The sequence below is a fragment of the Megalops cyprinoides genome, chromosome 9, assembly GCF_013368585.1.
Source record: "Megalops cyprinoides isolate fMegCyp1 chromosome 9, fMegCyp1.pri, whole genome shotgun sequence".
Lineage (NCBI taxonomy): Eukaryota > Metazoa > Chordata > Actinopteri > Elopiformes > Megalopidae > Megalops > Megalops cyprinoides.
This window is the reverse complement of record NC_050591.1, coordinates 24,558,542-24,702,720: the sequence shown is the minus strand read 5'-3', so window position 1 is coordinate 24,702,720 and position 144,179 is coordinate 24,558,542. Positions and strand designations below refer to the sequence as shown.

Genomic DNA, 144,179 nt, shown 5'->3' with positions numbered 1-144,179 from the left:
CTTAAACTCCAGTTCATTTGTTTCAACAATGCACAGTCGGAAAATGAGCGTAGGTTTCCTTTTCTCTCAGACCTCGAGTGTATGACCTCATCAGCGCTCAGACTGTCTGCCACGAAGGCTAAGGTGATGGTACAGTACTGTTTGGTCACTGTTAAATTTCATCAAACAGTGGACCCATGCATCAGGTTTCCTCTCCCGGAGAGTTTATTCATCTGGTTAAGTTGAATAGTTTGATGAAGTGACTCTTCTCTTGATTAGAATTTGGTGGTTAAATGTACACTCAAGGCAATTTTTCTCCTTCCTCTTCCCGGTTATTGCTTTCTGGCCATCGTTCTGGCGCCGTTCACACGGTCATCACTCTCGTCCCCTCTCTGTCACCTTGGCATTGTGTTCTATGCTGGAACAATGTGGTTTTAATATCCCACAATCATGGAGCATAAATACTGTCTGCGGTTTATTTCTTCGGGCGAGCGAGTGCGGTGTAGCCTTGGAAATTAGCACACTTTAACCTGACGTGGCAGATAAAATACCTCTCTCCTGTTTGATTTAAATATTCCCCCAGCTAGCTCAGTGAGAATACAAAGCTGTTGGGCTGGATCCAGGGTCATCCCTTTTGGTTCCAATAAAACTTGTCAGCAAATCTGCTGCTGAATGATTCCCCCCTCCCTTCCAACCCAAATCTACCCTGGGTTTACTTTCTTCTCTGAAAAGGTTATTTCTAAACGATAATTGTCTTACCTCTATGTTTTAACCACACACACACACACAAATATATACATGCATATATACAAGATACACACATAGAAAGTGAGACTAATGGAATTCAGGTTATTCATCAGACTTGTGAGGGTTGATTGATGGTTTGATTGTCTAATGATTCCATAGTAAACGGCTCGCTTGTAAGCCTCTCTCCTCTCTTCCCCGTCCTGCTCCTGTGTTGTGTCTCTGGGCGGCCGTTTTGGGCCTGTGTCTCATGGGACCATTCTGTCTCGCTGACTCACATATCTGTCTCTGAGGGCCTAGTTTAACTTGCACACACCATAGGATCACCGCCAAACATTTAGCATTCTCTGCCTCAAGAATGACATATATTTATCAGGTAATTAACAATGAAAGAAGAGTGAATAAAAAATTAAAAATGGCCTACCACAAAGACTGGCAGTCCTTGCCCTGTCTTTTAATCTGATGTCATTAACGTATAAATATTGAACAGTTTCTTTTAAATGAAATGGACATCACAGACAGAGTTTCATTTAGCTTTTCTTGTGCTGGCGTGTCTTTTATTTGAGCTCTCTCTCACTCACTCACTCTCTCTCTCTCACTCTCTCTCTCGCTCTCTCTCTCTCTCTCTCTCTCTCTGCCGTTGGTGCAGGGAGAGCGTTGAGTAATCCTCTGCAGTTGGCAGCTCGGTTTCATTGTCTCTGGGCCCATTGTGTTTGTAGCTTTGTATGTAGGAGCGGCCTGGGCGGGTCGTGGCGAGTTTATTTATGGGACTGGGATAAAGAGAGGAGAGAGTCGGGGAGTCGCTCTAGGGACACCCAGCTAATTGCTGTTGTGGAAAAGACATTTCATTACTCCTGGCTTTCGCCTTCCCTGCTCTCCTCACAGGACAAACCAAAACCTGCTACAAGCTACGAGACATCCCCCAAATATTCCACGCTCAGTTACTCCCTGATATCCCTGACAAGTGTGTAAAAAGGCGTGGGCTTTCTGAGTGTGTCCAAACTGAGCCAGACACACAAGCACACACCTACACACTTATGCATGGATGCACATACATACGTACACACACCACCACCATTCTCTTACACACACTCACATACAGCACTGCGAAAGGAGTCAAATGGCCCAATGTGTTAAAAGCATTAGGTAAGCACAAATCCAAAAGTGCTTCTCAGCCCAATATCATGTGTCCTGCTTCATTACAATCTGGTGTATACATTCAGCTGCCGGCAGATCCAGCGTCTCTGACTCACTCCCTTCTCCAGAGAGCTTTAAAACAGACTGGGGTTAAATGTTTTCAGAAGAATAGATGGAGTATTATTATTTTAAATGCGTACCTTTTTAAACTGGTGGAGCCTGTCCAAGTACAGCTATGTAATGTTTTGAAAAAGGTATATAAAAGTATACTTCAAAGGCCTGGATAGGGCTTTATGCAGGCCCCGCTGTTTATCTTTGCAGTGAGTGAAAAAAAGAAATCATTTCTATCACAGGATTTATTTGGAAGTTGGGAAAGACCACGGAGGGGGAAAAAAATCACATTTGATAGGAGTTTAACAAGAAGTGCGTTGTCCTGTGATTGGTTAAAAGGACTTTTGCTATTTTAGTTTTTGATACATTATTACGAAGAGGAAGCTGACCGTAGAAGGGTTCTATTTTTGATCTTTTGACCGCTGCACAAAAAATAAAGAGACGTTTCATTTTCAAAACATGAAATCATCAAAGACTTCGGCTTAACCTGTCAGCCATTACCTTCCACCTCAATTTTTCTAAAGTGGAAATAAAATCTCATCTAAGAATAAAAAAAGTTTTTTTTTTTTTTTTTTTTTTTTTTCCCCTGCCCCAAAGTGTTTGAGTCTTATAGCTAGCAGCTCTACAGTAAAATTGGCAGCTTTTTTCTCCCCATCTTTTTTTCTTCCTCTACTAAGCAGCTCCACTGCTGCCAGCCACCTGCGCATATAAAAGAGCTGATTCTGCGAGGTCAGGGGTCGCCCAATGGATGTCAGCAGTGTTTGTGGCCAGGCTGCACGTGGTGGAATGCCGTAATGCAGGCTACAGAAAGAGATTGTTCCACCGAGAGCGCAGGGAACAGGCAGGGGTAGAAAGAAAGCGTGGAGGAGAGATGGAGCAAAATGGGTGACAAGTGTGTGTGGGGGGGGGGGGTAGCAGAGGAGGGAGAAAGTGAATCTGAAGAGAGTCCATTTGTTCACCCCCCTTTCCCAAGAAGCCTTTTACTCGACTCCCCCCCTCCCCTTTGGAAACATTGCCTTGGACCATTACAGGGGTCAAAGATGACTATTGATTGCCCAGCCATGCTGTAAAACAGAGAGAAACCCCACAATGCCCCCTTGTCTGAAAGCGCAGGGGATCTGGCCCTGACATTGAAGAGTAGCTCATTTCTCTGCTATAATTACACACGGAGTGCCTGATCCCACTTTAGACTTCCTCTCTGTGGTCCTTTGTCACTGGATCCTGTCACGTTCCAGAGTGACTTCACGTATGTAGGTACGAATGCGGAAAACGCATAAAGTCATCAGTGTGCGCGATTTAGGATCTTTCAGAGTATCCTGGTGGCACGAATTTGTAATTAAAGGTGAGCGACTAATAGGTTAAGAACTCTGCTGTAAGTGGAAAGGGTTAATCTCCGTCACCACTCTCTGGGATTAAAACACTTTTTGTTTTTCTTTTTCCAAATCGTGTTTGTGTGTCAAGTCGCTAATCTCTTGCCCCCTGTTTCAAATGTGCCGTTTGTCAAGTTCTAAATATAATATATAAACGGCGTAATTACATGCATGTCTGGTAAATGGCTTTTTAACTTTGTTTAAAAAACAAACCAACAAGAAAAAGACTGGGAGTCTAAACTATTTCGACTCAATCATAAGCTCTCTGACAGGTTAAATTTTAAACCAGAAGCCGCCACTACAAAATAGGCTTTGTGTTGTGATATTCTGCAGAGGGTAGGGAGAGAGGGAAAAAAAGAAAAGCTGGAGTGTTTTTATAGTGGCCTCGCTGAGAAATGTCCTCGCTCTGCGTGGTGGTGCATTATAAACGGCTGTTTGGGGATTTGGGAATTACAGGCTTCTCTCAGCTGTTTGAGCAGATATCACCCGGACATGTGGCCATTACTCCCGCTCAAAGGAGACTGCAAATCTGAAAACGCAGAAGAAGAAAAAAAAAAAGGACCAGTCAGACCGCTTGAGTAACTGACATTTTGGCCCGGACTTTTGTGATTTGGAATCGGCCCCCTCGTGATTCTATCAAATCGTAATAAAACAGGGAAAACTGGGCAAAAATTTAAGACCCTGAAGTCAGGACTTGGCAGCGAATTTGTGGGGGGTTGTGACGGCTCGCAGTTCGTCGCTGCCTGGGGACCAGTGCCCTGTCTCTCCGCCACTGCTCTGACTCACGCTGTTAGTGTCGGGAGAAAGGACTTCTGCTCTGCTTCTTCCACTACCACATTCACAGTCTGCTTTCCTGACAGGCATGTTATACCGGCACGAGTTGTAAACCCACAAAACTGCAGAAATGCGCACAGAGTAATGTTACAAGCGGTGCTGCCAAATGCCATGCCTCCAGCTGTGTTCCTGCCCAGCGCCGAAGGGGTCCCTCACGCTCTCGCTCCCCCCCCCTCCCCCCTCCCCCCCACAGTGGTCCTACGCCCTTGAGAAGCCCAACACGGGCAGCGTCTTCAGCCTGGCGTGGTCGGCGGACGGGACGCAGCTGGCCGGCGCCTGCGGGAACGGACACGTCATCTTTGCGCACGTGGTGGAGCAGCGCTGGGAGTGGAAGAGCTTTGAGATCACGCTGACCAAGAGGAGGACCATGCAGGTAGGTGTCTCTCTCACACACACACACGCACACACACATGCACACACAGGAACATCATATTACGCTGACAAAGAGGACAACGGTGTAAGCACGCATCGCATCATATAGTCACATACACAGAAACATGATATTACGCTGACCTAAAGCAGTGCCGTGAGGGTATGAACCATACAATTTACATATTCCTGCACGCAAGCACACACATACACACTTTCACACGCACCCACGCATGCACACACATTACATCATGCTGACCATGAAGAAAATCCCCTTGGAGGGTCACTCAAAAACCATTAGTTCCACAGTACCGGAGTGGCCTGTTGCCCAAAAGCCCTTAAATATTAAAACATCTCAAGTGACTGATATAATAGCTTTGACCCCAATATATAACAATGCTTTATGTACTAAGCCTCGGTCTGAACTCTGATTAATGTGTTGACTTCAGCTTTTTGCAACAACCCTAAGTCGAACTGCGGACGAATCCAGTGGGAAGGTGACCTCAGAAGAAGTGCTTTAAAGCAGCTGTCCAGAGTGCCAACTGTCCAGACCATTCTAGCCCTGAGCTACACACTGCATACTTCTGTTTGGGCTGCGTGTCACATGACCAAAGTTTCCAGATGAAGCTTTATGCTTGAAGTGGATCCTTGATGTACATGTGGCATGTAGATTTGTTACATGCATTTTTCACAAAGGCCTCTATCTTACTGAAACTTTAATGACCGATTTGAATGTGAAATTGGCTGTGCACACCTCTTGAGTAGAAAGAAATGTATATAATCGTGGTCAAGGAGGAGGCACAGTATGAATGGCATGAGGCTTTATACAAAATTATATTAAAACAGCTTCATAATCTCTGTCTTAGACCTTGCTGTCCAAAGGCCATTAATTGTAGGTGTTGTATTTTTCACAATGCTATGATGACCTTGTCATTATAATCAGGGGGCTCCCATGCTGGTTTAATGTGCTGGACTCAGGCCTGTGGGTTCCAGTATCACCTGGGACATCGTCATTCTACTCATGTGCAATGCAGTTTGCCTCACTTGCTTCGGCTGTTGACTTGTAATTTAAATGTTTAAATGTAAAATTGAGCACACTGCAAGTGGCACGGCATGAGGGTGTCTGTTAGGGAAAGAAATAACGTAATGTAGTGCAGCAATTAGGCGTACATAGAGAAGGCCTCTGTGAATGGCGTCACCACAGACCATCACAAAAACACGAGAACAAAGTAGCTTTATTTACCCAGCCCCTGCGCGTCTTCCCTCCCAAACAAGCCCAAGCCATATAGTGATTTAGGATCTCAGGCCCCAGTGTTGTCATGATAGCTCCTTAAATGAGCGTGATCCACGATTTGCTTCTTGTTTACACTTAAGGATTGTAGTCCTGGAGTGAAATGAGACATAGCTTTTTGTGCCTCACTGAATGGACGTAAGCATGCACTGAGAATGAGTAGCTCAGATTTTCGCATTGTATGAAAGTTCGTTTTAGAGAATGAGCTGGAGAACAGAAAATGTGCCGTTTTACATGAAGGCTTTGACCTGAATGTAATGTATTGATCTGTTTTACTTTATACCCTCAACCCCCTGTAAAAAAATTTGTGAGGACTGCCAAAAGTAAAACAAAGGAAGGCCATCCTTGGTTCTGTGTAGTGTCTCTTTTGTGCAGCTGAAAGAGGAATTGATCCATTTAAACTGCGTTGATTTGAATGGTGTTTATACAAAAACGTATAAATACATATGAATACGTACAAATAAGTACAGTGAGGAAGTTTCTGCTGGTGTTAAAATCAAGACTCCCTCCTACTGTAACACAACTTCCTCCTTCCCATCACCCCCCCCACACACACACACACACACACACACACACACACACACACACACACCCCAGAGGCAGCACCTCCCCCTGCCCCTCACCCCTCCTACCCTTTAATCTCCTTCCTTTGTGTGTGTGTGTGTGTGTGTGTGTGTGTGTGTATGATTGTGTGTGTGCACGTGTGCATGCATGTTTTTGCTCTGTGTGTGTTTGTGTTTGTGTGTCTGCCCCTCACTTATTTAGTGCTCTGTCTAGACTCCTCCACTGTCTTTATGAGCACAGCAGACAGCAGTCTCACATGAGACCTGCTTTTTAACAGAGATCGTTTCTTTCTCTTTCTCACTTTTTTCCTCTCATAAGAGGATCGGTATGAGACAAGGGCCTTGCATGAATAATTAACAAGGCTGTGTTCCTGTGTTCTTCATATCTGTGTGTTGCAGTGAGATGCAGTCCCCTGTGCTAGGGCTCCAGCGTGTACTGGCCGTTCAGGGGATTGGTGTGTTTTTTTTTTTTTCATTGATTTCCTGGTGGAGGAGATTTTCTGTTTTGTTTATTTGTCAATGAAAAAAAGAGCTTATAATTTAGCTGCACTTAAAACCCAAATACACCCCGAGCCTAAATAAATTAATTTGAATGCTGAATGGAAGTGAATTACCGTGTGTGAAATGTAGTAGTTTGTAAAGTAATGGTCTATTTAAAGGGGAGAAAATTCCCAAGACATCAGCACTTCTAGCTATACATTATGTTGTAAGACTCGTACTGTACCCAAGTGACAATGGCCTGCTTGTCTGTGGGCCCCAGCCACTGAGCGTGTTTAAATTGGAGAAACCACAAGGTAGAGTTTACATGCTGTGAGCCCGCGCATGGTCGGCATAGACATCTCACAGAATACTGTTTGCACAAACCAAACAAACCCATGTCTTCACTCATTTATTTTTAGCTGAGCTCGAGTTTTTTAGGGCACATCTGCCAATGGTTTGTGAATCGGACAGCTAAATTTACTGCTTTGTGGTCTCTGGGTTTTTATTCCTGGGTGTTTCACGTATAAATTTGGTTTTTAGGGGATAAAAACGGGGGATGTGCAAACTCCTAAAAGTACACCTTTTACCTGAGGGGGAAAAAAAGAAAGTTAAATATGTAAAAAATAAACTGAAAATATTTATGCAAACAATTGAAAATAACGACAGACAAGCACATTCAAAGACAAACACACAAGGCAGCCCTTATGCTTGTAGATGGAGTCTTTCTTGTTTCTGGTATGCGTTTACTCAGTGTGTACATGTGAGAGTGTATGCACGTGTGTGCTTTTAAATCGGGTTGTAAGTTCAAAAGAATGAGGAAAGGCACCTCTTTTGTGCCTAAATGTGTCCTGTTAACCTCTCCCGGAATGTCCAGGTGCGGAATGTCATGAACGATGCAGTGGACGCTCTGGAGTTCCGAGATCGTGTCATCAAGGCCTCGCTGTCACATGGTCATCTGGTAGTCACCACCTCCCTGCAGTGCTACGTCTACAGGTTTCATATCTACTGACATCCCTCTCTCTTTTATTCTCTCGCTTTCTACCTCCTCTCTGTCTCTCTGCCTCTCTGCTTTCTCACTTTTCTCTCTGATTCTCTGTGTAACTGCAGTTCATCTTCTCTCTCTCTCTCTCTCTCGCTCTCTCTCTTTCTTTTATTTCTCTGTCTCAAATTCTTTGTTTCACCATTTATACTGCACTTGGTTGGTGTCTGCCTGTGACTGTTCTCATGTACACTGAGGGCACTATCGGCAAAGTTCCTAGACCATGACTTATTGTAGTCTAGGGAGGAGTTAACCTCAGTTTTCATGGGACAGTTCAAGACGTATGCTAAATGGAGTCCATAAAACCCCAAAAATGTTTCAGCTGAGTGAACTAACATACTATTTAGATAAGTTAACATTTTGATTAGACCTTTTTAGTCTCACTTTGAAATGTATGGAACATGTGGTGGCATTAAGTTAAAAATCACCCAGCAGACAAAATAGGTAATCCAGAAGCGGGTTGGAAAATTTTGTAGATAAGAGGGCTAAATGGTCTGTGTTTTCTTGCAGCGCAAAGAATTGGAACACGCCACTGATTTTCGACCTTAAAGAAGGTTCGGTGAGCTTGATCCTGCAGGCAGAGAGGTGAGGAACCATCGCTATTGTTTGCACCATCACATTTCTGCTAAGTTACCCCTCTTTCTCCTCTCTCCTTCTCTTTCCTTCCCTCCTTCATTTCTCCCACTCTTGCCCACTCCCTCACACTTCTCTCTCCATTTCCCTCCTCCTCTCCTGTTCTCTCTCACCCCTTCTCCCCCTTTCTCTTGGAGTCTCCAGCTTCTTTCCTGCCAAACAGAGTTTTGTGATTGAGCCAATAGTAAAGCAGATATTTGTACTGAAGCCTGATTGCAATGTGGAAAAGTGATAGCAATTTGTCATTTACTTTAATGGTTAACTTTTTACAAGGTTATTGTTCATCAACCTAGAAAAATACAGGTTCTTGGCTTTCCGTCATTTTTTTCATCTCTTGTGAAATTTATTTGAGACTCAAATGGTTTTACAGTTGTATTGTTTTTTGGTGTGCTTGGGATGTTTTTAAAAAATCTCCATTTACATAAACATCATCAGACTTTGGCCGGGCTTCATATAGGTTTGAACTCAGTTTAACTTGTGATATTGGAAAAAAAAATGTAAACCAAGTAAAACCAAGACTAGTTTCAGGAGTATTATCCCAGTTAACAAACTGCTTTGCTCTTTTTATCCACAAGACACTTCCTGTTGGTGGACGGTGCAGGTATATATGTGTACTCCTATGAAGGACGGCTCGTGTCCACCCCCAAGTTTCCTGGGATGCGGACGGACATCTTGAACACACAGACTGTCTCTCTCAGCAATGACACTATAGCGATCCGGGATAAAACTGATGAGAAAGGTGAGCGAATCATCAGCACGGCAGACAAGGCGAAAGCAGCTCTGTGGAGTACTTCAGAGAGGAGTACCTGCGGCTCTTCCACTCCCTGCTTTGACCCTCTGCAACCACTGTCTCCTTAGGGAAAAAAATGAAAGGTAATTCTCCAAGAAAGGTACCCCTTGCTAATACCTACTTCCTTCTTTCCCTAGTCATTTTCCTGTTTGAAGCCCTCACTGGGAAAGCCCTTGGTGATGGCAAGCCCTTGACTCACAAGGTAAGGGTCAGCAGTCCATCAGGTGGGTAGTCACATTGGTTCATTTGCCTTGTGGTTACATTAAAGACATCACAGTGGTTGTGGATTCAGTCACCAGTGTCACACCAAACTGCTACCCGTTACCTCACTTGGCTCTCAGGATAACAAAGACGCATTAGGATGCACTTTGGTGGCCTGTCTTGTCCTTGGTGCTGCATATGTGAATTTGGCCTTCTGGGCTCACACGTGGATTCCATTATAACAGTGTCCCCAGGATTTATGAGTTACTGAAATAATCAGGTGCTGCCTCTAAAGACTTCTGTTTAAAGGAGACCTCCAGTTAATAATTAAAATGTGATATGTTTTATGACATGTATCAAGTATTTACATGCACAATTGAACATTTCCAGCAACCGCACCAGAAACTGATGTGCCCTTGTTGGTCCGGATGTGGGAGAAGCAGCCAATAAAAATGTTTATGTTGAACAGGACCAGTCAAGACAATTTGCGGTTGGTGGTTTTTGTTTTAGCCGTATAGCTTTTCACCCAGTTTCTAAACAGTGAGATCGTCACGCTGGACAAAGACACGCTGATATGCTCACATGAAATTTTTCCACATGAGTCTTGGCGTCGTCAATTAGTCGGGGACCTATCCATGAAAAACCTGCTTTTTTGATTGAGCCTGTTGTTTTTCTGTTCACGCTAATGAAACGCTGTGGCTGGTAGGGTTTTGATGGGGTTTTCTATTTCTCCATTCACTGTAATTAAAAGATGTGGCTGGTCTTCAGACCAGCTTGCATCATCAGCTGGAGACGAAAGGTTATGGTTCTACTCTTTCAGACCATGGTTCAGAATAGTCAATCATACATGTAAGTGCTTGATACATGTCCTAAAACATAACCCAATGCTTAAAATGCTTGAGGTGGAGTTTGCCTTTAAATTGTCAGTCCTAAGGGTGTTTCAAATTATTCCAGTGCACACATACACCATTGAAAGTGTCAAGTCTAATGTGACAAGACTCCCAAGTCCCTGATTGAGGAGAAAGAGAATAAGCTGTAAAGCATCTGATTGTATTGAAATGAGCCTTGGTGCACCAGAAAATTTGGGATGTTTGAGGGTGTGCTTTGGTGCGTTGGGTGAAACTTTAACCCCGTGGCTGACAGCGCCCCCAGGAGGCTGCACTCCGCTGCCCCCAGGGGAGCCGGCGATGAGAGCGTCTCGGCAGAGCGAGCCGGCCTCGGTAATCTTCCGAGCTTCAGCCCTCACTGTGACAGCAGAGTGTGAAAGCAGAGGGGAGGGGGACGAGACAGACGCAGAGTGAAAGAGAGGGAAGGAAAGCGAGCGAAGTAGCCAGGATCTGCAGTTACTGTTTGTCAGCATCTCCCTGCGTGCCAGCAGCGCACGGCTCCAAGACACAGCTCCGCGCGGGGAGCCAGCTGGCTCCGTTCTGCCTCCCTCTCTCGCGCTCACCTCGATGACATCAGCACAGGCTGGCCCCGCGAGCAGCGTCACGGGTGCTCGGGACACAGCGCTGGCAGGAACAGCGCACATATATCATTGATAATGGCTCAAAACAGCCTGCATCTCTCAGGCCATTTACTCCCTTTATTTACTGTTTTACAGTTGTCTCTGGAAGACAAATGAAAACAGTGGACTTGATCTGAGCAGGGTCAAGGTCTGTGGAGGATTTCGGGGTGGGGGAGGGGGAGAGGGGGGCGTCTTGTCAAGCTAACAAGCTTCATTAAGAGTGTTAGGCTGCCTCCCCCTCTGACTTCCCCCCTCCTTTTTCCCCTGCAGAAAGAGTTGACTTTCTGCAGAGTAATTGGCTTGGCTGTATATTTTGAAGCCCAAGTGTGGGGGGAAATAAAATATATTATGTTTTTTATTGTATTTGATGTTTCTTAATGGTTCTGTGAGTTATGTAAAGATGTTTATCAGAAGGGGGCCGAGCTTTGAAGCGGTGTCTCAAGCCATCCGAAGATGACACCGTTAGTTTGATCAGTCCCTAACGGAAAACAGGCCCCTCTAATCTTACCTTCTGGTTCCTATTTAATCAGGAATGTAAAATTAGATGCGGCCTAATGAAAAATGATTCCCGTACAAATTTCGAGATTAAGTTCTGCGCTATGATTTTCGACAGGGTGTGAAATCGCAGCAGAGTGGGGGGGGTGCGGTGTAGCTTTGTTCGGTGCATAGAGGAGAATTTCACCCACTGCGCAGAGACAACACAGCCTGTCCACACTGCACTGTACCCCTGCTGCACTCCCCTCATACCCATAAACAGGCACTCCGTACTGTGTGTACTTGCTGTGCATGCGTACTACGCTGTGTCAGCTGAAGAGAAGAGCCAGACCATCCCTGTCTGACAGGAGCTGACTGTTTCAGCATTGGAAGCAGGCAGGGAAGGAAGAAGGATATAAGTGATACTTTGAGATTAATTAAGAGGCCTATCTCTAAATGTTGTGAGTCAACCCTCAAAGATGTGATGCTGCTGTATGCTACAGTTTGAATTCAGTTTCCTTCTGAAGAATGTGAGTGTTTAATGGTTCTGCTGAAGTGCTAAGAGATACACGTGCAGTGGGCAGGATTTCAGTGGTTTGTGGGGCATTTTCAGATGGAGGTGGTGGAGATCGCCCTGGACCAGTGTGGGATGGCGGCTGACAGGAAGATCGCTTTGATTGACAAGAACCGCGACCTCTACCTGACCTCCGTTCGACGCTTTGGCCGCGACCACAAAATCAACAAGATAGGTGAGAGTCGTCAACTAGTGAGGCTGGGCTAGGAAAATGGGAATTCAAAGTAGGGGACCAAAGTAAGTGGGACATGAGAATGGAGCATATGTTACAGAGACTCCGTGGGAGGGCCAGGAGACAGGGACTAGTGAGGTGGGGTGGAGAGACTTGCTGGGAGGAGCACTGCAAGGGGAGCACTCAGGTGGGCTACAGGCGGAGGGAGACTCGCGATGTGTAAGTGAGCTCTGGACAGGCTTTCAGGTGACAGATGGGAGCACTGTTGACTGTGTGGGATATTGCTTCTGTGTTCCATAAGCAGTGTGCATAATCTAAATTATTCCTGTAGAGATGGCATGGCAACTCTAAGTGTAACTGTCTAATGAGTTCCATCCTTCCCCCTTCCTCCAGGCACCATGGTGCACACGATGGCCTGGAACGACTCTGCCAACATCTTGTGTGGGATCCAGGATGTCCAGTTCACTGTGTGGTACTACCCCAATGCTGTCTTTGTGGACCGGGACCTGCTGCCCAAAACCCTGTTTATGAAGGACGCCAGGTATGCTTCCCTTATCTGGTTATTAATTATTCTCTCACTCGTTTCACTTGTAATATCAGTTACTGAATTTTTCATCTACATGAGCTTCAGTGATTGGAAATAGGGGGTGATTTCTTATTGACTGCACACACATTAAAACAGTGATCCATGCAGTGAAAACTTCAGTAATTAATAACTAATTGCATATCTCATCAAGAAGGCACTTACCATGCATGAACCTCACTTTATCACTCTCCAGTCTGGAGACTGCCACTAGGGAGCTGGGCGGCAGTGTAGCATGGTGGTAAGGAGCAGGACTCATAACTAAAACGCTGCCCGTTCGATTCACCGCTGGGGCACTGCTGCTGTACCCTTGGGCAAGGTACTTAACGCAGAATTGCCTCGGTAAATATCCAGCTGTATGAATGTAACATGTAAAAAAAACTGTAACCTATGAAAGTTGCTCTGGAGATGAGTGTCTGCTAAATGCCAATAATGTGATGTAATGTAATGGTTGCCCTAAGGGGGAACATCTAGATGAAGAATGATGCCTCATACCTTGTTTGTTTCATTTATTGAGCTCTTTGTTACGGTAGTGTGATTATGGAGAAACAGATGACCACTTTCTTCCTCACCACTCCCCCAGTGAATTCAGCCGCACGCCTCACATCCTGAACTACGTGGGCACCCAGGTGACGGTGCGTCGAGCAGACGGGTCGCTGGTATACAGCAGCGTCTCGCCCTACCCCGCCCTCCTGCACGAATACACAGCCTCCGCCCGCTGGGACGACGCCCTGCGCCTCTGCCGATTCGCCAAGGTGAGACAGCCATGCGAGCTGGGAGTGGCAGGTGGACGGGAATTCTGGGTAATAAGGGAGAGAAGGTGCGGTTTGGTGTGAAGGCTTGGGGCTTACCGCACAACAGCATCTTTAGCAGAGGCCTGTTGAAGCTGCCTGTGTGTGGCAGTGTGCTGTTTGTTTGGCTCTGCGGCAAAGCACTGTTACCACACTTTTCCAGCTGCCCGGTCGTCTAAACACACTCGGAATGCTCCTGATGACCTTGCTTCGGTGGGCATATTTCAGCATTACAATGAAGCAATATGTTTACAGCACAGTGAAGAATGTTAGTATGGTAGGAGAACTGAGAGAGGCACAGGGGATGGCTTTTGGCTTAGAAGCAGCTCCAGCTGTAATATCTCTACCCACAGGGAGTGCTGTTACATGGGCACTTATGGTTGGCCAGCCTTTTTTTAAGGGGGCAGTTATGGTTGGCGGGCTTTCTGACAATGAAAGTGTGGTAGCTCTAATAATAACTGACACTGAGCATGACGCACCCTGATTCAAGCTGAATTAGACTGAAGTCTCGAGACTTTAGAGTCCTTCCAGCCGCTTTCTCAAGCCATGGAAACGAGCCTCACACCATCCATTGAATCACGCGGCAGTGGAACATCTGTGGCTCTCTGAAGAAGGTTGGGTTCAGACTCCTAATCTCTGCAGGTGCGGTACTCCTTGTTGTCACTTGAACTACCCTACCAAGTGTCTGAACTGAGCTTATATTGATCAGTAGCCGCAGGGCTTTGTGTCAGCGTGTGTCTGTATCAGTCAGCGTGTTTGGCTGAGTGAGACGGACAGAGACAGAGGTGTGGGCACAGTGTCAGTCTGCTCTGGAGCTCAGTGTGGGTAGGTTCCAGCACTGCCCTGAGAAGAGATGGGGTAGGTTCACAGGGGTACAGAATAGGGACTGTATGCACACGTCGCTCAAATCTGTTACTCTGGTGCTGATTGAAAGCAGCTTCTAAACCCTGAAAGATTCTGACTCTGGAGGCGTGGGTCTGCATGCCCCTGCACTGTCTGAATACCAGAGATGAAATGGCCTTTCTGGAAGACTGAGGAAAGGATGGAAAATCAGGTTTATGGGAATAATATATCTTAATTAAATGATTATGTGTGTGTGTCTGTGAGTGTGTGAGGTGGGGGGGATGAATTAAATTAATAGTCAGTATTGAATACAGTCTGTTTTGAAATGATCGATGGTCAGACAGTGCATTTTTCTCAGAAATGTGCAAGGAGAGCACTCCAGAAACACACCCCACATAATCAGTGAAAGCCAGTGAGTCCCACTCAGAGGTAATGATTTAGAATTAATTGTGTAATTAGCGGGGCTAAATTGCTTGCACATTGCAGGCTGCAGTGAAGCAGGGAGGGGTGCTGTAATTTGAGATTGAGCACAAGGCCTGAAACCGACTTGAGACAAGCTGAGCGAGCTGGAGTTCTGCTCCGCTCCGGTGGACCTGCTGGAGCCTGGAAAGCCCTGCTCATCATCACCCTGCGACCCCCGAAAATCGCAGCGTGGCCGGCGTGTCTCTGCGTCTCTGTAATGCGCGTTTGCACATACGTGTGTGACAGTGTGCTGCAAGGCCTCCGTGTTACAGTGGTAAATGCTAAGTTTCTGTGCCTACATGTCAGCCCTTCCTTGGTGATATTTCATGGTGTTCTTTTTGTTCTCTTGACTGGGCGTTCTCCGTCATTGAGTGCCCTGTCATTTCTGTGCACCTGTGTGTGTGTGTGTTAGCCCTCTGAGCTTGGCGAGAGTCCAGGCCTGTCATTCACTCACTCAGCTCCTAAGCACTTCCCTCTTTGTCATTCATGTCTTCTCCACTTCTCTCTCTCCTCTTCCCTGCCCGTCTGTTTCCTTGGGTTTATTCAATTTTCTCTCATAATTCCTCAGTCCTGCTAAGTCCTCTTTAAGGCCTCAGTGGGGACAGAAATGCATGAGTGTATGGCTCCTCGTGGCGTGGTCAGCCCCAGCCAGTGTAATAGCAACACAGATGGCTGTGAGTGATTGTGCTGAAGATTTATTTTCTCTTTATCAGTCCACTCAACTCTCCTGTGCTGTTTTTGTTTTTTGAGGTGCATCATGAGCCTCTTTTTTTCTGACTCAGAAGAATAGGGCTTTATTGGGCTGAGGCTGGTGGTTTTAAATTTGTTTCTAATTAGCCTGTGTGACACCATTTACCGTATTTACCCCAGATCCACAGAGAGCTTCTATGTACTGCATGGTTTATGATGCAATAACCGCAGCCTGGGATACGGAGCGGGGTGGAGTACGGGAGGGGGTGGCCTAGAATTCTGCCCCCATCACCACTTAAAGAAATGCCCCCCTCTGCTCCTGTCCATTTCTGGTAAACATTCAAGTGTTCTGGTAAGTGTGGGGTTTCCTTGAGAGGGAGGCGTGGCCCTGGCAAGGCCCCGCTGACCAGGTTCATTAGTGCGACATGCTGCAGCCCTCTCAATAAATGCAGGAGCAGCAGGCTTTACAGCACAATCTGTCGGTGATTATTACTGGAACATGTACACCGCGAACAGCGCGACTTAAATCAGGCCCTCGTCACTTGTGCAGCGCGCTGTGCCACTATGCACATGTCAAACCGTTTGAAATTGTGGACTTTCTTGGTTGAGACTGAATTTAAGTGGGCGGAAATTTCTGTTGTTGTTCTGAATATGCACACAAACGGTGCTGTAGGCCAAGCCATAGAGCCATATCACTTTTTACTCAAGATGCAAAGGAGGTTGGAGAATGTGCTTGGGTTCTTCTAGTGTAAGCCAGATGTTTGGAAAAATGTGTTAATTGTACAGCTCCCTCATAAACTTGTGTAAAACGGAGAGCATTTTAAGCCCAGCTGCCACAAAGTGGAAGTGTAGTGTCAGAGTGAGCCCCAGCTGTTCTCCTGCGTGACACCGGGTGTCCCTTCCCTGTAATCTGCTGTGCCGTCTCTCTGCCCTGGAGTGAGACGCTAACGAGCCACGCACTGGGACGAGCAGACGGGTAATGGAACCCTCCTGCCCTGACAGAGACGCCAGCGTAATGACCATCCTGTCCCTTTAATGGCCCCCCCTGTCCTGCCCCGCCGGGGCAGCGCCGATCCAGGAACGACGCGGATCACGTGCGCCCAACCTGGCGCCACGGATGACCCGTCCAACTGTAAACCCTCCGAGGGCGCTCACGAACTAAGCCGCCGTGCGCAACGCCGAGGTGTAGCGCAAACGACGGCATATTTAACCGCATTTATTTACGGAGCCCGGTGCAAATATTGCAACATTAAAATGAACTGTTACGGTGGAGAATGTAACTGTTATGGTAGAGAGTTGCTTGTTGAGTTTTTTTTTTTTGCTTTTTGCTTTTCAGAAATCCCTTGTTATTGTTGTGTTTGGTGGAATGTAAACTCCGCAGAGGCCCCGCGCCAACTTTCCACTGGGTCGCAGGCACATTGCGCTTTTCACGTTGATAAAACGAGACGTCAAAGGAAACAACACATTATGCTGCGTCTCCCTCGGGGGTCCTGGGGTCCAGATCCCACAAACATCCTGCTTAGGAGTCCCTTATGCAGGCACTCGGAGTGAGATGCCCCCCCCCCCACCCCACCTCCCCAAAATTGCCGCGCCCCAGTCTGTTTTGATTTGCAACGTTTAGCAGTGTAGCGATTTCCTCCCCCCACTTGCAATCGCAAATTCGATAAGATCTGTCTTTTGACTGCAGTTGTTGCTATTTTGGTGCATTTAAGATTGTAAAAGACACGCTCGCTCCGTGTTGTGTTTGCGCCACCTCTGGGGCTGTCGCTCATATGTTGTGTTTCTTTCCTTTGACCCTCCAGGATCAGACGCTCTGGGCTTGCCTGGCTGCCATGGCGATCGCCAGCAGAGAGCTGACCACGGCAGAGGTTGCCTATGCGGCCATTGGAGAGGTGAGACAATCTACTTTGCCGAAAAAAGCATTCCCTCTTGTTTTGCTTTAGCGGTGCCACATAAGAAGGCCATACAGTGGTGCCACCTGTTTTTCTGCCATCCGCGTCTCCAGCTGTTTGACACATTTTGTCGGGTAAAGCCATCTTGTTAACGTCTGCTTAATAGGATGCCGGGATGAATTTTTTCCCTGTAAAGACTGTGTAGGGAAAATGTTGCGTGCGCCCTTGACACGCTGTGGGAACAGCAGAGGCTCTCGATGAGTCAGTTTGTCCCGTCCCTTGATGATTCCCAGAAATAGGGGAGAGTTTCGCGTGTCCGGCCGCGGGGGTCGTTCGCAGTGAACCTTCGGTGTCGGTGCAGTGGGTGTTGTTTTGGAGCAGCGTCCCCGGGGGAGCGGTGGAGCGAGACCGAGGGGTCCGGGTCGGTCCCGCTCTGTGACGTCATGCGGAGGAAAGCGCAGAGACAGCTGCTCTGAGCTGCCGCTGCCTCTCTCTGAAACAGATGGATTTGTTCTCTTACCTTTCATCTCCACATCACGCGACTCTCGGTCCCTCCCTGTCTATTTTGCACTCCATATCGGAGACCCCTGGATGGAATTGATTTAACAGAGTTCCACAAACATCCGAACTATTTCTTTAGGCTTTTTTGCCCCGTTTTTTCTGTCTGTTTCACTTTGTGATATTCTGAGTCTCACTGTGACCCTGGCCCCCTTTCCTCTGTGTCTCACAGGTGGATAAGGTGCAGTACATCAACTCTATTAAGGACCTCCCATCCAAGGAGTCGTCTCTCGCGCACATCCTGCTCTTCAGTGGCCAAGTGCAGGAGGCGGAGTCCACACTACTACAGGCCGGACTCATATACCAAGCCATTCAAATCAATATTAACCTCTACAACTGGGACAGGTAAATACACAAGCACTGAGGTGGGTTGTCTGAAACACAGTCATACAGGAGGGATGGAATGAGTATGAACAAGGATGACAGGCGTAACAATAATTTTGTGTGTGTGTGTGTTCACGCTACATTTGTACTGTGCTTGTGTGTTTGTGCGTGACTGACTAGCTCTCTTTCCCCTTTCCAGGGCTTTGGAGCTGGCAGTGAAACATAAGACCCATGTGGACACTGTGCTAGCTCACAGGCAGAAGTTCCTGCAGGACTTCGGCAAGAAAGAGACCAACAAAAGGTTCCTGCAGTACTCCGAAGGGGTATGTGAAACGTACCCAGAAGGTTCATTGTTTATCATTCTTATATTCAGGAGACAGTAGAATATTTGTTGACGATGCCAACAATCACTACTTATTATGATTTATGTTACACTTTGTGAACTCTTGTTGTCAAATATGGTTAAATTATGTCATAAATGGTCCCCCTCGCTCCAGCAGTGATTTCTACATAAATAGTCTGTTGATTCTGAAATATACACAGCAGAAAGGAGTAACACAGACCGCTGCAAATAAACATGTGCCTTGTGGAAGATGACAGTACCATTTTTTCCCCACCTAGGTGGAGGTGGATTGGGAGAAGATACAGGCCAAGATTGAGATGGAGCTGGCCAAGGAGCGGGAGCGGGCAGCCACCTCGTCTGTCAGGAGCAGCGTGGCGTCTCGGCGGTAAAGCGCACCCTTTTCCCATTCCACACAGCAGATCCTGGAGCTCCCATCTTCACCTGCACATGTCAGCCAGGACTCCCGCGCAGGGACTCCCTCTCTCACCATGGGGTCCATGTATGGGAGTCCCATACACTCATATCCGTGTGAGTTCCAGCTATGAGGGCATCTGTATGGGGCTGTCCCATACAAGGCTCACAGCACGGCTTTCAAAATGGAGGTATACAGCGCTTGACGGTTTTCCCTCCTGGTTACTGAATTTAACATCAATAACAGTAAAATACAGGATATTCACAACATGCTTGTGTAATTGCATGTAGGAACTTTCCAACAACCTCTGAATCCACAAAGATATGAAATGCAGCTAAATGAAAATCTGAATTAAATTGCAGGGGAATCAGTGGTCAGGAAAACATGCTTACCCTTACAGCTCGTGACATGGTTTGAGACTATATTTATTCTAGTCTGTTTTGTAGTTCTTTCAGTTTGTGCATAGTGTTCTTCTGTCTGATATTTATGTTAACCAGGTACATACATTTATTAATATTTCTGGACCAACTGTTTACTGTCAATCTCTTATTCTTTTTGTATGATCATTTTGATAGTGTAAACAGAGCAATCTATTGTACTGATATTTTATAGAGGTGTTGAAAAAAATACATAATAAATATATTGTTCAGTTTGAAGAACTCTCTGGATCTCTTTCCTTGGTTGTGTATATTCAATACAATACAACAGACATTATGCTCTCTCTAAAGACTGCTGAGACCAGAAGCAGCCTTCACATACTGTAGCATCCCTAATTCCTCCTGTCCACTGCTGAATAGCTCAGTGTCACGCAGAGCTAGTAGATTTCATTGCACATCCTTTTCTCCACTTTCTAGTTTTCCCATTGTTGTTAACAGATCTGTGAAAATGCAGAAGTTAATGGGTTTATAAAAGCATCATGTGTCCGGTCACTGGATAGACTGTGTGAGCGTGCAGCACTTCTGCTCAATTACACAGTGGGAACATGTCATTACCGACCTCTTCCCCGCTTTATCGATCTCATGTGAAGAGGACCTCTGCAGCTCATGCAATCAACAGGCATGACGTCATGAAGCACAAGGGCCATCATTAGTCTGGCTGAAATTAAATTACCTTTTGCCCGTTTTGTTTTTCTTTACTTCAGTTCTTCCCAGCAGGCTGGTACAAGGAGCACAGCAGAGTATCAGAAATTCACAAGAGCAGACATTTGCCTTTGGGAAAAACAAAAAGGGCCCCTAAAAGCAGACGAGGGATGAGAGCATATGTCTGAGAGAGCAGGCTCCTGTCACACAGTACTTCAGGACTATCTGCTCTGCCTGCCAGAGCTCATCAGACCATATTACTTTCTTACACATTTCAAAAGTCCAGGTTTTTGTGCTCATTACGTCAGGTCATTCGTTGTTGTACATTGGCCTTGGTTACAAGAAGCTACCGGTTAGCAGCCGTACCATAAGTATCAGCTATGTGAAACTTACAACTCACAGTTTTTGTTGAGACTGGGTCACAGACGTCTGGTTTCAGCTCTGTGGTAATTGTAACCTTTGTAATGTGGTTTTTAGCAGCTACCCTGTTAAGTGTCCGCCTATCCCTGTCAGTGAGCTTCGACTTGCAACCACCGTTCCTGTTTCCTCATGCAGTTTCTCCTTATTTGGCATTTGTAGTCATGATTCTTGATACTGTTCCCCTGGAAACAGTCGATAATTTTGCATTTCTGGAACTGAAACACCTGCAATTCGGGCACCAACTATTTGACCTCTTTCAAAATCTGTTAGATCTCTCATGTTCATTTAGAAACACACATGTTGAAGTGTTGACTTTAATATGTATTTTATAGCAGAAAGATATTCATGATTAGTTTTGACATTAATATGAAACATGTGTAGACTCCTTTTTGATTGTGATGTTGTTAGTTTACTGAGTCACATGGTGTTTCCATTATTTTGTCTATGTAAATGTGTGAGTGTGTGTGTGTTACAGCAGACTCACACAGCTACACAAGTACAAGAGTGATGTGAGTTAGAATTCCCTGCTGGAGTGTCCCACTCAAGGTCAATCACATGATTCTCAGGCCTTGTGCTCAGGGCTCAACTCCCTCTCACACACTGCTGTCCTGAAGTGCAGATGTTCAGTACCTTAACACCAACCAGTCTAGCAGCTTCATACATGAGTAAGAGAACACATGTCCTGAGGATATTTTAGTCATATTATTTCACGCTTATTTTCCAAGAGATAATATTTCAAAAGCTATCTCAAAACACAACTATTTAAACATCAGCTGAAGGAGGAGGATTGTGCCCAAAGTGCATGAACCCATGATGTTATAACCTCACTGTAGAAAAGCTTGAATGGACTGCTGTAACAAAAAAAAAAATATATATCACTTAATATAAGCCAGCAGAGTAGTCATTAAGGAGGGGCAGTTCCATTTTTCAGTTCCTTTCAATGTACTTTTATTGGAAGCTCACTGCATCAGTTCGCTTGGGTCAATTCCAAGTGCTCCCTTACAAACATATGATCCATTTCCAATGCTGAAATAGAACTGGCATATGGTCAGGACAGGCTACATTTGCACCCTAATATTCCAAAATCAGTCCGATCGTTGCAGTATCCCCAGCATGACGAGACATATTTTCCAGAATCCGATGTTCAAAGTAAGGCTGTATTCTGAATAAGATAACTACATGTGATATGTGGAATATTGAGCTATCTAAAAGAAGTTATGTCATGTTAACACCTTTTTTGGAATTCCTCTTATACTCTGAATTTTCAATGTCATCCACAGATTTCCTGAACAACATAAGAAAACTGGAAGTCCCTGCATCTCATTAGAGTCAAGTTGGAAATGACCATATACGCATTTGATTGTTTGGGGGATGTCATTGGCCCTCTCAAAGCTACTGTGATAATCTATACATTTATCATAATTATGTTTTGTATTATTTGTTGCAGGACAGACCATGTCTTTGTGGAGTATTTGCAACCAGTTGACACCTTGCACAGCTGCCTTTTAGAGGACTTGCAACACACGTCACAGGTGGTACATGTGTAAGCATAGTGACATTGTGTACACATACATACACACACTCAAATATGTGTAGACATACATATATACGTACACATTTAGTGGTAAGGTCACTGGAGTCATGCATACTGCCCTGCTGTGAACACAATCCCAAATTTTGTCTGCAAAAAAATCTCACTGTATGGAAGGGCAATATGCAAAATGCAAGTAGGGTAAATTGCCCTGGACTCTATGTATGAAATATTTCTTACTACACCAGTCAGACCATGTCTGATGCTGTTTAAACTTGTACAGAAAACTGCATCAGAGAAGGCCTCAAATATAGTGGTAAAATGATCTGTGTTTAAGGGGATGTACTCAATAACTGACCCTCGGGCACCAATCCTAGAGCAGTGTTAACCTTTACAAGCAAAATGTTTGCTTCTAGTGTTAGTGTTGGTATACAGATCCTGAGGAAGCTTTAAGGGGAAGATAATACCTAAGGTGTCTAAAAAAACAGAAAACCAAGAGTATAGTGGTATTATTGTAGAACATGAGCCTTGTCGCACTCAAAGGGACTGAATCATGTCAGTAGAGACTACTGTCCATTACTGCTGGGGATTTTAAAATAAAATATACAGGTGATTTACAGTCATGATTGCCATACGTCTTGTGAAACCCTTCTTGTGCAATGGTAGATAAATCTGAACGTCAAAAAATTTGGTGGACGACCAGGCACTTAGACATGCTTGAGTCTTTCACTCATTAATGAGGCAATTGGCTCGCACGATTACACCTGGGTTTAATATTTAATGAAGTCCTACCGATAGTTCATTTACATCAAGTAATTTAATTAGCTGTTTATTCTGTGGAAGAATGGCCCTTGTAATGTCCACAGTTCCGTTGTCTTCGTACAATTAACTGGCGCCTTTTCACGAACTGCATAAGAACCATTTTTGCTGTTTTCTTTTGCGGCAGCCTTCGTGCATTTGTGTGGCGCGTGATTACACGGATCACAGAGCAGAAAGCAAAGTGTTGCCACACAAAATTAAAAATAGCCTATAAAAAGTAGAGCAAAGTGGTGGGCATGAGGCCGCCCGTGGAATTCCCATCAATAAAATTAGCCTGGCATTCTAACTGAAATTGGAATAAGGTCACACAAGGTTCCTCCGCAGAGTAATTTTTCTGTACCTTACCTAGAGTACATTTTTGAATTTGATTGTGCTTAGAAGACCAACCTTCAGTCTTCCGTACATTAACCATTTACGCGAAATATTAAAGAGCAAGATAAGACTCTAACGATTCATTAAAAAAGTCGGACGCGTTCACACAAATTCAACATCTGAAGCGAAACTGCACTATAGCATCTTAAATCTACAACCCACCATCCTGATTCGTTTCTTTACTTTCATAGAGTGTACAGAGGGGCACCAAATTAAAGCAATTCATTATCCGTTTACTATTTTAAGCTTTTCATCCGCATATAAGAAATGATCTTAAACTCATACTGAAAAATACGCACGGTATTAACAAAAATGTCACCGTACCTCTAATTAAAATATAAACTATACCATATAATTGCACTTTAAGTTATTCTCTAAATTATACCATGTTTCTCATAAAATAAACATTCAAAGTACTGATGAATAATCATGTTCAGTCAAACAGAGTTCCTGGAAGTCCTGGTAAGGTTAGAAGTGTCCGGACCCGTTGCACTCAGCCCTGCCACTCCAACGGATACAGGCTCTTCGGATGACATTAGTAAATTGTCATTTGAACGGTCTCGGTCCACCTCTTGCATAGTCTCCTCGTACGTCGGCAGATACTTCACCTCGTCGTACGCGGGCAGCTGCACAACCAGCGAGTGATTCTCGACGGTGTACTCCGGAAAGCGGTCGAGCAGTGAGTCCTGGGACGCCGTGGCGCGTCTGTTGAAGAGGGAGGGCTCCTCCTGCCGCTCGTGGTGCCTGCGGGGTCTCGGGCAAATCATACGCTGAATGAAATAACCCATGGCGAACAAAAGCAACAGGATCAGAATACCCGACAGTTTCCGCGTTATCCATCCGACGTTGTCGAAGAAGGTGTGCAGGGGTAGCTTGCAGCAGCGGATGATGGCACTGCTGTTACCTTGCGTGCAGCATCGCTGGTCGTCCCCGCACTGGATGTGTCCGCAGTCTCGAACTGCCTGACAGGCGTGAATCACAAATGCAGTCAGAAAAGTAAAACACGGCGTTATATCATTCAAAAAATGAAGCATTCTTCGACTTTCGTTTGCTATGGATACTTGTTTCTACTTTGCTTTTTAGAAGAGAACTTGCCTCGTTTAGGTTCTGCTATTTTTGAGTAATTGTCGTTGCTGTAACTATGTGTTGCAGACCGTTCAGCAGTGGACACTGGTATTCGGTGTGTACCGAAAGAAGTGCCGTGCTAAAGCCCCCTAGTCAGTCTGCTGTCCGGTTGCAACGTGAGCTCTGGCGCGCACTGGCGAATCTTGATTCTTACATCATTCTGATGAACTATGCAGTTCTCAGCGAGAGAAGACAGCTGAACAATTTTGTTGATTTATTTATCGTTTATCATCTCCGCTGCGCTTTCTGAAACGTCGATGTGTAGAAACAAATTATATTTATCGAGCAAGCATTTCAAGATTATACACTTATTTAGCTTAGCAGATACTGCGGGCATTGCGCTTTTGTTAGAAACGAGGATTTCCAGTCACAAAGGGAGGCGATAATATATCTTCACCTAATTAAAAATGTATGTTTCTTTGATCGTGGTTGTAATGCGCCGGCTTGCCCGTTGAGTCATAGAACCCGAGTCTAAACGTCTTGCCTAGATATAGCATCTAGGTACTTTTTGAAACAGATGACAAGCTACCCACAGACAGCTGACCTCTACAAATTCTTGGATACTTAAAAGAACATAGAAAGTTCAAATGTTGATGACCATTGCAGGGCAATATCCATTAATGAATCATACTGGCTTATGCGATTTTGCAACTTTAATCTATTATGAGTCTTAGTTAAACTTTAAAACTGAGTGTATTCATGATGCTTGTAATGCTCATAGCGTCAAGGTCGCTCTTTGCTTTACGCATACATGTTTCAGTACCGACTAAAGTTGCTCTCCAACAGCAGACAGTGGTTGGCGACTCATCCTATAGGACTAACTGACAAATGAAATTTCATTATTAGCATTATCATCGAGACTCTACAAACCTAGCCAACGGTGGTGTAAATATAGGTTTTTATTTTATTTATTTATTTTGTTAAGGGGAGCTCTAAAGCGAAGGGACTCCCCTTGCTTGTTTGAGTTACAGTCGATCCATGTTTATGGTGCATTGAAATAACGGAGACACCTCTTTTCCTTTCACCACATCATTGAACATTATTTATATTCTATATTCTATATAAAAATCTGTGTAGTTTGAAGGGAACAGAATATGACCCTTTTTTCATACTGAATTATTCCCTAATGGAATTACGTACGTGAGATAGGCCATTTTTGGATGGGCCTCATATACATGATTTTACCATTATTAGAAATATAGCCTACATGGCAAACATATTTTTAGTCTGTAGTCAGTGAAGGTCGTCTATGCAGAATGCCAACAGGCCCACAACAGGCTACTGTATTCTTAGTGCTTCGGCAACAAAACCTGTATACAAACGGTAAAGTGGGCCATAAATGTGTAGCCTATTTCTTTATGGCATGCTACTGTCGTAGGATGGGGAAATAGTTGCACAATATTGTGCGGTTGCTTTCACTGTTAAGTAATTAGCTGGCAGTGTGATTGGGAGGGTGACCGACACCTGACTCACTGTTTTGTGTGGTTTAGTGTTCGGGAAAACAAAATAAAGCGAGTTTACGACAGTCAGTCTTCTCCTCGTCCGTCGTGTTGACTACCCTGTGTCATTGATAGAAAACATTAAACGTACAGTGAGTATACACACTATTCCGTGTTTATCGTGGAGAGCAAAGTCTAAATATTTGAAAGTACATAAAATACATAGCTAAAATCTTAAACTGAGTAAAAAGCGGACGCTATTTACTCGATTCTGATTTACCTAAGGCAGAAAAGCGCGTGAGTATCCTTTGCGTTGCTCTTTTGTATTTCCAGAGCAAATACCAGTTAATACTTGTGATTTCTCATAAACAAGGCTAATGCACAATATACCAAATTCGATTACTGGAGCATTATGCCGTAAAATCCTCTGGAAGACGACCAGCAAGCTTGATTTATGTAGCATCATGTTTCCTACATTAATCTGTCTCAATTACTGGCATACAATACCAGGGAGTACCCCTGGCTTAATGAGAAAGATAAACAAACATTACATATTGCAGTATCATGAGCGACCATGCTTAGTCGTACTGATTAACAACATAATATTACTAATTTAGGAAGCAACCTATACTATGTATTCTTATACAGCTTTATGTGGAAGTTGAACTGCAGATAGCATATGGAACGGCTATGGCATCATGCTATACTTGGGAAAAAGAAGGGTATCTCAGAATATCAGATCATGGGTCAGCTTTTTTAGATACATACACAACCCCCCCCCCCCCCCCCCCCCCCCCCCCCCTTTGAAGCAGACTGAGATCCCACTTCCTGTAGCAGCCTTTCCCACTTTCTCTAAAACCCACCGCAAAGCGCTGGACACAAGAGTGAGCCTAATACACCGCCTCCTCTCCCCCCTCTCATTTCTCAAGAGATGTCTTTGCAATATGTATTACTCTAATTGGAAACGGCAATCTTTTTCTGGGAAGAGGGGAAACAAGTCCTCTCAGACTCAATGGTAGAAGCCAGAGCTTCCTATAAATCTGACCAGATATGGAGGCGGTGCAGTGAAGAAGGGCGTGGCATCTCCAGAGAAATATTTTACCATTTAACCTGTGTGGGCAGTGATGTAACTAATTAAGAGGGATGGGAGTCCATGCTGTCCCTAGGTGACATGGTACGGCACAGTGAAAACTAGGAATTTCAAGTCAATGGGTTTTTCAACCCAACCATAGAATTAACAAATTAACATAACTTCAGTGATGTATGGAGTATTGGTCCTCAGTGGTCCAGTAGTAACCCTGGAAATGGCCCTTTAGTACATTTGGTCATTTAGCAGCCACTCTTATCCAGAGTAACTTACATAGTTCAGATGGTGTGAGGGGGTGGCACAGTAAAGTAGTGTCCTCTAAAAAAGTGCTTACATGTGTTAGCTGTTAAACTGCAAGGAACTCTAAGTGGTCCTAAATAAGGGAGTCTGGTAAGGGAATAATGTTTTTGTTCTTTTAAACCGACACCATTAATTCACTGTTGTATTCTACAGCATGCTGCACTTAATTGAGTATTACCAGCACATTAAGATGGATGGCAGTAGACATATTTATATTGCTGTAGCATTATTTTATGGTCCATTTGAGGTAACTGTAACCATGTTCACATTAACGATGATCTAGGGAGCATTGTCAGATTGTCAGCTTTATCAGTGGGTCAGTGGACACCTCCCGATTTGTTGTTACAGGATAACAGTGAATGCAGCTGCTTATGGTTTTATTTCGGATGAAGCCCTTGCAGTGTTATCTTTGAGATATTTACGAGATGACCACATTAAAGATAAACTGCAAAAGAAAATCAGTGTCCTCCACTCTGTGTGTACAATGTATCAATTTGTCAAGTTTAATAAAGAAAGGCAGTATCTCTGTGCAGGCTAAGAACACGCGAAAGAACACCCTTCAGTGCGGACAACATAAAAATAAATCATATGAATGAAAAAGTCCCATACCACAACTATTTCACACCCACATACTTCCTTTGCTCTTATCTCAACACTGGCTCCAGGCTTTTCTGTTGAGAATGTATTTTGGCAAGATTAGTCAGGGCTTTGACAGAAAAATAATTCTTTTTAATAATAATTCTGAGAGACCCACACAGATATCGGCCCAATTTGTATTGTTTAATGTTTCACATTTCTCTGTTATTTGTTACATCAGAATTATATCTGAGCGATTGTCCTGTACTGAAGCATGGAGTTACAGAGAGGCTCCAGAAGTTATGGCTGGGTGATACCTAGAATAACAGTATCATAAAAAAGGAAGTCTGAGACTGAGTAGAGTACTGACACCCTAACCTTAGTAAGAGCTCACCATGTGAGTCTAATACATTCTTTGAAGCAAGGCCTTATTTCACTCTTGTGTTTAACACATCAACAGTGTGCGCAGTCTTCAATGCTAAATCAATTTAAAATGAATCAGTATTGAAATTACCTTGTGCTGAGTGGATGTTGTATTGATTAACTGATTAATAGTTGTAGTAGTAACATCATCATCAGTCATTACCAATTACTTTTTTAAGCATTATCAACATTACTTTCAGAAACTACACTAACAAGTAACCCCAGTTTATAATCTCATCAGACTTCAGCCCCTTCCCCTCCTTCTCTCTTAAACAGGATGTCTGTGTGGTTTTAACCCCCAAACACCTGCCCCTGCCCCTGCTCCACTTTCACCTCCTTCTCCACTGCTCTCTCTCTCTCTCCCTCTCTCTCGCTCAAGCTGTTAATACAGCAGGCCAATAACAGTAAGAAGAACCATGCTGCTCTTATGCTGCCTTGTACTGAAAGAATGGAAGAGTGGATAAATAACTTTCCCTGTAAAAGCTATTGGTGTTGTACTAAATTGAGGTAAATGAAAAGAAGCCCCACCCTTGCTCTCTCTCTCTCCCCCTCTCTCTCTCTCTCCCCTCTCTCTCTCTACATCTGGCCTCCCCACGATTTCCTCGGCTCTGTCCTGGAGGGACGAAGCTGTTCTTTCAACTCTGCCGCTGTTTTAACGGTCAGCGAAGACGATGCCGGACTCCAGCAGAGAGAGCCAATATATCCCAGGTTTTTTTTTTTTTTTATCTGCCCGGATCAGGGAGTGATCAAGGCCTGCTGGCGGCCCTCTTTCCTGCTTTCTTTAGTGGGATCACCGACACCTGTTGGTAGAGTTGTTTTCACTCTTCTCTTTATTTAATTGCAGTGCCAGGGTGCAAGTGTCTGCCAGAAATCACATGGCGGCTATGGGGAAATGTGCTTTGAAGATTCTCTTCACAGTCTCGGGAGTGTGAGTTCATATTTCTGCTCATTTTGCCCTTTTTTACAAGGCCCTTTTCAGTTTATGCAGTTTGCCGGGCAAATATAAATTATTGTTAGCTTACAACCTCATTAACTCATACAGTCACACTCCCAAAATGAAATATGACACCATTTACAGTTTTGTCAAGGGGGTCAGAGACCAATGCACAGGTCAAACTTAATCAAAATACTTGAGAGCTCATTTAGTGTATTTCTGTATAACTAATAAATGTGTTGAATAATAATGAGGGCCATGCATTTCGGTTAGGTGAAATAGTTTAGGTATATAAAACATTTCCATGTATACTCCTTTATTAAATGATATGTATATGCCTTCACACCAGCACAATAAATGCAATTTTCAGCAGAGATAAATCCAGTTAAAATCATCTTGTTTAATATCCTAAATGGTTTTATTTCATTTAAACTCTGCATCTCTATTTTAAATATACACTATTAATATCAGACTCAGCATTATTTCCCCTTTAGTATCTACAGAGACAGTATTATTAAGAGTTTTCACCTGTAATACCTCATTCGTCACATCCCGCGATAGGGGTTCACGATGTGACCCTGGCATATAGCAGTGCACGCAGTTTTCTCTGATTTATGGGATAAATACTTCATGAAGGAGGCAGAAGAGTGCTTTCAAGGGAGCAGGGAGTGAATTCTGTGGTTAAGGGAGGCGTTCCTGTAACACACAGCCATGGTGAAAGAGAATGAGTGGGCAGCAGTCGACAGGACACCTCTAGGGGCCTAAAACCCTCCCAAATCAGAAAGGCACATAAAAATGTTTCTGCCTTTGTGTAGCAGTCGTCCTGTTGAGTTCAGCTGCAGATGACTCAGAGCATGGGTTACTGGCCAGCTGAAGTCCTCACACACACACACACAGTCAACTCTGACCTTTTTGCTTTTTCTCAATACCTGATGGCTAAATATAGAGCGAGGCTACTCGTTCCCAGTGCTGGTCTCTCGCAGGGGGATATTTTTAGCTCCGCCCACGTCAGCTGGGCTGAGTCACACATGCAGGCAGTCTGGGTGCGAGGCTGCGTGCCTCGTCACCCGTCCCGCCTTCCCTACCGCCCACGTCCGTTCCAGACGCATTCTGCGGGACGTGACGATGTCATATCTCCTGTGTCCGTGGAAACATTCCACAGGACTAAGAGCTGCCGGGAGGGTGGGAGAAAGATTCGGATGAGACGGGGGTGCAGACATCAAAGTGCCCCTGGGAGCAGACTAAGGCCGTGGTCTTTTTTTCTTCTTAATTTACTGGCTCCATCCCATTTTACAGGCGGCCTGAGACAGGAAATCTGCCAGTATGTAAAAATGTACAACAATTAAATCCTGTCTTGTATGGTGGGAAGAAAAACAGAGCTGATGTCCAGATCTCTCTTTAGCAGCAGTGTGTGGGTGTCCCATTCTTACAGTGGTGGCTCCGTGGCCAGATTTAAATTTGTTTGAAATTTGGGACATTTGTTGATAGAAGCAGAATAATCATACACAAATGACCTGCCTCGTTCTGCTTCGGAGATACCTCAGTTTCATTTACCAATACATATGTTATGCAAAGAAAGGAACTTCATCTGAACCAAAATCTAGTCCTGCACAAACTGGGGCTGATCAGTAGGGAGTTACCTGCAGAAACAAGATGAAGCCACAGGAAATAAAGTTGTTTCTATCGCTGTACATAATATGTAATACCACAATGCGGGTCCTGTGTTTTCATTATACAGTGATACAGTAAAGGGACTCCCTCTGACAGGATAAAAAATAGGAATATTCTACATCACTCAGATATTAAAAAAATGATCAAGATCCTGTTTGTATGGGAGAGAGAGGGAGAGAGAGAGAGAGAGAGAGAGAGAGAGAGAGAGAGAGAAAGAGTGCAAATGCTGTGTGTATCTTAGCATTTGCATGAGTTGTGTCTATATGAGGGGGATCAATGTAAAACAGAGTGACGGCATAGCTTGATTCCTCTGATATAGTGTTTGAACACTTTTGTGATATGATTTTTGTTTTCTTTTTCTAATGATCTGTTTGAACAGTCCTCTGTTTACCTCTTAAGCCTCACAGAACATTTAATGGTTTAGTTACGAGATCCTTCCTTTTGCGGTGGAGAAATATTCACTTTTATCGTTGCTCTGGGATATGCACTCCATTTCACTCACATACTTCATCCTAATTGCGCAGATGTGGGAGTCTGAGATTCTGTGCTGAGAAAGTACCCCCCACCCTCCTGTCGTCTCCACCCCAAGTCCCTTTGGCCAGTTTCAGCAGAGTCATCTGGTGGGAAAACACCTTCCAGCCCAAGAGTGGAGGGGGAAAGACAATGAGAAGTAAAAAAGCATGGACCTCTTATGAGTAGGAGTTAGGCGGTTTAATGTGGCTGCCTCAGCTCTGTTATAGGGCAGAAAAGAAAAGTGATGGACAACATAGCTGATTGTCGTGTATACCTGAGGTCCTGTGTTTGAGCTTTTTGGTGATCAGACATCTTTGGCTCCCCTGCATTCTGGTGAAATGGAGAGACTGAGGGTTGGAGTGGAACTTGTGGATCCGAGGATCACACAGACAGGATTACCGGCGAATGTGCTGACCAAATCAAGACCAGCCGGCTCAGCTGATTGAGTCTAGCGTAGGATGTGATCCACCGCACATGAGGCGCATAGCCATCTCCGCAATTATCGGACAGCTGGGTTGAGCTGAGGCCATTTGTAAGAAAGAAATGCTGCAGACACCCCCCCCCCCCACCCTACCCCCAAACCTCTTTTATAAATGTCTTTTCCTAGCATGGCAGGTTTTAGTTGTACTCCATTACATCAAAATATCTGTTATATCTAAACAAGCCCTTAAATCAATCTTTTTTCTTTCTTTCTTCATCTGAATGTTCAAAGGACATTGATTTCTTGCCTCTTTTCCAGGTGCTCTGAGTCTCCTGTCCCTCAGATGGATTATTTTATTGCAGGGGAAACCTGATCGATTTTTCTGCATTTTAAGAACAAGGGCTAGATTGTCCACTCACCCTGAAGTTGAGCTGTCCCAGCAGGTTTTCTGCATAAATTCTCTCTCTGTCTCTTTCTCTTTTCCTCCCTTTCTCTTTCACTAAATATAAAGCAAAGATATCAGTGAGACTCACCGTAAAAGTCATTTGTCTAGCAAACCCCGGCTGATACTTGTGGAGACTGATGTCAGGGTTCATTCAGTGCACTGTAGGCTGCAACACGTCTTCTCAGAGACAGGGTGGACTCTGGTCTGACCCCAGCGCTGCCCCCATCAGGCTGGCCTGGGTGAGCGCCATGTAAAAATGGAGGATAATCACGCAATACCATCCATTCCGTTCCCTCTCTTTCCCTCTCACCCTGCGTCTGTCTCCCACTCTTTCAAGCTCTCTCATCCTTGGTCTCTCTCACGCATTTCATCAGCCAGGCCTAAACCTCTCCTTTCCAGTGCCATGCAGCATACTCAGCCCAGTGGAATGCTAAAATAGTACAGCCACCTCTTAGGAGATATTGTGAGTCTAAATGATGTGTGGGAGTACTGAATAAAGCAAAGAATTAAAATCAAACTTAACCTCTTCTAGCCAGCCATTCAGATCAAATGAAAACCAAAAAAACTTGCCCAAGATGCACTCATGTACTCAGGCTTGTGTGAGTATATATTAAATGGGCAACAGTGTAGTATAGTGGTAAGGAGCAGGGTTTGCAACTGAAAGGTTGCTGGTTTGATTCCCCACTGGGGCACTGCTGCTGTCTCCTTGGGCAGTTAACCCAGAATTGCCTCAGTAAATACCCAGCTGTATAAATGGATAGCATGTAAAAACTGAAACCTGTGTAAGTTGCTCTGGATAAGAGCATCTGCTAAATAACAATGCAATGCAATATAAACATGTGCCACTGTAAGCCATGTCAGTGTGCAAGTATACTTGTAGAAAGGAGCATGTCAGTCTGATGTGAATTATGTCTGTGTTTTGTGTTAATGTAGAATTATATGTGTGTGCTGTGGGTCAGTTTGATGTGAGCTCTGTAGATGTGGTGTGAATTGTATCTTTACGAGTGTACGTTTTACAAGTTGGTGTGCTGTTGATTGTGCCTACATGTGTATGATGGATGTCAACGTGTTGTTTTCCTTGCGGGGAGAGAAAGGACTCACTCAGCCCTCCATGGATTGAGAAAAAGAGAGGACTCACTTCTTCGTGGATCGATAGAAATGCCCTCTATCCAGCAATCAAGCACACACTCCCCTGGGAATCCACTGAAAGAGCACTCTTAACCTTACTCTGAGGAAGGCAGAGATGCCCAGTTATGGATTTTTGAGGGTTTTGGTTTCTCACAATATTCTGCTACAAAAGCATTATTGGTGTCTTCGTAAGAGATGCTACTGTTATGGCTTTATTATGGTTTTGAATATGCTTCTGGCAGTCCTCAAACAACCTGTTAGGGAGTCACATCTGTTCAGCATTCGGTGACCTTCACTGAAAGGTCAGATCATTTGAGTCAATGAATTAGCACTCAAGTTCTTGGTCTCTTCATTTTAAATTGCCTATGACTTATTTCTTTCAGGAAAATTTAAGTAGATATTAGACAGTATATATTAATTTGCTTATGTAAGTATTTAAAATATTCTGTGTGACAGTTAATTTAACAAATAGCAATTTGCCATTTCTTTCATTTAGTTTTCAATCCAACAACTGTAAAACCCTGGAGACTGAGATGATAGGTAATAATATACAGTAATATGCACTTAGACTTTGCAAATAATTACGTTATCCCTCATGACTGCCTCCTTAGCCCTGCCTGGTAGAGGGAATGAAATTTCCTGGTGGAGGAAATTATTTTTTTCCTTGCAGTAAAAAGTGTGTTGAGGCGACATCTGGTGGATAATATATTGTACTGTACCTATAGCGTATTTTTATCATTACGTTGCGCGGATATGTGAATTATTTTGAAACGAAGTGAATTAATCGACGGGTTCAGTCACATCCATTTACACTGTGAAAAATGTCCCAAAACGGCGCAGTACAGGACTCCCTTTAGGAGCGGAAACTTTGAAGTTAATAGATGTCCAATCTCTTCACAATCGTAAAAAAAAAAGTTGAAAGGAAAATAAAGACATAAAGGTTTTAAGGTTCTCATTTGTGCCATGGCACCTTCTTTGTTTTGTTTTGTTTTTTTTAAATATATATATTATATCCACATGCCAGTGCTGATTCTCCTTGTTACAATTATCATCATGATTACTATTATTATTACTATTGAGATAGAGTCATAATAAGAGCCAGAAGAAGATTCAGCCCTGGGTACAGACAGACGAATGAGATTCCATCATTCTACATTGACTGATAGCTGAGTAGAATAAAAATGCCAAGGTCTGTTTAATCTGATATTGTTAAAAAAAACAACAACAAATGTTCGCAAATTTGGCCTAATTAAATTTTGACATTGTCCATTTTTTGAGACACCGTCATCTCACATTTTAGGTTTTGTTTTGTCAGAACTGATTGGAACTTGAGTTTGTAGTGCTAGTTTCTTTCTGTGATTTGAGACATTGGTTTTTTTTTCATCATTTTTTCCTCTCTCTTTTGCAAAGCTTTTAATGGGCTCCATCACAAATCAATTTTCGATCATCGTTATCCGGGAGAGCAGAGGCGGGTATATGCTGTCAGGGTCTATACATTTTTCCTGTAAATTATCCTGCTGGCGATATGGCGATCCTTCAGGACAACCAGAAGAAAAGAATTTACACATTTGTTGAGAATTCTAACCGCATGCCTACATGCATAGGTGTGATTACCTTGGAAACATGGAAACGCATCCATTTCAAAATCTAAAGCATCTGGGGCCCCAGAGATTAAATCATATCGGGGTTTCGGAGGAACAGATTAGGAAGAGAAGCAATACACAGGCACTGGAGCGATAAAGTGCTCAGTACGCGGAGCGGAAATGGCGTAGATTACGCTTTACTTCCCCAAAGAGTGTAATTGTCCAGGTGTAGCCACTCCCGGCACAGAAGCTGGGGATGTGGGAAAGTCCCGTTCCCCTGGTAACGCATTATGCCCCAAACAATCTTTGACCGACAGCGACAGCTAAAACCCTCCACCACATAGCACCACTTAGGTGATAACTGGGTTATACTAACATTTACAATCATAAACAAGCAATAAAACTGATTCAGAACCTGTAACCAGAACAGTCTCTACTCTCACATGCTACTGATACTTAACGGCAATGGTAGCCTATAAACAAGAAACACGACGGGTGTTTAAATCCAGTTAATTTTCTAACTCGCGTTGCTTGTCGACACCATTCAGTTCCAAATGATTTGTAAGGTGCAGTATACTTCCCTCTGCAACACCCTGATCTCTGATCAGCTCTCACAACTGCTGGGCGAATTGGTGGCCTCCTTCTACACCCGCCTTCTCTGACGAGAGAGCAGCATTTTCAGTAGGGCATCCAGATACGGAGCACAAAAAAAAAAAAAAGTAAAACTGAGCGCCTACAGCACGTCCGTTCGTGGTTGGTCAGACCTGGAAGCGGGACATTGAATACTCCTCCCACAGTGACATGGTAAAGAAACGCTTTGTTAATGTTTTTATTCTTGTTATGATGATTCATGTTTACGTTGGCAATTTTGCATTCAATGTGTTCCGCGATTTAACTTTTGCACAGTTTTTTAACGGTGGGCCTAAAGTGGCCTAGGAAAGGAAGGCTAAATTTTAAACAGTGTGCTGTAACCACATGATAAAACGTGCATGGTCCAGATGAATTTGGGAACTGACTCTTTTTTTTTTTTTTTTTTGCATATTTCCACAGGTATTGTGAAATGACGTCTGCTACGGAGCGGTGTGATCACTGTTAGAGAACCGATCCCTGAAGATATACTATTTTTACACTTCACCTTTTTTGTAAATAAAACGCCGAGAGGAACAAACAAGCGATTTGCACATAAACTAAAGGTGGACGTACAATGGTGGCAGAGATGGCTAGTTTTGGGACCTCTAATCATTTCCAAGAGAGGTAAGCTTTTTGATAAAAATAACAACAAAATAATAGTTACAGATAAACAGTCACGAATAGCGTTTGCATCACCTTCCACAAATGGTAAGTGGCTGGTATCACCACGGGTGTGAGGAGTTGCTGTTATGTGTGATTTTAAGGAAATTTAAAAAGATAAACGTACATGCATAAGCTTTATCCTTTCTTCGCCGGGTAGCTGAAATGGTCAAACGAACACATTTCGTGCTCCGGATGTGGCTGTTGACATAACATGTTGCAGAGGCAACGAAGTGAAAGCAACATAGACGCCATGCTTGCTTTGTTTGCCTGACTCATCTATTACTCATTGAAGCTAATGCAAAAAGCACTACTGACTGCAGGTGTACATCTTAATTGTGAAGTTGAATAAACTGCAGGGTTGTAGACCCAAATGGTTGTCTATCCTTTCACGCGTTTCGCCGAGACGTAACGTTACCCAAAAGATGACTGCAAATCCAAAACGGACACAAATTTAACTAACACAAAACCATGTATAGCCTAAAAATATATAGTGCTACTGCGTGCACAAGGAAGCACATGGATGTTGAACCATTTTGTTTCTGTGCATCCTGTTAAGGTATGTAAGCGCACGCGAGTTTCGCACCGTCAACGCTGTCAGTTTGGTCGCGTGCACAATAAACGAAATAAACGTGTTATTTATTTACTCATTTATTTAGTTTTATGTCTATTGCTCAACCCTTAGCCCAGCTCAGCCCCGTTGATTTGCATGCTACCACCTTAATGAGAGGAGGAAAGTACATTAATATGTCTAGTTAGCCATTTCATTGTAATGGGGATTTTCATTGCTCATTCTTCTGCATGTTTGTAACTTCCATCTTCATTGAAGACCAGTGTATTGCTGTTGGCCTATATAATGACAATAAATATAGAGCATTTGTGTGAATCCGTTTCCTGTTTACAATAAACACATTTTGTCAGCGCTCGGCGTTACCTGTTACTCGTGGTGAAGCAAGCACACCTGCACCTTCACCGGAACATCTACTTGAACCTGCCTCTGCTACATGATGGCTGGTGCAATGCAAGGAGCGAATAGTTAGAATTATATTCGTGTAACCAATGGCACAATACTAGAAGCGAATATTGTATCTTGAAAGAAGGGTAACTATTAGCTAGCTATACCTTGCAATACGTTAGCCACCCTTTTAAGATATTTCTTTCTGTAGGAATGCTAATATTCTCACTGATTTGGTGGCAACAGTGATGTATGTTGTTTCATAAACTATAAAAGTAACAAATTTGATATTTTAATGCCAAAGTAACTTGAATTAAGTACTAAATAATGTCGTCATTATTGTAGACGGAGTGGCTGTGATAGGAATAAATGTTTTAGCACGAACCAATTAATCCAGCGAATTAAAAAATGGTTGTAAATCTGAATTACTTGGTTGGTTATGCCAATGAGGTTTATAGATGTTTGAAGACTTCCTCGTATGCTCAAAGCTTTGTGATGCATAATTTACTGAGTGTTATCAGGAAGCAGGGTCAGAGCTGAGTCACAGCGGATTGGTATCCAGGCAGCCTCGTTACCGTGGCGCGCGATAGAGGCACTAAGCCGCGTCTGTAATTTAACACCAGGCCCCGCGTGCCCCACCCACTTAACTCTTAAACTGAAGTCGTTTTACAATAGGAGCGCGCCATACACGGGTTGCTGTTAGTATTCAGTGACGGCTATAGTAGGGCACCGAAGAATATCTGATGTCTCCTCTTTATGAGATGTCCCTGCAATCAGGGAAACCTACATGCTGCTATTTGCTTTACCTTTGGAGAAGAAAACGAGAATAAACGTATTCTTTGTGAATCAACAAAACTAATTCAAATAAAAGACAAATAATTTATTTCAGTTTTGAAACATGCAAGCTTCCTGTTATTGTGTGCCAGCTGCTCTGGCGACACCACTGCTGCCAGATGTGTGGTGAAGTAAAGGCGGTGTATGTGAAGCTGTGGTGTTGCAGCTCAGTGGCTGCATAACAAAGTCGTGCACAGAGACACCATCCATGCAAATGTGCATGTAAATGTTGGGGCCCTAAAAGGAAGGAAGAGAGATATTATGACTGACTGTCATGGAAAGCAGGGCAGCTGTAATGGAAACAATCACAAGTTGGTTGCGCCTCAGAGCCTGTTTGACCGGCTAATCCTTTGCACGACTTTCCCAGAAAAGGAGGCTGTGTCTGAAAGCGTGCAATAAGGTTATTGATTATAAATAATGAAAAAATGCAGAGGTTTATGGTAAAGTGTATATTACTGTGTGATCAGTACAGACCTTTCTTGAATGCTTGCCAAAACATTGATATTTACCTGTCTGTCATTCAAGCGCATTACTTCATCTGAGCAACGCAAACTGGTATTAATCTTCTGTTTACCTTGTATACTGTTCTTTTTTAGGCTACTTTTGTTGTAGCTGAGTTATCACCATCTGTCTCTGTGTATTTTTGATCACCTCAAGCTGTGCATTTTTGTTGTTTCTAAAAACAAACTTAGGTAGGGTGACCCACTTCTAAGTGCCTAACCCGTTTTTTCTGGTTTGGTGTATATTATGACAAATACATTATCTTCTTGCTCTTTTCTTATCATGCCTGAAGCATTTTTGTTGTGTTTCTGCTTGTCTGTAGAAGAATTAGAGATTTGTTATCTTTGTCTCTTCTTTCTCAGAATGGTGTGTAGCTCTTTCTGTGTGATAACCTGTAGGTTTTATTTATACACTTCACTTGGGGAGTGATCAAACAAACCAAATCTTTTTCAAAAATAGCTAACCATGGTTTCTTTTTTGTCCAAGGTTTAGAAGCATAGATGCATTGATTAAGTTGAAGTCATTTTCACTGTTTTATTTTACACATTTACTCTGAAAAGGCTTGCATCTGCCTGCATAGCACTTTGGAGAGTAGCTTACTTGCACCTCTGTTTCCATGTGCAGTTAAAGCATCAAGGCAATATGTAATGCTAAACTAAGTAGAAAGCAGACGGAAACTAATTCACACTAATAATTTGTTTTGTTTTTCAAGCCTTCTCTTTATTTAAAAAAAATGATGGTCGGATATGATGTCATCCGTCAATACAGTGGTCCCAATGTGAGTGTGTTTTTTTTTTTTTAGCAGTTGAAATTATGCCTGCAAAAGGACAATATGTCCAGCCAGTATTTCTTCAGTTTGTTGAACATTAACCAGCCAAAATTAAACATTACATCCATTGTTTTGGGTCAAGCGATGCGGGGAGTTTCCACAGGGCTGAATAGGATGGTGCTGTAGATGTATGAAGCTCACAGGTCCCCAACATCCTGTTATTGTGGTTCTGTGCAGAGCAAGAGGGTGAGTCACAGGAAAAAAGGCATAGCCAGGGTGACAGGAGCTGACAGCTGGCTGCCTTTTCCTTCCTCCAGTTCTACTCTGTCCTCCCTTCATCTCTCTCTCCCTATCTGTCTCTCTCTCCTTCTGACTCTCTCCATGCACCTTTTCTTTTTCCCACTAAACCTCTCTCTTTCTCCATCCTGCTCTTTTTGTACAACTTTGTCTGTGCACATCACCCATTCTTCCACATCCTTTTTCTCTCCTACAACTTCCTCTCACTCAGCATGTCTCCACTAGACTTCATGTGCACCGAGTTTACATCACTTAATCCTGACCTCCTTCCAGCTGCTGTACCTGGCAGAATTCCTCATGTGACTTTCTGTCTGTCCATCTGATCATCCCCAAGTTTAATTGGCAAAATGGATCTGTCCATCTCAGCCTCAGTTGATGTGTAGTGACAGTCGAAGTGGGTGCAATGTATTATACATTACTGATGATTATGGTGAGACCCCCCACCCCATTGTAAAGTGCTTTGAGATGCGTGAAAGGCAGAATTTGTTCTTGTCATTGCAGTTTCCTTTCTCAGCACACCTCCCTTCCTGTCACCAATATCCTCTTCTTCCCTTCTTGCCCTTCATTTTTCTCCCTTACCCTTCATTTTCCCTTATCCTTTCCTTGAGTTCCCCACCCTCTTCCTTTACCTCCTCCCCTATCAACCATCACAGGTGATTTTAGTTCACCTTGACATACTGTAATTAAGATACAGAAAGCTAATTAACTCGGTCTCTTTTCTTCACAGTAATGAAGACAATTCATTACCAGATCCAAAAGGTAAGATCCGATACGTTGTTGAGAATGGATGGTCCAACAATGTGTACCCAATTTTCAGTTTTTTTTAATTCTGTGCTTATACTACATCCACATTATCAGGCATGATTAGATGCTGAATTCTACTGCCCCTGTAAGAAAATCCTGTTTGCTGTTCCTGTTGGTAAACATTAATTTTCCTCAAATTCATTTTTGCTCCTGTTGATTCTTGGGTATTATTTGTGCAAATACTCAAATTCTGGATTTCAGGTCCAGAGTACAAGCCCCAGTGTAACCACTAGATGGCAGGAAAGTGTTATGAAAAAGAATGGTTGTGTGTGTGTGTGTGTGTGTGTGTGTGTGTGTCTGTGTCTGTGTGTCTGTGTGTGTGTGTATGGGTGTGCGCACGCAGGGGGGTTGGGATGTTTATTTATGTCTGACTGAGGGTACAGAGAATGGAACGGGTCATGCTGAGACAAGAAAGAGAAAGAAGGCGCTTTGAGGACACAGGCACATCTGTGCTCCTGTTGAGTTCCCTCACTCTCTCACTCCCTTATTCTGTCTGTCTCTCCCTCTCGCCCATTTTCCTGAAATAAATTGCAGCAGGCAAATTAGGACAGTTCCTAGCCATTACTCTCTCCTCCGGCAGATTCCTGGATGGCATGTCACAGTAGGCATTGCTGTGGTTACCAGAAGTTTTCTCCATTCTGTCATCACTGTTATATCCAAAGTCTGCTGTTAACACCTGTGTGTTATTAACAAGCACAGGTGGAAAAAAATGCTTTGCTAAGTGTGTCAGGAAACACATGGGATTTTTTTGTGGTTACACCATACTAGATTATGACAGAAACTACAGAGTCTCTTACACCATACTAGATTATAACAGAAACTACAGAGTCTCAATTACAGTGCTCATTACAACTTTAAGGTGCAGAAGGCAGTAGACACGACACTGATGAAGTAGTGCTGGAAATTTAAGGTTTTGGGTAGAAAAAACCTGTGAAAGTACTGTGATTAATAGCATGATGATCTGAAGTGTGCAGGAGAGTGGAGCTGGACTGAGACTTTGAGGAATGTAATGTAATGAATTAGAGAAGGGATCACCCTGGAGCACAGGGCACGATGTCACCCATGGCTTTCGCTGAATCACACACAACGTAATAAGTGAGACGTGGGAAATTAACCTTTACATAGAGAAGAGTTCAGCCTTTTACTGGTAAAGTCTCATTCGCTTTCACCCCCATCGCTTTCAAATTAGTTGCTGCTGTATTAATCACTGATCGGTTCAGAACAACAGCCATCTAAAACTTATTTTTTTTATGATCACGTATTATCTGTTGAAGTGGTAGCTACAAGAGACAACCTCTCTGACAGGTGACAGTTCCCCCAAAAAAGGATCACACCAGTAATCCACAGTATAGTTTTAAGAGCAACATGTAATGTTAATATGATTATATTCAAACAGCAATTTCAGTTGATTTCTAAACCTGTGGCGATATGCTTAGGTCTATAGATCTACACAGGGGACAACCTAATATCTTACTCATCACCGTGGCAGGAACACTTATACACTGACCTTGAAAGCCCTAGCTGTGAGTCACAGTAGGACAGAAGGTTACACTAGGGCTATATCCATCTCAGTGTCAAAGATATGACCTTTTGTTGAATCATGTCATATTTGATAATGTCTAAAATGATTTTTACTTCCTTATGAAAACAGAAATCCTGACTGAAAATGAAAATAACAGTTCAGGTATGTATAGACCTCTCATATAGGTTTTTATGAAATCCTTGAATCATGCCACTCAGGAAATTCTTCGTTGTATGAATAATGCCTGATGTATAGGCACATGCAGTATAACTGCTACTGATACCCAGCTTTTGGCTCATATGAGCTGAGTAGCTGAATACTGTACAGCAGTGACAACATATGTGTCAGCGTTTATAATCCTGAATAGTTTTCTGTGCTCAGTAGACCCATCTGTTCAAAGTGTTGCTCTTGATTAATCTTCGGACACTGTTCCGTCCCCAAATCTTCTGACAGACAACACAGAGAACTCTACAGAGGAGAGCTCAGAGGACGAGCATTCCGGTGAGAATTTGGGCTGGGATGACATCTTGGTTCAACCTGAATCTGTTGAGCTTTTCTGAGGTCATTTCCTTCTTTCAACAGATGGTGATGCTACTGAGAATGATAATGAAGGAGGTAAGCACAGTCTTTATTATTCAAATCCTTTGAAACTGTCCAAATGGAATTCATACACATTCTCCTGGATTTTTAGGATTGAAACCCCAGGCCAAATTGATCTTGCCATATGCTAAATAAGAATTCTGCACCATACCAACTAGGTGATATGTCTCAACTCTAAGGACCAGCTGAAGACTATAGAAAAACCAGGCCGCTATCCAGTGACTCCTCCTGCAGATCCATTTCTGCACATTACCATTACAGGCAACTGTGCGTTTTGTGTATTTTAAATGGAGGAAACACAGAAAATGTGTGAAGGCCTCTCTGGGTGTTTCTAAAGATAATGATAATCTTCACCCAGCAGATGTGCTGTCAGTTGTGCTGCCATTGATGTGATTCTTTTTTTTTGTGACAGAGAAAGAGGACCCTGATGTTGGAGGTTCCAGACATGGTAAGAACAGAATCAATTCGGTTCTATAAATAATTTCATGGAGAAACTCTTTTACTGAAGATGAATTGGCCTTTCCTTCTTTTTTTTGCTTTTTTTATTGGCTGGCAGCCATTTAATTATTTTTAGTCATGGAAGTGTAAAGGAGTAGAACAGGGCTGATGTCTGCTGGTTGACAGATGCTGTCTGGAGTGTTTTAAATGTTTCTCTTTGGCGAATTTTACTGAAGCGTTGTTTGTGTCTTTACAGATCAGGGCTCTGCTCCCGAACCGAGTGAGGAAGAACAGAATGGGAAAGGTAGCCCCCGTCCAAGGCTTACTTTATTTTCCTTTTTCCTCTGGTGCTCTTAATCCCCTGTGATGCAGCCTGTCAGAAAAATCAAATGTTCTTTTCATCTGATCAAAAGTGCTGAGCGACAGCAAGGAGCTGGACCCAGATGGAAGGGGCTCAAACGCGTGAATGACCACCAGAGGAGATTTGAGTTAATTGGTCAGAGGAATGTTGCATCTCGGGCTGTGAGGCTTTTTAGAATGGCCACTGTCTGCTCTCATCTCCTTCATGATGTGTGTGTTAACAGATGCTCATCCCCGGCCCTGCTGCGAAAAATGCAAGGCCATACAGGTGAGGATTTCCTCTGCTGTCCAGAATAAAGCCCATCGAGAGATTTAAGTTTGAATGCTTCAAATAAACTAGTAATACACATACATGCCTAGTAATTTTGCTTTACAGACAGTAAAGCTATCATTTTTTAGCTGTTTTAAATAATATATTTAGATTGTATTCTTTTCTAAAAAAAAAAAAAAAAAGATTCTTAAAAATACATGAACATCTATGAAAGAGAAGATGATGGGTAATTGTAGAACAATGTGTCTGTACCTGTCACAGAATCACAGCTATGAACGTGTAACTCCCAGGAAAATCTCACGGGGACGACTGCTGTAAGTGCTTTGTCTCTCTCAAACCTCGCTGTGTCTGCATCTTTCTTTCCAGTTGTTAATTCACCTTAGGTCTGAATGCATGTTTCCTGAAATTTTTGTCTGCAGGACACTTGGTTACAGGGTGTAAATTTTGACCTGTCTGACATTTCTAATTCCCGTTGAAAAAGTATGAAAGTTGAACTTGACAAAGAATGGCTCATTTTGAAAGTTTTGACCTTTATTATCTCAAGGTTTGTAACCCTGACCTTTATTGCCTTTTTAGATTGTCACTTTTAGATTGCAGTGTGCCAGGAGAACATTCACATTCAAATGCACATTCAGCTTTAATCGTCCTATGAACTGGGCGGGCTTCTTCAGAATTCACACCATTATATTTGGTCCCCCGAATTTTGACTACAGTCAGTACAGGAAAGGTCAGCTACTCATTGTTTTCATATGACATGGCTCCTGCTCTCAACCCACCTTCTTAAAACTGTCCCACTCTCAAGGTCCCCCCTTTCTGTTGCTCGTAGTTCTCAGTCATTTCACTTGCCTTATTTCAGGAGCAATTCAAGACAGTTTTAGTGAGCACATAGTAACAAATTGCAAAATATTACTGTTTCCAATATTGTTAACTGTATTCCTGTATTTCCTAAATATTTCCTGTATTTCCTGAAATTCCCACTTTATAAAACAGAATTGGTATGTGTAGCGAAGGGCGAGAGCAGTCACCCCACCCGGTCTCGAACCCGGGTCTACGGGGAACCAACCACGACTTTGACCGCGACGCCAATGAGCCAGGCTCGTTGGTATGGCAGTCAGAGCGCATACTCAACCGTAGTGACAGCACTCCGTCACACTGCCCTCCCCTTCAGGAAGCACGCCCATGCGCTTCATGCACTAAGGCGTCCCTCACGCATTCTCTTGCTGTACTTCTCCCATCCCAGGGTGCCCCACTCACCAGTGCTTCACCCATCTCTGGGGTCCCTCACACACCAGGGTGAACCAAAACTGGGGGTCCCTTGTACAGCTCACATACCGGGCACACCTCCGATGGCCTCGCGGCAAGCAACCCCACTGCTAACACCATTTGTAGCGAAGGGCGAGAGCAGTCACCCCACCCGGCCTCGAACCCGGGTCTACGGGGTACCAAACATGCGACTTTGACTGCGCCAAAGAGCCAAAGAGCCAGGCTCGTTGGTATGGCAGTCGGAGCGCATACTCAACCGTAGTGACGGCACTCCGTCACAGTATGAAATAATTGTTAAAGTAAACCACATTTCCATGTAATAGTTTCCGTCTGTAGGAAGTGCTTTGCGTCACTTGCTGTCCCTCATGCTGTGGCAGGTTATTCCTGGAGGGTGAGGGAACCTACGAATGTTCCGTCACAGGCCTGGTGTTCGAAGTTTCCCAGAAGGTGCAGATCAGATACTCCATCTTGTCGTGGGGCAAGTTTGGGATGTACCTGAAGGAATCTTGGAAATTTGCTGGACCCATCTTCGATGTGGACTGTGACCCGTCCATCCTGAAATCCATCCAGTTCCCGCACTCGCTCTGCCTGGCTGGTAAGGGCCGAGACTGGGCTTGAACTGCTTTAGCTGAGATGATGTCAGGACTGTGGGTTTTTTTTGTGTTATGATATAAACGAGTTTCCGTCTATCATCCAGTTCTCCCTCTGTTTGTGTATCCATCAATGCTGACCATCTCTTTCCATCCTTCTCTCCACATCAGTCTTTTCTTGATTGTCTCCTCTCAGATCAGGACAGCGAGGTGACCTTTGGCATCCTGCACGTCAAGAACAGTCATCCCCTTGTGGAGCCGTCGGTGGATCACTCTGGAAGCCACGTCAAGTGGAGCGTGACGTCCTTGTCCCCAGTGGGCCCCATCGTGCAGACGTCCCAGCCAGCTGAACACCACGGTGTGGTCCTGGTCTACAAGGAGGTGGGCCAGCGCCCTTCATCCTCCTTCCGTGTCTACCTGGCCACCAACAACCACTCTGATATCAAGGTGAGAGTGTGGGGTGATGTTGACGTGTGCTGAAGGCACAGACTTGTGGGAAGACAGAGTGGGAACAATCACATGGCCCAGAGTGACAGCTTAGCGCGTGGCACCCATTACTGTAATGCTGTGTCATCGCAGTAGGGTTTTCCATGCCATTGGTTGAGATACCCCACTCCTACTCTGCCAGTATTTGACTCTTTGTGTGGGCGAGGTGCAGCTTTCGGCATGTAATAAAGGAAGTCATGCAGGAAGTGTGCATGTGCTTGAGTGTGAGAGATTCTTCATGTATGTACGAACACACTGTCAGCTCCCTCAGAGTTCTTCACGTTGTGAAGGTACTCTCGGTATGGCTGTAGCAACTATGACCGCAGAGGGTTACTCCACTCCCAGGCACGACATCGCAGCTGCAGTTCTGACGAAAACGTAACGCCATATCTAGAAAAAAAAAAGGGCTGAAATTAGCCTCAGAGTGAGAGAGTACTGGTGCAGAAACGGAGAACTGTGTGGCTGCGTAATGTCTCACACATGGAGTGCTGGTGAGTACACCCTGAGCTGGCTGTGGCAGAAATAGCTCTCTGAAATTGCTCTCTGCCACATATGAGCTGTCACCCTTCTCTGATTTCGATATGGAAAACTCCCTTCTCTGTTGACCGCTCAGGTGGCCCTGTTGGTTGGTGTGATTTGCATGTGTATTTACGCTGATGTGTTGGGTAACGGTCCTCCAGGAGTCTTATACATCTTGCTGTTCTGCAGCACGGACATTGGGTTGAACTATGGAATCCATCCTCAAAGCTTATGAATATATATATGTGTTTATGCTTAATGTGATGTATCCAGGAATAGCATTATTGCAAACGGTTAAAAATTAATTCAAATGGGTCCATTTTGTTTGTCTCTTTGACATGATGAAACCGCTGATGAAAATAACTCATAGGGAACATAATTATTCAAACTGGTGGCATTGAAAACAAGACTCCTTGACTCTGTTTGAGCTAGCATATTGGTCCTATTCCAGTAGTCTGGCCTTGTGTGTTTTTGGTGATGATATCTTAAAGGTGGTACCTTTGGTGATAATATCCTAACTACAGAATGATTTGATGTCTTGATAATGTTAACAGATGAGGTGATAAAGGGCCATAATGCTGTGAGAAGGCAGAACCTTTCCCATAAGTCATCTGGGATCGGACCCGGCCTTCAGTTGCTCCACTCAGCCTCTCCTCTGTCAGCCGTCCCTGCTTCTCTCTGTTGACACTTTGATATGTTTGTCTCAGGACATCCAGAAGGAGGTTAGGAATTCCAAGAAGAGGTATGTGAAGATGGAAAAACCCCCTACTTGCAGGAGGCTCCTGGAAGAGAAGAAGAAGTACAAGCTGATGAGTGAGCCCGAGGGAGAGATCAACCCAGAGGTGAAAAAGCAGTTTTGGTTGTGTTGGGAAGTGCTGAACTTCCCTGCAAGAGCATATTTAGTTTTTATTTGTTTTATCTCAGGTGGCTGCAGATTGTGACAGAGAAATGAAGGATCAGTTTGGCTTTTGCATTCATAATTTGAAGCTGCCTGTCTCAGTACATGTGAAATGGCCTGAATAGCAGACTAATTACTGTACTGGCACTCTGCTGTTTGTCGCAAGGGGCAGAGAATGATCTCGGCCAGCTTCACTTTTCAGTCAGACCAAACAGTATGTCGGCATGTCTCCAACAGGATTTCCAGTTCACCCAGGCAGCTGTCAAGATAAAGGGTTACTTTGAGGCCTTCTTTGAGCAGCCTCCACCCTTTAAACTTTCCCTTGTGGAGGCTGATTCAGGGCAAACAGTGTGGACCGCCACTCTCCGAGAGGGTATGAGGGGTTTCGTTGTGTGCCTGTTTTTGCCTGGGTGTACCTTTGTGTGTGTGTGTGTGTGTGTCTTTTTGTCATATGCATGCTTGTCCAGCCCTTCGTGTGTCTGGCCTGTGTGTGCAGGTCTGTCCTCTGCCTGTTTGTCTAGATGGAAAAACCTGCTCCTCAGGGTTATGATGTTGTTTTTGACACTTACCTTTATATTTCTTGCCTGTGAAGAGTAGTCTGTTGTCTTTATTCTCTCTGCAAAACATTTGAAGCCCTACCAAACCCATTTTAGTCAGTTTTCCAATACCGATGCATACCTTTCAGCTTTATTACACATGCCATATCCCCTTGTAGGCACGTCAAACTGTAAAGTGATGTCATAAACTCTGTTCTGGTGTTTTCTTGTGCTAAAGGTTAATTTAACCACTGAATCTCCTTCACAGGTGACTGTGAAGACAATGTCATTGAAAAACCAAGGAGCCGAAAAGATAGTGAGTTACTGTGTGTCAGCCAATCATTACTATTCCGATGTGTGACCTTTTATCTGTCCCAGTAAGGGAGGGACATGGGTTCTGTAATTTACAGTATGCCTTCACTTCAGTGTGACAGAAATTTCTTCATACCCGGTCTTTCCTTGTGACAATACTGAGGTCACGTTATAGAAATTTCACAGTACAGACGATGATGCAACAAATAAGGCACAAAAGTGTGAAAATGGAAAATCAAAAAATGACGACAAAATTGAAAATCAACAAATTTTAAGAAAACATTTATATTTAACTCGGTCTAGTGTGTCGTAATCTCGTTGAGATTAATCAAAGTGGACTAAACTGATTTGATGAAATCCTGTAATTTGGTTTGTTATACAAGATAAGATAGAATTGTCACATAATGTAATCAGGTCATTTTATCACATTATTCTCTGTAAAAAAAAGAAAAATCTTGCTGGCCAATTTCTGCAAAGGGTGCTCTGTATTGTATATATATATCGTTATGTGGCTGACTTTGAACTGACTTCTGCAGGTCGCAAAAGAAATGGCAGTACATCTGAGGAGGAACAGATCAGTAAGAGACCCAGATGTGAAGATGTTCCCGGTAATAGTTCTGTTTTCTCTTGCAGTCTGTTGCATTGCTAGTTTCTCAAGCGTATTGTCATCAGTGCAGTGTGCTGCCTCAATAACTAAAAACTATTCTACAGCTAGTGGACATGGCCATGGGTTTGAATCCTTGATTGGATGCTCTTGACCAAGTTGCTACCCAATGACCAAGTTTCAATAGTTGGCCAGACAAGGTAGCTGGTAGAGACACAAGTGCATTAAACCATTAAAATTCCTTTTTTAAAATATTTTTTTATTTTATTTTTTAATATTAAGGAAAATAGAGGTGAGAAATTGCTTTAGATGGTGTGAGGGACGTTTAAAGGATATTGAAGGGACTCGGCAGAACAGATGAAGTGTGGAAGGTCATTCCACCATCAGGGCAGAGAAAGCTGTGGATAGTGAATCAATGGGCAGGAGTGAAAATGTTAGATTGATGAACGTGAGTTCGTGTTTAAAGTAATAATGTAGGGATTTACTGTTGCAGATGGAGTGGGGGCGCCAAAGTCCCTGGACATCACTGACCAGCAGCTGATGACTGTGGCCAAGCGAATGGGGAAGGAGTGGAAGCAGGTGGCCATTTGCTACCTGGGTTTGAGGATGCAGGACCTCGAGGACATCCAGAATACAGACGAGGACCTGACCATGCACAAGTTTAAGATGCTGGACAAGTGGCGGCGGAGGACCAAAGGGGAAGCCAGCGTTGCACAGCTCTGGAAGAGCCTGAACCATGAGGACGTACCAAACGAGGTCCGAGATGCCCTGGAAGGTAGGGGGCATGAGCTAGAGGGCACCTCCCATTAAGGTGTCAGTGACTGAGCTAACAGGGCCCGGTCGGGGTCAGGGCAGACTTTAGGATTATTACATGCTCCCATCCCACCACGTTCCCGCTGTGACCTTTTCCATTCCGAGTTCCATGTGTCTGGGCCCTCTGTGGATTATTCCCCCTTATGACCATTCCCTTAGAGGGAGTGGGAAGACAAAATGCTCTGACAGATTTCCATTACTATATATGTGTAAGTGAAAAAGTTCTGATGTTCTGTTTTCCGTTTCATTCTCTGTAGCCATGCTGCCTAATAACCCTGCAAAGTGAGCTGACTGTGAGAGTGCACGGACTCCTCAGGTGTTCCATCCTGGGAGAGCCTGAGCTCCTGTGATCTTCCAGCGTGAGACACACGGGGCCGGCTCTGCAGAGCGGGCCTGGAGCAGGAAAAACCATGCTGTCTCAGGAGCGTGGACACAGCGGGGGGGGCAGAGGGGACCATTCCTGCCCTAAAAGTCCAGGGTGGGTCTTCTCTCGGTCTAGTTCAAGCCTTTTTGTACCTCATTCGTTATTTGAATGAAAAATACAATCAGCAATAATCACTTAAGTGTAATGACGCTACCTTTTCTGTAATACCCCGTAAAATCTGAAGTATTGCTACCATGTCATTGAGGGTGAAAATGGCCAGCCCCCTAAGACACCCCTACTACAGATGGTGCTGCCGGTTAAACAACACACAAACTGGAAAATTATGCCTAATATGATATATGTTGTTACCATACATGTTTGTTTTTGGAAGGAACCACTTTTTAAACAAGCCATGTCTTCTGCCTATAGAAATGCCTGTATATGTACTGACAGAATCAAGAGGGAACCAAATTTGTTTTTTTGTGTAAGGAGCTGTGACTGTTAATATGTATATATTTTATATCTTTTTCTATTTTTGTTGTGACCAAATTGCGAAAAGCAAATGCACATACCTGAGCTTTGTCTCAATGGGAACATTGTGATGTTTACGTTCCAATTGCTTGAACTCCTTGAACTGCTTTCACATTCCTAAGCCTTTGGAAAACATGTTACAGCTTTTAAACTGTAGACTGACCCGGGCTGTTGAAACAAGGCTCTTGCAGAACAGAGCTTGTTGTAGGGTACTCCCAGTTTCTATTGAGTAGCCTCAGTGCTGCCTCAAGTGGTAGCTAGTAGCATAGAAACCTTTGTTTTTTTTATTGCGCTAGAAAAAAATCCTTTCTTAAAAAAAAAAAAAAAGAAATGTGTCTCAATAAATTATACAGGAGAGAAAATCAAGCTATACCACTGCCTATGACAAACATGCACTCTTCTCTCTCAGGGGTTAAGCATGTCTCTGTGTTTCTGTTTTCAGACACATTCCCTCAAACACATAGCCTGTGTTGAGCCATGCACTGATGTCAACACAGTGGCCAGTCTTTCCCAGTGCTGCTGTTAGGAATACAGCACTTATTATTAACTGAACAGTGTGTTGAACAGTAGTGCTATGTACAGGTTGCTGTACAGTGTTTAGCAGTGTGAATTCCTCTGTTTTTGTCTCCTACATATGCAAAAGCAGTGGTCATTTATTGTCTTTAGGATTGTTACTGACTGAATAAAACTTTTATTAAAAAGAGGTTGCACATTTATGTTTATAATTTTGAACTGTAAACCATATTTTGAATCTTAAATTAGGCATTTTTGTTGAAAAGTTAAAGTTTAAGACTTGGGTGCTGCCACATGGGGGAATTTTTAAATTTCTGGATCTGATCCTGATGGTAGTTATTCTGACTGCTGCTCACATTAATTGACTTTATATTGCTATGAAAGTGTGTATCTGTTCAGCTTTTCTTCCTACTTCAGGTCCTTTACTTCCAACAGAGCCCCATTTTAAGGTTTAAAGGATGGAATGTGTACTTACACTACACTGTTGTTAAAAATGGCATTTGAGTTTAAACTATCAGTTTCCCTTCTTTTACATCAGTTGGTATATCCAGAATTTCTACAGTATTTATTTTCCAGTAGTTGTCACAATAAATTTGATTGCTGGATGTAACATATTCAGTTTGTTTAGACAATTTAGATAGCTAGTTTCCAGTACCTTCCATAGGATATAAAGACGGAAGATTACATCTCACTAACATTTCATTTTGTACATACATATTACATTCCTGCAAGTATTTCATAATCAAAAGATTAGCATGTGATGGTGCCAGGCCACCTAGATCATGCATGCCATGCCACTTTACCATGAAACTAGGGGTGAATAATGATCGAGGTTTTGTTGAGAAGTTAAGAATTTGAACGCCCAATGTTCGGTTGAGGTGGTCCAATGGTCAGCCAGGGTCTGGTGACAATCTCTGATAAATAATCTCACAGATGACTGATGCTGATTCTACATGTTGAACTTGCATCTGTCTGCTGAGGGGTCTGAATTCAACTCTTAATCTTCCTTTACTTTCCAAATCCGTTTGAAACCATTTTGAAATCACTAAATTGAGCTACTAAATATCATTTAAAAACATGTTTGATTGTGCAAAATGTATGTTGTGCTAAAAATGAAGTACAAATATTTATATTACTTAAACACTGATTCCTATCAGAACACTTCACACCAATATTCTGATTATAAACCTATACCTGAATGCAAGATTCGAACAATAATATTTGGAAGAATCTCACTTTGTTAACTACTCAGGGCCTTATAGAAAAAATGCAATGATATACATATACATGGTAATTACATGGATGAATATTCATTCAATAAAGCACATAAAATTGCAAACAACATTTTATTATGAATGATTGAATACATCATTTCATTTCAATGACAAGTAAATAAATAAATAAGTTTCATCATTCCCTCACTTTTCAAAAATCATCTTGTACTTGCCAAACACAATCCATAAATAAATAAATAAATAGATAGATAAATAAATAAGTGATCACTACACATCCACAGATCCATGCAAACAAATGCATATATATCAATAATCATTCAAGCCAAATCATATGTATTGCCTGTGTATGTGTGTGTATTATCAGTGTACTTTTACTGATATTAGTATACTTCTATGATTTTGCTAGCTTATGTGTGGTATTTATAATATTGTGAATATTATCTAAATATTATTCAGGTGTAAGACAGTACTGAATTACAATAAGGTGTAGAGGAAGAGATCTTGATTTGAAAGTGTTGCTGGATTGATCGTAGTGCATATGTTCGTGCACAAGCATACTGTACTTCTGTCTGCTTCACGGGGTGTAGACAGAACCTTGGCTGAGGAAGATGATGGTGACGATGAATGGGTGGCGGATGATGGGGAGGACTCAGATCTTGCGCTCTTCAGCAGCGAGGTAGCTCATGACCCGATTTATGGTGATGGTGCGAACTTGGAAGCCCTTCAGACGCTCACACAGCTGGCGTCGCTGGTTGAACGGATTATCCGTGGGTTTGTGAACGCTGGGGACCTGGAGTGAGTTGTGAGGGTGGGGTAATTATTAGCAAACATGTTTTGGGGAAAAAAATATTTGCCATAAATTCTTGTCCAAAGAACACTCTGGACTTGTGTTCTTGACTTAACAGTAATAAATGAGAGTGAAAAATGGAAATAATCTTACCACTGATGTAGAGGATGTCCATGGTTGAGAGGTGAAGGCACAATGCTGTTGAAAACATAAAAGAAAGAAACAAACAATATGTGATTAGACAATGAGTGATTAAAGCAAGAAAGACATATTACAGAAATTAACTGAATTAACTTTTTGTTTGAATTGAGTTTTGTACTGAACAAACAATGTAATCTGTGCCTCAGGAAAGGCCTTTCACTGTTGTGTATATTCTAGATGAAAGCCTAGATAAAATGTGCATACACAGTAGTTTGCATACAAATGAGCAAAACGCAGTTCTTTCCCAAAACTTTGAAAGCAAAAAAGTCCCCCATGTCTAGAGAGGGGATTCCACTCTTGACATGGACACACCTAGCTGCATTTCAAGTGTTACATATAAAATACATTAACAAGTACAATGCTAGTCAAAACATTAATCATTGTTCTGAACATGGAATGGTGTGTGGAATCTCAGTGGGATGTATTGCATAGCACATAGTACAGTGTGGTGTGGTCTTTGTGTGTTTCCTGTGCTGTGTTACAGTGTGAGATGAGCTTTTCCCTCGCACCTCCAGGAGCTCCTGAATGGCCTTCACCACAGTGGAGCTCAACTCAGCCTTTTGGTAAGACAGCAGTGTTGCTCTATAGTACTCCAAATCCTCTTTGATGTTCCGTAGGCATTCATTCTGTGGAGAAAAGTACGAGAGTCACATACTAATGCTCTAAACAGCACAGATAACCTACAGAACAAATATACTACAGAATAAATGAACACAAACTCCAAATACCTGGTTAAACCCGGTGTTCTGATGACCAGAGCATCTACCATTCTGTTGGGTAAAACAAATACAGCTATACTTTATTCAACACACCCAACATATTGATAACAAAATGATCCATTGAGATCTTAAGCAAAATCAGTCATGCACAACTAAATATTTATAACTTTGACTGAAATGTATCTGAACGCTTTCATCTCGGATTGTTCCTATACATCTGCTATCCGCAGGTGATGATGCGTACATGTTATGTAATCTTGTAGTGGTACTAAAACATCCATTCGCCATACCTGGCTGGCATTTGGTTCGCAAGCCGCCACAGTCTCATTTCTGTCCAACAGTATACTTTGCTCCGAGCAGTTGAACCCTTTGAACAGTTCGTCCTGTGTTGGGCAAACATTTTTGTTTCATTAAGTTACATTTAATGAAATAAATAATCAAATTCAATTCCAATAAATACACGAATATATATGTTATACATATTTTTGATCAAGTATACTTACGCGTCCGAGCACCTCTGTCACTTTCGAGAGTAGTTTCCTAGAGAATGACACGCATTTCTCCGTATCCAGTTCATCTGGACCTCTCAGAGGGGTCCCCATGGCTACTCGACATTGCAGAGAGGATAACGCGGTCAGAAACAGCCACGTGGCTAAACCTAACCGGAGACCAAGGGTAAAGAATGACATCAGTTTATTTTACTACATACACACAATACGCAATATGCTATTGCATGTTTACTTATGGGCAAAATTCTTTTTGAAAGCAATGATTTTATTAATTTGACTGGAATATAGTAACTCTTAAAATGAAGCAGTGAAAGCAGATGCAGAGTTTAAACCATTAATACAATAATTAGTCATATTGTAAAGTAATCCTACACTTTCAGTTGAAACAGAGCACAAGAAAATATTATTGCGAACGACAGGTAAGGTACATAGGCACATAAGATACACAACATAAATATAACTCTGGATTTTTAAAAAGTATTAAATAAAATAAGTCACTGCGTTGAATAAGAACATGTAAGAAAGTTGCAAGTTTGTAATAAACCCAGTTAAACTTGGTTAAACTAACTTTCTACAGGAATAATATGTTACAATAATCTGCACTGGGAAAAAATAATTTATTAATAGTTTCATAATGTAGCTAGAATAAAAAACACCAATACTCACAAAATCTGACACTGGGCAGCATGTTTGTATGCGGGTGTCTTGTCATATTCCTGGTTGTTGGTTCTGTCGTATTTATATGCCATTGCTTCTGTTGTAGGGATTTCCCATCCCTTGAGAGGGAGAAAAAAAAAACACAAACACAACAAATAAACTGAAAGTGACCGATTCGAGAATCATTCAGTCTGTTCTGTCCTATGTATTGCTCTTACAAGTCTTGAGGAGAAACTGGAATTAACGCCCGTACATCATTTCGATTTTAATGTTCACGATTAATCAGACCTTTATTTTTGACTCATCACAAACTAGTGATATTATGTTACCTACAAAATTAACGTATTGGCAAGCTTTTGCTCAATTGTAGTATTTGTTGGCATTAAACCAAGGCATTTTCCACAGAACCCCATGGAAATATGATATGATTCTCTCAATGACCAGCCGTAGGAAATATTCTTGGTTACCAATACTGTTATCTGTGGACAATTCGGGTTACTTTATCATCTGCACTTATTTTGAACCATTTGGCTTTATTTTATAATTACATTAATGAGAAAAGTGTGTTATACTAATTAGACCATCGAGTCCATTACGGGGTTGTAACAGTTTAGCTGTTCTGTTCTGAATTTCCTGTCAGTTGTCCTTTACCTTTATTACATTTTATTAGCAGAATAATTTTAAACGTGAAAAAATTAAATAGTGACATCTGCGGACCTACAATAGGTAAATAGATCTGCATCTATATACATATGTGTGTATGTGTGTCAATACGTTAAATTCTGGTGCGACGTCCTTTGACGTCTAAAAATAGATATTAATAAATAGACATGTTCAATTTGGTTTTCAAGTAGGATTTTGAAAATTACCACTATACTATAGTTTTAGTGTAAGATAAAGTGTAGGATAAAACCCCATTGCTAATCCATAAAATTCACAAAAGTGGTTATTATCTTCAACGGTGCCAAACTAAATCGTGTTAAAACGATTCGGGGAGAATGACCAATACCTAGATGTAACGTATGAAAACATTTAAGTCTGATGTCTCCAAACCTTTGGTAGAATTATTAGATTTTAATTACAAGTAATTGTGCACCCACCCACCAGCGGTGCTATTCCCTGCGTATCCAATATTGTTTCAAATTATCTGACGAGCACATTCTTGTAAATGTAAAGGGGATAGTCGCAAGATACATTTTGAAACGATGTCATCATGAGGGAATACATACTTTTCCATGGAATAAAATCAATATGATTTATTTAAAAAAATGCCAATACAATAACGAACAAAGTTTCTTTCCCCTGACCTTTGATATGCTGAATAACTTTCACAAGACAACCACAAAAATGACCCGCCCACAGTGTGTAATTTAACGGAAAACGGTCATCAGGAAAACGTCATCAGGTTTATGCATTCATTGTTTTCGCCTACTGTGCCTAAGTACGCCTAGTGCCTGAAAAGTAGTTGCGTGTGCTCATGCCAGCTGATCAGAGTGTCAGCCTCAGAACTACGCATGGACGTCACAAATCAGAAATATCACTGCTCATTTTGCCCGTTTACTCATCCAACCAACAGAAATGAAATACCATTTCGATTTCTGACCCAAAGCGTGAGTTCCCAAGATCATAATGCTTTTACATTTATTTTCATTCTGACTTTGAATGTTATTTTTTTAGGCAGCACGTTATTTTACTGTGATCAGAACTCACTTTGGATGCAGACTCACATCACACATTCACTTGTGGTTTTTAAGATACCTGACATATCCACTCACCGGTGGTCACTGTTAACTGTGGCTCAGTGTTGGGCTCTCTTGGAAAAAAAAAAAAGACAGAGAAACCAAGAAACGAAGACCAGGTACACACTCATGCAGAGACATCAAGAAACTCCCTGAGAAGAAGGGCTAGCATGCTGCAAGAGATTTTCCAGGACGACTGGATCATCCTTGGAGGAATTTCCTGCCCTCTTCATACTAAGGACTTTCCAAAGCACCCACGCCTAAACCAAGACCCAAATCTAGACCCAAAATACCTGGCTTTACCACTGGTGGGACTACCATGACATGTTATTTATGAGCTTCCCGAGTAAGATTCTTTTCAATAGTAAGACATTTCTAGGGCCAATAAAAAACTGAAGATGTGGTGTGAACTAATGCATAGGTAATGTCACCAGTTTCACAATGAGCTCAACATTGAGACTGTGGTCAGCCACAGTGTTTCCATTGGATTCTCACTCTGAAGTTCCTAAAAAAAAGAACAGTGAAGTAGTGACGTAGTCTGTAAAATTAAGACACCCATTTTGGAACAAGGGATTTAAGGATTCAGTTATGTGGAAAATTGCCAATTGTGGAAAAAAGTTGCCATATCTGTAAACATATTTTACAGAAGTGTTCCGGAAGTGGTAGAGACCACTGGGGCATATGTAGTAGAACTCTTGTGAGATCATTTGTCATTTGTGTAATTATTTCTATTACATAAAAATACACATATTTTATATTTTCATGTACCACACTGTATAAATAACCCTACTTTGCACAGCTTTGTACAACTAAAATCAATACAAACACCAACCCACAAAGAACTGGACAGCAAGCCATGGAATATGAAACAAAGTTTTATTTTTTATTTTACATATCTGTACATAAATGTTTTCCCCTCAAATAAGATTTTGAATACAATTGGATGAAAATGATATTAACACACTTATTTATTTAAAATGACTCGTGTCAGAAAATCAACATTCACAAAATGTTGAAGACCGATTAGAGTGAACATATTACCAAACGCTACAACTTGACTACAAGGCAGGCATGTATCCTTTGACTCATTTAGCACCTTCAAATAAAAGTTTCTCAGTTGAAAACTACCATTTGTGCAGAATAAAAAGAGGCCAACTTTAAATACTGTCCAACTTAAAATTTCAGAAGTTAGTTTTTAGCTTTTATACAATGTTTTATGTATTTTCTATCTCACTAATATTGTTGTCCACCAATTTGTGTATAAATGTATACATTATACATTTAATGATTCTATATATATATATATATATATATATATATATATATATATATATATATATATATATAAAATCATTGAATTGACAATTATAATTTAGTGGATGTAAAAGTTGAAAAGAAACTATAGAGAAGCAAGGCCAATCACTGCACAGAAAGCTTGGGACAGTATTCATGACTAACACTTAATTTGTTTTTTTTTTTCTTCCTGGAAGTGCTCCATCTTCAGCAATTGTACAACCACAGAAGCAAATGAAAATGTGGCCTTGTTCTGCTAGTCCGCCAGGGCGGGGCAGGTTGAGGCGCGAGGCAGGGTGGGGGGGGGAGGGTATGGCACACCTTATTTTGATGGGGTTTTCTCAGCCATGTGTTTCTGCTGAGACTCAGCGTGCCTGAAAAGCAACAAAACAAAACAAGAAAAAACAGAGGGCACCCTCTCATTAGCAGTTTGTAATGTAAAGGAAACACACAAAAGGGGTTAGGGAACAATGTAGAATCCACACTGACAAGTATAAGGTGAGACTTTTGTATTTCAGGTAGATGTGTTCACAGTCAAGAGCATGGATCATGTTAGAGTACAAAAATCTATAGCTGGATAGCTTTGGTGGCTACACCCTATTGGTAGCATGCTCCTTTGACAACCTGTAGCAGGGTTTATAATCCAACAATTCATTTTATGGCTTAAAAAGTAAAATTCCATTATAGTCAATGGGGATTTCCATACTGCCCTCACCATGCTACTGACATTCAATGCTAAGCCATTGTCTGATTTGATATGGCTTATTTTGCATGGTGGAAGTTGATGGCTTCAGTTCATTGCCAATGGAAAAATCCCATTGTTCTTGAGTTAAAAGGACTGGATTCCCTTTCTATGGATGCAAACATGCATGTTCACGCTGTAGAATTCCAAATGTAGAGACAGGGAGTGGTTCTCAGGCTGAGAGAGTACTAACCTGGTAAGGTCCTCTATATCCACCAGCATGGCATCCTGCTCCATGTGGAGCTCATCTCTGATCAGCAGCAGCTGCACAAGCTCCTCATTCAGACCTGTGGGGCCAGAGGAGAAGCACTGTCAGAACAGCATCAGAGTGGGGCTCCTGAGTGGCTCACTTGGTAAAGCGGCTTGTTCTGTGCACAGCCTGAGCCCCTAAGGCATTGCAAGCTACAGTGTGGGCTGTGTCACTTGCCAAAATTGGAATTTACAATTGCTAATTCCAAATGTTAAGAAGAAAATATTAAAATGAAAATAAAAATTAAAACACAAAAAAACAAAGTCATGAACAGTCCCATTTCATGTACAGACCCTGCAAGTACCCTATGTGCAGGAAGCTGTGTGGTGGCTAAGGTGAAAGGCTGCAAGTTCAAATCCCAGATGGGCTGCTGTTCCACTCACTGCTCACTGACACGACACTTTCTCTAGACTGCTTCAGCATATATCCACATAGATAAAAATGCAAGCAATGTAGGTTTCCTGCTGTGTGAACAATGTATTGTAATTTACTTTTAAAGCATTAATAGAAACAGAGAGGTGTTTGATTTCTTCAGTAGAAGCCTATCATCAAGGCTGTAAGTGTTAGGGTCATTCCACAGCAACTGTGTCAAAGTGCCTCACTAACACAGGTTTTTGTCTGGTAAACAAAAATTCACTAGGGGCTTTTTTGGCCTTTGCGCTCAGAACCGCTGATGTTATTTTCAGTTTGATCTTTGATAAAACCTTAACCTGAAGTGTAACCTTGACCTTGACCAGTAGAATCAAAGCAGTTTAACGGAAAGGCAAGTCATGAGACATATTTATTCCCACTCAAGATGAATAGGGCTTTTGAAGAAAAAAAATCATTAACTCGTTTATGGAAGATACCATTGGTCATCAACATATATTAATACTTTTAGTAAGCTACACTGCGTATTCTGTTTTCACTTCATGCTCTGTGCTGTTGTTCAGTGACTGTGGCAATGTTTAGGGAATGTTATGTGCTATTCCTCCACTGTGTGTACACAGACGGTTACCACAGAATGCTTAGTAAGCACATCCGTGCATTTGCATTTGTGACCTTGTCTTCTAGAAAAAAGAGTATTCCACAGAGTATTATCTGCAGCGTTCTCATCTCCACATTTCCACTGACGTCTGCAATGTTCACCTGCTTGTGTGAAGAGCTTCACCTGCTGTTTCCTACCACAAACACTTGCACTGTTCACTTGTCTGGGTAGAGACACCTGTTGCTACACTTTGGTACAGAGACCACAACTGGGCTCAAAATTTTGAAGACCCATGCTTAAAAATTTGAAGACTGTGACCCGTGACTGTGTCCTAATGTAGACACCCAACAGACTCTAACTGTGTAGGGCCACATCCATGACCTCCGTTATTGAAAATGTAATTAGTTTTCATTATACCTGTGCTTCAAGGATGTATGTATACATGCAGGTGAGTGTATGCAGCATACAAAAATATCTATTTGTGTGCATGTGTGTGCGTGTGTGTATTGATGCAGGATTGTGGGCATGTACCAATACTTACTCTCAATCTGGGAGTGCAGGTCGTTGACGATGACCTGTAACTGACCCAGGGTCATATCCCTCAGGTCAGTGGGTTTCAGACTTCTCTTCATCAGACACTCACTGATGTGGGGCATGTGTGGCAACTGCAGGGGTTTAGACAGGACACAGAGGCCGTTTTAATGCATAGCATATCCTGTCATCGGTTCATGTTTTCTACTGTTAACAGCACTGGAGCAAAGTGCTAATGTGTATTGCAATATAGCCTTGATACAGACGTTGACAAACACATAAAATGTTTGCAACAGCCATCATTTGTGTATGAGGTGTCAGCCTCAGTGCCTTTTTAGCTTGGAGACTCAGAGGCTGAGAACTGTGGCAAATAGCACAAACAACACTGTTCCCTAAGTCGCATTCATATTCACATGCTAAAATAAAATATGTAAATTTAAAAAAGCACAAAGATATTCTGAGGCAGGAAAAAATAGACCTAGTAAAAAAATAAGAACAAATGAAAATGCCTCCACAATTTATGCCACTGAATATCCAGTGACAGCAGACAGTTGTCACCGTGCTCAAAGATATCTCTCCAGTAGGGGTCAGACAGAGTCACACAAGTGCATCATAAACCTGGTGATAAAATGCACCTGAACTCTCAGCTATTTCCAGTAGATTACTCTGGCTGCATAGCTGAGGGACATGATGCTGGATGCATGCAGAGGGGATTTTAAAAGAGCTCTGTTGTCAGATACAGTAAATATCCTCCTCCACCGGTCTCTCCTCTTTCTCACCCCCGGTAAATGCATACAGCAGTACACAGCCCAGATTTAACTGCTACAGTCACACTACCTGAAGTGGAAAAACCATCTGGATGCTGTTTACAGTTTTATTTTGTCAATGTAATACGTGGCATTTTTACCGAAAAGATCTCGGAAATCACGTTTTGCAGCAGTACGTGTCGCTCTGAGGAAGTTCAGACCATGCAGGAAAGTGTCAGGCTTTTGTTTTATGACTGGTGCATTTAATAAATTCCTGTATATTTTCTTTGTTTAAATTCTTTTTATAAGAATACACTATATGGGCAAAAGTATGTGGACACCTGACCATCACACCTATATGAGCTTATTGGACATCCCATTCCAAAACCATGGGCATTAATATGGAGTTGCCCGCCCCCCCCTTTGCAGCTATAACAGCCTCCACTCTTCTGGGAAGGCTTTCCACAAGATTTTGGAGTGTGTCTGTGGGAAATTTGCCCATTCATCCAAAAGAGCATTTGTGAGGTCAGGCATTAATGTTGGACGAGAAGGCCTGGCTCACAATCGGTGTTCTAATTCATCCCAAAGGTGTTCAGTGGGGTTGAGGTCAGGGCTCTGTGCAGGCCACTGGAGTTTCTCCACACCAAACTTGTGGAGAAACTCCATGTCTTTATGGATGTTGCTTTGTGCACAGGGGCACTTGTGTGCAGCTGCTCGGCCATGGAAACCCATTTCATGAAGCTCCCGACGCACAGTTCTTGTGCTGATGTTGCAGCCAGAGAGTTTGGAACAGTTTGGTGATTCAACAGAGGATAGGCGGTTTTTACGTACTATGCGCTTCAGCACTCGGCGGCCCCGCTCTGTAAGTTTGCGTGGTCTACCGCATCGTGGTTGAGCTGTTGTTGCTTCTAGGAGCTTCCACTTGACAATAATAACACTTACAGTTGACCGGGGTGGATCTAGCAGGGCAGAAATTTTGCGAACTGACTTGTGGCAAAGATGGCATCCTATGACAGTGCCAGGTTTAAAGTCACTGAGCTCTCTACTATGAACCATTCTACTTCCAAGGTTTGTCTATGGAGATTGCATGGCTATGTGCTTGATTTTATGCATCTGTTAACAATTGGTGTGGCTGAAACACCTGAACTCAATAATTAGGAGGGGTGTCCACATACTTTTGGCCATATAGTGTATTTAGCTTTGATATTACATAATTGGCCCATTTCCACCTATAAAGCTAAGAAGGCTTTGGTTTTCTTTGTTTTGGATGTCTTCCTATTGCATTAATTTCTCTTCAATATTAAATTCTCTTTTATGCCAGTGCACTTAGATTTATCCCATCAGATGGCCAAGGAGTGCTTCATCATAGGGGACCATGCCAACATACGCACACACATGCATGGGACCTATACTGCAATCTTTCTTGGTTTCAGTTTCTGCCCTTCCATCTCTCTCTCTCTCTCTCTCTCTCTCTCTCTCTCTCTCTCTCTCTCTCTCTCTCTCTCTCTCTCTCTCTCTCTCTCTCTCTCTCTCTCTCTCTCTCTCTCTCTCTCTCTCTCTCTCTCTCTCTCCCCTTCTCTGCCAGGCCTGTGGTTTGATATTTACCATGCTGAGTTGCCAGTGATTTAAGGGGCATGGAGGGATTTCTCATAGTATCTGTACCAAAATTCCCCTGTGGTTACTGAACTCCTCCTACAGAAGAGTCAGTCGTAATCCACTCAACGCTTTTGTGTTACCTCGTGTTGAGTATGTGTGTGCGTGTGTATGTGTGTGTGTCTTTCCCCTGTCGCGGTCCTTTCACTTTTGCATTCAGATGCTGGTTGTAAGTGTCAGGGTGCAGCACTGAGGCAGAGCTGCAGACCCGTCTCACTGATGCTTCCTGCTACACTCTGGAAGGTGACCGCTGAAGTTTCAGTTTGGTGTTTGTGCATGTATGTATGAGTGTGTGTGTGTGTGGGTGGACATGTCTGTATGTGTATGTCTGTGTTTGTGTGTGTGTGTGTGAGAGAGAGAGAGAAAGAGAGACAGACAGAGAGGCAGCTCAATTGCCCCTCGTGGTCACGAGTATCGTTTCCTCTGTTCTGCTCAGGCAGCTGAGCACGTTGGATTACACCAAAATGGAGTTTCCGCATGTATGGCCGGTTGGATTAGTCAGTTTCTTTAGGTAAACTATGACAACGTTTGGTTTCTGAGGTGAAGGTACTTCATGAGTAAAAAAAAAAAAAAACATTTCATCACAGCAAGGTCCTTTTTCTTGTCATGAAATGACAGCTCGTGGAAGACATCTAAGAATTTTATTTTGCACTGGGGGGAAGAAGGGCTGTTAATTCTTTGGAAAACCACACCGCTTTAGCTCATTAAGAATGAAATCGTACTAAAGCCCCTTCTCCTCCCACACATTCCTCAAATATCCCCTGCATTAATGGCTTCCACAAGAGCGGACACAACGCAAAAACAACTCCCATCTGCTGTACAGCCAAGTAGCCATGATTTCAATTCAATTCAAATACGAAGGCCAGGGCAGTGCTTTATATGAATTTACCAAGTGTTAATAAATCACAAAATGTAAACTGAATGACGTCACTGAAAAAAGGTATGATGTGTTGACATGCATTCAGTACGGCTAAACGAATCAGAATAAACAGAAAAGAAGGCCTCAGTGACAGCCAGATCTTCCATGGACAAGGAAACGCATCGCCTCCTTTTAATGTGTCTAACAGCTGTGGTGTTAACGTGCTGACACTGTGTCATACTGTCCCTGCTCAGTGCTCCTGGGGTCAATGTGAACTTTTTTTACCCTAAGTCAAAACTACTGTGCGTTCACATATGAGCACAATACTAAAACATGGTCAGTGAAGACTTGACAGCAATGACACTAGAGTGGAAAAAGGTACATTTTCTCCTTGTTGGACATATGCAAGATTTCATCTGTGAATAGCTGAAAGAGAATCCACTTGGTTTCTAAGTGCATACTGTCAAATGGCACCACCATGCCAGGGCTCGACAGTGCAGTGTAATCCAATACAAAAAAAAACAGCTTCAAATGAAGTATTATGTTAATGTAACAAAATAAAGCCCTCTGTTCCACATAGAAGTGGATGTAAAATGTAGGGGTTCATAGTTGTGGCACTGCACCAGAACATTGTGGGTTTTATTCACAGAGTGGGTCACAACTATGTCCTTGAAAGGAGAAACTCCACACTTACTTTCCTAGCTGTGATAAAGGGGAATATGCCAGCACTGGTGTAATTAGTAAGTACCAAGAAAACTGACATCAAAAGATAAAAACTTGGACCGATACACTTCTGTTCTGTTGTACTGGAAATCGCTCTGGATAAGAGCATCTGCTAAATGCATGTAATGTAATATAAAAAGCTCTGCTCTTATAGAGAGGCCAGGCTAGGTTGAGACTCCACGCCACGATGTCTTGCACTTTGCGGCTCTTACAAACCATGATCACATAGTTTCCCTGTCTGGAGTCTGCAGAGAGGTCGGGGGCGTGGATTTGAGCCTCACTGCTTCTGACAAATGAGCACAGCAGCATCCCGAAATACGTCACCAAGTGCATCCAGGGACATCAATAATAGATCGCCCACCCCCTGTCCTGAATAAATAAAGTGTTCTGCCTAGGTATAGACAAGAATAAAATGGAGTTTAGGGAAACATGCTCCGGAGCAGTGATGTAGATAAGAGGTTTAAAATAATAATAAGTGTGGGGGGGGGCATACTAACACCTGGCTGGGCTAAACCAGGACTCTATAAAGTAGGTTAGGACAGTTTATCACAAAGCCTTACCTATGAGAGCCATAATCAAAAGAAAAAAAGTGTCACCATCTATCTCATCACTTGGGCAATCGAGCAGTAACCGCGATGTGGAAGAAAATATTGAAACCGAGTGGGCTTATGCGCTTGTCTACCTCTACTTTTCTTAGCCTGGGTCTTGCGGTAAAGAACACATCCTTCTTTTGATCCAAAACAGGAAGCGTGCTAAACCTATCGTGGTGTCTGCTGGGAATTGTGGAGCCACCGAAAGACAAAGTAGAGTGGGTACAAAGTCTCTCAGAGAGTGCAGGGAAGGGCAGATTGAGGAGAAGAGCCCGAGCCATCTCATTGCTCTCCACACACAGATATGGTGGACATTTCTAGCTACATATATGTATATAATACTTCTTACATCTATCAGTATTTTTCATGTCCTTGTGATATTTATGAAATAAGGTTCTTAAAACTATACTGCTGGGGCTTCAGACCTGGTCAAAAAATCAGTGCCAGTGATGGAAATGACTGATCAAAACAGCAAAATAACAGCGCTGCTGATACAGATCAACAGCGGACAACAATAAGGTTTGTTTAATTGCTGTATCAGCTGCTACATGCCAACTGATAAAAGCAGTAACATCCGCAGTGTAGGTGCGGCTCACTGACCAGGTCTGCCACCGGGGACTTCTTGCGGTTCTGTTTCTCCACCTCCACCTGCATCTTGGCCATGGGTTTGGCCATGGCCAGCGCCAACTTGGCCTCCGCCTGCAGCTTCTTCTGCCGACTCAGGAAGTCCATGTCCTCCAGGGACTCCGAGTCTTCCTCTGTGGTGTCTCGATCTGAGTAGGACGAGCTCTGCTTGCTCTGTGGAGTTGTATGCATACACCACGCACCCACACAGAAAAACACACATGCACATAAACACACAAACACACACCCACCACCAGAAACCACGCCAACACACACACATGCAAGCATGCACACATACGCGTGCATACAGTGAAAGACAGCAGAAAGAGAAACAAAGAGACAAAGTGGTAAGGCTTGTGCCATACTACATCATCTCTGTATGACTGTGAATATTTTGGTCCTTTCAGCTATGCCTTCAAAAAGCCAGCAGTTTGTTGGATATGTGCTTTGTGCACAGCAGACCTTTTAAGAAACTTCAGCTGCCCATTCTTTTTGTACAAAAATAATCACATTATAGGCGCATTTGGTATAGGTATAGATATAGGAGCATTTGGGTCAAGCCAGGCCTAGGCTGTGCATGCTGACACAATGACTAACAGGAACTGTGATACACAGACACGAGGTCTGTCATTTCCCTGGTCACTCACAGTGCACACTTCAGATGAGAACGTGAACCTCACGAGGTCAGAGACAAAGTCAATCAGGCTCAAACGTGTCTTGCTCACACCATTAACTTTGTCTTTTACCACCAGACACCTCGAATCTTCTCTGACCCGTTCCTTGAGAATCTCCCATTAATATTTAAATCTCATTTCCTCTGCATACATTGGTTAACCACCCAGAAAATGTGAACAAAGCCATTCATTGTCCTGGATACTTCATTTTCACCCACTCTGACTCAGAATTGCGGTATGTGACTGCCTGTTCTGAGTAACACTGCTCTCCTAATTACAATGTCTTGCAGAGAGCGAGATGAAAACATTCATATCTCCCCAGTGGTCAATACACTTATCCGTCAGCTGCCAATTCCACATAAATATGCATATATATCAATGGACTGTTCCAATGAACTGTTTAATTTAGAGGTTTAGACCTCACTCTCTCTTTCTTGAATGACTTTCTATTTCATTAGTTTGGGGAAATGCCAACAATAGTGATGTTACTCAAATCATCATTGCTGTTTTACCTATTACTCATATTAGACATTAAGAATGAATCTGTGTACTCAGTGAATTTTTTCATTCACATCTGGTGCGCTCTCTTGCTCTCTCTCTCTCTCTATTTCTAATACATGTATATAGACAATTGACAGGAGATTATTATTTAATATCATTATTTTTACAGTAAATGTACCTATGACAGTGCAACAGACCAGGCAGTGGGCTGCAGTAGACAGTAAGCTAGCAGTAAGCCCGTACCATGGGGGACAGAGGAGTGTCCAGGCTGGTCTCTGTCTTGCTGTCATCGGCATCGCTGTCCTTGTCACTGCCACTGTCATTCACGAAACAGATCTGCAGGTTCATCCCACTCTGAAGCCTGGGAACAGACAGACAGACAAAAACAGATACAGATGGGCAGTGAGAACCTGTTCAGACAGGACTGACAGACAAACAGAGAGAAGGCTGTAGAGAGAATGAGTGGAGAGGACAGATGACTGCTGTGTACATACAGTATAGCATAGTGATCAGCACGGGGCCTTCTAGTCCCAGTTAAGACAGTTAAGGACATTGGCTAAGCAAGCAGATAAAGTGTTGCAATGACTTCCCTTTAACAACGCTGAATGAAAACATCGAAACATGACCTGGTTTGATTCCTGAGCTGTTGTACCCTTGGACAAGGTACTTTACCCAAGCTGCCCCAGTGAATACCCAGCTGAGTAATGGATAATGTGTAAAAATGTAAGCTCTTGGGAATGGGGGTGGGGACAGGTGGGATATGACCAGGAAGTGGGGGAAGTGTAGCATAGTGGCAAGGAGCAGGACTTGTAACCAAAACGTTGCTGGTTCGATCCCCTGCTGGGGCACTGCCGCTGCACCCTTAGGCAAGGTATTTAACCCAGAGTTGCCTTAGCAAAAATCCAACTGTATAAATGGATAACATGTAAAAATTGTAACCTATGTAAGTTGCTCTGGATAAAAGTGCATGCTAAAAAATGCTGGTAATGTAATAATGTAAAGTAAGGGCCATAATCCAGAGTGGGGATGGGGGGGGCATCCACTCCGGACAAAAGTTGCCTGTAAGTGCTGTTTAGCGTAAACAGTTAGAGTTGTGGTTGGGGAATATGGTCCTTGCTCATCTCTGCCTCCAGAGGGACATCCTGGTCCTCTGACAGTGACAATATTTCTTACTCTCAGGATAGGAAGCAGCAACTCTTGACCCAGAACCTTTACCAGCAGAGCTGTGACTGATCTCCACCATCACAATGACCAGCCATTGGGATGAAAAATGTGATTTGCAGAAATTCAGTAGTTTAAAAGAACAACAGAAAAAAATCTGCTATGACTAATCTTTTTGTCCTGTCAAGTCAGACAATGACAACTGTGTGGCTCCAGTAGAATTTCTATGGTCATACCAGGGGCATTTGGGGTACAGTGTTGCGAATGGCTTGGCTACTCAAATTGGGGTTGACATATTGTTCATTAACAAGATAAAAGGCTGATCGAGTGATTACCTACTATCCACTCAGATTTCTGTCTATGAACGCATACAGACATACTTGCTAAAGCCACACAGTGAAAATGAAAACACTACTAACTCCCACTATGTGAAATTCGACAGAAAATTGGCCTGCTTTTTAAAATCAAAACCCTGTCTCGCATGATCAAAATCCCATCGATAATTCAACAGCATAGGGTCCCAAGACTAAGACCTTCCTTCCAGCATCCTGCTGCTTACCACTGTTTCTAATCACCCCCACACCACCTCCCCACCTGGTCATTTTGACAGGCATTGATCGAGGAGTCAGAGTCAAGCTCAATACAATCAACCAAAGTCACGAATATGTGATGTGGTCATCAAAGAGTCCTTTAAGAACCCAATCAATGAGCCCTTTTTTTGAGAAGTAATTAGAGGCAGAAAAATCTATATACAGCCTTGATCAACCTGTCCAAGATTAAAATCAGCTCCCAACATCAATCAGCAGATGGATGAATTTGAAAGCATGGCCATCAAGCAATCTAGCACCACCAATGCAGTCATTAGCATTTCTTTTATCTGGTGCCCAGTGACTCTGTCTGTGTTCTTTTAGCTTATACACATGAAAAATGGCCCTGTTAACAAAGCATGCCTGATGATTAATTCACCAATAATGAATAATGTAGATAAATTACAGATCTTAAGGGCTGCCACTGCCAATAGTAATGGAAGGGGGTTTGCAAGTTTCGATAACAATTCGTTTTCAATCCTTTATTAGAGCAAGTGCAAATTTCCAACTTTTTGATTCTATACTATGCTGCCAAAATAACCTTGACATTCTATTCAAAGTCTCATACAATTGATTGAAATAATCTTCTGTTTCACTGTCTGATAATGGATTATGGATATTATTATTTGGAAGTCCCCTCTTTACCACAATACAGTTTACTAACACTTTGTTAGGTGTGATCGTTAGTCCTGGAAAGCTTAACATGAGTGCTTCCAATAATTATTGTGATGTGTCGGAGGCCCACTTCTCTTTTTAGGAGGCGCCAACCATGGAATGAACCAGTAAGCACTTCCCTTTCAGATTAAAGGAAGATATCCTTTTTCTGTGAAGCAGACACTCGTATTTTAATGTCTCTCTCCCTGAAAAGAGAAACTCAGCTCATTGAGAGTGAATAGGGAGAGCACTGTGACGGAGTCTCTCTGGGCGAGACCCTGGACTGCCTGTAATTACTGTAAGTCCCTCTCTCTCCCTCTCTCTTTCTCTCTCATCTTTACCCCATGTAATGTTGCTGTGGAGTTTTTAACTTTCACCCGTTTCACTAACAAAGTAACAAAGAGCATGTGAGCAAACAAAAGATGCTTTATAAAAGAACAAAAAAAACCCTGCGTGGTGTAGTGATTAGTGATTAGACTCTGGATAAAGTTCCCAAAGGTGAATATGATGGACGGTGAGTTTACAGGAAAACGGGAGTGCCTGTTTCTGCCCTGTAACACGGAGAACACCTGTATCTCATTTTTATACAGCCTTGTCCACACTGACGGAGTCCCACTGCCCTCACGCCTTACCGACTGCCAGAGGCGATAAGTGTACCACTTCTGTAATAAAAACTCGAGAATAAGAGTGTGCGTGCCATGTGGTGACCAACACTCTTACAGGAGATTGTGTGTTATTATGATGTCTGGTGCTAGAAAGTGTGTGTCTGAAGCATGGTTCTGCTCATATATTTACTGCGGGTTTGTATGCTTACTGCGAATTTGTGGACCATAAGGGAACCATGTATTCCTCACATACGGTGGACATATGTGACGGTTTTTCTGTGTTCCGTCTTCTGTGATCATGTGTTTGTTGTGTCCGGGACCATGAACATCTTGTACACACAGTGGCATACAGCCGTCACAAAATAATCTCATTAATAAAGCTGTATACACACCTTCCTGCCTCTCAGTTATTGTGCTCAAGAAATTATCATGGCTGTTTTATGGTGGTATATGGCCTTAAGAGAATTCTATGGTCAGAACTGTATTTCTGAAATGAACTATTTATAATCCTGAAATGATACTGGCAGCTTTACTGTAAACTCATGAACTTGCTCCTGGTGAACGTAGGAGGACAATAGAAGTGAAAGTGAAATCAATCTGAGCGTGGTGTCACTTACAGTCCTCTCTCAGCCAAAACAACTCAAAGGTGACACTAGGGTTTGGTGCCCCCTGCTGGAAGGTAGGGTGGAAAAGAGTACAGTTACTGGTTGTGAGGGCCAGGTAGGCTGGACTCACGGCTGGTGAGCCAGGCTGCTGGTTAATGTTAAAGAATTTATTCCAGTTGCAAAAGTGACTCCCACTCCTGCTTGAATTCTTAAGCAGCTTTGGAATGCTTGCAATACACCATACACCACCACACCACCTTCTGACGGCTCACTTTTCCAGGCAGTCTGTCTGCTGAACATATTACTGTTGTTGTTATTGCCACTGTGACATGTACTTAATGTAACATGTCTGGATAAGAGTATCTGTCATTATGAATATTGATAAAGATTATAATAAAAAACACCGCCTGTGATGCAGTGCTCTGAAAGAGTGACAGCTGAAAGAAGCAGTTTTTGTACAATGGGGCTGTGATAATTTGCAGTGATGCTATTATGCTATGTTTGCCGTTTGTTTTTCTATATAATGCACTTTATATTGTGGCCTGCACTTGAATTGGACCTATAACAACCAGTAAAACAGGGAAAACAGCTGAATGAGCTGAAAGATGAGTGACAATGACAGTGTAAATGACAATGATGAAAATGATAATAGCAACGACTGCATGAGAGAGCATGGACCAAAATGGCCGCCGCACACACACTCACCGTGAGGACAGGCTGGGCTTGCCACTCTTGCTGCAGCTGGTGTAGATGCCAGGCCCGTCGTCGAAGAAGCTGCCCAGCGCCAGCTTCTGCCTGATGGACTCTCTCTCATTCTTTTGGGCCTGTGGGGAGACAGACGAGGGCAGAGATCAGGCTGGGCCTACACAGATCTGAGAGGGAGGGGTACACGCTTGGCTGCACGTCACAATGTGGCTCTTGGGGGATGTCTCACTCAGCCTGGGGACCCCCAACCCCCACCACCACCCAACATCAAAACAAGACCAAACTCACAGACACGGCACAGTGCAAACCACTGTTAGTGTGCAGAAAAATGTCCTTTGGGGCAGAAAACACCGCAGAAAAATAGCCTGTTCCCACAAAGTGGGCCGTTCCATGGATCATTGTTGGAAGGCTGCCAAACCAAGTTCCTCTGAGCAGTAATCTAATGGCACATACATTTTTCTTTTTTTATTATGAGGTAGAATGGCTACATGCATCAATGAAACCCTGTCCAGTAGCATCTGCACAAACCTGCAATGCACTATGGGCTGGGTGAAGTCTCACTATCAAAGCCACCAGCCTCACCGTTCCCTTGAGCTCCGAGCTGGGAGGGCTGAGAGCACTGCTCTGTGGGTCAGGGAGAGAGATACGGGTGGCTGTTTACTGACGAGAGCCAAGACAACCCTCTGATACTGTCACACGGAAACACATCAGCTGGCTATTCTTCTCCCTCTTTAGGATTTATTTTCAGATTCCATTAAGATATGGTCTGACAGGCTGCGACGACAAGATTATACAGCACCTCATAAACAAACATTGTGTTTTCTTTCTTTTTCTTGTGTGAAATTCATTCAGTATGCAGCTGAGGGATACAGACACCAGCAGTCTGAGCACAAAAAGACGCAGACAATCCTCGATATGAGGCTTCCAGAGATACAAATCTGTACAGTGGATTAACAGACGTCACATTTCGTCCTGCTGTGACAGACATGTGGAGGCAGTGAACTCTCACCACTAGATGGCAATGTTGAGAGGCAGACTTGAGCACATGAACAGAGGGACCGATTCCCTTCCTAGAGGTCGGTGGACAGGTGAACAAATCAAAGGAAACCTCAGAGTAAAAGGCACTATGATCAGAACTTACTAGAATCCCAAACTTCTGAGTTTCTGCCTGAAGGTTGTGTTCTGTTGCCTTTCACAGACACCCAGGATCATATCCTATAAATTCAATATTACTATATTACTGCACAGAGACACAGCCACAATCATCTCCAGCAGGCTCTATGCAACTGTCTCTTACAGACACCTAGCCAGGATTGCATAAAATAGACTCTGGTATGCTGCCTCTTGTACAACTAGAGTCACATCTTATAGACATTTTCTTCCTATCTCTTACATGGACACCTCATCAGAATCATACCTCTAAGGTGGCATTATGTGAGGTGCTGACCCAGCTCTGCCCCTGACCCACCCAGGAGGAACTTGTTGTTTGTCTGTATCTGACAGGGTGTGGACTTCAGAGAGTCATATCCTATCCAGGACTTTGTCCTCCAGTCTCTTATTAGAATCATATAGATAACTGATATAATGACTGATTATTGGACTGTCCCACTGTCTCTTAGAGACACATTATCACGTTATGTTACTGACTTTATCCTGCCATCACTCATACACATTCAGAATCATAATCTCTCAGTTACAGACACTCAAACCCATGGAACCATAGCTAAGGGATTCTAGAATCATGACCTGAAGTTCCTCTCTGCTGGCTCTCACACAGATGCCTAAGCTGAGATAAGTATATGAGAATGAGCTGTGCTAGGCACCCATCTGCCTCTTACATAATGTAAAACACCCAAAGCCGCGGTGACCGAGAGGGTGAAACACCTGCAGCTTTTGATTACTCAAACTTTATTCAAGTGCTACCTCAGGTTAAAGCGTGGTCCCCATGGGACAAACCGTGTCTGACACGCAGCTGGTATGTGAGGCTACCAGAGGTCCCAGACTAAGGGACCTAAGAGCCACCTGGACGCAAGCAATAAGCTGCACCAGTTGCACTGAACTGGGAACAGCCGTACACACGGGCACATCAGAGCTGAAAGAGCTTGATCACTGAGGCAAGGCACATGTCTTCTTTTACTACTGCAGCCTGACGTGCTGATTTCAATTAAAAACCGACATCACTGGCACTGGCTTAGCTTAGCCTTAGCCTTCCTGGTTTCAGATGAGGGTAATTAAAAACATCCCGCGGACTGCATGTGTGACACATCACATCCGCGTGCCGTGTTTCCTCGGACGCTTAAAACACACATTCCTGTGGAAAACCTGCCGCCTTTTCATTCACCTCACTGTAATCCCACACCGGCCGCATTACAGTAGAAACTACATTTGGACACATGAACATCTTATATAACAGAGTTTACTTTATTCAGAACAGAAACCCACGCTGAAAAGGAACAGCGACACAAGCACACAGGCGCAGACTAACAGCGTCTAGAGGAGCTGGAGTATATTAGGCAGCTGAATCCCAATAATAGCGGACATGTCTCACACCGGTCAATATTGCAGAGGAGATGTGCACTCGCTCATCACGGTGCAATAACCAGGAGAGCACATGGACGAGCAGTCACCGGGACATGCGCAGATATGGCGGAGTCGAGACGGGCGAATCCGCACGGAAAACTCCAGCTTTATCAGTGTTCTCTCACAGCGAGCGAGAGAGTCTATCCGTCAGGCCCCACACTCAGACCTTGCCTGTAATGGAGCGCCCCAGACTGCAGAAATGTGATTAGCCATATGCACATCGATCTCCCAGCCCGGGCAAATGGGAAAGGTGCGGCCAGCGTCCAGGCGACCAGCAAATTGACTGAAGACGGCTGACAAGGGACGAGGGTCTTTAAAGAGCCTTCTGGGGGAAATATTGACCCTCAGTGCTTTGCTTTCATAACGGGATAATGACCCTTCACACACTCGCCGAAGCAATTTAATATAAAAGCGCTTTTTAAGCACAGATGTGTGCACCACGCGCTCTGTACGATGCACTAATTCTCACAGAAATGAAAAGAAAATTTTCGGGAAAGAGGATCACAACTCCACTGCTTTTTTTTTTTGTTCAATTGTACTCTCCTTTGACGACTTGAAAGCATTTGGCTGGGGTTTTTGTACCTGCTCTCAGGGAAAATGGCCATGATCCCTGCAGATGAGGGAAGATGCGGCCTGCTTTCCCTGATTTCTGGCAGTGCCAGTGGAGGCAGGCACGCAGGGGAGTAGATGCCTGGCCTGCTCCCTCGGTGCCAAGAACACAGACACAGAGCTTCAGGCACATATCTCACACTGAGACACAGGCACAGAGACACGCGGGTCCTGTAAAGTGTCCAAGCTCTTCAAACGCACACACACACGCACAGGGTCACACACACATGCGCCCTGGAATGTGATCACCACACAGCTCTTACACAGACTGCAGTGTTCCAGAATGTCAACCAGGGGACACTGCTGTGTGCTGGAGTGAGGGGGGAGGGGGTGGAGCTGCAGTCTGCAATTCAGGTAATTTGAATAATTACTGATAATTGTGAATAACCACCGTGTCTGATTATACCTGTTGTCTCTTATTGTTACCCAGCATGAATATGCTTTCAGGGGAAAATGGCCTGAGCAGTGTGTGAGGGGCTTTTGGGGTGGGGCTGCTGTGATGGTGCTTTGGGGCCTCAGATGCAGGGGTGTCACCTATCGCCAGCACAAGGGACAGGGCTGACAAGAAGCCAAAGGGCTAATGTGTTTCCCCAACATGAGCTTCTCACACCCTGTATCATTCACTTATTTAGTAACCGCAATGACACATCTTGGATTCAAACCTGCAATCTACAGGTCCAGTGCCTAGAATTCTAGCCACAAGTGTTCATCACTGGCCACACTGAAAGCAGGAGAGGGTCACAGAGTGGGGTCTGAAAGAAGCAGTGTCCACAGAGCTCCCGGCAGGAGACAGTTTACGTCTCAGCCTGCAGCTTCCTGCCCTTGTTTGGTTAGCAGCATGCCTCTTTCACAGCAACTGCTGGAGAAGGTGTTGAAGTGGAGGAGGCGGAGCGGAGCTATCATGGCTGGGGCTGTAAAATGTTAAGGAGGTGAGGAACATGGCACTAGGAGGTGTGCGGAAAGAGGCAGGGGCCACCTAGCACAGAGCCGTTTGTGTACTGGGCACATATGGTCCTGAGGGGCCCATCCTGACCTTAGAACACTACCCTCACAGTGTCCCTCTCTGTCCTTGGTTAGGATTTTTGTGTGGTGTACATCACCAAACTGAAGGGACAGATTGGACATTTCTGTTAAGCAAACTGACAAACCAGTCAAAATCTGGGAACAGCACATGACCATTCCTCGTTTCCAAAGCCACAAATATGCTCTGCTTCCGCCTACATTTCCTAGAGCTCCTGTGTTTCCCAACTTCAGCAACAACATGCTTAGACCCAAGACCTAAGAAAGTTTTGACAAAGTGTGTAACTTCCTCTGCACGGGCAGTATGGTGCTACTGGTCCGCAGGCCCTTGAAATTCCATCTGAGAAACACACTGTGCAGAATAGTGTTTTTCTAAAACACAAGAAGCAATTTCCTCCGGTGAAATATTCAGGACTCATGTATGGTTTCTCATCCCTCACTCTGCTTTCCTTACTTTCTTTTGGCCCTACAGTCGAGCGGTCTCTCCCTGCACACAATGGGGCCCTTTCAGTGGCTGCGCGGACTGGTTACCATCGGCGACCTCGCACCCTGCTCTGCACGCCTTCTCAGACAGAGGCAATGTGTTCGCAGAGAGACTCAGGGTCCTTGTCAGCATGAATGTGGGCAGAAAAGAATGAGCGTGTGTGTACCCATGTTTGGGTGAGAGAAAGAGCGTGTGTGTGTGTGTGTGTGTGTGACAGACTGTGCGTGTGCCTTCGGTGAGAGCTTTTGTGCCTTACAGCTCTGGCGGTGGGTGATCAAGGACAGAGAAAGGGTTCTGGAGTTTTTCCCCGGTCCACTTGCGTGCCCCGCAGTGAGAAATCGGGTCAGTGGAGATGCGGGAGTCCGAAGAGAATGCGTCTGTAGCTTAGTTCCTCCTCTGTCTCTCAGTCTGCTTCTCAACCTTTCTTTCTTTTCTGTTTCTGTTCTCTGCTGGTCTGTTCTCTGTTCTCCTCACTCTCTAAGCTTTCTTACGTTAGACTGCCCTCTCATCAGATGAGAACCTGAATGCTGAACGAAATCTCTTTGTTGTGTTTAACTGTAAGAGGTTTTAGTGCCAGCTCTCTGCTTCTCTCCAGCTTTGTCTGGGGCACTACATTCATAATTTGGGTGGTGGGTTCCTGTTCATCGTGCAGCACTATATTGGGCATGGTGTTTCACAGTGGGGGGATTCCTCTCCTGAGAAGGGCTTCGACCTCTGACCTCTCAAGGAGTTTAAACAGAGGGTAAACGAAAGCTGGTCCTGTCACCCGAGAGCCTTGCTAATTCCGGGGAGGGGGGGGGATTGGAGAGCCTGACCTGAGGCCAAGAGTAAATTTAGTGGAGTAGACCGGAAAAAGCAGGACCACTCCCTGTAAGGATTTAGCATTGTAACCTGAGCTGGATATGCAAGCTAATGTTCATGTTGTGTTGGCTGTTACAGCAAAGAATGCCTAGAATGCCTAAATATGCGGAGGATCTTGAGGTAAAGTAGCCATCATTTCAATCACTATAATTTTGGCAGATGTAAATCAACTCTGGTCAAATTCAATTTTGTCCTCTGTGACACAAATGGGAAAGGATTGGTTCCAATAAACTGATGAACTGGCCCCAGATCTGTACACAAGCAACAAGTCACAGTAGCTAATCAAGAGAGACGGACCCAGTGTACCTGGGAAGGAGGGCCGGGACACATGCAACATTGGAGAAAGGTTCCTTCCTTCAGCTCTGCAAACTCCACCTATTGTAGATTCCCTATCAGCCTTCGCAATGCGTCCCTGGGTCTCCATCCAATCAGAGGAAAAGAGACACCCCGAATCCCAGTTCCACCCGGAGACCCGGTTCTCCCTACAGTCATTCCGCGAATGGTTATGGCCAATGAATCTTATCTCCTTCCCACAGTAGCAGCTGGGCTAGTCACTGGTGCTCAAACCATAGGAGCGCCATCGCTGACACTGCTCGCTGTGCCAGGTTTGTTTCTGCAGCACAGAGGGAGGAAATCTCAGCACGCAGTGCGCGGGAAGGGCCGCTCCGTTACCCCCAGAACGCTGATGTCACCCTGCACGCGCACGCTACGCACCTGCTTCCCTCTCAGGACACCCTGAGCATTTCCATTTTCTCACATTTACAGCAGTTAACAAGAGCAGCACAATCCACACAGACTGCACATCGGCACTGCTGCCAAATATTACGTGGCTAAATGTAAACGTGATTTTTTTTTTTTTTCTTTTTTAAGTTTCCAGTCAAGGTCTTGATATTTAAATTAAATTAAAATGGTAAACTTCTGTTGTAAGACCAATGACCTACTCTTAAAGTAACTGTAAAATTGACATACCACCCCCAAAAATTCAGAAACTCATGGATAAAGAACTACCTGCTTTACATGTTATATGGTTCTGTTCTGTACATACACACACACACACACACACACACACACACAGACGCACGCATGCTCTCTCGCTCCCTTACCTCTTTGTAATCGTCCACTAGGTAGAGGGCAGACGCTTTACTGATGACATCATTCATTCCAGCACAGTCCATGATACCCCCGCGGCCGTCTCCCCTCTCTCTCCCTCTCCCTCTCTCCCACACGGGCTCCCTCACGCACAGCACAGCGTGTGGCCCACGACCAGTCCGCTCACATCAAGCGCACATCAGCTCCAAATCAAATCAATCAGAGGCTCTAAGCGAAGGACAGAAATGGCGAGCGGCTCCTTCCCATGCTCCCCGGCTCCCCTGTTGGCTCGGGCAGAGCCTGGGTTCTGTGTGTTTACTGCACAATGGCCGGAGACCGACCCCCTCCAGCCTCTGACTCTTCCCCTCCGGGCAGGGCAGCCAGTCAGAGAGAGAGAGAGAGAGAGAGAGGGAGAGAGAGAGAGAGAGAGAGAGAGAGAGAGAGTCACAGAGAGAGAGAGAGAGAGAGAGAAAGAGAGAGAGAGAGACTCTGTGTTTGCTTCTCTCTTATTTTTTCCCCTTCTCACACCCAGGCGTGAGGACAGCTGCTGCTCCCAGCCAGTTTGGAAAGTGACACCTCTGCTGCCATGGTGGGGTGGGTGAGGGGGCGAGGGGTGATTGGATGTGTCGGTGCTTCCCCCTGTCCCCTCCCACTCTCTCTGTCTTGAGGCCTTGCGCCTGTCCTCACTGCCCTCCTCACCTCACACCTTCCTCTTCCTCAAGAATGCCTGGGAGTGGATGCACTCCCAGCTCTGCTCAGAATGCTTTTCCCCTTATGAAGAAAACAACATCAAGTGTCCTGGCCAAGCCACAGCCCACTGCTCTATACAGCCAAGCCAGGAGTGTGAGTATTCCTACTCTGAGATAGTGAGGGGAAAGGGGAAGGGAGAGAGAGAGAGAGAAAGAGAGAGAGAGAGAGGGAGGGAGATGAGAAGAGGGAGGGAGAAACAGAAGGAGGGAAAGAGAGAAGGAGAGAGAGAGATGGAGTGGATAAAAATAGAGCCCTGTCCATCACTCAACACTGGGGCAGACACAGGTCTGGATCATGTGACCAGCCGGCAGAGCGCAAAAATAAATGAATGCGAAAATAAAATAAATGTGAGCGTAGACTTGCCCTCCCCTGGCGGAGGCTGTGGACATGCAAGAGTCCGGGCTGGAGCCCTGCTGCTGCCTTATCTCCCACACGCTGGACCTCACTTCCTCCCAGCGGCCCGGCACACAATGCCTGGAGATTTCCCTAATCGCTTCTTTCTTCTACGGTTTGGAGAGGAAATCACTTGACCCAATCTCTCCGAGGCTTTCAGTCCATTTCCTTTCCAGATAGAGAGAAGGAGCTGGTAGCTACGTTTTTGTAACTCCTTTAAATAATTCAAGGCTGGATAAAAACAACAACCAAAAAAACCTGATACAACCTTGTAAATAAATGCACTTTCCACCACTGTGCCAAAAGGAATATGGAACTGAGTCCAGCCCCATTTCTCTTTTGAGACATGCATGCGTGCACACACACACACACACACACACACACACACACATTGTTTTCCCAGGACGTAACCCTAATTCAAATGACAGTATGGAGTGGAGTGAGGATCTGAACAGCTATTTTTTCATTTGTTCCCTGCTCTCCTCCTCTCCCATGCAAGAGATAAACCGCGTCATTCATCTGACTGCACACACATAAACACGGAGCCAGCCTCTACTATTTACCAATCTGTTCAATTTTCAATCTAGTGCTGCACAGCATGTAATTATCTCATCGTCAAGAGACGGCGTCCCTGTTTAACTAAAACTGGATATTGACAGAGTGACTCACAAGTCCATCATGTCTGAATGGCCGTAATTAGTCCCACTCACAGATAGAACTCAACACAAACCTGGACACAAAGAATGTGGAGGGCATTATAAAGATAAAACAGAATATTATCCATCCTATTTTTTTTACCAAGGCTGATGGGAAACACGGCAAGTGGACTAATTTCAGTATGGGCTGCTTACCCAAGAGAAGAATTGACCGATTGTCATATCAATACGATATTAATACGGACTACTGCAAGCCCTTAAAGACGCTCATTTGCTGACATTTCAAACACTAGAACAGGAAAGCTCAGTGAGCATGAGGTCCTTCGGAGGATATCAAAATGAGGGCCAACACTCTGAGGAATGGGTTTCTTTTCCTGCCAGCTGCATCATTTCAACTGAAGCGTAAAATACAAGTTTCATTATTAGGAATTTGCCTAGCAGATGCCCTTATTCAGGGCGACTAACGCAGCCTGCATTTTAAAATATCATTTTATCCACTTACACAGCAAGATATGTGCTGAAGCGCTTCAGCGAGGGTACTGCTGCATCGTCCCAACTGGGATTCGAACCTGGCACCATCCGGTCACAAGCAGGACTCCCTAACCACTATTCAATCATCCGTTATTTCTACAGTCCCCTTAATCTGCTGCCACAGTGTGTTTGATGGATGGTTTTCAGTAGAACAGGGAGGGTTTTTTTTGCAATGCACCCTGGGAGATGCCAGAGTGTGTGTTAGGGGTTGGTGGAGAGCTGCGGATCACTGGAGTGTTTCTGAATGTGAAAGTCTTCTCCCCCGACATTCCTCCAACGGGCACCTGTGACCAAATATGGCCAGCACACCATCCACTCGAGCCTGCAGCCCTCTCCAGAAGGAACCTGTGTAAACATTACTCACAAGTACCCACAATCCTCTGCTCCCTACACGTAGTACCAATACATATTTCCACCCAACCCGACACAGTTTCTTACGTAACACGAACAGAGAACACAGAACTCTTATCAACCTTTTCCCTTTTATGTCCAACACTACCCAACAACATTTTCAAAACTGAGACTATTATGTGACCACACAAATATCTGAGGAGCTCACACAATAAGGCACTATGAAGAATATTTCCAAAAATACTAACAATAAGCACCCAAAAACATTAGTGAATTTTAGTGGTAATTAAATTTTTTTTTGGATTTTATAAGCAGTGATCAAAACACTTTGTGGGCAAATCTTTCTTTTCAAGTTGTCGATCTTAAATGGGGCCTTAAAACCAGGGCTGGGACACCACGTTGGTTTAATGTAACCATTAGCACAGAGAGGTGCAACACAGAGCCTAAACCTGGATATTTGAAGGTTCTATAGAGCAAAGCACTCTAACATACCCTTCACATACTGAGGCAATCAGGCACCTTTCATGACATTTCAAAATTAGATCAGATCCTAACCAAATAACTCAACCCAATGAACTAACAACAATGTAAAGAGTCTAGCAACAACTACACGATCCTATTTACAATATACTGTAATAGGTAAAGTACAGGATTCCAGGATTCCCAGATAAAAGAATCTGAAAGAACACATTCTGCTGTCTAGAAGCTCATTAAATGTCACCTGGTCTTACATGGCCATCTGAAAGAGGGCTCTTGAGACAGACACTCAAACCCGGAGACAATGCACAGGCATATGGACCTGACCTTGAAGAGGTGGGACATTTCCATGTGGTGGTGGAGGGGGGGTTGTTACAGACACAGAGATTGCAGACATGGACTGAGCACATCAGATGGAGAGGACAGGGAGTAAAACAAAGAACAAAGATAAGGAGACGACAACACAGAGGAGGAAAAAGGGCGGGACAGAAAACAGTGAGAATGATAAGAACATGACACAGGGAGACAAAGGAATCCCATTCCTATGTCGCAATACCCCAACAGGGACAGACCGACAGACTTTCTCTCTCTTACACACCCACACACACACACACACACACACAAACAGACTGAAACACACCAAACACAACTCCCATGTGCTGGAGAGAAACAGCATGAAGGAAGATGCACAGAGGCAATGGGGTGGTGGGGAGGGGGGGTTTCACCATTGCAACATGAAACAGTTTGTATTCCCTTTGAAGAGCTCTGTGATGTGCGTGCCGGCAGAATCAAAAACCTCTGTATCTGCAGGAAATAGAAAACACACACACACACACACACACACACACACACACACACAGAGGCAGACTCACAGACACACACATACAGACACACACACCCACATGTGCACAGACACGCGAGCACAGGGCTGAATCACTGCTGATCCATGCGGATTATGGGAACTGCACATGGACTTATCTGCCCATCTCGTGTATCTGCCTGGCTCGAGGGCAAGGGACGAAGAAAGGAGCAAGGGGACAGGGACAGGACCAACAGGGCAGAGAGTGTGGTGGCACAGACCGACGCATCAGCTGTACAGAGAATGAGAACAGGGAGAGTGAAGGGTACGACTGAACGGGACGCAGAGTAGTACAGAGAACAGGGAGAGATGGAAAGACAATCCAGAGCAAAGTGCTCGCCTGCTCTTTTTTTTCCTGCGTGACGCATGTGCTGCAGTGCATAAAGAGTGGCATCAGCTCCTGCTCCACGCTGCTCCAGGAGAGAGGAGCCGCAGGTGTGCTAGTGTTGAGTCAGAATACATTTCCACCCAACCAGGCCGACGGCCTGATGTCCTACCCCCTGCTGGCAGAGGGGTGGGGGGGGAGGGGGGGGGAGTGGAAAACATAGATGGGGAGGGTGGAAGAGAGAGAAAGGGGGGGAGAGGGAGAGCAGGTACAGAGAGAGAAGGAGAGATAGGGGTAGGGAGGATGAGAAAGAGAAGATGGATAGAAGGCTGGGCAGGATAATGGAGTCTGACTTCATACTATAAGTGATATCACTGCTGACTCAATAGGTCAGGAAGTGGGAGGAGAGAGAGCAACAAAACACACAGACCCACAGACAGACACACACACACACACACACACACAGAGCCAGTTTTACAGTCTACCATTAGATCACTTCCAGTACAAGAAGAGTCAAAGCTCAGTATTCTTTCACCTGTTCTGTTAAGTAGCATTACCACCATTTCCCACTTGGGAACCAATAACAGCCAGCAGTCATATAGCAATGCTGGCAGAATGGAGAGGGTTTTTCACTTTTCTGAGAAATGCAACAAGAAGTGGAACCCCAGCATAATCTACACCAGAATTCAACTACCCCTCTGACAGTGTAATAAACCTTCCCAGGAAGTAGAATTTACTTAGAGTAAATTCTGTAAAAACTGTATTCATGTGAAGGAACAGTCAGGAAGAGGTGCACCTGCCCTAAACACTCATTCCTCTGTGCAGTGAGTAATGATGACCACTACGATGTATGATATTTTATACTTGCTGACACTTTATGTGGGGAGAACGGGTGTCGATCCATGCCCCGTTGTTGTCTCTCTCTGGAGAGTCGGTGAAGACCCTGCTCTGAGTCTCTCTCCATGGGGAGATATGGTGAATTGCCTGGCTATGACTGACTCTCTCTCTCCACAGGGAGGGTTGGTGATGTGTGTGGTTATGACTGAGTCTCTCTTGGTGTGAGGAGAGCTGGTGATGAGCTCTGTAATGACTGAGTGTCTCTCTGTGTGAGGAGAGCTGGTGATGGGCCCTGCTCTGACCCTGTCTCTCCGTGTCGGGATGTATGAAAGGAGGGGCGCTCATTTGCGCACTGACAGACAGGGTCTTCATTACTCTGCAGGACACACTTCCCCATCTGCCGAGCACCTCACTGTCACTGCTAATTAACACAGCACTGAGTCATTCCTCATTAGGCGCACACACACACACACACACACACACACACACTTTCATATGTTCATCTACCACAGTTTACAGTTTCAGCCTGTGCTGTTCAATGAACCCACAGTCGTCGACCAAAGTCAGTAAAAATATTCAGCAAGCACTACCTAACAATTAATTCAGAGTGATCCACACATACGTCAGTCAAAACTTCCAATGCAGAGAGCAGAAGAGAGACGAGAGGATACTACAGATTTGAGTACTAGTCTCATAAAAACATACACCCATAAAATGAATGAATGAATGGAAAGTGAGGTGGAGTTTTAAATTTCTGTAGCTGAAACTTAGTTGGATGTGAGAGTGGGGAGACAGACTGGGCCATTGTGTCCAAGAACAGAAGCCAGCTATGTGAGAGATTGTCTCTGGCAACTCTGAGTCTCTCCGATTCCAAGTTCAGAGCCAGCGAGGGGGAGACGTCAACACGCTGATCTGTTCTTATTTTAGAGGACAGAAAAAAAAACCTGCTGCTGCCATGGCAACAGAAAGGCCTGTACACATTTCTGAGGCCAGGCTTTGGGTCATTGTGACGAAATTACAAACAAATTGGGCTGGAAAAGGAACCTGGGCTGACATGGAAGGCCCTGCCAAAGTGCTCGGATTCACCGGGATGAGAGACTGCCCTCTCCGTGTCCAACATGTGCACAATTTTTCCGCAGTCAGTGGTTCCAATAAAACTCGCGGTGCCACTGAGGTCATCACTACAGGCCAAAAAAAGGCAGACAGACATGGTGATGTCATCAGCCAATGCCTTGTATGCGTGCCATGCAGACAGAGCACAAATTGAGTGTGTATGTGCATATGTGAACGTGCTTGCATGCATGAGAAATACAGTACCACACCTCTCAAAGACTTCTCCCCACCACCACCTCACCCCCCTCCTCCAACTGACATGCCATTTCATTACAGACACCCTTCCTTCATGTTCCAAATCATACAATGCATGTTTCCCTTACAAAACCTCATGCAGCCTCTGTCATTCAAAGGCTCCACAGGCTTGGCACCAGAGAACAAACGGTGAGCCGGACCCCATAACCAGGTCACTGCGAACCGGGGCCGCTGCAGCAGGGGGCTGAAGTTGGAAATGGCGATCATTATCATTACTAATTCATCGAGCCCTTGGACAGACACAGCAGATACAGTAGATTGGATTTCCAGGGCTGCTATAGTATGTGGTACGCGGCTGCTCGCGTGTCACGCCCCACAGCCAGGAGTGCGATTGTACGACTCGATCAAAGAGCCCCCACACCCCCCACCCCCTTCCCCCCAACTCCATCGACCCAACCCGCTACCAGGGGAACGGGCACGGGGGGGATTCGGTTGCTCGGCCGGTCCGGTTTTGCTGCTGGCTCGGGTTTCATGGCCGCTGACAGCAAGACAGGCGCAGAGTGATAAATCTCCCCATCACCAGCACCACTGCCCCCCTCCCTCACCAACAGGAGGATGAAACATGGCGCTCGCTCAGGCAGTTTTATCCAGCTCCATCAGGGGAGGGTATCAGGAGACTGACAGCATGCTGTTGTTCCTCAGCTGGAGATCCAAGGGGAAGATTAGCATTAGCTTCCTCTAAATAATTAAGGCCAGGGGAATTATGAGTGTGTGTGTTTGTGCCTGTGTCAGAGGGAGGGAGGGCAGCTTGCCACTGCAGTGTTGTATACAGGTCTGCTGCAGTCTCCCTGTCAGACTTGACAGGCGTATAATGGCTGCCTCTGATTGGCTACCTGTAGGTCAGTCTGTCTGGCCGCTGCTGCAGGTGCGACCCTCATCTGGCGACGCTCGGAAAACGACGTGAGCGATAACGAACACGGCGCTGTCACGCGCGCGTGGCTGACAGCTCCACGCCCCGTCCCCCCCCGGCGTGCCACACCTCGCCGATCCTCCCGCCGTCCGCGGGTACCCCGCGAGACACGGAAACAAAGCCACGTCGAGCGCCGTGGACAGCCCAACGCCGCTCCCCTGCACGGGAATAGCGAGAGGGGCGCTGGCGGTTGCCTGGATACCAGCCTAATTGAGGGGCCTCTGGAGAGTTGGTGTTATCAGACGGAGAGACCTCTACTCCCAGACAGGGCTCAGCGCTCTCTCTCTCTCTCTCTCTCTCTCTCTCTCCCTCCCACCCTCTCTCTCTGCCTCTCTCTCTATTTTTGCCTTTTTTCCCCAGGTGTGTTTGCCTCTGACAGCAACATAGCAACAAAATATTTTTTTCCTCTACCCCACAGAGAGTAAATACAATTCTCCATTCTACAATGTCTATATTCACCTACCTCTGGTCCCCCTTAAGAGAATGCGAACAAACATAATGCAAAACAGCAAATAGCAAAACACAGCACACAGTGTTTGACTTGCTTGAAAAATTTAGTGCAACCCTAAATAGGACTTTTGATGCCTGCTGCCACCCTGCAATGCAACGATCTGGGAAGGCACATCTGTGATCCTCGAGGAAAAGCTCACACTGAAAACTGTCCTTCTTTCCCACTGCAGTGCAGAATGTTGATTTCTCACTGCTAACCACAGGGACACAGGGAGAAGTATTTTGCATTTTGTGATGCATTCCGATCATTAAGTCACAAACACTTGTCATTGTGCAAAGTGGGCCACTTCTGTCGCATTCCCAGAATGCCGTTTCTGAGCACGATTTCCCTTGGTGTGAGTTGTCTCTCAGCTTTTCAAGGTGCTCCGATTCCATGCTGTGTCTTCTGCTGCATATTGCACCATGCACACAAACATACACAGAGACAAACACACCCACCCACCCACGCACATACAAACACACACACACACACACACACACACACATACAAGCATGCTCCTTGCCCATAGATGCCAACTGGTAAAGCCTGCCTTGGACATGTTGCCTGTCGATGGCTTAGCAGGAGGCATTATTCCCAAACAACAAGGGTTGCACTTAGCAACCATGCCAGCCGCGATGTCACACGTCTCCCGAACAAAATGTGCAAGCGAAACCCACGGCAACCGACAAACAAACCCCAAATGGGTCAGACCCGCGCCTGACATCCACAGAGAGAGAGAGAGCACTGCAGCATCTATTCATCACAGTCAAAGCACAGGTCCTGTCACAGGACGCAGGTACAGCAGACAGCGCGAGAGGACAGCCAGTCCGGTGGCCCCACGGGGCCCGGTCTCACCTGGTAAGCACAGTTTTCCTGGTGTACCATCCTTCAGTGCATCCTAGAAGGAGCAGGCAGAGCTGTTGGAATGGGTCTGGAGCGGGTGCACGGTCAGCCCGGAGAGAGACAGAGAGAGATTCTGCCTGCTGATTAAAATGGATGCTGCTGCTGCTGCTGCTGCTGCTGCTGGTGCTGGTCTGGGTACGGCTGCTACTGCGACTGCTACCGAGACTGCCCCTGCTACCGCGACTGCGACTCTCCCCTGACCGCGCGACGCTTTCCCTCTCTCCCTCGCTGTGACGGAGGAGAGGATCTGAGCACTTCCTCACCGGGGTAGCAGGAGAGAAGGCAGGGAGAGATAGAGAGAGGGAGGGAGTGGAACGATTGAGTGAAACAGAGATAGAGCGAGTGAGGGAGGGAGGGAGGGAGAGAGAGAGGGAGGGGAGGGTTCTCACGTCTCTCTCTCTCTCTCTCAGGCTCAGGCGCATGGGGGAGGGGCGAAGGGGCCTGCTCATCACAGACACAATCAGCCAACTATGTCGCAGCGAGAGAGGGGAGGGAGGAGGCGGGGCACCGGGCCGGGAGGGGGGGTGACCTTCTGCTGCTAAAAAGAACCAGAGACCGCTGAGGTGGAAACGTCCCACCAATACAGAGGGGATTGGGGGGGGGGGGTTTCACTCTCAAAACAAAGACCTCTCAATTAGCTTCAAGTTCTGGCCCCCGCAGTGGAGTCTGAAACTGCATAAACACAAGCGAAATAAAATCAACCTGTTATGTCCACTCCTCCATGCCCCAGCTGGGTCATGAGGTTCCTCTTAGTTCTGCAGATGGTGTTTACCCACGCCAGAACGCTGATCCCTTTCGAGAGGATTGAATCTAATTTGCCTCCCACTGGAACAATAATTCAAAATAAGAATAATCTGAATCCATGTTTTTTCCATGCAATCCATAAATTGTATTTGGCAAAGCCAGACCGTGGTATCTTGTGAAGTGCCCTGTGAAAATTGTTTTGAAAGGGCTCTATATCAAACATAATCTGAAGTTCATACACGTGTTCAGCTTGTTAGTGTGCGAAAAGCAACATCTGAATATAATCTTTTGAATTTTGCTGGACAGCATTCCAAAAGGAGTTTTACAAATTCCACATTTTAATGCAACAACACATCATTTCAACACAAACAGTATGTGTATAAATTCCTTAGCCTTGACCCAGAGGTGACAGCTACTGATCTCTAAATGCAGCATATTCATGTATAATGTGTATGTATATGCATGCACGCATGCCTGTAACTGTGTACATGCACTGTATATGTATTTGTATTTAACTATGGTTTCATGCTTTTTTATCTCTTCCAGCTAGGCTGTACCTTGTCTTGCCAGCTATTGAAACTTGGTCATGCTGTGCTTCTAATACTGTTGCCTCCTAATGTGGCTTTTTGCTTGTGCTGTACTCTGCCTCACTTGTAGGTCTCTTTGGATTAAAAGTGTCTGCCAAATGAGTAAATGTGTGTTCATGCATGCATGTGTGCATGTGTGTATGTATTTACGTATGTGTGTGTATGTGAATGTATCTTTGTTTATAATTGTACATATCTTTGTGTAAGTGTGTATATCTGTGAATGTTTATGTATGTGTTCACAGGTGTGCCTTGGTGTGAGTACATGTCTGTGTGATTATGCTTGTCATTCTGAGTGTGAGTATGTGTGTATGTGAGTGTATTCATGTGTATGAGCATGTCTATTTGCATGTCTGATTTCTCCAGTACACTTTCTCTTTTAGTCCCCCTCTACAGATGGGAGGAGCAGTAATCCTGCTCTGACAGCTGGTGGTTCAATCGGCCAGCGTGGGTCCACCCTGCCGAGGATTAACCCACCTCTCCTCCCCGCTCTCCCTCCCCTACTCTTCCTCTCCGCCCCTCTTTCTCTCATCCCCCCTTCCCTTCCCTCTCTTCTTTCTCTCTGCCTCTCGCACCTTCTTCTTTTTCGCCTTTTCTCTTTTTCACCTTCTCACTCGTGTTCTCTCCCTGTCTCTCAACCTCCCTCCCCCCATTCCCTCTGTCACCTTTCTCATTACCTCTCCCTTTTTCTTCACCCTCTCAATCACCCTCCCTCCCTCTCTCTCCACCTCCCTTCTTCTCTCTTCAAAGTATACAAGGTCACCATCAGCAAGAGTTCAATATGTATGCTGGGAATTTCTTGTTTTTTTCAGTATATATGCATTATGTAACCTTCAAGGTGAGAATGAATGTGGTGCTAAAAAAAGAAATAAAAAGCCCTTCTTTCAATGAAGGTAGCTTCTTGTTCTATACCTGTTGGACCTGCACACTATGGCATTACTCCACTTGGGCCTTTAGAGAAATGGAGCATAAATGCCAGTAAACACCAGGGACACAATTGCTTGAGAGCTGGAGCAATCGAAAGTACTGCAGACCGAGAAGATTCAAAATTGCCACAGTTGACAAAATGAAGACAATCACAAGGTCTAGAGATAATTCGTTTTTGGACACCGCTCACCCAAACAGTTCATTTGCACCGCCAGCACTCGGCTCTCATGATCACCTATCGATCTCAGTTGCATAATTTTGCTTTGCCTATAATTTGCACTGGTAAGTTTAATGAACTAGAAAGAGATCAATGCCTTTTCCCGGCCTGAACTTTCAGATGAAGCCGCAGATCGTTTGCGGTGCTCTGTGATACGGGTCGCTGAGGCCACACTGGTCTGTGTGTGAAGACTGGCACTACCATGATATCATCGTGTGTCATCAAAGATGCATCAGACAGCAGGAGCTGTTCCCTGTCTCTCTCTGTCTCTCCACGCATACAAACAGACAGACACGAGCAGTATGCACACATGTATATTGCTGAACAACTTCAGCTGACTGATGTATCAGAAGAGTCGACACTGATGTGTTGGCGTGCGTTAGGCCTCTGACCTGGATCTCTTACAGCCGACACGTACCGCACATATAATCACAGAAAACTATCGCTGCATTACAAGGCTAGCATAGTGCTGAGAGTGCCAGACAGAGGAACAGGGGGATAGCACCATGGCTTTCAAAGGATTAGAAGACACGGAGAGGAATCTGAGGGAATTTTAGCCGATGGGTCTATGCAGCAGCAGGGAGGAGCTCGGAGAGTGTGCAGGGGTGACAGGAACTCACAGGAACTCAACGCATTCTCCAGTCGTGGTCGGAAGTCGCTGATTCCTAATTCTGTCTCTTTTCGACTCAATCTCGCGGGGAACTCAACTGTGAGAGAACGGATGGCTCAAGGCACGGGAGGTGAGGTCGGTGAGGGACGGGACGTCCTCACGGAAGGTTCAGCCTGTGCGCCCAGCATCAGCGCCCACGGGCACGGGTAGGCCAGCCCGTTCTCCGGGCTCAGTGCATCTTCGGCACAGTGGGGGAAACATAATGATGAGGTCAGGCATCCTTGATGTTGGCCGCAGATTTCAGCGCATTAGAAGTCTCCAGCGGTCCCTTCCGGGAAGCCAGAATATCAATTTATTACAAACCTGCGGCAAACTTTGATGCACGAATCCCTCACTGCTCTTTGATATTAGGTAACCCAACCCCCTCCACTCCACCCCCTCCCAACCCCCCGATTCTCATCGGCTCCCTTTCCTCTGTCGCTATGGCAGCAGATGCTAGACGTTATCCTTCAGATGGGCGCAAGGTTACAGAGCTATCTTGGAACAGGTTCAAGGGCGAATGAGACAAATCCACAGCCCTGGTCTTAATGGACAGGCTCCCAAAAAGCATCGTTATCTAACCAACTGTCATGGATTACTGTCTCTGATAAACAGGCCTGGTGCTGCAATCTCTGCAGTCCAGCACAAGCCACTGCAGACCATGAACCTTTTATTTCAAAGCAGTGCCTTTGGACTCTATCTGATTGTAAAGAATATTTCTTCCTCTCCTTAAAGCACACAGAATTGAAAATGTTTTGTGCAGGAGAGAATTGCTATTGCTACTTGATGGACGTGTGCGGGTGTGTGTGTGTAGGTGAGTGTGCACATGTGTGTATGCATGTGTACACGCATGTGCATGAGTGTGTGCCTGCGTCAGGGAGATCTGCGTGTGTGTCGGCGCTGATCTGCCTGTGTGTGGGCGTACAGCAATGCAGTGAGAGAAGCCGATGCTGGAGCGGCTCCAGGGACGTTCTCTGAAATCAGGCTGCGCTCGCTCTGTTTCTGCTCAATAAAAACAGCATCTTAGCATCAATACAGCCCTGCTAAATATAGGCCCCCCGGACGTCACACACACACACCCCACCGCTGGCTCGCCTTCTGAGGTGTGACACTGAGAGACGCATGGAAAAAAGTAATTAAAAACAGACGATCGTGATCGATTCGGGGTGTAATTACATAAAACGAGACCACGGGGGAAAAAGATCGGGACAAATCCGCAGTTTGTTCGAACCAGCGGCTTGTCATCGTGTGTTTTTTTGAACATCATGCTGCAGTGCTTGTGTAATTTGCAGGTTGTCCTGTCCCATTTTGGTGGTCTCAGCAGGATCAAAGAGGAACAGACAGTTTTAGAAACATGACATTTCCATCAAAGAAAAGAATATGTCTTTAACTGTGTCATCCAAAGTGAGGAAGAAGCGTTTTTAACTACAGAAAATGAACAGGACGTGTCAGTACAGCTGGGCCCCGCCCCCACACCGCTCTGCATTCGGGCCAGAGCTCAGACCTCGACCTTCTCCGGTACCGAGCATCGGCTCATCCACACAGGGCAGCAGGGGTCCACACTGGTAATGGACCTGGGATTTCAAAGGGGCAAGTGAAAATCTCAGGTGAAGGACCGTGGTTGCACCCCTGAGTGAAGTCTTTAACCAGGACTGCTTATGTAAATCCCCAGCTGTAGATATGGGTAGCATATAAAGTATGTAGGTCACCCTTAAGAGTGTGTGTGTGTGTGTGTGTGTGTGTGTGTGTGTGTGTGTGTGTGTGTGTGTGTGTATATATATATATATATATATATATATATATATATATATATATATATATATATATATATATATATATATATGATAATAGGGAGGGAGTGGAGACCATGAGTACAATGGGTTATAGAGAGCAGGTCATAACAGAGGACTCTCTGGTAATAGGACAGATAAGGTCTCTTCTCCAATTCAAACGCAAAGGGCGGAGCAAGAGCAAAACCTGGCCGGCCTACAAACACCAGACAGTTTCAGAGGAACGGAACAAAAAGAGGACTCAAACTCAAACTAGGCCAAGAGCACAGGGGGGTTATGTAAGGCAGGCCTCCTCTCCCCTTGCTCTAACAGAGATGAAGCCTTCACCCACATTCTCAGGGCTAGAGTCTCAGAGTCCACATTTAGGGACGGCGTCTCTTTAAATGTGCAGCCTAACAGTGATGTGAGTCCCGCTCCACACGGAAGGCACTTTATTTTTAGTCTCATAAACAGCCGTTCTGGGCCCAGCCCAGTTCTGCGGCCCGCAGACACAGGCTCCCTTGTAATTTCATGTCGACAAACTTGGAAATTTACCCGCTTGTTCCACCCTGCCCAGCCTCCGCTGAGCAAGCTGTGACAACGAGCTGGAGTTGCCTCAGAGGGAAAAAAGGCAAGGAAAGGTCTGTGCCCATTCGTGCTCAGATCACAGAGCTGAGTATAGAGCCACGGGACCAAATATCACAGTCCCGTTTATTTCGTCAGTTTATTTTTCAGCTATATCTGCTGTCAAAATATTTGCTGTAAAAAAATTCTCTGCTTTGGGCTGTGTAAAGCCGCAGTGCTTTCTCACAGTGAGGGAAGTTCGCTGAAAAAACAAAGAGGACAGAGAGCTACAATGTGGTTCTAACTGCGACACAAATCCCAATTTCCTCTCTGATGTTCACTGTCAATCAAAATATCTTTCATCCCCCTCGTCTCCAGTTTTTTTTTTTTTTTTGGGGGGGGGGGTTCGGCAGGGTTGAGGAGGTAGAGGGAAAATTGCATCCTGCTGTATCCTTGGTGCTCTGAGAATCGGCAGCCCTAACGCAATCTGACAGCTTTAGGAAGCAGACAATTAGTAGGAAATGGATCTGGTGACTGGGTGTGCTGTGAGTGAAGGCTCTGGGTGAGACCAGGCCCCGGTCGAGATAGAGTCACGTGACCGGGGACATGAGCACCTGAGGGATGCTCTGAGGGGCCAGCTGCCCAATCAAGCAGCAGTGAAAGACCATTTCATCTTTCCTTCCTTCCCAAATGTTCTAAAAATAAGAGATCAGGATGGAAGCTATTCTCCAGAGAGTGCTACAGGAAGAGTGCTGGAAACAAGACCAGCGGCGGTCTGTCTCTCTCTGTCTCTGAGAAGAGAGGGGTTGGACAGGGCCATGCTTCACTGCCGCTAATGGTGGGGACAGGGCTGGGCCTCAGGCAGGCTGTGTGTGACTCAGAGAGGACTCTGAGGTAAACTGGGAGTGTCTGAATCCTGCCTGGAGATTAAAGCTCAAAATGGCAACACCACAGAGGCCATTACTCACAGGTGTGTGTGCATGTGTGTGGTTATATCTCTGTGTATTTTATGTAGTGAGTGCGTGTAAATATGTGTGTCTTTGTGTAAACGGAAGGGTGTAGTGATGTTGTGTGTTCATAGATGAATGTATATTGAGGAGGTGTGTGAATATGGTGTGTGTGTGGGTATGTGTGTATGCCTGCATGTGCAAAGCGAGGGCGCGTGTATTTTGTCTTTACTAGCCTGCCTGCCAGTCTGCTCTGTGCCTCACGGCTCCCGCAGTACGTGTGACTCAGCGTGCCGGGACTTGGGGAGGGATGTAATGCAGACACTGATGGAATTCGTAGCTGCAGGCAATCCTGTTTCCAATACAAATACAGCTGTCAGTCACCTACACTGTTCCCCACCCCCCTACCCAGCCATGGTGGGAGGGGCTTGCCCTGATGACCTCATCTCCACAGCACATGTTTGCTTTGTTGTGTCAGCCAGGGTCTGCAGTAACTGTGCTGAATGAGCCACCATGATAGGTGCTTTCCGGAGTAGTGGCGGGAGGAGCCACAAAGAATAATTAATACTTCTTCCTGTACAGAAAGCAAACAGGTCACCTGTGGATTGGAAATAGTTGTGAATGGCTTTACAAACATGTTCACCCAATGCTGCAAAAACAGTAGACAACAGGTGATCCTCACCATACGCAAAGCTGAGGTTCAATTTTGAATATTTACGCCAGGCAGCACTGCCAGAGCCACTGAACACCACACTAACCCTTGGTCTCCTCCATTTACTTCACATATTAGCTGTGCTCATAGCACTGTTACATAAACATAGACCTGTTTATTTCAGTACTGTCTATGTTCTCTTACGTACTCAAGTCCCCTGTACACAACACACTGGTTTACCAGGTTGCCTCAAAAGGGAACAGTGCACAGACAAAAATACCGACAGCACCCACACAATGGACCACACATAATCTCACTTCTTTTTGCAGCAGCTGAGAGAAGACTTTGGCTGTGATTAAAACTGATCCAAACTTTGACCCACCCACTGTAGACAGCTTACTAACTCAGCACTGGCTAGCCACTCCTCCTGGACCAGAACCAAGAGCCCTATAACCCGACCAATAAGAGTTCATCTCCTTTGCCACCAGACAGGGAGCTGTGATTAGCACAAGGGTCAAAGTTCCTGACCCCTGTAAAAACAGACACGTGTCCTCAAAATTATTTATGAAACACTGCAGTCACACACTGTATATATTTTATATATTTTGTGTGTATGTACATGTGTGTATGTGTGTGTGTGTTGGGAAGCAGGAATTAAGCTAGCTGCAGTACATAGATCCAGATGTGGTCTGACTGTGTAATGCTCTGTTCAGCTTCAGAGAGGAGACAGACACATCAGATCAGCATGCTCGTCTTTAGTGGTCAGATGCTGCAGCTGGCTGTTAACACCAGGTTGGTACGGACTAGTGTACAGCGTGAACCCACAGGTTCCAATACTAAACCAAGTCAGTGTGACCTGATAATGCTTTCAAAACAACCACCGATCTGTGTAAACTGAGATCCCACGTGTTCCACTGCAGCACCAGGTCAGTGTGAAGTGAGATCGTACACACTCTAATACAACATCAAGGCGGTGTAAACTGAGTTCTGACTGGTCCTAGTACAACACCAGGTCGGTGTAAACTGAGATGTCAGACACTCCAGAAAAACACCAGTGCTGTATTGGTGTACACACAGAAACCAAATGCCCCTATAGAACACCATATCTGTGTTAAACAGCATGTCACACATGCTGCAAGACAGCATGCTCTCTCTCTTTCTCTGTAAAACACACACACACACACACACACACACACACACACACACACACACACACACACACATCTGTACAGACTCTCTCTCTGTCTATTAAACAGGCCAGACTTGCATTGTCAATGAGAGGTAAAATCAAAAGCCAAAAAGATATGACTTGGAGACAGCAAGCTGCTTTATCTACATAAAAACTAATGACAAAGTACTGACAAAAATACCTTCATAAGAAAAAGAAAACAAAAAAATCTCTGGAAATAACAGTAGGAAGAAAAGTAGCAGGAATAAAAGTAATCCTTTACCTGAGTTAAGTGCCCAGTTTTTTGTGGGGAATCCAAGGTTGGTGTAAAACGTGAACTCCAACAAACAAAAAATACATAAAACACATGTGAAAAAGTTATTTTTAAAATTAAACTATAAAACACTCAGAGCCCCATGGGGTGTCTGTGTATGGTGACCAGCTGGAAAATGAACGGGTTTGCCAATTTTTGAGTGCGGACAGAGAGAGAGAGAGATGTGGACGGGCTCAGCGCACGGGCACATATGTGTGCATTTGTCTCTGAGCGTGTGTGTGTGTGTGAGCGTGTGAGCGAGTGCTGCTATCACTGGGAGATCTGTGAGCCAGGAGGCGGGGAGTGTCCTGGAGAAGTAAGGCTGAGCCAGACGCCACAGACACAATCCGCACCTGGCCAAAGCCATGCCCCCCCCCTTAGGCTGGGCCCCTGAGACAGGCAGGCATGCCTCCCATCGCAGCATACCTCCACCCTCCCACCCCCCTCCTCTCACAACCTCTCTCTCACTTTACACTGCTTCCCCCCCTCTTGCTTTGCTTCACCTTTTCTATATCCCTTATCTCCCTTTCTCCCTCTAAGCACACCTCTCTCTCTCCCTCTGTTCCTCCACTTACTTCAAACTGTCTCTCCCCCTTCACCCTCTTTTCCCTCCCTTTCCTTCTCTCTCTCCTTGTATCTCTCTCTCTCTCTCTTTCCCTCTCCCTGTTTCGTTCTCTCTGACGTGGCACAGATCACTCTGAAGTCCTGTGCTCCTGAAATCTCGGAGTTAATTGCATGGTGTAAACAGACAGAGGCAGAGGAGGGCTGGGTGCAGCCCGGACTGCTCTCCCACATCCCTCTGCTGACTCCCTTGTTTCTTCTCCTTCTTCACCCTCCTGCCTGCTCACTATCTCTCCTGCATTCTTTCTTCTGTTGCTTCTCAGGAGAGCGAGTTCCCGCCCTTCCTTTCCTTTTCATTCATGCTTCTAGACTTCCATTCTCGAGACTCGGGAAGATTTCAAAGAACCCCCAAAAACGATTTTATTACACTACTGAACTCTGCTTTCCAGCCTCCCTGCTAACACCATTAGCATTCCTGACTAATGAGCGCAAGTGCAGCAGGTCAGAACACATCTCGATGACTGTGAGCTGAATCTGAGGGTGTGCTCTGTGTGTGCATGAGTGTGCGTATGTGTGTGTCTGTATATGCTTTCATCAGTTTATATTATGAGTGCTTTGAGCAGAGTTGTGCATGTTTAAGTATACTACTGTGGACGAGTCTGTATATATAATAGTGTGTGCTGAGCTTTTGTGTATGCATAAGTGTGTCTACATACGCGTCTGTATAGAGAGTATGTTTATGTAGAACTGTGTATGTGTGTGTGTGTGTGTCAGCCCTAGAGGGTCAGGTTCCGGTGAGCTGTGTCCAGTCCAAAATGGAAACTGCAGCAGAGAGCCAATGACCGCAATGAAGCGTGCCCCACTGATGCTGCCAGTTTAACCTCATGTCCAGCACTAATGAATGATAATATTATTGTGTTTGGACTTAAGGATTTGTCTGTCCCGGGGGGCTCTTGGGTGTCGCGTGCATACCTCCCTTTAGGAACTGATTAAGAGCGGGTCACCTGACCCCTTGTCCAAATAATGACCCCAATTCACAAACACGGAGTGGGGGTTCAATTGGAACCAGACACCCTGCTTCTGCTCTCGCACTCTGACAAATCCTCATAACCACTTTGACTCCTTTCTCAGAACAAGAGCATCAACCCCCCGCATCCACTGTAAATAGTATTCACTCAAACACTGGCTAAAGCCACACATGTCCTTTAATAATTATGGTAAGACTCTGGTCGTGTGTTAAAACTTTTCAGCCATGCCAACATGATGAAGATATGACTCCTGCGTGCTGCCCTGCTGGGATACCACACCACGGAGCAGGAGAGTCCATTTCAGGTTTCGGAAACAGATGCACGAAGAAGGGAGTTCGAGGACAAAGAAATCAGAGAATTATGATAACTCAGGTCAGTTGCACATTTAGATGACTTTGTTGTCTAATTTGACAAAATTGTGGATATGAATTCCTTTGTTGTTGTCAGTTGGTCCCTAGCTGGCTAGCATACAGAAGTGTCAGAGCACCGACAAAGACTAGACAAAGACAAAGACAAAGGCTAGACAATACACAAGCCAAAGATTTCAGCAGACATTGTGTCACTTTGTTGCTGTGCTTGACTGTACCTGTATTTTGTTGTTTGGTATTTAAATCATGGATAAACAACTGGATTAACTGCAATGAAAACAATGATGTTTTGTTGAGGATTAATAACTCTGTAGCTGCATATTTTCTCTATTTGAAAGGAAATAATTTCTGCTTTCTGATTAACCCACACAGACAAACTGTCCAAAAAGGACTGACAAAGACATTCATTGCTATGAAGCCTCCAGCACTGTAATAATCCACAGGAAATCTGATTTCCTCAATCTATCAGACCTCAGCATCCAGCTTTGTCCAGTCATAAACCATTTCCTTATAAAATTACTAGCTACTCTTACACATAATTTGCTGTCATGTTTGTGCGCTCTTGCCACCAGAGCTGGTATGTGCCCTATATCATTTATACACGGTTATTTCTAGTTCCTCTGGGCACAGGAGGCCATGCTACTCCTAAGATGGATGTCATGTATAACAGTCAATAACGGCTCATTTGGCACAACCCTTAAGGTGCACACAGCACCATTAGACCCACTCAGCTGTCTCTGTGCGCTCACATTATGTCGTCTGTGGTGTCTGTTGCATTGACCTTTAATACATTTCAGTGATGTGTAATCTCTCCAGTTAGTCTCCTTCCTGTTCAACCTCATCCGGTGGCAGAGGATACGGGGCCACCACTGGGAGGGAGGTAAACTCTACAGTGGGTATTGGCCTGGATTTTGCAGTTCACTTCCTACATGTGTGTTGGGCAGAACCAGTGGGAGGGGTAGTAGGGATGATGGGTGGGGTAAAACTTTGGAGTGGCTCCATGTTATACTGTTTTTTTTTATTTTGTGGAGAGAAGATTGTCTCCTGTCTCATGGAAAATTGCACATGAAGCCATGTGCTGCGGATCAAAGCAGCCCCCCCGGGGAAGGAGCACACGTAGGGAGAGGCTCTACAAGGTGCGTGCATGAGCCTTCTGAAACAACACACTCCCTACTACATGCCCCTGAGCCAAAGACATATGAGGATCGAGAGAGAGAGAGAGAGAAAGAGAGAGAGAGAAAAACACAAGAAAGATGGAGTAATACACTGCAATGTCCATCATGCAGAACCTGGGTAAGTGTGCATCTGAATCACTAGAATGACCAGGAACACACAATAGTCATAATGGGCAATCATGTGACTAAGCCAATGACACTTTATCTCTACAGATGAAAGTCAAGTTCTCTCTCCTCTTTTAAAAAAAGTTGACAAAGGAAATGTGTGGAAGTGTATACGCAGGCCCACACACAAACACGCGAGCACAAATTCACATGTAATGGGTCAGTAACACAGACTTAAACACAAACTCCTACAAATTCTCTGAGTTCATTCCAGCCAATGTCTCTTTTGTCTGACCTGCGTTGTGAGTCTACTGGTCATGCAGAGTGCAATTTGCACCACTCATCTGCAATCCACAGATCTAATCTAAACTGCTGCAATGCCTATCAAATGTGTACACAAGCATGCCGGTTAGAAGGCAGTCACTTATGTCTACAAATGGATATTGCCAGAGCTTACAGTTCAATTGCTAGAAGATCTCCTCTCATACATAAAACATGTTTTTATATACCCACATCTAATCAGTCAGTCTGATGTCATGGACATGGATATCAGCACTGGTCTGGAAAAACCTTCATCGCACTCTCTCTGTCAGAGTCCAGTGCCGGATCCTGCGTCATTAATCAGCACATCTTCTCTGAGCTATGAAGGGTTGGTTGCCATGGAGACTTCAGGCAAGCTGCCATCCGTCAACCTGTCAGTCATCTCCAGTCATGGGGTCTGCAGTGGAGCGGGACACACCTTTATCCCCCTCCTCCTGAAGGCGGAATCTATCGATTTAGTGCCAACTCACAGGGTCTGAGCCTACACTGTTGGTGAGGTTTACCACCTTGACTGCGGGGCAACATTTCAAAACGCCCGTGTACTGGTTCCTTCAGCTCACCTCTACTTGTTTATCCCTAATAATTTTGGAGATGCTCATATTCAGTGCTGAGAAAATGTCCAGGTGTTTTGTCTCATACCAAAGTATTCACCTGCTCACTGAGTCAGTGTGAGTTCATTTTGGCTGGCCATTTCCAGATCTCAAAACTGGGAGGTGAGCCAAGATTGAAACCTATACCAATGCAACCGAAGGAGCCTGCTGATGGAGTTATTGATCCAGGAGACACAGGGTACTCATCGCCTGATCTCAAAAAGAAGCTGTGCCAAGGTGCCTCCTCATTAGCTGGACCCCAACTGTCACTGCGCCTGCAGATCTTCAGTTAACTCCGACGTGTCCCCACTCTGCTTATGTTTATGAGCTGCGCAAACTCAGCTATTCACCTCTGTAGGGGAACTCCCTTCTCTGAGAGGAGCTCACGTCCCCAGGACACACCGCACTTGATGCATTCCGCATAAGGCCTTTAGAAAGCCTGACTGATGCCTGTGCGAGCAGAAATCTAAATATTTAATAATGTTATAAAAGCCCCGCTGCCTCCACCCACACCCAACTTCCTCTCTCTGAGGAAAAGTCGCTTGATACGTGAAGGATGCAAATTCAAAGGCACATTTATTTAAGGAAGAATGCTTGTCTGAATCGTGCGGTCTCTTCCCCATATCTGCTGTCAATAGTGCATAGACTCGGGTTCCACGACAGCTGCCAGGCTCTTGCTAATACACGCCCCAGCGTGTCTGGGGTACTGCTGTAGGCCCGTTGCTTAAAAGTAGTAGGTCACATCAAGTGGGAAATTAGCTTGTCTTTGTGAATTGGTGATGTTCGTTGATGTTTTTGCAGGGCTCTGTGGAAGATGACATGACTGAGTGTTATCCTTGAGTGTGGCCTGCTAAGCCACGGCGGAGGCTCTGACAGCAGACACAGCGGTGCATTAGCTTCCACCTATTTCACCTTTTCACAGCTATCCCCCCTGAGGGGTGGGTGGGAGAGGCCGTCTCCAATATCTACCATCCCCATCTACAATGTGTTTCAAATCTGCCACTGCAATATTTATTTGTTAGTCTGAACCAAAATCAAAAAGAATAGAGAAGTTCGATGCAGGGAGGAAAATGGAGCAAACTGAAAGGAAAAAAAAAAAAAAAACCTTGAACAGAGGCACTCTACCCACAGCTTCGATGGGGCTGCATTTTAAATACACACAAATGAAAAAAAAGGAGAGAAAATTCATGCCTATACACATAGATTTTCTATTTCTTTCAGAATAACTCTGTTATTACTGTGTTACTACCTGTGCATGACCTGTGGTGAACAATGAACCTGTACTGTCACAGCTATCAACATCGCTGATATCTAAACACTGACTTCATCACAGAACACTGGCAGTTACAGACCTGGGAATGCCCTGAAACAATATGAATGCCCTGCACTGAACAGTAACCCAAGACTAAGGACTGAACCCACACTACCCTGGCTCCGGTTACCAGCTCAAACTGGAGGCCTCATCTACCACATTCCTTGCATACTTTCCCGCAGATAGCACAGCTCTCCAGGTCAGGGAGACAAAGCCGGTTGCAGCTGCCATTGTTTCGGAGTGCTCTGGACAGGCTGGTACGTTAACATGACACTTCAGATTCCAAAGACAAACACGCTGGTCTGGGACCACACACTGAGATAACCACACAGAAACATTCAAAAGACAGTCAGTGTAAAAGGCTTACTCTATGACAATGACAGCTGACTCACTTAATGAGTTACTGCTCTAACCTGCAATTCACCATGGTTTCTTATGAATTACGTGGGCTCTATAAATAGTAAACCTGAACAAGGATAACACTGATGTACTGGTGTATACTGCAGAGATGAAAGAACACAGACATACTGTCTAATGTTAATTCTTCCATGCGATTCTGACTTCTGCTTCTTTTCATTCCTAAATTTGGTTGTCACCTTCATTGTACAAGGCATTCACTGCAATCGAGGGATGTTTTAATCCTCTCTAATTCAGATGTTATCCCATTCTGTGTTCAGTATCCTTCAGAATCAGAATATCACAGTGTGTTTGAGAGAGGCTTCCTCTGATGCCAGTCAGAAAAATTCATCATTGTTCCTGACTGAGGCGTTCAGGACATGACAGGAACCCCAGCTGCTGACCTCATGACCTCTAACCTTGTCATGTGACACAAAGCAACCAAAGAGGGTCTCACATTCTAGCGCTCAATCATTAACTCAGACAAAAGCTCTAATCAACCTTTTCTGCCATTCTGAGTTCACCTGACCTCTGACCGAACAGCCACATTCTCCAACCAGGGACAGATCCTGGGTTATGCAATGCAACTCTGTCTTCAGGAGTGAGCAAGGAAACCCATGTTTATGCAATCCTATCCACCTTATCCTTTTGAGAATCAAACCAACTGACCTAGAAGTCCTGTATGTCTATGCACAGAGAGAGAGATCAAACAAGATACAATAACTCTGCAAGAGCAAACTTGGAGGACTGTGAGTAACCCCTCCAATTGTCAAACATGCAGGACAGTATGCAGCACATATTTTATTAAATGTTTGTACATTTACTTTCTTGCCCCTGGTTTTAATAAAGCGGGTCTCTTGCTTTAAATAAAACAATATTATCTCAGAATATACAGGTTCTATGTAAATCAATGTTTTCAGAAAACCCCCACATATTCCCCAAAGCAACTCTGAAAAGCTTCTGAAGATGACACAAGAAAAGATTCCAAACTGGAAATTCAGCTGGCAACATTTCAGGGCCTGAAGTTGCCTGCAGTAAAACACTACTGTGGCGCCCTCTGCTGGTATCCCTGCAAATTGAAGAAAAATGCTGATCTCAGACACCACTGCTCACCCCATACCTTAACCAGAATAAACATGCTCTGTGCGCACCCTTCCACGGATTTACTGTAAATTATAATTTACAGAATTCAGTTGTTTTGAAGTGATCTTGTGATCACGCAGCAGAGAGATCAAGAACAGAGTTCACGCCTCTAAAGTGTCAATGTCACAGTGCTCTCGTGTTTCACTGCCTCGGCATTCCCAATGCTGGATGCCAGCTGACTCTCAGCCTCCTCTGCAGCTGCACAAATACATACACAAAGTGAATGAAAGCCACAAATAGTTTTTTTCCCTACATTATAGCGTAAAATCCCCATTTTCAGCCTGCCTAAAAAATTTCAGCCCATCTGACACGGATGACTGATGGATTACGACACAATGCAATCATTCAAAAACACAAAACATACAGTAACTCCTTCAGCAAATGGCAGCTGACTCGACCCCCCCATGCATTCCCATTCACCCCATCTCCTCCAATCCATCTGCTCCAACACTATGTAAAAGCTTTCTACTCTTTCAGATCAGGGGTGCACAACACCAATCCCAGGACACCTGAAAGCAGCCCAATTTTAATTTAACTTCAGTCTTCAATCGTTTACTTGCAGCAGGTACTAGTCGCTGTTTGACTGGGTGAGCACACCACCTGCCCACAACGTTCAGAAGAATGAATTTGGAGGAGAACAAATTGACCTGATGGGTTTAGGATTCCGAGGACCACAGGTGAGCAACCCTGTTTTAGACGAAGCAAAGGGATCCACTCACTGAGGTGTAGTTGGTCTTTCCCAGGCTCTGGTTCTGATTGTGGACCTCCTGCTCTCGGAACTGCAGACCCGCCAGGTGCTTTTCCAGAGCCGCCCAGTCCATGGTGGGCAGCTGGGGCTCCTCCGCAGGCAGGGTGTCTGTGACCGGCTCCCTGTCCAACCGGCCAGACCCCCGGCCCCCTGGCCCGCCCCTGCCACTGCCCGGTATTCGCTGGCCGGGTTTGGGAACAGTCTTGGCCCCCGGGAGCGGGGGGAGGTGTTGGTTGCTGGGGACGATGATGTTCCCGTTCTGTTTGAGTTCCTCCGGCACAGCGGCAGCGGTGGTGGCCGTGTGGCCCGTCAGAGGGGGCGGCGGGGTCTTAACGTCCTGAAACTCCTCTGCCAGGCTGCGGCTGTTCATGGGCTTCCTGTAGCTGCCGCCCCCCTCCCCGCCCTCCTCGTTCTCCCCATAGTCCCCATACTCGCTCTCCCACTCCTCTATGACCTTCTTCTTGTACTCCTGGTAGTCCTCGTCTTCCTCGTAGTCCTCCAGGGTGGCCAGGTCCAGGCTGGGGGAAGACTTGTACTCCGAGCATGGCGTCACTTTGTTGGAGTTGGACTCTGAGCTGGAGCGGCTCGAGGCATCACTGCCCAGGTCCATCCCATCCTCCCTGTAATCCTGTCAGAGAAACGAGAGAGAGGGAGACACACAATCAGGGATGTATGCGCCAATGTAAGATGGAACTGCCATATACTTCCTGCCACAGATTCATTTCCTTCCTGTACAAGAGTTCCTGGCACAAAAACAACACGCAATCTGCTTTATTTCCCGTTCTCAAGCGTCTTTTTCATCTCAAAATCTGTAGATAAGAGCATGCTGACAATTGAGCACATTGATCTTCTAAGGGCTAATATCTGGTCATCAGTTATTTTTTTAACATTTCTCTTAAAACCTGGCTCGCAGAAGCTCATTGTACTGCTCCTTGGCGTACCTTTTGTCAGCCTTGTGAGGGACACTCTGTAAAGCAGCTCCGTATGTAAGAGAACGGAACATTTTGCACAGCTATGGATTAGAGAGGTGCTTATGGGTCCTCAGCAAAGTATGAGGTCCAGAGAATCACTGTGCACATATGCAGGGGGTACGAGTATGCCAGAAGATTAAAACTTAAAACAAACAAAAAAAAAAACATTTTCATAAAATATGGATAATTCTGAAATGAGAGAGAGATTTCCTTAAAAAAAGAAATGGACAAGATAACTTAAACTTCACACTCTCCTTCAAAGAAAACCAGTGAAAATAATCAGCCTCACCTACCAATTTATGTTTTCACAATGTTAAAAAAATAAGCTATTATAATAAATAAGGTATGATTACAATATGTTAATTTTCTGTTACATGGCACCCTGATGATTTTTTTCAGGAAAACGAGATGTTTTCCCAAACATTTCCGTTCCATGCTTACCAGAGAACTGCTTTGAGATCAATATGATCTGATCTGATCCTTCACCTTTATACAGCAAAGACTTCTGTGAGTCACACCGTATCACTACCGAGGGTTGCCGTAGGGATTTTCAGCAGGCCCTATATTTCCATTACTGCATAGGAGGTATTTTGTTTGCTTTTATTTGTTGTCTGCTTTGTGCATGACATTTTACAAGCTTAAATGCAAAATGTCAATTACTAACTACTTTAGTTCAAGAAACCAGTACTCACATGCAGGCTACAAATAATAAGAAAAATTGCAACTCACAAAATACAACAAACATTGCCTCTTTTAAAGAGGAGTCACCAAGCAAAAAAAAATAAAAAATAAAAAATAAAACAAAACAAAACAAAACAGTTCTGTACCACACCTGACACACCCACTACATATCAAAGGATATCCTGTGTTCTATGCACAATGGCAGCTAATTTGACAGGCCGCCCCTGTTGAATGACTCCAGTTCAAATTCTTGGGTAATTAATAGGCTTGAAAAGAGACACTGCAGTGACTTAAATAGATGACACAGGCGGAGGCTAACCTTGACTCTACGAGCTATTCCGATACAAGCCAGTTCTTGTTGTTCAGCCACTCAGACAGTGATCTGTTTTATTTGTTACACAGAAAATGAAAATGCTCCCAGTGTTGGTAATCATTAAATATGCATCTTCATTTTTAGACGTTTCATTGTTAAAACAATACCGCTTCACGTAACGTTCATGTCTATAACAGGCAGCAAGTAGAGTAGGTTCTGATTGCTGTAACTTGCGGGTCTGCAGGACACCAAACACCCAGTATGAAGTAACAACTCCAGCGTGCCATACCACCACATCACTCCATAATACGAGGCGTGAGGGCAGGGAAAAGTCGCTCACTGACATTATACGGCGGCACAGCTATCTCCCAGATGACCAGAGCGAGAGGTCAAAGCTGAAAAGATGATAAGATTCAAGGTTACTTGTAAATGCGATCTGCATGGCGCAGCCGTGTTACGATGGCGGATACATTTCCCCTTTCAAAAAGAGTCCCTTCCCCTCTGTCCCACAGTAATCCGTATTGTTACCATTCCTATCACAGTTCAGCCGGGACCTGATACACACTGACACAATGGTCTGCCGGCGTTCGAGAGAACGATTATAGTCAGTTAGCTAGCTAGCTACCTCGTGTTATATATGCATTCAAGCAAGCTGGCACACGATGTTTTGCTTGTAAGATGACAATATCTTTCCCCTTGCCTCCATTCTCAGTGTCCTCGTTTACTTGCTCCCCCTTGCTTATACACACACACACATATATATATATATACATATTATTCCATAAGCTTCATACTTCGGTACCACTCAATAACATTTCACTTGCTAGGAAACAAAACCCTCATTTGTGCGCACACCTTTAGGTCCCACTGGCTGCTTGGTTCGTCTCTCAAAATGTTGTAACACAGTATGTGAAAGTGAATAACACAGACATTACACACTTTACACGTTAGGCAGTGAACAACTGATTGTGCCAGCGTTGACCTGTACTACACTCCTTCGCTCAGGCACACGTTCGTAAGTTTTAATACAGTAGACAACACAATGCGAGTGGTTATGTCAATCCACTGGTACATTGTTGGACCTTACCGAAATGCTCATCTAAACAGCGCTGTTGTTTTCAGAGCTCCTTGAAAAAATAACCGTGGCTTTGTTATGTAAAATAACTCCAGCCATTACGTGATCAGTGAATACTTTTATCAGTAAACTATAAATAGCAGACTTCCAGGGGGAATCATGCCGTGGTCCCATACACAACTGCACACAGACTACTGCACACAGTCTACAACCCTACTGGAGTTTCACGAGAGGGAAAGCCGTGGGAATCCGTTTTAAATCTTTTGCACTTGCTCTGCTCCTTAAAAGGGCAACGGCTCCTTGGAGAAGAGCGTGATTGTTCGAAACCTTTCATGTAAATGTCAGTGTTAAAGTGATGCTGAACACATTAACATAATAATTCTATCTTTCGCGTCAGGTCATTTCGTTCCATTTTAAGTGTGTAATTATTTAAAGTGATTTGGAGTCAGAAATTCCTCTCCCCGATGGCAATGCAGTGGGACCCGCTCTAGTTTATCTTCGAGGATTAACCTCCTGTCCCTCCCCCAGCCTACACTGCATTTGGCATACAATACATGCAAATTGACAGCTGCACAGAACCTCATCGTGACAGTGTTTTGTGTGCTGCTCTCCGAACAACGAAAATAAACGAAATGATCTCTACCAATGCATTTTCACATCGAACACACCAAGCATCACCACACACAGCGTACCCCGGAGTGTCCTTAAGCTTTCTTTTAAAATGTTCATGTCTAACCTGACATGACGCGCCTAAACCAATACATCGCAAGTTGCTATGCAAAACAACTGGTCCAGTCACAGGAGGTAACAGCAGGCTAAATGTGCCGTAGTCCTGATTAAGAGGGCTATGAAACTAAAAAACGTGCTTCATATAATGCAAAGTCATTCATACCCAAATGATGTAATGTTCCAAAAAAAGTCACGACAGAAACCTGATACACTCAACATCCACCCAGCAACGCAACGGCAACGACATAGCCATCAATAATCATCGCAGCAATGATAAAAATAACAGGCTACTAATATCTGTCCACATATTCCTATCATTCTACATTTTCAATTATATATTTTGTAATTTGTTGCCTGTTAGGGGTGTTTCAATTTTAAACATGATCTTTTCCAATTATGACACCTAGATGGCCGCAAGAAAACGGAAGAACGCCAAATAAAACGCCATTCAGCTTGCTAAATGTAACATCAAATACAGGAGACCATGCATCTCAAAGCGTATAATATACAAGCACATAAACACATTAAGTGTCAATAAGGACAACAACAGACATGCACAGCTTTAACATATACTCACAGTCATCTTCTCTGTCAGAACGTTCTTTTCAAGACATTTTCAACTCGATACCAAACACGAGTAAGTGAATAAAAACAGCAAATGAAGAAACAGATAAACTTGAGAGATGGTTGCAACCACCAATATTAGCTGCTACCCTATGATAAAGCAGAAAGCCGGCTGGATCTTGTAAACGTCCGTGGTTGCATTCATTGCTCTGCCAGTATCCGCGGTGGAACCCAGCCCTCGAGCACTCCGGAGGTTGAGTTCAAAAATAGACGAGTTAAAAAACCAGCGGCTTCCCAGCGTCCAGGCTTTCGCTCTTCTCCCCGACAGATGTCAGACCCCGGCGCAAAAAAACCGCCGAGCCGAGTACTGTTTTTATCACCCTTCCAAGCCAGCCTCCATCTCGTCACAGACTGCGCGATGACTATATCCCGTTTCCCCACTGCTGCACACACAGAACTCAAACCGTTCCTCGGCACCGGCGTCTCAACTCCCCAGCTTCGCACGCGCGTAAAAGCGACTGATGCAGCACAGGAGAAAGACGACAGAGTCCTGCCTTCTGCACCCACTGACCTTATGAGGTAGAGAGGGAGAGTGAGAGAAGGGGAAACGCCAAAGTCTGACGAAGCTGAATTATTCATAGCACAGCAGTGTTCCGATTGTTCCGACGCAATTTTATAGAGATCGGTTTTAATGGATAATTAAAATAATATATGTAACGGAACAGATTGCACTGTTTTTTTTTTCATACGGATTTTGTGTTTTAAGACGTATTTTTACGACGGGATATATAATAGATGGAAGCATACACGGACCTTATTTTACAGTATTATGTGAAGCGTTAACATTGCCCCTTTCTATAAAGACTTATCATGTGGTACCGTGTTTAACCGCTTGTCAGTTTGCACGACAAGATATTTTCTCCCCAGAAACGTAACCATTCCAGTCGATTCAGCTGACATGGAGCTCCCCGACCTGATGCGCACGGTGGCAGAATTTAGGCTATTACACAAATTGCTCCAATTATACGCCACTCAAAATATTACTCGGCAGCTCCACCCTGGGGATAAAAGAGGCTTCAATAGGCTTACCAAACGCTATTTTCTGTTTGTAACAACTGTTAATTTTCAATTTCAACGTTCAAGCATTCAAATAACATCCTGCAACCTCTTTTGCCCAAAAAGTTAAACCCAGATTGGGAAAGAAAAACAGTGACCGCGGCTGACATTAACTACCTATGAATAAGTTGTACAAGTACAGGAACGACACCTAGACTATTCAGACCTCTTGAATATAATTTTCGAAAAATTAATAAATAAATATAAAATAGGACCACAGAGGATTAAATCCACATTACCAACAGTACTACTTCAAAGGCCCCTTACTGTGAATTTCACTTTGTCACAGTTGAAGTATGATTGAGGGATACATGTGCAGAGAGACATTAGACACCCAGTATCCTCCATCTGAATACTAACTCCCTGCAGCTTTCAGGGAATTCAGCCAAATACACCACCCCTTTAAAACAAATCCTAGCGGACTTACAACTTTATGTGTTTCCATGGAGCTAAAGTAACATTTATTACTTCACAATCAGATGAGGCAATTAGCCAGTCAACAGGGGGGTAATGTGTTCTCCCCCCACCCCCATGGTTTCTGCTTTGTACGCAAGGGCTTTGAAGTTCTGGTGTTTCCACTGTTCATATAAAGGCCAAAACAATCGCTTGATTCAGCAGTGTCCATCAATGACTTTTTCTGTAACAGAGGCAATCCAGAAAGAATCAATTTTTGTTGGGGCGGTGGGGACTCCTACGGATGAATGGGAGAACAAAGACTGATATTTTATTTGGAACATCAAACAAAAGCTGCAGATGACTTTTTTCCCTTCATAACGGTTGAAAAGGATATATTCCTTGCAGCATTGCATGTCACACATAGGTGCAATCAACCCCTGCTTTACAGTCCCAGAAAGGTAATGTCAAGAGGTGATGGAGAATGCTTCATAAAATGTCAATCAAATATGATCAATCATCACAGATGCTTTCAAATACAGAAATCAGTTCAGATCTACTGAGCTGCTCCCTCTGCCAATCACACGGTCCATGCTGGAGGGGCTGATCTGGCTGATATGGGCTTTCACTGTTGGAGAGACAAAACCTCTCTTGGATAAAAACAGAAAAAACATTAAAACTCCCCCTCTCACAAACATTTTTTGAAAAGTACTTCTGACAGACAGAAATTGAAGCTGTCTACCTTGCCCAAGACGTACTGTGGCTGACAGATGAACTGAGAGATGCCGTTGACTGACCTTGGAGGTCTCAACCTAGAGACTGGCATCATTTCTATTTTGGGGGGGGGATCATAACTACACATAAGACATGGGTTGAACCACATGACAACAGCCGAAACTTTCTCCAAGTGGGATAAATCTGACTTCCCTCCAGGCTGCATGAGGGCAATCTGGACTAATGCAGCACTACTTTGCCTGCAAAACAGAGCCCTTGTTTTCTGTAATGTTGTGTCAGACAATTTTGGAAACAAAACACAAGACTTGGGGACCTGTGGAAACACGTGCTGCAACATGTGATCGAGGGGACATTTGGAAAGTTTGACTGTCACTTTTTCACCCAGCTGAAGGCATCCAGGGAAGCAGTGACTGAAACTGTCAGTCTTTATTTTTTTTATTTTTCATGCTTTTTTTTTTTGTTTTCGGGAGGGCTGTGTCCATCTCCCAGCTACATCAGCTACATCAATGTCACCTTGACAGATGAAAAGCAGCAGGCAAGGAGCAGGATGCAGGGTAAGAGACTACAAAGAAATTGGTCCAGAGAAGGAAAATCACTTGTACCATGAAGAAAGATTGATCAGTCAATCTCTCAAAACTTTTTTCTATTGCAGTCAAATAAGGATTTGAGATCATGTCCTATCTTGAGCTGTTGGTATAAACGTGTTTAGTCTAGAATGAGTAGTGTGATTAAAAGGCCAGAATGACTTACAGTACTGAAACTAAGTTACTGCCTTATAATTAAAAATCACAAACCTATTACAGTTGTCTCAGTGATAATCACAAAATAATGTGCCATCTGAAAACTCTGCATAATAGAGGTGGTTCATTATCGTGTAGCCCCCTTTAACAGATGAATCATGTCCCTCTGTAAAAATTAGAGGGAGAAATTGTGGATTAAGACGAGGAAAAAGAAAAGATGCTGACTATTACAATATACCTGATCTCTGTCACATCTCCAAGATCATAAATGGTATGGATGAAAAATTGTTAATTTGCAGAAAAGCAAAAAACCTTATCTAGATAAATAGATACGTGAATATGCAACACAGTATGAAGAACAACCCTGTTCCCAAGTGTCATGCAGACAGGTTTGAGTACATGAAGGTGGTTGTTGTATTACAAGCATGTTTCAGCAAAGCAAGTTGTAGGAAATGTGTTTCAAATAAACAATTCAAAATCAGCTGAGATGCTGATAATAAAGGGATATTAAATAGGTGCATCTGCAATATAGAAATGATCATGATTACCATGCGTGAAAGATTAGAGAGACTCCACATTTGCTCCTGGCGAAACTGCGTCAAATTGAACTCTGACACTGATTAGTGGAAAGTCTGAGGATTTTCACTAATGGAATGTGTCCATCCAGAAGATTTGCTCTGTGGAAGGAGATGTAGTCCAGCTTTAGTCCTCAGCACCCCTCTAAGGCCTTGACCTCTGTTTGCATATTCACTGCATAGTCTCCCAAATAATTACCTACAGCTACACGGATGGCTCAGATAGCACAGTGCATGAAGGAATTAAAACAAATTCGCTGTAAACCTGCCAACATACCCACCCGCACGCATGCAAGCAAGCACACGCACGCACACGCACAGCATTAAGTCTACATTTTTATCTTTACATTCTTTGGCTGTCATGATGTTTATTGACGCTTTTGTGATGCATCAAATAAAATATTGATGTATATGGGTGTTAACGTTGTTGTTGCATCTTTGTAGAAACACTGACTTTTCTGCAACGATGCAAAAAAAGAGGCAATAATTCCAGGGGAAGTTCTCAGACAGATCCCAGTCTGATCCAGCTGGCAAACCTTGGCAGCCTCTCTTGCACTGTGTCAGCAGTACAGAGGAGGACGGGGCCCGGTGGCCATCTAGAAAATTTACGAGGGAGACAAAATGGGATCACGTCTCCGACGCTCCACACATGTAAAGCGCCTGCTGATTCCTACACCATAAAAGCTGAAACAAGTTAAAGGGACGATGTGCTTGAATTCACTGGGCGAATCGAGACAAAAGCAAGCGGTTAAGAGAAGAAACTCAGTGCTGTGCAAAGAGAGCTCTGTGTCTGCTTCTCAGGTGTGGGTTGGTGACATAAGTGTTCACAGGGCTGTGAAGCAGAGGAGTCGTGTGACATCACTCCAACAGGAATGAGAGAAAGGCCCTTTGGGAAAAGAGAAGGAGCCAGAATCCTGTCTGGACAAATCATTCCTCCTGTCCTGAGTGCCAGACAATGTTCTGCCCTGTTTCACTCACTCAGTCATCTTCGTATACCTCAACTCACCAACATTTGATGGGCAGGACTACACAGACGGATTATCATGACCACGGGCCCTGGACACAAACTCGCCACGGGCCCCTACCTACACATGCAAATAGTACACGCGCACTGCGTGTGCCCTCCCCAAGTACACAGAGTTTTGTCACACAATAGCACAGGGCAACCCACAACCACACAGCATGTGTGACTCAGTCAAGACTCAATGCTGCAGTCTTCCTGTGAACTTTGGCTAGCAGTGCAGGCATTACTGCTGTCCCCAGGAGGCAGCACTGTAGCACCGGCACTGCTGCTAACAGTAACACCATTACCTTCCACCTGTTTTTTGGTGAAAAATGTTGAAATAGAGGGTATTTGTTGCATCTTTTGCTTCCTTTTCTTTTTTTTTTGAGTTTACACTTTGCTGGCCTACTAAGCGCACATTTCTCCATGTTGACCCTGAAATTGACATTTGACCTATAGCCTACGTCATTACGACATTATGTGATTTAATCGGTTAATTTACAAAACATTCAAACAATTTTCAAAACATGTGGTAATCTGTCTATAGGCAGGAGAGAGAGAGAGAGAGAGAGAGAGAGAGAGAGAGAGAGAGAGAGAGAACAAGAGACAGGAAGAGAGAGAGTAAGAAAACCGGGAAAGAGTGAGTCAGACAGAGAGGCCAAGAGATAGGGGGAGAGAGAGGGATGAGGACAGTGTTCCAGCCCTCTCTATGTATTCCCTTTTTTCAGTATGCGATGGGGAAGATTGTCTCCAGTCTCTGGGCCGAGGTGAAGAATGACAACAGTGGAAGCCATCTGTAATGGATAATGGTTCTGATTGGATTAGATGTAAGTAACAAGGAAGTGATTCTGTTGAGACCTGGCTTGAAGTCCCCCCCCGGGACACACAACAAGCAGAACCTGCTTTCTTTAGTGGTCGGTCTCTTGACTGATCCATTTCTCATGCTATCATTATTGTCACGGGCATGATAAGGAGGATGCTGTAGTGGTTTTCAGCAGTGCCTTATCCATATGGGTAGAGAGCACAAAATGCCGTATTGCTAGCTAACTGCTTGAGTGAATGATTAACTAGTTATAGTGAGAATATGGTCATGTCCCCAGTGATAACATCTTTCCTTTTCTGATATAGTCCATGGCATTTTAATGTATGCAGTGAATCAGGGTAACAAAGTTGGCACCTCCTACAGCACAGTACCCCCCTCACTGCATTGGTTATATGTGACCCAAGGGAAATGTGCCTCCTACTGGCACAGAAACAACACCTCCAGCAGCAAAACGGTTTCCCCAGGAGGGCTCCCATCCAAATATGCATTCAAACTAGAAACAAAACTTTAAAAGAAAAGTAATTATGGACCCCCAACAAATTCAAAATTTTGCAAAAAGAAAAACAAATCATGCTAATTAAGGGACGCTAAAAATGAAAGACAGAGTATGTCCCTTGAAACACGTAACATACACACTGCTCCATGGGCTGCATGATTAAACAGGCACGCGGCCCTCTGGGATTTAGGGACGCCACAGCACTGCATTCATACAGCGTGATATGAAAAAATGGCTTTGTGTGAATAAAAAAAAAGATAACGTGTTCCTTAAAGATAATTCACTTCAGAGGAAGCTCATGTTCTGCGATGCGGGGAGAAATTAAACAGTCGTCTCAAGGATACGATGACAAAGGCAAAGCCGTGTACATCTTCAGCAAAAACACTGTGAAGTGCTTCAGGAGGATCCTGTCACGGCTTCCTCTGAACCTCTCTTTGAAGCGCTTCTTAGACAATCGCTTTCTTTACATATGATACATTCGGAAGAAAAAAAAAAACAGCTTTGAAGAAGAAGACCTCTGTGATTTTCCCCGTTTTATAATTGTAAAAGCTTTTCAGTGCTTTTATAATTAGCAATTAAACAATATAAAACCAATTTGTAAGACAGGTCAGTGAGAGAGATGAGATTACCGTACATGTTAATTAGCACATAATTGCAGTGGCTTCCTCAGCACAGCCAAAATGCAAATAAGAAACTAACAAACTAACTAGCTGATAGAGTAACAAAATGAGTTGGTTTGTCAAATCAGTCAGTCTTTTCTTTCCTAAAATGTAATTATTAGCGGGGGCTAAACAACATACCATCAGCTAGAGTGCCGAGCAGTTAGCTGCAGTAAACAGGCTTAAGGCATGAGAGTGGGGGGCAGCAGTTATAACGTGGGGCAGAGGAGGCCTGGAGGGGAGATGGAAGGAGGGCACTTAACTGCGGTGGTAATGTATTAGAGCCATAATATCACCAGGCCACTCCACTGGTAATGTATGTGTTGTCACACGCGGAGTGGATGAGGGGAGAACTCTCGTGGACTCCACACTGAAGAACTGGCTCACCTCAGCACCCCCGGAGCCACTTTACCGCCAACACCCGTTCAAGAGGGTTATTGACACCATCTTAAATAAGCACCCTAGTCAAATTTTCTCTCCTCCGGCCACTCTCTGCCAGTGCAATCTGTCTGCTTGACTGCAGAATGTTTTAATTCCACCACGCCCTGGCTGGGTTAGTGGGGATATGCAGACATTGCAGAGGAAATGGTTTGTCTAACGGAAAGCTGCGTCACTTAGCTTGCAGCAAACAGAGGCTTGCAGGCTATAGTCGAGTGCAATACACTGCTGGTGTGCGCTTGAGCAAGGTAATTCCCCAGGGATTCACCCATGTAAGTAGGAGTAAGTTGCCGTTGATATGGTTGTCATCTGAGAAAATTATGCATGTAATGCATTGGAATGACAAAATGACATGCCCAGTCTATAGTACAGTGTACTAATGCATCCATTGCCATCCAATATCTGTCCTCCTCTGTGGCTGCAGTACAGAACTGATGCTCTTCTGCATGTGTTCAGGAGGGAGAGGGGGGAGGGGAGGAAGGGCAGGCACTCCAAGCTGGTGTTCACCTCGTGTAAACATTCTGAAATTTTAATGGACACTAATGTCTACAGCAGGCCTCATCTGAGAGTGAGTTCAGGAGTGCAGACCTTTTCAACAAAAAAATCTCGCCTCCCCTCTCCACACACCCGCACTCTCTGGTCTCTTAAAACCTCTTCTCACCTCAGAGAGCCTTCGGCGTGCTCCTGGGGCTCTCACACACCCTTCCCCCTCCCCCCATTCGCCCTGCCCGCCCTGTCAGCTCAGGTGACTGCCTGCCGCTGTGAGCTGGGATGAAAAAGCTGCAGGATAAGCAGAATGGGCTTTCAATGGCCCTTAGTAACAGGTGTGACAGTCGAAAAACCCTGCAGCAAGGGAACCAACACTCCCGCTGCAACACTGTGCATATAGACATGCCTCTACCATCCTGACGTGCCTAATAATGGCCAGGTAATGCCTAACCAGCATCGCCCTCAAGTGACTGCTTGAGGAGATTGCTTGTCTGTGTGTGGAAACATTCGAACTTAACACTCCATTAGGAATTCAAGTGCCCTCCCCCACCCACCCCACGGTTGAAACCTACATTCCACAGGAATGTTTGAATAATCAGAATATATTGAGCATTCTGAGGGAGTGGAGTTAAAAAAAAAAAAAAAAAAAAAACGCAATCGATCAAAGTTTAATCGCTGATGGAGGTGAGCAAGGTAAAGCACGTAAACACACATGGTTAGCTTGTATTCCCCCAAGCTGGGCTGATGGGACCTCATCACTCATACATATGTGAAAGTCACACATGATTGGCTGCTGCATTTTAAATTATTTGTAACTCGCTAGGGGTATATGGACAAAATAGTGGTGAAATCTATTAGCACCTCCATTAGTAATTATGGACATCTATTAGTTGGGATAATGTTGCTGTATGACTGGAATAAAAAAAAAAGTATGAACTGTTGACCTTCATTCAACTGCACTGTACACACACACACACACACACACACACACACACACACACACACACATACACCTGCACACACACAAGCAAGGACCCCGAACACTGTTGTAACCCAACCATAACACCACAGAACAGGTATCCTCACTCACCTGTGTACCCTGACAATGTCATAGCACTGTACTACTGATACCAGGTGAGAACGAGAGATACTGGAGGGAGTTTCTAATGGTTGAAAAATCTGGGAATTGTTTACCTTTGTTTACGTGCAATTACATTAACAAACATGTGGCTCCAAACATTCCAACTGTCCCCTTGCATCTGTTCATGGTAAACTTTCCTCCCCTGGTCCCCTCTGTGCATTTACGTATGAATATGGTTCTGGCTGTTGAAGAAAGGATCTGAAACGTCTGCATTTTGACTATAAAGTATTCAACAGCTGAAGCTTGGAAACAATATGTCAATAGAGACCTGGCATTGGGACACGTTTTCAAAGACTTGCAGCTCAGCTGAACTGGGATGTGTGGTCTTGTAAATGAAATGCATTATGGGAAATGGGAGGGGGGTGGCACAGAAGAACAGAAGGAGACAGAGAGCAGTACAGAGGGTGAGGGAAAGAGAGCGCGAGGGAGGAGGGGGCACCAACAGGGGGTTAATCTCTGTGCTTTGTTCATTTTTCTTCCCTGTGGAGTGTCTGAAAACAACAAGGGAACACAAGAGGGAATTACAAATCACCCCACATAAAGGTTTGGGATCTCCCCCTCGAAGCAGTGAATCGTGAATATTTAGACTGATTTCCCAGAAGCACCCGGAATGGACCCCTAATGACTTGCATGCACCAGCTGCAGCAGGGCTGTGATTGGAGGAGACTTCTGTTTGATAAGGTGCCGCTTACATGATATGCATCTTGTATCTGAACACGCAACTCCACAGTGATCCACAGCTACTTCATTCATAGATGCCACTTTTATTCAGATTATTACAGTTTTTTCTTACAGCAGAAAGAAAGAAAAATAAGCCCAAATCACAACACAAATATGTTCACTCTCAAAACAATTTTCCAAACATTTTACATAAAAATAACTATTTGCCCAGTATGTATAATTGCAATAACTGCAATGGTTTTGACCTAATAAAAAGACACATTTCGAATCCTAATATCCATTCTTGCAAAACACTTTCATGTTCCATTTACGTCGTGCTAACATGCCTTACATGTGAAAATACAAAGACATGAGCATAACTGATCATGACTAAATCAGATCAAGAACACTGCCACTTTTGACAGTATGGAGCTTTGCAAGTGACTGGGGCCAGGTGCAAGGTCAAGGTCAATTAAGGCCAAAGTGTACTGTTGTGTCTTGTTGAAGTGGTTCATGCTGACAATAGTACTCGCCTTGAAGACAAAATAAGGAATATCACTGGTGACAACATGTTTTTTTTTGGGGGGCGGGGGGGGGGATCCTATAAGAACACTATCAACTGTTCAGACACTTGTGTTGTGGCAAGAGGCCTAATATTCTCAATCTACAATTCAGCACTTCTCTGGAAATTTCTGAGATGCACTGCACAATGGCCTTGAGACACCGAAGCAGAAAATCACTTATGATGTGGTGTGGGACTGAGCGAGTCTCACATCATGCAGTGGAAGTGAGAGAGTGGTTTGCAGCATTGCAGTGCATAATGGCGTTCCTGACACTATGTGCCACCTTCATCAATCCATTCCGGAGTTGTTCTCTGCCAGGGGATGGACATAATTTGAATTGATTTGCCTTTATAGTATTCAGAGATCCGACAGAACGCCTGCCTCTAGCTCAGCATGTTTCCAGTCCACTGAAGTTAGCCACCTGAAGAGAGGATAATATTTTGTGAAAAATCATACCTTACCTTTCTGGTCTTTAGACACTTCAAATGCCTTTTGATTGTCTTAATGATAAAAGATGCTTCCTGGTTCGCGGTGATAGTCCTCATAGATAGTTTAGTCAGGGGCCTGGAGTATGCAAGACTTTGTTCTTAGGAGTCTTCAGGACGGAAATGTTCTTTCACCTGTGTTTTGTCCACAGGCTCAACACATCTCAGGAAACATACCAACAAACTGTTATTCCTGGTTTACTTGTGGACTTTGAATGATTGTCTCTGAGTCTCCATTGTGTCTCACTTCCCCATTATCTGCAGTCCATTGGTAGCTGGTCACAGACCTAGCCGTGTATCCACACATTCTTACAACCAATTCACACGGTTCTTCCTTAGCTACCAGCCCAGCATGTCAGAGTACATCTCGCCTCTGAATCAAAGGGTAAAACAGAAACAGCAAAGCCTTCGCACATGTCAGACGAGACTACTCCTCTCCCTTTTCCTTAAATTACAAAAGATCAGTGGGAGCTGACAGGCAAAGGGGTTGTAAGTGGGCAGATTTTGGACAGAAACAAACCTAAAGACGCCTTTCAGGTGTTCAGAGCAGCTGCTTTTGTCTGTCTGCCAGTCGCTCACCCGGCGTCTGTGACAGCTGTCAGACAGAGTGTGACGGACAGGTTCCGACCCGCGCGCTTGTTCGTCGGTGTAATCACATCTGAGTCCAGTGGTACACCTCACCGATGAGGGAAACGAGAGCCGGCGTTCTGGCGTGTGGGCTATGCGCCGCGTCTGTCCGCAGCAGACTGCACTGTGATTGAATCACCACGCTGTCTTCAGGCTGCGCAGCTGACATCCTCCCGTGCCACCTCCTCTGCTGTCCGTCGGCATTCCTCTGATCCAACTGACCGGCCGCGGGGCTGTGAGCGTGCCTGCTCACGCGATGCTTCATTGTTGCCCCCAAACAGGCTGGTTCTACACCTCCAGAGCCCCTGATTAAGAAGAACATTAGGGTGTGATGAAGAGATGGAGATGCAATCAGCCACTGCTCTGCTCTCGAGGGGAAACACCGCAGCATTAAAGCGGGCAGAGGTAGAAACAGGGTCTCTCTGAGGCCTGCATGGAGAGGGAGGCCAGGTTGCAACCGACAATTGTGGTAACCATGATGGCATTGGCAGGCTTTTGCACTCATAGTCAGTTTCATATGCCTGGAAACTATCACATCTGACACTGTTTCTAACCCCAGTCCAAAATATTCCTCATGCATGCTACCAAGATGCTATTGGGTGCTCAAGGCCCATGTTTGCCCAGTATGGCTGAAATCTCAAACTACAAGAAGAATAGCAGGTGAAACCATTTTTCACTTGATGTGGGACTAAGAAGACAAACACTCAGACACTTTAACACTGAACTGCCGAGAGCTGTGCCGTCGAAACCTGCTGCAGTCAGCAGTAAGTGCAGAGTTATTTGCTCTCACATCGTTAAAGACAAAAAAATTTATGAGCACGGCACTGAAGTTTTACAAAATCACATCCCAGTAAAAAAGGGAAAATGGCTTTTAAATTTGCATAAATATTCATTGTATACATGTCAACATTATATTATGTATAAAAAATGAGATTAACAACAGTGGGTCCAATGACATTATTAAATTGATAAAATCCATTAACATTTTTTACAGTATAGGTTCTGGCATGAAGAGAAGAAGGGGGTTGTCATGGTATCTACGCCTGTTTACACCCAAAGTCAGAGACTGTGAAATCTGCATGAGCCCCCTCCCACACACAGCTATTCATAGTTCACCAGGCCAATGTCAGATAATTGACAGGTTATTTGATATCTGCTGAAAACATTAAACAATTGTATAGTTCACCTTATTATATTACCAAATGACCTCACCATCATATAGCCATGAACTCCTATGTATTCTACAACATTAAAACAGATACCTATTCACAATTCTTAGACATTCTACTGACTATTCTCTGAGAACTGAATTTTATAAGGCCAGCTTGCAACAGTATGACTAAGACATTAATCATAAAAATATGTATGGAGGAGAACGCCACAGTGCAATAATGAAATATCCACAAAGTTACAACATTTGGAATACATTCCATTTTTCATTCAGTTATAACCAAATGTATGTATCTAAAACAATGAAAAGAAGACAACCTGCAGTAAATTACCGCTATGAAAATGTTCTGAGGGTTTTGCTCACAATACCCTCGAAAAACAATAACTATGTAAATACTAGTAACAACGAATTTGATAATAATAGCAAAAGGAGCAATGGTAACACATTTCAGACAAATGGATTTGTATATTAGTTTTGCAGTTCACTGATTTTGGCCGGCTGCATTGCCAGTTCAAAATTAAATCCTGAACTCTTCAGCACTAGTGTCATTACAGCCCACTGCTGCTTCCTGTTTTCCACTTTGCCATACACACATCTCTGTGCTCAGTATGTAATACCAATATTCCAATTACCTCTCATTTTGCAATGAATATTAAAGCACAGCAATCACGTTACCACATGTCTCAGACTAGCTATGGTCTGCTATCGCTATGGCTATTTTTTGGGGCTAATTACCACCCCTGCATTCCACCAAAATCACAATGTTCTCACAAAGTCACTATGACAACAGTGTCTGTTTGGTAATGGCACCATGATAATGCACAAATATTGTGAGAATGTTATGACTGAGCCAAGATGTCAGGTAGTTCTCAAGGTGCTGTAAAAGATAAATAACTTATGCCATATTCCATAGCCAGAATGCCATAGCTTTCTTTTAAGAAAGCTATAAATATTAATAAATGTTATTTAATTTGGTTGTGCTGTAGCCAGGTAGCTATGGTCTGTGCTTTGATCATGGTTGATATTACACCACAAATTGAATGGACTTCAGGATCACAGAGCTAGAGTCTATCGTAGAAATCTGAAATCTTGATTAATGAACCATGGGGCTATTAAAGGTAAAGCCAATTAAAGGTACATAAAATTAATGTCAGTAATGAACATGTTTTTTCAAGTATGGTGTCACTGTTAAGGAGCAATAAAATTTCGTATAGGAAAGGCAGAGAGGATGTGATGATGGAAATTTTGAAATATTTTGCCCTTCAAGTGAAAGGGGGATACATAAATGTTTTATTGTCAAAATTGCAATGTATTATTATCAACCTGGTGCAGGTGAACAGGGACTTGGGTGGATCAGAGTATTTAAAAGGCCTCCTACTGTGGAATGAATCATTAAAGATTAAAAAATCTTGATTTACTTCCTAAGTTTAATATGCTTGCCATGTTGTTGCCTATGAAAGCAAAAGATGTTATTCTTGTCTTCATTATTCCATATAAGGTTTTCTGCACTATTGGTTTTACCCTGGAGGCCATGGAGCTAGGCGTGAAACCAGAAAAGAAGATGGTGTCCTTGGTTAGTGAAAACATGAAAAGTAAATTCTCTGACAGAACAGAGAAATTTTTTTTGTGTCAGTTCTTCACAAATCTTCTCAGTAAATTTAGTTCAGGAACTGGGTTTCCTAGCTTTTGTCAGATTTGTAGTTTAAAAATACCATAATACCATAATAAAGGCTGCTACAGATTCACATCAGCATAAATATTATTAAATTGGAAATTATGAAACTGAAGCAAGTGGAAAAGAAAAAAAAGCAACGCACATGAATTCAAATGCAATTGAATCACCTGGTAGGAAAGGTCATGTGACCCTTCCGTGCCATTCCCGGTTAAGGTGCACCGAGGAACCCGAAAAAAAGCCTGGTTGACCTTGTGAGCGGGCAGTGGCAGGAGCGCGGCGGAACATCTGATGCATGCTAAAACAACGTTAAGAGGCTCCCCGCGCCACCATGGCGCGGTCCAAGCTGCATCTGTTGCCAAATGAAGTTGTTCAATCGCTGACCCCCTGGTTCGCAGCAGATGTGATCTCCATGCTGACACGCTTGATCAGCGAGGCTCTGAGGCACTCGCTGCGCCAGAGCGGCGTCATTTCCGCCCCCCGCCGCCGCGCACCGATTTAACCCTCTCACGGGGTTTCGCACATGATCTACGTGATTTTTAATTGACCCAAGGAATAGGACAACACTTGTAATTATAAAGCATGTCTCATTAGATTATCTACTTAGGCTGCTTAGCATACAACCTTACTCTTGGTGACATCCTGGCTTTCGAGAGAACTGTGCAATTGACCTAGGATTTGAACCTGCAGCCATCAAGCCCTAAGGCCCCTAACAACTACCTCAAAATGCCAGCTGAGTGATAGGTTTAATTTTTGGAGATTACAGTGAAAAGCCACTATAAACCAACTGAAATAGGTACAGTTAGAATACACATTGGTGTTACTGAATATTTCGTAAGCCTGTAACTGATGGGTGAGGTGCCCAGAGCTCAGTCAACCTAACCCCCCCGAGTCGCCTGGCGGGCAGCACCCCAGAGAGGCTTTACGGTTGTCAGGCTGGCAGCTCTAGAGAGGTGGCAGTTGACAACAAGCCCCCAGAGAGATGGAGAGAGAGAGAGAGAGGTAGAGAGAGGGAAGAAAGAGCAGTCCTGCACGAGCAACCTGGGTATAAATGACAACCGTTACACACACACACACACACACACACACACACTCAATTGCACAATCACCTCACTAAACATGCACCTTCACGGTCTTTTTTACTCATTATCAATAACTACCAAAAATATAATAAGTTTATGCACATCCATTTGTTTACCCTTGATACATGTGCTTGTTATAGATAAAACATTACAGGTGTCAGAGGACCAACAAGAAGAAAAAGAATAATAGAAAGATGGACAGACCTGCATGTGTGCATATGGGTGGCAGCATTCTGTTATATGCTATAGGTCATCCTCAGTGAAGAAACATCCACTTTCTACTTCTCTTAGTGCCATATTACCATATGAGAAACAAACAAACAAAAAAAACAATAAAAAACAATACTGCTCACACAAGGCCCATCCTTAAGCTCTGTAACTCCAGTGCTGATGTTGACTTCTCCCTCTTGGGGGGGTCCAGCTGGGTAACCATGGAGATCTAACGACGGTCGTCTTTGTGTATTAACTGAGTTTTCCCTGAGGCCACTGCACTGTGGATGATATTGTATTTATCATAGCAGCACGTTCGTTATCTTAGCTCAGCAGTCATAGATGAGGGCCGGTGGCCAATGGTGGGTAGAGTATCCTTGGGAGGAACGTGCGTTGCCGGGAGCAAGGACAGCACAAGGAAGGGGTGGGGGGGATTGGGGGGAGGGGAGGCGGATGAAATCGCCTCAGTCTTGAGTCGTGTGGCGACGGTCACGGGTGACACAACAGCAGCTGCTGAGTAATCTGAGCCTGTGAAACGTACTCTCCCAGCGCCGCTCCCATGCTGCGGCTCTGCCATGGTTACAACCCACAATGCTTTGTGCCTCTGATTCAAGAGCCGCTACGCAGGCACACCGGTGGGGTAGGATCATGGCCGAATGTGATCACACCTGAAGTAAACAGCTCCCATTCCAAGCAGTATTGGCCTCAGACGCCAGATATATCAGGACATGTTTGTCACAGGCCGGAACACCTGTTTGTGTCAGTAGAGTTCCTCTCGAGTGCTAATTTGGCTGACATGGATAAATCTCAGATGCAAACATTTCCTGTAATCCAACCCCTCATACCAATACCAATGACACAGGCAAAGTGTGCTGTGATCCATTTTAAGGCCTAGATGAGGACAGACACGCCCTACATTTGCAACAGTATTCTTCAAATTCTATAAGGTGCATCCTATGGAAAAAGCTGAAAACACATAACATAATTACTCTGATATGCAGTTTAGCAGAAGCCAGATTCACTGGAAGAATTTCTCATTTTGCTGCGTTCCGTCATGAGTCTAAATAATCTGTGACATCTTGAACAATATTTCAATGAACAAAATTTGGCCAACTTCCAGGTGTTTCAGCTGTCCTTGCATTGGATGTGCCATGCATTCGGAATCCATTCGGCATCAGTAGTTCCATTAATCAACAGCAACACTCTGAGGTCTGATCAGAAGCTGACATTGGTGTCAGATTCACTTGGGGCGTGTTTGTGTGCGTGCGTGTGCCTGCGAGTGTGTGTGGGGCGCTCTGATGAGGCCGAATGGACTGATCTGCATTATGAACCCCTCTCCTGCGAGCCTCACAACCGCGGTGTGGGAAGCAAATTGCTTGCATTCATGAGGGCTGAGTTCTGCTGAGCACGACGTACAGAGCGGCCTATTTCCGTGCCCACAGTTCGACAAGATGTCAGCCCGATTCTGAGCAAAGAGTGATGGAGAGCAACACTTCTGCCTTTCCAGAGTCACAGCTCTGTGGCCTTTATTGAGGAGTGCCCATTCAATGGGGACAGCTAACGCAGACAAAAATTTACTCACGTTATTGCCCCGTATATTTTTTCCAGGACAGACAACTGTTATTACATATCGCAAAGATTAGAGTGAAGTTCTTCCTTTCTTGTTAAATGGAGCAAACTCAGGGATGATAAAAAAGCTACTCCTGATTCCTTCCTCTATAGAGCTTCATAGTCTTTAATTGGGGAATGGATGACAGGTGTCTGCCCCTCTCGGCAAACTCTCTGGCAGGACCCGTCTTTGGATAGGTGTGCCTTCCAGGACGTCAGTTACACCACACAGAAATGAATCCAAAATGAAAGACTTATGAAAAATAATTCCCAAGCTTTCTAGCAGCCTCCTCATGCCTCCTCCTTTAAAATACATCTCATTTAAATTTACCAGTGGACTTGAAATTTGAAATATGGAAACTGATGGTACTTTAATTACATTTGCATAAAGATCTGATTGGGCACATGTCATACAGTTATCTGTGTCTCAGTACTCAATACCCATGTTTGTGTAGGCAGTGCTCTGGGCACTGACCCGGAGGGGCTTGCCACATACCCTTTAGCTAAATATGAACTTCATCTGGACTTCCCAGTGGTGGAAAAATTCCAATTTACACAATTTACATCCCATTACACATAAACGTATTTCAAAGTAATATAAATGTGTTATTACTGTAGTCATTTAAATTCTTGTGTGTAAAGGCAGGCCCTATTACGTGAAAATCCATGTTTACGACATTTATAAACTTGCTGCTATTTATTTTCATATGAGGCAGAATCCTGATTACTAATTAACAGCCTTTTAATGGAAAATGGCAGGCATTCCAGTTAGCTTGAACTTGAATTTGACATTGGACTCATGCAGACTAATTCTCAAGTGTGTTTTATTTGATTTTCCTAACAAATAAACAATGTCAGTGATGTTCTGTACAGTTATTCTATGCATCTGTAGCACTGTGAAGAAGGGAGAAGCTAGGACAGAGAACAAGTGCAAAACAGAGCCATTACAATATAAATGTGTGTGTGCTCTTTCACACAGGGAATAAACACTTGTCCAAAGGCTATGATTTCCATCCTGCTGTTCTGCATGTCCTGTCATTTCCAAACTATTACCTGGAGGCAGTATAGCTCACCATACTGAATATTTGAGCTTTACTTTATGTGTGTAAGTACATTTATATATATATACAAGCATTTAAACAGTACTAATATCAGGAGCATTTGACCTTGATCTCATACTTATCTCACCTTTTGTGAAAAACAAGATTTATAGTGTTAAGGAATCCAACCTCTGCTTACAAGATCACTCTGCAAAAGTGATTCAGTTCATGACAGTTGTGTTTACAACGGGGCCTCCAGCAGTACAAACGTAGGGATTGTGTTACAAAAAATATCACACCTTTGAGTTTCTTCAATTTCAACATTGTAGCTTAGGTTTCTGTCATCTTTCTTAGGCTGCAGTTTTCACTAAAAACACATACAACACTGTAACCACTCCCCTCCCCCCTCAGTCCACTTAGAGGACCAGGCTAAGGGTGCAGCCTGGCCGTGGAGAGTGACAGGCGCTCTCAGCTGTGCTGTTGTGAGAGGGGACTCTCTCTCTCTCTCTCTCACAAGGAATTATTTTTATTCTCCCCTCACGAATGCAAGGTCTTTGCGGGGCCTGATGAGCTGGCTTATCTCCCTGACTCCCCGGTAGTAAGAGGAGGCAGAGGGGAGGTGTGCTGTGCATGAGGTGGCGGCGTGAGGCGCGATGTGTGTGCCGTGAATTGCCCCTGTCAGAGCCGACCCCTGCTGCCTCACCCTGTGCCACCTCTTTTTCAGAGCTTTAAGATAATTCCACATTCAGCTAAAATATAGTAATATGCAAACCTGATATTTTATTGATCAGAAATGAAGAAATAAGGTCAGTGGAGGATGGGGAGATTGGAAAAGGGAGGTAGTGCAAATTTATTTATTTTATGTCTCATTTATTAGGGACATGCACAAAAAAACGTATTTTGTACCCAATTTGGCCTAAGGCTAGTTTTCATTACTTTTCTGAAAATACTCAAAATGGCTTAAAATGATTGATCTGACCTTGTCATGCTTCCACATCACACCACAATGGGATTTCAGCTAAGCCGCACAGGGTCATCGTTGAAGCCAGCACCAAGCTCCTTGATTGCATCAGTAGGTGAGGAAAGATAGTATTCTCATCAAATCAATATGTCAGAAAAACACACTGATCCTTTTCCCCTTAACTGTGTGAGTGCAATGACCACCTAGATAAGTTGTGTGCTTGGGAGGAACCTCGGACCATTGAAAAATATTATTGATGCGCTGGGTTGGAGCAAATGCATTAGTATGATGCCTGGTTGTAGAAAATGGATATTCCTATGAACAGGAATTTCTGAAGACTGTTGACAAGCAGATATTGCATAAAATAAAATGAAATAAAAAGCCTATAGCCTCAGATTATTAATTCCAGAAGACTACAATGGACCAATAAATTAAAACGTGAGATATCAGAAGAAACTCCCAGAAACCTTTGGCAGGTCTGGAAGTCTGGTTTTGCCGGAACAAACTGAAAAGAAAGTAATTTTTTGGGCTGCATTCTCCTCTCATTTTTGACAGGAGAAATGGTGATATACCTCTCCTTATATAAAGTACCAGCAAAGAAAGAGGAAGAGTAACACATACACCTCATGGCAACAGTGAAATCCGAGGCCCCAGGGAAACAGGGAATGATATGTGTAATTTTTCTTTTTTTAACAATCAAACTGCTGCAATCAGGCTTAAATGACAGCTCTGGAGCTGCTGTGTCAGGAGCATACTGGCATTTGCATATAACATATACATATTTAAATCCAGTGATGAATCGTGTCTGTTCATCCTCAGCTGCCACGGTAGCCTTCTGTTTGAGGGGGGAAGCTGTCTTCTCTACTCAATTTTTTTCCTCCTAAATTAATGTCTGTAATATGAATACTTATCCGTGTTAAAATCAGCTGTGCCACATAGGTGAACTCCACCATCCGCTGCCTTTTAATATGTATGATGGAGAGGGGCGAGGGAGGATTATAGCACAAGGGCTGAACGGCATCATGGATCTAATTCTACATCCACAGAAGGATTTAATTGAAAAATGCATCTTTGTGTGTTAATCCCTTGAAACGCCCACTGAATAGAGTGCCATTTAAAATGAATAAACCCAAATTAATCAATCAAACAAATGCTCTTACTCTAAGCAACATTCTGTCCACTCAGGAGAGAAGAGCTGTGTAAATACCGAGGGTTATCGTTCATTACACATTCAGAAGAAATAAACTTTTTTTTTTCAAACAAACATCAGAGGGAACGAAGGTTTGTTTACCCTTTGTAAATGCAGGCTGATTCTCATTCATTAGGCCGACTCCTGCTCAGAGTACATTACATGCCATCATCAGGAGCCAACGTGTGTCAACTTCCCGGAACAGCTGAGTTAGCACAGCTGGAACCTTCCCAGAATTCCAGTGCTCCGAGTTCTCTGGCTTTGACGGACAGATGTCCGTGTTCTGCTCAGGAGCAATTAGGTCTAGCACAGTAAAACTCTGCACTCGGCATTGCCATGCAGTTGCAGGGTGACGTGCACGCAGGCTTATGGATAATGCACCCCCGCCCCTGCCGAAACACATCCCTGCACTGGCCCCGCCTCTGCCGTTATCACCGCATGTTTCTGCCCCCAGGTTTGAGGTGAGGAGAAAACAGCCCCATTGGACCTGCTGAAATAATAGCCGTTCCCCTGGCCGGCGCCAGCTCTGATGCCACGGAATGCTTGATTTATGGGCTGTTTGGAGATTGCTCCGCCGTGTTCGGCATGGCGATCCCGGGCCGGGCACAGAAAGAACAGGGAGGAGGATTCTGTACTTTGATCTTGACCAGGAGATCATTGGTATTCACATTCAGTGCTAGAGAAAAATCCCTCTCTCCCTCCTTCTTTCTCCCTCCCCTTCAGTCTCTCCCTTCCTGCATAAACCCCACCGCAAACAGGTCCATTTTTCACCATGCTCCAAAGGGCATCCTTTACACTGTATCGCAAATGGCTCGGCCCCACCATGAACAGTGTACGTTTGTGCTTTAAAATGGTCAACTAAGAGGTCTAACCTCGACCATATAAGGGGGCAGTGGTGTGGAACAATGGCTATAGGGTGCTGGACTAAACATTGCAGTTGTCCCGTGAGCAAGGCACTTAACCTTTAGCATTCCTGTTAAAAACCCAGGGTAAACTTGAATGTAACATTGCTGAGCTGGATAGGGAAATGAACAAAACCGTGCTGTAACACATGACTGCATTGTTCAACCACCTGCATTAGACCTGCGGTGGGCTGCTGCCCTGAAATCGCTGCGGTAACTGCTGAACATTGCCCTGTCGGTCAGGGCGGCGATCAGCGCTGCTCCGCCTGCCGAGCTCTCACGCTCTATTTCCCACGTGCCTCAGCCCTGCGGACCTGACTGCCGGGATCCGACCGCTGCCTCGAGACGGAGTGCTTCGGCAGAAGTCACCCTCTGCACCGGCGTCACACAGGATGTCCCCTCTTCCCATCTCCCTGTGAACACAGATACAAATCTGCCCTCCCTCATTATCCGTCATTAGCTTTTGTTTGTAGAAATATCTCTTCCGAGCCAAAGAAGCGCAAATCCTAGTAGCCTACTTCTTATCCTGTCGAGCGTGCCCTTATTTGACTTTAACATTAGTCATGTGCTGTAAGATTCAGAGGAAAAAAAATACTGTTTTAAAAAATACAGTTTTTCTTTAAAGGGGACAGCGTATTAGGGGTGTTTTTGTCTGACAAACAGACAGCTCTGAGCGTGTGAGGCTGCCCGGCCTGACGCCCTTTCTGGAGCTGTGTGCTCAGTGGGGGATAAAGAGAGGATTTTGCGACTCTGGTTAAGGCAAATTAAAGTTAGGGATTAGTGCAGAGTCGTCTGGGCAGAGGCTCATGGGACTCCCGGGATCAAGGAGAGGTCTGCTGCTGACAGCGACTAAGGCTCCAGCTTCACGGTGTCCCCGTGGAGCCCTCTGCCCGACCTCACCTTATCCTGCCCAACCATACTTTCACCTTCAACCCCCAATGTCACTGCGCCTCTCCCCCAAACCCTCTCGCCTGTACATTAGAACCGACCATAGTGCTGACCTGCAAACCCAGATTTAGTCATACCCCTGCTAATCCTTGCATTAGACTTTACTGTATACACCCCCCCACCCAAAGCATGTGACTTTCCTGACCATGACCTCATTGTGTCCCTGCTTCTGTCAACATTCACTCGACTCCCCACTGCTATCCTTGTCCTGGCCATGTCACTGACCCTCAGACTGTCACTTCTGACCTCATCATATGCGTGACAGATCTAGTCAATCCTGATTTTATATCCCTCCCCTTTGATCTCATGTAAATTCCTGCACACCAATAAACAAAAAGTGTATGCAGGTTTGTCCTTATGGAACCACATTGTCTTGCCTTTGACCTCAATGTGCCCATCCACAGACCTTATGACTCATACTGATGACTTCATCTTCTCTCTGCTAGTTATTATCACCCTCACCCCAACCTCACACTACCACTGACCTCCATGCTTCGTCATCTCTGCCCTTGGGGTTATTATCCTGCTCTACACACTTCTCCTGGTCATGTGACTTAAAATATTCAGTATGTACAGTATATACACAGTTTTCAGCTCTAAAGCGGATAACGAGAGCGTGTTTACCAGAGGATTATTTTACAAGTACAAACCACTAAGGAGTGGGGGGGGGGGTGGCCCATTGAAAAATGCATCTAATTCAACAAACCCATGCGTGTCTATCGAAGCGTAATTCTGCTTATTTGATTCTGGAGGGAGGAGGGATTTGGTTGGTCTGCGTTTAAGTGCTTATAATGCCAACATATCCTTGACAGGCTGTCAGAGGCCCGTTGACAGGCGAGCAGCTGTGTACCAGGGTGTTTGGAGGGGACAGACTGAGGACGGGCCAAACTGCGGTGCCAAGTCACTTCTAATGTGGCACCTGCTGGTCACCACAAGGGAGAGGTCTCATGCTTGTTCAGCTGAACACAATATGCCGCTGAGACTCCCTCCATTACTGTGCTCAGTTATTTTTGGTAAATACACCCCTCTATAGGAGAGATACGTACACGAGTGTGTGTGCGTGTGTGTGTGTGTATGTTTGTAAATATGACCAAAGAACATTATAAAAATTGCAGATGAAAATCTCACTTCCCTGCAGGCTGTTCTATCTGTGACAATGGCTTAAAATGACGTAAAATAATGACCATAGCATGGTCACTGCCATACACCAGAGAGAAAGGGGAAACAGAGCTAGAGGAGGGAAAAACAGGTCCCCGTTTAATGTCCTTCCTGAAAGGAGCCTCATCAATTAGACTGTTAAACTCGAGCTCTTGGGTTCTCCGCTCTCAGACAGCAGCGTAAATGGGCATACTGGCACAGCCTCCACATAATTAGCAGTAAGCCCCTTGCCACTTTGATTTCTCCATTTTTAAATGCCCTCTGCGCCCTCAGCGCACGCCGCTGTGCCACTCTAATCTCACTGCAGCAGACAAGTAATTTCTGTCTCACAGAAGGGGTTAAACACTGGATTATCCTCGAGCTACATAAAGACATCTTCAACTGAGCCGTAATGGGTCACGTCACAGCGTAGTGATCTTTATGGGTGGAAGGAGGGAGGAAAAAAAATAATTAAACGAAATCTCAAATGCCAATCCTTCATGAATGAGGATAAGAAGCTAATCCAAGAACCATGCACAGCAAGCCAAGCCTTTACAACCGGCTATAAAAGGGGGAGCCTTCCGAACAAAAAGATGGAAATATGTAAGAATTATTCATATTTACTGAGGCAGCCGCAAATTAAGCGATCGTTCAGGCACTCTGAGATGAGCAGTCATTTCTTTTCTCTTTGCTCTGAGGCTGGAATCACACAGCCGTTAAACAGCTCTGTTCATTCCTTCGTTAGAGCGGTCGATGTTGATTGATGAGTGAGGGAACACATGCAGAACACCTTATTCCAGTATTCCCATAATGCTTTGCACCTTGCAAGATGAGGTGGAAATGGGCACAAGCCAAGGACCCTTAAAAGTACCGTACAGCAACCTTCTCCCCTGCTGGAATTAAGGTCAGGGCAGAATTTGATTAGACTCTCCTGATGAGGGTTACAGCAGGTTTCAGGTGCATTTTAGATTTTCAGTTTTAGCTGTAATGAAGTGATTATATGGAGGAAAAGGTCAAGAATGTAATAGTTCGAAACAAGATTCACTCTAGAGTGAAATGACAAGAGTGCCTCTTTTTGCCACCCAAAATGGAAACACTGCACTCGCCATGACCTCACCAGAACTTGCAAAACACAATCGCAGCAGTCAACAAAACTCGTACAAAACAGTCCTTTTTTCTCCAATTCCCTAGTGGGCAGAGAATAAGACAAAACCAGACACAGACTGAATATCTAATGCGAGCTTTCAGATGTTTCTCTGTCGATTCTTTCCTCTTTTATCTTTGTGTTCTACCAAGAGGGGAAAGCATTCCAAATCTGACACCTTAACTGGCAGCCATCTTGTTATGAAATGTGGGAGGTAATGGGAGAACATGAAGTCATGAATACTGGGACTTAGTCAACTACTGTTGTTAAGGCAGCGGAGACATGAAAACTCTGTAGCAGAAGTTTAGAACAGTGCTTGGTATGGGAATATAGCTACAGCTAAGTGTATGTGTGTGTTCATACATGTATCTGTACATGCAGGCATGTATGGGTGAGACAGGGAGGTGTGGGAGGTGAACAGTAGCGGCTGAACTACTGTGCACTAATTGCGATACTGCAGATTGCTTTGAGAGTAATTTAATATTTGGCTTGTAGCACCTATTTAGTGGTTGAGAACTGTGAGCAACTGAGCAATTTTGTGCATGAAAAATGCTACCTCCACCATAAACCGACAGGCATAATTCTCTTACTTGAAGAATGTGCAGTGACTCTGATGAAAATTATCTAATCAGAGTGAGCCGGCAGATTCAGCAATACATCAAATGATGAAGCCTGTTTCTGGTGGTTGGGGACCCACCTAGGTTCTGCACGCTATGACCTTGTCCTTGAGTCAACCATATCTGTGTCACCTGCATCCCATTCAAACACTGCCCAGTGCAGCTAGGGACCCTGTCTCTTCTGTTCATTCGACTGGAAGAACCAATTGGGTGGCTGTGAAAAGGTGACACAAGGACCATAAACCTCCTAAATATAGTGCCTGCATACTTTGAGTGACCATACAGAGTTTTATTCTAGTCTAGTGAAATGCTGTCAGTTGTAGACTCCGATGCAGTTCCCCCCTGGCGTTTGCGTGGTACGGACATGGATATTATGATCACCCGGGCTTGCAAATTCACAGATAAATGTCCATGTCCTTTAGCTTCTGACTGTGTACTAAGAGACACAAATGCCAAATAACCTTGGCTATTTACAGAAAAGCCCATTCCTGTTATTCAAAATGTAACACCTTGTAATAGCTATTGATGTAAAAAAGTGACACTTAATAATGGTGAATTTCATAGATGTTACATGTCTGCTGGATATATTTTTGTATATTTCTTTCATAAGGCTCAAAGATTCGGGGGTGACTGTGAATTTACCTTTTTTGTCAATTTCTTAGTTTTAGCACATATTGAAATTACTTCCAGAACAACACTATTGAGAGGTATGAGAGGTGCTTCCTGTCTATAAAAGATGCAGGCAACCTAACTCTTCTGACTGGAAGACTTGACTTGTAATACCACACCATCAGATAGTCTTAAATGAACCTACATTGAAAGTAAAGAATGTTACCATCTTATATCTTTTAAATTTATATTGTCTACATAAATATTTATTATTATTCTATAAATATTTTTTTATTTGAGACCTGTGCAGCTAGCAATTTTGTTGCTAAAGTCTGTCATGTTAAAGAATTTGATTGACCGTTTGATTGATTGGAATGGATTTCTTTCTTATTGAGAATATGTCATTTCTGTCATACTGTTATTTTATATTACTGATACAGATCCTGAGCTGCATAATCTTATTCTCCCACATAAACTCAATATCTGGATGTTATCTCTCCCTCAAATTAAAAAAAAAAATCTTTATTCCCCTTCATGTCTTAAGTATCCTTCCAAGGGCTATATGAAGGTACGGTATACTGTCATGTGGGGAGGATAAATTTTATTTTGTATTTATTTTATCAAAGATGTATCTGCCATTACATATGATTCCTCTTCACCACTACTGTTTGCTCTTGGTCCTGAAAATCCAGGGATTTATAGATGCCTCACAAGCGACAGGTGACTAAAAACGTTCCCATTCACATTCCCAATCAATCAATGGGTTCAACTAAGAAATACACGGATCTCAAAAGGACATCATTGCTTTAAACTTCCATATAAAGAAAATGTATATATGTCATTTTCTGCAGTGAAAAGACCAACCTTGAAAATGCTGAGCAAGTTTGAAAGTGCAGAAGAAAAAAACAGAAATAAAAAGCACAACAAGCACTGTTTGCTTTTCTCTCCTCAGAGCACAAAGAGACGTTTGATAATGCGGAGAGAGCCGCCGATGTCTTGAGTCTCTGACATTCATCACTCTCTCAAAGGGAGCAGAGACGGCATTCAGGCGGAATCATAGACGAGTCACATCAATGCATACACAGAGGTTGTTGTAGTGGCAAAGTGGTGCAAACATTTGGTGTAAAAACAATAATACTTGTTCCTCTCTTGAATCAACCTTTCTGCTTTTCCACAGCAATTCAGTATATTCACAATAGACATACTGGTAGATTATAATAGATATATAATATTGATAGACATATATTATGTATACATTCCACCTCCTTTACCCATGTTAATTGAGTTTACTATTTTTTTTAAAACAGATAAAAAAAACTCAAAGAAGACAAAATGATGTATAACATCTTTAGGATGAATTGATTTTAAAGCACAAACACCACAGTAGACTTTTTTTTTTACCATACGGGTGGAAGACGGAAAAAAAGAACACAGCGTGAATCGTAATTTCTATCATACAAGGTGACTGCACAATATTTTGATACTTGAACTGTAAAAAACCTGTTCCAGACGAAACACACTAAACCCACAGGGAGAGAGCATATCTCTATTTCACATCACCATGACAAGCCAGCCTGACTGGTGAATTAAAAAATCCACTACTTTCCCCATCTTCTGCTAGGCCGTGCCCATATGTGGGATTAAATTACAGCGCGGGTTTGACGGAGTGTGAGCTTCTGCATTCCTGAGATGGGCATGGAGACGGGAGTGTCTCTGATGGCCTTTCTCGCCGAACAGCTCCACTTTTTAAACTCTGACAGGATCAGAGTGGGAGAAGACAGACGGGTGGAGGAGTAACAAGAATTGAGCTGTTCATGGAGGCGATTTCCACAGAAAGCCTCCTGGACAACTCTTGTCATTTGTGTTGCGGAATTTAAAGGAGCTCGCCTCTATTTTGTGTGCCCAATCCACACACACGCGCAAAAGAATACATAAACACCAGCACACATGCTGCCACACAGTACTATGCACAACCACACACATTCACTCACACATTTACACCCAAAACCATGCCCACGCAATCTGCCCCACATACTGAGGCACACACACACATGCATATGCGTGTGGACAAACATGTACACACTGACACATGTACACACTAGTTGGCAAACAAGACTGGACAGCACTACTTGGCATCACTACAGTGACCCATTGGAATGATTTGTTGGAACTCATATCTAGTTACATTACTGGAGAAACTGCCTTTGTCAGCATCTTTTTTTCCATCAACTTTTTCTTGTTTCATATTATTTTTCCTGATCATTTGTGATATGTTGACAGGGAGTGATGTTATCTTTTCTGCAATGTGATAAGGCTCCCATTTCATTTAATTTTGGTATCTTGGCCTTCTATCTCCCACAGCTGCTACATACTTAAGCACCCGGTCCTGCCTTCATTTCCTGATGCAAAATACTCCTCCCGGGAAAGCGTGTCATTCATATCTGGAATACACCAAACTGTTTCAATTTGGGGAAAAAAAGAGAACAAGCATAAATAGAGGCTGGCGTTAGCAAACAAACGAATGAGGTCAATTTCCTTTCTGACAGCAGCTGCACATCCTCTAGCAAATGTGTGAAAGGGACCCTATTACTCTCCAACTCCCCCTACCTGTGACACCACAAACTGCACCTACTGATCTCCTCCACCCTCCACCAGATGACCACCCGTGCTATCTGGGGTGACACGATCCCATAGTAAACAAGGTTTGATCCAAGTGGGCGCCAAGACCCTGGTGTCTCGACGGTCGTAGCCTCGCATCCTGCTTTTCATTTATCTTAATGGGATTATGGCCCAAACGCCACGTTGCGCTCGCAGACAATTGCGACTTCTGTACAGTGAGTCGTGAATAATGCATGGGGGAGAGAGAGAGAGAGAGAGCGCTGCGAGGGAAACGATGTCTCTGGGTATATCAGAATATCAATGATGATGTTCCCATGAATGAGAGGGAAGGGCTGAGGGTTTGTCCTTACACTGGCCCTCATTTTGTTGTGTGTGTGTTTTGGGGGTGAGGGTAAGAGTAATGTAGCCATCTTCTGCTCTTTACACAAATAAATAAAAAACCATGCAAGTACATAGCAAGTACAGATTTATTTTCATTTCTTTCTCTATATTTTTTTAAGAAGTATAAATGTACGAGGCACACAGCTGACACATGTATTTGTTTTCACATGCCAGTTGGTTTCCAGCTCATATTTGAGAATAAAATGAAACTGTCTCCACGTAGAACTTCCTACAGAGAAAGAAGACGTGAGAGGCCTGAAGCTGTTTGTGGATTCTAAATGAGGAAATGGAAAGGAAATCAGGTCTGATGTGCTCTGCGTGTTTCAACAAATTCAACTTTTACTTACTCATTATGCAAATACGGAACACAGCATGGCTGGCGACTGAAAAGTATAATCAATCTTTGAAAAAAAAAGTCTACATCTACTTAAGCATGCTCTCAGGTAGTAACCTCCTCTCTGGAAAATCACATTAACTAGGTGCTTAGGATGGAAACAAGCAGGCATGGGTATGTATCACAGGCTGCAGATTGAGGCTTTTAAAAACAGAGCAGAGGATGATAATATATTGTATGTGATTCCTAACTCGGATCTAGGAGAGCTGCAATCCAGCAGGTTTTTACTGCTCCGTCAGAACACTCTCTGAAGGGAAGCTAAATTTGTTCAAACCAGACAATGATTAGTTGAATCTGGTGGTGAAATGCCCAGGCTAGAAGAAAAAAAAACTTGCAGACACTGCAGTCCTCCAGGAGCAGGAACTCCATTTTGAGGTGTCTGCAAACAGCCGTATATTGGAAAACTAGGAATGTAAGATGGATTCAAGTGGTCTCTCCACTTGAATCTTGAATCCAACTTCCTTTTCAAACCTCCAGCTCATCATAGACTTAGAACTGAAATAATCCAGTGCTTCTCCTAGCAATCAGTCACAAAGACCCGTGCCCCTGATTGATTATGTTTATCTTGATTTATCTGGTGCTGTGGGGGGTGGCAACGGGGGAGGGTGGAGGGGAGGTGTGGCCAAATATTTTCTTAATGAGGAAGTGAAGTGTCTCATTAGGATGTAGGGGCTTAACTCTGGGATTAATTGGAAATAAGGTGATTTAGCTCCGCAGATAGCCCCCGGGGACGTCACACGGAGGAAACAGAGGCAGTGGTGGAGACACAGACGTCACGTTGCCACCCGCCCTGGGGCAGATGTGCAGCCGCGCTTGTGATGCGCATGTGACAGTATCTCCAGCTGCTTGTTGGCTCTTTTATTATTCATGACATCTTATTTATTTCTCAAAATGCTGCTCATATGAACACCCCCCCCCCCGACCCCCCCGACCAACCCAAAGTGGTATTGTGCACTGACTTATGATCTGACTGAACCTGGAGGCGATTCCACAGCTCTACCCCCATCCCCCTCTCCTCTCACTCTCCCCATCCTTCACGCTCCTTCTCTCCTTCTCTCTCTCTGTCTCTCATTCTCATACTTACTCAGTTGCCACGTTTCTGTTTTTTTTTTTTTTGTCTCGAGTTGGGATTGTAAGCGGCTCTTACAGGGTACATGCAACACCTAGCACTCTCTGATGCGTGTGAAAGGTCCAGAAGATGACAGACTATCTGTGCAGGCTGGCATGAAGGTGGCTACGCAGGGGGTTGGCAGGCAGGCCGTGTGGAGGAGGAAGGGTTGGAAGCCCTTCACACAGGGGTCTAGCGGGGCTGGTGCACAGGAAGTGAAGCAGAGACAGGAGAAACAACGTGGAGAGGCTATATCAGAGGGCCGCAGCGTGGCAAGACAAGGCACCAGAAAGGCTTGGTGGGTAATTCCTACCGACTAGCCGAGAGAGAATGTGTGTTAAGGTTTCCATCCTCCTTATACTAAATTCACTGGAATGGCAAAAGAACACGGTTGCTAAAGCTTTTGACAACACAGATCAAAGCATAAATGGGACTTGATATACACAGAGCACAGTCAAATAAAACTAAATAGGCCTGTGAACTAAATATGAACCAGACAGCTTCCCTTTCCCAGTTTCAAACCTGCTCTGCTTTCTCCCTCCTCCTTCTCCCTCTCTTGGTCCCTCTCCTTGCTCCTGTCCAACGTGGGCAGGAGATCAGCGTTTGTGTGAATCTGTCTGACACTGGTGAGCTGCCTCTGTCAATAACTGCTTGAGTCCGGAACGGCGATGTCCCCTAAGAGGATTGGGGCTGGACTCGGGGAGAGAGACAGGGAAAGCTGGCTGGAGCTGAGTGGAGCAGAAACAGAAGAGAGGAAAATGAATTGGGGGTTTGGTGGGGGTGGGGGTGGGGGTGGCTTGGCAGACTCCTAGCTGTGATCTCCACAGTTGCTGCGCGCCACACTCACAAAGGATTCCAAATCATCTGCACTTCACAAACCCCGGCCTAATCCAGCTCCCCCCTGTAAGGCTTCTCATGCCAGCCCCTACTCTAAACCCACACAGAGGGGTGAGGAACAATTGTCTGGTAGCTTAAAACCAGGCTGGCTGCAGGTGAGTGTCACTTTGGCTGGTAACTTCCACAGAAAAAGCATTGATTCCTAAGTACAGTAAGACATGTAGGGCTTGTTACCCTTGGTCAGTGGTCTATGAGCAATGGGGGTAGAGACATCTCTTCCCTGTAATTTCTATGTTTCTTGATTTTTTCATTGCGTGGCACATGTTGCACTGTTTGTCTTTTCTCTAATATCTCCCTTCATAGTACTATTTCATTTTCCATTTAATTAGACTGTTCTCTTAGTGTAGGCCAAAAGTAACAGATGTGCATGGATCAAAATACTTAAAAACTAGTTCATGATATTGACATGTCAATCTCTTTTTTGGATTGACTGCCAGGTGTGATGTATTCATTTTAACAGATTATATTCAGAACAGAGGAACTTTTCATTGGCATCTGTGGTGACATTTTAGAGTAGAGTACGTAAAGAGAGTGCCAGCGCTTTCAATGAACATGGCAGTGTGCCAACATATTTGAAATGTTTCTTAGCCTGAAAAAAACATTGAGCATGGATCTCTTGAAACATGACTCAGTTCCTTTGTAGCCTCACCTATAGAGGCCATATAACAGTGGGACAAGCAGTTCCATTACAAAAGCCTCAGAGTCAAAAGAGAAACCTAAAGGAAAATATGTTATTTAAAAATTCCTATTAATTGAATAAACATACATTTTAATAAAAATGCATTTGCCCTTTTACTGTCCTTTCACAGATTCTGTCACTCTTTAAAATGTGGGGATCGAAACGATGACTTCATCACACCGACACTGTATCTTGGCCACAGAAACCTGTGACAGTGACATGAGAGACGACCTGAAGGGCAAAGTGCTTGGTTTATTCATATTGTTTGATGTTGTCCCATATGCTTCCGAAGCAGAGCTTCACCTCGTGCTTCCCTGTGAGCTGCGGTGATCTCTCAGACATGCCAAACTCCCCATCTGTGAGCCTTGTTCATGATCACATCTAGTGGCACCATAAAGCCCGCGCGGCTGAAAGGTTACCGCAGTCGTTTCCGTGGTTATATTTACAGCCCTGAAGAAGCTCCTCAGAGCAGCCATTCTTCCCCCGATAAATGCATTTATGATGATTGAATTTCCCTGAATAAAATACAGTGCAAGAGCCATTTCACTTACTTCCTGTGTCTCGGGATAAACCTGCTTTCAAAGTCCGCCTGATATCTCATTCTGGATGATGCATGGGACAAGCATGGCGTAGCGAGTGTGCGGAGAGAGAGAGAGGGAATGAGGGAGAGTGAGAGAGGGAGGGAGGGAGAGAGAGAGGAGGAGAGCGAGAGCAATCTCTCTCCTTTAAACACATTCAAAGACGGAAAAAAATGAGTCCCCCCCCTCCAAGATTATTTACCCTTTTAGTCATATCGAACGAATGCACTGAAGTTCAGACAAGAATTTACATCCCAGGCCTCACTTTTTGAAGGCAACATCAATCCTTGATGTGCACGAGCTTGGGTTCATGCATGACTCACAGTGATTGGTCGGCGGCCAACGTCGTGGTTTCCATGGACGCCCCGCAGCTCCATTTAATACAACTCATCAATGTCCTTCACAACTCCAGAAGGACAGACTCGGCTCTCTGCAGTGCAGATGAGTTCTGAGTCAACAGAGGATCAGGGCAGCGCAATCTGCAGAATAACAAATGGATCTGGCCAGCTTAAACAAACACGCACACCAGAGCCGCAAATCTAGCTTGACTGCGTGGTCATTTTGGCTCAGTGTTTTACACCCATTCCTTATCTGTATGGCCATCTGTGTCCTTAGGTGAGAATAAAATTGGAGTAATTTTGGTAGTTCAGGTGGACAGACTATCACCTGATCACCTTAGCTACCAATCGTATACAGACTGGAATTTTCTCATCCATTGGTTGCTTGACAAGGTCTGCTGAAACATACCTGCCAGGGCTGTCACACACAGTGGTCAGCCTTCCTAGCCCTCACCTGCTCTCTGGTTTCATCCTGCAGGGAAGTTGCAGGGAGCCTGCCCCCTGCATGAGCCTCTACCACAGTGTGCAGACATGTTTGGCACCACTGTGACTCACCCCCAGGGTGGGCGGATACCCTGCAGCATGGAACCACAGTCCGAAGCTTGTGGTTATGGATTTACCTGAACACTGCAGTAGTTTTTGAGTTCAGTCCCGCATGGGGTCCTGACAGAAATGATGTCAGGTAGCTCAGCCTCCTCTGCCTAGTTGAGGAGCGCCCATCTCAGCTGCCACAGCAGGTGGGGTGGTGAGGCCTGTCTTGGCATGGTGCCAGTTCAACAGGCCCACCATGACCAGAGCCAAGCTGGCAAAGATGCGCACACACGCAGGCATGCATGCGTGGACACACACACACACACACACACACACACACACAGACAAAAGCAGATCTGACTGACAGATTGGAGAAGCCCGGTCCTACAGCTGAGCAGAGCATCATTTCTCTTGGATAGCTGTAGACAAAGCATCCTGGATTGTCCCATTGACAAAGACCTGGCATTAGTGTCAGCAATGGGCAAAGGAGTGAAAGAGCAGCAACGCAAGGGAAAAGCTGCTTTAGCAGCGCTTAGCATCACGTTTCTGATTTTTAAAACTTGCATTAACTATACCTACGCTTTCACTTTCATTATCGAATGCTGTACTTTTCCATCACACTACAGTCTCAGTGTTGCTGTCAATGCACACACCCTGGAGTGATCCTAAAGATAGATTGAAAATCAAGGATCTAGACGAGCCCAGCAATGAATGTAACCAACTAATCAGGAATTAATTAACTGATCATCGACGGAGGACTTCATATGAATTTCAAGTCGCCCTTTGCATAGATATGTTCGAAGGTAAAAAGGTAATGGTCAGATAATAGGGCTGATACTTTTTAAGGGAAAAAAAGAATCATTTCAAGTAAAGGGACAAGCAGAATGTTCCAAAGCTGAGAGATGTTACAGAGGTAAACCAGAGATGATTACAACTAGACTGTAATTTTCTCCTTTATTCCTGGTTCATTTGAGCAAAGGATTATGGGTAGTAAGGAGTGCAGAAATCAAATTCCATAATGGAAGTGAATAGAACATGTTCCCTTTTGTCACACTGTTCCTTAACCCTTACCGCCAAATTTTTCTGTCACAATTCACACCGTTACTAAAACTCACATTCCAGATGAACATTTCAATGTATGCTATGATGCAATTGAACCATTTTAACAACTTGTACATCACTTTTGAAATGACAACTGCTGTGCTGAAAACAGTCTTCTTCATGAATATTCATAATGCAATATTCACTTACATTGTGGAATTTGATGCCTGCACTCCTTACTACCCATCATGCAACAGCTCTAAAGGTGACAGAGTATTCAATGGTAGTAATAGGCAGTTTTCCCTCCTGTCATTCTATGTTCTTTGGATAAACTTCCACAGGGAGAGGGTGGAGCCTCCGTACAGAACAGATGGGTGCCATGGTGATCACTGCATGAAGCTCACTGCCTTAAATTCATCTCCCAGGTAATGAAGACAGAGAGGGGCCATCTTCAAGCTGTCACCCAGTGTTAATGTGGACCGCCGGGGTTTCCACATGACTGAGTCTTGCAATGGTGCCTCCGCCCTCTCCCTCTGCTCCCCCCCCCCCCCCCCCCCCCCCCCCTTCTGCTCTCCCTTCTTCACCTTCCTACCCATGGCCTGGTGCCTGGAGCGGGGAGCCTGGAGATGGAATGATTGAGACCCCCTTCTCATTACTCCTCTATCATGCAATCTCTCCTTGCTCCAGGCCTCCTTCACTGTCCATCTCCTGTCCCCTCCTCTAGTGAAGGCCCTGAGATGGAGAGGGTGATGCAGGCCTCTGTCACAGATACTGTCCCGCACTCCTTGGTACTGCGCTCCAAGCAAACTGGATTTACTGGGGATCTCTCCCCTGGAGGCCTGGCAGGCATGCCAAGCTGAGGACAAACATAACTACAGCTTGAGAGAGAGAGAGAGAGAGAGAGAGAGAGAGAGAGAGAGAGAGAGTGAGGGAGAGAGAGAGAGTGAGAGAGAGAGAGAGAGAGAGAGAGAGAGAGAGAGAGAGGGACACTTGGCATTTAAGCCCCCTTCATTTAAAACACTAAACCACAAAACTCAACAAGAGGTATTATTCATCAATTTAAAAACAGACAAAATTAAACATCATAAAAAGACAAGAAAGGGAAAGAGAAAGAGTGAGCTAGAGAGAGAAAGAGACAGCAAGATGGGGAGAGATGTCTCTGCCAGGGACAGTGTTAACAAAGTGAGATTTTGATGTGAGATTCTGACACATTAGAAATTAATTGTATGCATAGGCATACCTCTGAAATATGTTTTAATTGCACAAGGTGTGTGTGTATGTGTGTGCATATGTGCGTGCGTGTGCGTGTGTGTGAACAGGTGCATGTGTGAATGTGTGTTTGCTTCACTTTGTGGTGAAGCTAATAGCTTGGAAGCTATCCAAGCGACTCAAGAATATTTAAATAGAATCACAAAGGGGGAAGGCACCTGGCAAACAAAGTTTAACCTTGCCAAATATAAAGTTCTACATGCGGCCAATAACAATGAAATGCAGAATTATTTTATGGCAGCACAAAGCTACAGTGCATGCAACATGAAAAACATTTTGGCGTAACAGCTAATGCAAGTCTGAATATAAATATTGTGATATACAACGTCTATCACAGACCACATTTGGAATATATTGTCTAGATCTGGGCACAAATAATGAAGAGACACACAAGATGCTTAATCTTTTTTGTCTCGATGAAAAGATGGTTGGGGGACATTGCATAAAGTATATTACAATTAGTTCTGTCAGTAGAACAAGGGGACCCGGGTGGTAGTTAGCTAAAAGTACATTTCATACCGATTGGGTTGTCCTTGTCATTAAGGTTCTAATGTTCTTATGTGTGAATCTGTTTGTGCGTACTGTATGTGTGTGTGTGAATATGTGTGTGCATTTCTTTGTGTATATGTGTGTGTGTGTTTTTAGGGTGGGTTTCTGCAGCAGTTCACACCTCCAGCATCTGAACACAGTGCAGGAGAGACTGTTTGGCTGATCTTATTTTCCATCTATGAAACGATAAAGAAAAAAAAAAACACAAACTGCAACCCTTTCTCACCTCCACACTCTCCACACACTGGTGGGTAATTGGATTTTAAGTGAGAGGGTTTTCCTCTGCATGCTGCCCGACCCTGGATTACTCTGCAATTACTCCTCTGCTCTGTCTGTGCAATCCCCATATAGAAAACTCAGCAACGGAGCAGACCAAATTCATCTTTTTTGAGGTGATTTATTCACTAGGTTAGAAAGCAACATTATTTGATAGAGATAAAGAGCAAAGGAGAGTCTTATGTGTGTGCATACACGTGTGCGCATGTGAGTGTCTCTATGTGTGCGTGCATGTGTGTGTGTGTGTGTGAGAGTGTGTGTGTGTAGGGTTTACTTAACAGAGAAACTGAGCTGAGTACTAAGTGACTGAGGTGGGAGAAGCGAGAACAAATGAACCTGCATTTTCCCATACGTCCTCCATAGCCCCACCCTCGCTCGTTCCCCACACTCCGTCCCTCCTGATACCCTCCTTTCCCCTTAAATTTTCATTCATGAATATTGTGTCTCTTGATGTGCAGCCAGGAGACTGCATTTACAAATTAAACCGAGCCATCTGGAGTTAATAGAACAGTTTGTCACGGAAGCCTCTCGCCAGCCCACGGATTACTGCCCAGCGGCCTGCGCAGGATGACACACGCGGGGCAGCGGGCCTCACCCGCTGGGAGCGGGGAGGGGGAACGGGATCGCCCGAGGCAGGCAGTGCCCGAAAAAACCGACACACTTCAACTACACTGAGTCAGAAAGCGGCCCTCCCTGGGGAAACAGCAACCCCCGGTGGAACCACTTATACTGTTCCAGTGAGGCCACCCCACCCCTCC

The 144,179-nt window shown here is 44.3% G+C and overlaps 4 protein-coding genes across 9 annotated transcripts in view; 2 read left to right on the top strand and 2 right to left on the bottom strand.

Moving 5' to 3' along the window:
* The window catches only part of ift80 (intraflagellar transport 80 homolog (Chlamydomonas)), a 47,956-nt gene extending 28,267 nt beyond the window's left edge, over positions 1-19,689 (top strand). The window contains exons 9-21 of one of the 2 annotated variants that reach the window (XM_036537497.1): positions 4,369-4,548; positions 4,994-5,041; positions 7,753-7,871; positions 8,428-8,502; positions 9,126-9,289; positions 9,478-9,542; positions 12,136-12,271; positions 12,662-12,809; positions 13,435-13,606; positions 17,440-17,529; positions 18,260-18,432; positions 18,611-18,734; positions 19,033-19,689. In XM_036537497.1, the coding sequence (XP_036393390.1) occupies positions 4,369-4,548; positions 4,994-5,041; positions 7,753-7,871; positions 8,428-8,502; positions 9,126-9,289; positions 9,478-9,542; positions 12,136-12,271; positions 12,662-12,809; positions 13,435-13,606; positions 17,440-17,529; positions 18,260-18,432; positions 18,611-18,734; positions 19,033-19,143 (1,605 nt within the window). In that variant the 3' untranslated portion in view covers positions 19,144-19,689. The remainder of the gene's footprint in view (positions 1-4,368; positions 4,549-4,993; positions 5,042-7,752; positions 7,872-8,427; positions 8,503-9,125; positions 9,290-9,477; positions 9,543-12,135; positions 12,272-12,661; positions 12,810-13,434; positions 13,607-17,439; positions 17,530-18,259; positions 18,433-18,610; positions 18,735-19,032) is intronic. The other variant, XM_036537498.1, reaches the window with a different exon arrangement.
* Positions 19,690-35,757: 16,068 nt separating this feature from the next.
* On the top strand, positions 35,758-50,027 carry si:dkeyp-97b10.3. Its single transcript, XM_036537438.1, has 18 exons — positions 35,758-35,836; positions 36,083-36,286; positions 40,406-40,437; positions 42,134-42,166; positions 42,458-42,505; positions 42,587-42,619; positions 43,017-43,052; positions 43,299-43,346; positions 43,627-43,670; positions 43,935-43,987; positions 45,314-45,531; positions 45,723-45,973; positions 47,239-47,373; positions 47,667-47,802; positions 48,234-48,281; positions 48,814-48,885; positions 49,375-49,656; positions 49,952-50,027. Exons 2-18 carry the CDS (start codon positions 36,237-36,239, stop codon positions 49,978-49,980), a joined length of 1,548 nt encoding a protein of 515 aa, XP_036393331.1. The 5' UTR covers positions 35,758-35,836; positions 36,083-36,236; the 3' UTR covers positions 49,981-50,027.
* Positions 50,028-52,761: 2,734 nt separating this feature from the next.
* Positions 52,762-55,302, bottom strand: il12a (interleukin 12a). The gene is made up of 7 exons (XM_036537639.1): positions 55,230-55,302; positions 54,548-54,702; positions 54,335-54,427; positions 54,054-54,095; positions 53,835-53,951; positions 53,278-53,322; positions 52,762-53,127 (listed from the first exon to the last, which is right to left on the bottom strand). Exons 1-7 carry the CDS (start codon positions 55,300-55,302, stop codon positions 52,987-52,989), a joined length of 666 nt encoding a protein of 221 aa, XP_036393532.1. The 3' UTR covers positions 52,762-52,986.
* Positions 55,303-58,330: 3,028 nt separating this feature from the next.
* Positions 58,331-122,972, bottom strand: schip1 (schwannomin interacting protein 1). Of its 5 annotated transcripts, none has more exons than XM_036536783.1 (8): positions 122,601-122,972; positions 103,167-103,823; positions 71,420-71,538; positions 67,346-67,463; positions 65,904-66,101; positions 60,743-60,866; positions 59,178-59,271; positions 58,331-58,616 (listed from the first exon to the last, which is right to left on the bottom strand). In XM_036536783.1, the coding sequence occupies exons 1-8, from the start codon at positions 122,604-122,606 to the stop codon at positions 58,565-58,567; spliced, it is 1,368 nt and encodes a 455-aa protein (XP_036392676.1). In that variant the 5' UTR covers positions 122,607-122,972; the 3' UTR covers positions 58,331-58,564. The 5 variants fall into 5 exon arrangements, with proteins under 5 accessions (XP_036392676.1, XP_036392675.1, XP_036392674.1 ...); XM_036536782.1 differs by lacking the exon at positions 122,601-122,972 and adding an exon at positions 107,542-108,055; XM_036536781.1 differs by lacking the exon at positions 122,601-122,972 and adding an exon at positions 106,248-106,333.
* Positions 122,973-144,179: the final 21,207 nt, after the last annotated feature.

Bases quoted from the DNA above. Each gene is read 5' to 3' on its own strand.
- si:dkeyp-97b10.3 (XM_036537438.1), top strand. From the start codon at position 36,237: ATGGTGGCAGAGATGGCTAGTTTTGGGACCTCTAATCATTTCCAAGAG. The intron at 42,167-42,457 runs GTATGTATAGAC...ATCTTCTGACAG, and splicing joins AAATGAAAATAACAGTTCAG to ACAACACAGAGAACTCTACA. The intron at 47,803-48,233 runs GTATGAGGGGTT...TCTCCTTCACAG, and splicing joins GACCGCCACTCTCCGAGAGG to GTGACTGTGAAGACAATGTC.
- il12a (XM_036537639.1), bottom strand. From the start codon at position 55,302: ATGGCATATAAATACGACAGAACCAACAACCAGGAATATGACAAGACA. The intron at 54,096-54,334 runs GTATGGCGAATG...TTTACCCAACAG, and splicing joins GCGAACCAAATGCCAGCCAG to AATGGTAGATGCTCTGGTCA. The intron at 53,128-53,277 runs GTAAGATTATTT...AACTCACTCCAG, and splicing joins GGACATCCTCTACATCAGTG to GTCCCCAGCGTTCACAAACC.
- schip1 (XM_036536781.1), bottom strand. The intron at 59,272-60,742 runs GTAAGTATTGGT...CTGGCCCCACAG, and splicing joins CCTGCACTCCCAGATTGAGA to GTCTGAATGAGGAGCTTGTG. The intron at 58,617-59,177 runs GTTAGTACTCTC...GTTGCTTTTCAG, and splicing joins GATATAGAGGACCTTACCAG to GCACGCTGAGTCTCAGCAGA.